We start from the raw sequence: 144,179 nt of genomic DNA on the forward strand, positions 1-144,179 counted from the left end.
ACTTGATAATAAATTTACAGCATAAAGTTTCTGATAAAGGTAAACTTTCATATATACATAAAATTATCAGACAAGAAACTTTTACAATGTAGATTCATACTGGAATTATTTCACCTCTATTAATGGGGACCCACCAACTCAACAAGATAAACAATATATATTGGAATCTGCTTATAGAACTACATCTTCCATTGTCTGGAGACTTTATACATGGAAATTTTTACATAGATCTTTTTATACACCTTTGATGATGAATAAAATTAATAATAAAGATAATCTATGTAAGAGATGTAATGTAGAAATTAATGCTGACTGGGCTCATGTTTTATGACTGTATGAAGTTGAAAGAATACTGGAAGTCAATTAATGAATTTTTGCAGGCTCTTTTTACAGATAATTTCATTATTTCTAAGTCTCTTATATTATTCAACACACCTGTACCTCAATGTGTTAAAAAGATTAAGTTTCCCTTGTTATGGTCTATCCTAGCAGTGGCTAGGAAAATAATAACTAGAAATTGGATTTCAGATACACCTCCTTCATTCAATGAATTTAAAAATGTTATGAATATAATGTGTCATATGGAAATAAGGACAATTAGAATGAGAACAACTAGAAAAACATCACATTTTATTGTATGGGATAATTTACAAAATTTGTTAAAAAAATTCTAATTTCAATAGCACAGTATTTTAGTTTAATTAATTGATCTGATTGTAGTGGATGTCTTTGTAAATACTTTAGTTGTTTTGTTGAATATTATAATAATACTTATTTTTAATTATTTGTATAAAATTGTTATGATATTTCTCTTATATGTTAAAACAATAAACTTGTTTTGAAAAAAAAAAAAAAATAGATCTGCAATCGTGGGACTGCGCACATATCTGCTGACCTCACAAGATCCAAACATAGTGAAAGTTTTGAAACATGAGGAGAATAACTCTAAGATGACTTCTCTGCTTAATTTAGTAGAAGCATATCGACATCAAGCAAGAATGGAACTCACACCAGAAGTAGATAAAAATCCAGCAGCAACTGAATGTGCCAAAAAACAAAAAAAGAATATAAGCTGAAGGACCGTATGAGAAGGCAAGAAATGTGGAAATGCATAAATATAGTTATAAGTATAGAAAACTTCTGGAAGAACCTCATGTTAATCAGGATCGAACACATGAATGGTTAAGGAGAGGCAAATTCAAACCAAGAGATGAAAGGTTAATACTGATGGCCCAAGATAGTGGGCCATGTACATGTTGGTTTACAAAGTCCATTGAAAATGTGGGAGAAACAGACAAATGTAGCTTTTGTTAAACAGAATTGGAAACAGTTACACACCTTGTTGCTGGTTGTGACATACTAATGGCAGAAGGAGTGTATACTGAAAGACATAATAATGTGGCAAGACTGTTGCACTGGGGATTGTGCAAGCATTATGGTACTGAAGTGGCTGAAAACCACTGAAAACATGAGCCACAAAGCATCATAGAAAATTATAAAGTCTACATTACATGGGATCACCCATTATCAATAGTTCAAAAGATGCTAGAAAACTGGATATAGTGGTCCATGAAAAGAAGACAAAAGTAGCATTGATCATTCAAATTGCTACACCCAGTGACTGTACTGTCTTGGGTACAGAGAGACACAAAGTCATAAAATATCAGGATTTGCAGGCAGAAATGAGAGTAATGTGGAAGAAAGATACCCAAACAGTTCCAATAGTAGTAGGAGCAACGGGTCTTATAAAAAAGAATCTACAATCTGTATTTAGATATGTTACTAATACATAAAACCCCATAGGAATTGCAGAAGGAGTCATTACTGGGCACATTGCGGTTGCTGCAAAAAGCACTTTTGGCTGACTTCAAAGAATGAAACAATACTAATTTCATGGCCTTTAATTGTACTTTGACTTAGGAATGGGGTCCATTCCTGTCATGGTATTAGAAACCCAAAAGACTTGGAAAAATTAGAAAAGGGAATGGAGAGATGATAAAACCAGCAAGCAAATGAGAGTAGCATTGCTGGAATTGAATTTATCCTCAAGTCTTAGTGAGTACCTTCATGAGGTGGACCCTGTTTTCAGAAATTCTCAGCAAGATGACACTGATATATACACTGTATTTCATATTGCATATATCATGGACAGACGTAGGTTAAAAATAAAAAAGTCAGCTGAGTACACATGTCCCAGGGAAGAAAAAGTGCCCAGTCCTGAAATATATACTGGTGCTAGGATTGGAAAAATGATAGTGTAAAATCCTCAAGACAAGGAAACATACCTACAATGGTGTTAGGCCAAGCTCAGGGCAGGATTCCCCACCCCTCTCCATTGAAGAAGGAAGTAGTAGTCCACAAAATACACAAAAACTGACAGGCCAAAAAAATATATAAGACAGTATAAGACAGAACAAATTATGTATTGTTAGTATTATGCAAAAAGTCCAGAATTTCCAGAGATTCAAAAAGATTAAGAGAGAAATTAGAGGAAAGAAAAATATTTGCAAAAAAAAAACTGTCAAAGACTTCAAATGCAGATGTTTGTTCAATAATACAACAGATCCATGAAACAGCATTATATAAAACAAGAGAAAACCATGCTAATCAACACAAAAAAGCAACTCAAAAAAAATTTGAAGAGAAATACAAGCAAAGGCACCCAAATATGTAAAGTTTTACAATACAAAAAATAAGATCACATGGGTGGAGCACAGAACAGATGTTTGGTAAAGTAGAAGTTAGACAAATAGCTGAAGTTATGGAATACTTGCTAATTGAATTATTTAGTGTAGAAAGTCGAACACAGGTTATGTCACAGCATGATGGAACAACAAGTCCCCAAAGTAAGGAGAACCAAGTCGAGTGGCAGAAATCAGAAGAGGAAATATGGACATAAGAAAAAAAGAGATTTAATGTTTGTCTTTCGGCTTTTCCCAGTTAGGGGTCTCCATAGCGGAACTCTGGTCCACTAATGATTGGCAGTAGATTTTCACGAATGCCAAGGTGCCAGCTCGATGTTCAACCTTTAACGAAGGCACACCCATTTATGCATGTCTTTCGAAGGCCCACCCAACCTCGGGGAGGACATGCAAAGAGATTTAATATGGTGCAATATTTATGCAAAGGAAAAAACAAAACTAATCAATACAAACAGCAGAACCAAAGATATTTGAAGAGAAATACAGGCAAAGGCATCTAGATATGGTAACTTCCACAATACAAAAAATAAGAAAACAGATGGGAAAAGAAGCAAACAGGATTAGTAATGGAGAAGTCAAATAAATAGAAACTGAAGTTATACATTACCTATGAAGTGAAGGATTTAGTGAAGAAAATCTAGCTGTGGTAATATCACAGCATGATAGGTTCATAGGTCTATAAGTCTTTACTAGGCTAAGGACCACAAGTGCCTTTTTAAACCTAGCCATGCATCCCAAATCTCTGACAAGCTCTTGTACCCTTGATAAGTGTAAGCAGGAGCTTGAGAGATGAAGCATTTACAAGCAGGAGCCTGGGAGATTAACCAATTACAGGCTGCCTGTGTCCATTGGAGACATAGGTGCTGACAATAAGTCTCCAAACTGGGGAGAAATAGGTGAAATGAGAAGCATCTGATTACTTGCTACATGAAGATGCTATGGAGCCTTCAGTAGGAAACTAGGAGTTGCACAGCAAGGGAAGGAGCAGGAAACAGTTGCAACTCTGACTCAGTCAGTGTTAAAGAGTGACAGCTAGTGAGTCCCCATATGAAAGAACAAAGGGTGACACAGGATGCAGCTGAAGAAAATATTTCACAGGAAGATGTTCGGGAATTTTCTGTAGAATGCTCACAGAAATGAAGAACAAAGAATGTGCCCTAAGTTTATAAATTAATGATCTAAGGGAAGAGTTGGTTGATTTAATAGAGATGGACAGACGTATTAAAACTGATGAAAGATTACAGAAAGTCAATAAGACCCAAAATGTTAGAAGTCTGATAAAATAAATGAACATATTAATCAAGACTATTAACAAAAATTCATTTGATATAACATAAATAAATAGGATATATTACTGTGCAGCTAAATTAATAACAGAGAAAGTCTTACCAAAAAAACACACGACATTAAGGGAAAGGAAGAGAAGAAATCAAGACAGTTGAATTTACAAATGTATTTTTTTTTAAAAATCACAATCTGTGTTATGAACAAACACTAGGGCCAAAAAGAAAAAGCACCTTTATCCCCCCAACCCACCCTTGTATTCACACCTTTGAATCTATGTGCAAAGCTCAGATTAGAAGGTTGAGTAAACTGAATGATCACTTTCCGGATAACATGACCATTGGTGAAAAGTTTTGTTTGAGGCAATTGACTTCTTCAAACAATTTTAAGGTCATGAAACCGGACAAGGGTGGGGGTGTGGTTATTATATCTGCAACTGATTACTCCAATAGAATGACCATTGTATTGAATGATGTTAACACTTACCAGAGGGTATCACTTAATGAGATGCATATGGCATACTCTAAAATTGATTGGCTTTTGTACGAATGGCTTATGGATGGGGTTATAGATCAAGATGAACACCACTATTTACAGGTAGATCATCCTGTGATGCCTACAATCTTCGGCATTCGTAAAATTCATAAATGCCAGAACAATCCACCTTTCCGCCCAGTTGTGTCAGTCAAAGGCTCCAAGACTGAAGCCATGGCATCGTATGTTGATTTTTATTGTAAAAACATTGTCAATTTTTTTCCACACATTTTGCATGACTCATGGCACTGCTTAGATGTTATTAGACAGCAACATTTTGATGAGATACCCATTATGGTCACCATTGATGTTATTAATCATTTTTCTGTTATACCTCAGTTAGAAGGCCTTGATCTATTTAGATCTTGTTTGGACAATAGAGGTGGCTTACATTCTGTCAAAAGATCTCTCATTGTTGACCTTATGGAACTTATTTTAACTAATAACTTTTTGGCTTTTGAAGGTGAACTTTATAAACAGGTTACAGGAGTTGCTATGGGGGCAAAATGTGCACCTATCTATGCCAATTTGGTATTGGCACAAATGGAACTAGACAAGGTTTTTTTTCATCACCATTTATGCAACATGTGAAATTATATCTTAGATATTTGGACGACATATTGATTTTTTGGAGGGGCTCAATAAATTTGATTCCCACTTTTATTGATTACCTTAACAACACTACGAATTTTTTGAAATTTACATTTAAGGTACACGGTCATAATTGTAATTACTTAGACATTTTATTACATATCAAAGACGAACAAGGTGAACTAACTATTGAGTCAAGTATTTTTCGTAAAGAAACATACTCAAATAGTTTTTTACACTTTCAGAGTTGTCACCCATTGTTTCAAAAAAGAAATGTTTTTAAGGGTCAAATGGTAAGACTATCTAGACTTATCAGTACTGATCACCATTATGCAAATGAAACGAAAGTTTTAATGGATATGTTTAGACAAAGAGGTTACCCCTCAGATCTTTTAGACAGAATTAAGGGTGAAGTTGACGTTAAAAGACACATAACATTTAGGCCAATATTACAGGGGAGGCCTACCTAAGGCTAATAATGACCTGAGCAAAGATACTTTTTTCCATGTCCATGGGAAACACAAGAGAGCCATGATTTTGCCCTTTAATGGTCACTCTGACACAATTGTCAATATTCTGAGAGAAACTTGGCTATACACGATGGATAAGGAAACCACACAGATTATAGGGAACACACCTCTTATTACATACAGTAGGGGGCCGAATTTGAAGGAGTTGTTTGAAAGAGACAACTCCAACAATGGGCCTTATAAAAGTTCCTCTATGAGTAAGTGTGGTTCTTGTAGTGTATGCAAGTTTATTAACAATGGCCCATATGTGACAGTTATGAATTTTTATAGAACTATCAAATGTCCTGGCCATTGTAACTGCAACACCAAGAGGGTTATTTACATTGCTACCTGTTTAAGTTGCCCTAGTTTTTATGTAGGGAAGACCATTAGAAAATTAAGGCTAAGAATCCTTGAACATGTTAGGGACATTAAGAATAAAAAGACGATCAACTACCTTTATTTACACAGTTTGACCTGTGTTAATTTCAATAAATTTTAATTTTTTATTATTGACAGGATTCCTGACAACGATAGAAGTGGTGATTTTAAGATTATATTAGAGATGAGGGAGACCTTGTGGCAATTGAGATTAAATGCATCTAGACCCCCAGGGATCAATGAGTATATTTCTATGGCAAGTATATTAAAATATAGATCTCTTTTTATATAAATTATATAAATTAGACATACAAATATATATATATATATATATCTTTTATATTTTTATATATTTTATATATTTTTTTTATATAAACTAGACACACAAATACACTTTTATATATGGTCACTATTTTGCATAGTTTACTTAACCATTATTTATTTATTTATTTAATATTTATTTAATAACTATTTAACATAAAACAATATTTTATTTAACTAGTTTATGCCCTGATTTTGAATAGAATTGATAAACCTTGAATCATACATATATATTTATAAACATTTTTTATTTTTTTGAAACTTGTAAGAGTGTTTTAAGAACACATTGTGTTGTGTGTGTTTCTTTCAAAAAAGATTTTGACACTAACAACATCGAGTCAGAACTTTCTACTGATAGGTTTGTTACAAAAGGTGGTATTTTTTGAAACTTATAATAGCTGGTTGGTTAATAATTGTTTTAACACTCTGATGATGCCTGACTTCTTTTCAGGTGAAAGCGCTTAGTGGTTTACGCTGCAATGTACTTTATTATATTTTATTCATCTGAATTAAACGTTTTTTAACTTGTTCATATTTGCGCTGGAGTTCTTTTTAACTGGCCACTACTTGGAGCTGCTCTGGATCATTAATAACAGAGAAAGTCTTACCAGAAAAACACACGACATTAAGGGAAAGGAAGAGAAGATATCATATGCCATCATGGAAGTATTAAATAGAGAAAACTATAAAGCAATTAAGACAAGAAGTATCACTCTTAGAAGAGTATAAAAGAGGGAACCGATCAACAAAAATATTAAGAAAAGACAGATGTGATAAAAGCGATGTGCAGTATCAAAATAGACTAGGATCTATCGTACACTACTGCAAATAATAATAAACAAAAGATATTAGCACAGGCAGATACATATAAAGGAAAAGTACAAAGAAATTCATTGATGATGTAAAAAAGGCTTGGGAAACAACACAAAAGGAATAGAAACACCACCAAAACAAAAAAGAAACATACACATTTAGGAGAAATATCCTGTAGAGCATAACTAAGCTGTTGAATGGATAGAAGAAATAAAATAAATAGTAAGAAGTTCAAATATACAAGATATGGTTTTGGATAAAGTAACAGCCATAGAAACTGAAACAAAATTAAGAAAAGCTCCCAAATGGAAAACCCCAGGCCCACATGCAGTATCTAACGTCTGACTAAAAGTATTAACATCTGCACACTAAGATTTAGGCCTGAGTAAGAACTATTGGTATGGACATCCTGAACAGACACCGTCCAGGTTAACAATAGGAAAAATGATACTCCTCCTTAAGAGCAAACCTGCAAGCTATCCTAAAACCTATAGACCAATAACTTGCCTTCCAGTAATGTACAAACTCTATCCTGGAATTGATGTCAAAAGTCATTTAGAGGAAAACTCAGTCATGGCAATAGAACAAAAAGAGGTAACAAAAAAAAGTCATATGGACCAAATGATTATTTGTTGTTAAATAAAATCATAATGGACAACTGTAAAATGGGGAAGAATCTAAGTACAGCATAGATAGATTACAAAAAAAGTATTTGACAGCATCCCACATTTATGAAAAAGTGCTTACGGATGTATAAGATACACCCTATATTGATCAATTACATTACAGTGACCATGAAACAGTGGCAAACCTATTGCAGCTAAGCCATGATAAGGGACAAATTATTTTCCCAAGGAAAAAATTCAAAGGGGGATATTCCAGGGTGACTCTGTCAACACTGCTTTTTGTCTTGCCCTTAATTCATTAAGCTTTCTGTTTCACATATTAGGTCACAGTTACAATCTGGCTGCCAAAAAACGACAAGTGTAAATACTTCTCATCTTTTTGTGGATGATTTAAAACCATATAATTCATCAGATGAGGAAAGCATAACTGGAAGTGGTCAAAACTTTCTCAGATGATATAAGAATGTCATTTGGTCTTGGTAAAAGTGCAAAATAATCATTTAAAGCAGGAAAGCTGCAGCACCAAGAAAATATCAGTTTGGGACAAGAATGTGATATCAATTGAAAAACTTGAGCAAGAGGGAGTGTATAAATATTTGGGAATTGATGAATGATTTACAATAAAACATGAACAAATGCAAACAAAACTTCATATAAGAACATCATATAAGACTAAAATTAATACTGAAAACATCCCTGACATCTAGGAACAATGTGTAAGCTATAAACCAAGTTGCTCTTTCTCTTCTAATCTACAGTTTTGGGGTAATTCACTGGTCCCAAAAGGTAGTGGATCAGCTGGACAGGAAAACAAGAAAAATGCTTCATGCTTATCAAATGATATATAAAAATCATTGTATACCAAGATTATATATTCCTTGTTTTGAAGGCAGTATGGGCCTCCTCAGAATCAGTTACATGTATAGATCTGCAGTCAGTGGACTACATATATATATCTACTACTTCAAGAGATCCAAACCTAGTGAACGTTTTAAAACATGAGGAGAACAAGTCTAAGATGACTTCATGTCTTAGTTTAGCAGAAGTATATCAGTGTCATGTGGGAATGGAAATCAAACCAGAAGTAAACAAACATCAGACAGCAAATGAATATGCCAAAAGAAACAAAAGAAAGAATATAAGGAGAAGGATCAGATGAGAAGGTAAGAAATGTGAAAAGGCATATATATTGCTGCAAGTATAGAAAACTCCATTTTTCAGGATCTGATGCAGTAATAGTTAAAGATAGACAAATTTAAACCAAAAAACGAAAGATTAATATTGCCAGCCTAGGATAGTAAACTACAAACATATGGAAGAAACAGAAAAATACAGGTTCTGTAAAACAGAACTGGAAACAGTCACACATCTTGTTGCAGATGGCCTGTATAAGGAAAGGCATAATAATGTGGCAAGACTGTTGCATTGGGGATTGTGCGAACATTACAATATTGAAGTAGCCAAGAAGATTGGAAACATGAGCCACAAGGCATTATAGAGACTGATGGAGTTTATATCACATGGGATCACCCACTATCAACAGTTCAAAAAATAGAAACCCAGATCTAGTATTATAGAGCCTTGTCTGTAAACATTTAATAGAGTTCTGAAAATATTATTTTTGTATGTATGTATAAAATACCACACTGTTTGACTTTACAGGCATACTCAGTGAATGACTTGTTTCAAGCCAATTTGTGTTTTTTTCCCTTTATGATACGTGATTGGTTTTTGATTAAAGACTGGTAGATTTGTTAGGGGTTTCCTACTCATTGGTTATTGACACGTACTGTGCTAGTCAGTGGGAGTTGGAATAATCATACCCTACATGGAAAATGAAGTGGGATAATTTGTCTGGATGTTACAATTTAGTATAGAATTAACCTTTTCATTGTTATTTGTAGTACATTGTAAATCTGAGTTCCTTAATAGTAAAATACCTTTTAGAGTGTGGATATATAATTGCACTGTTCTATTTTATCTTTTACATCTAAGGAATAACATTTCTAAATGCCTATTGGTGGCTGGCTTCGTTCGGAGCCCTTGTTTCATTCCCACATGTCTTATTTGGCTGGGATTGATAGTTTTAGTAAGGGTTTACTCTGATTCTGTTTCTTACTGGTCAGTGACATTTTTCAGCATATTTGAATGGTTCAAATTTATGTAACTTCATACAACTAGCAAATATGGTGAATTCAAAGAACCAATCATTACTAGGAATAAACACTCCAATATTTTGGATTGGTGGATTGATTTTGGGGTGTGTTTTGAATTTGTTTTTTTATTGGCTAATGGTATTTACTGTATTATTCAATGGTTCTGATTGTGTCTGTAATGAAGAAAGTACTTAACCATGGTTTTTAAATTTTATATTAAAATATCCTGTATTTTGAGTCTCAGGCTACCTGGTCATTTTTATTACTATTTGTGTTGCTACTTATCTTTTTATTGTTTGTGCTGCTATTTACGTTCCATTTCAGTGCTTCACTTGTTTTTATTTATCAGCAAACATTACTTAATTTAAACAACACAAAAAATGAAACTGTAATGACTGGCAATATTGAATGACTGCACACCTAAGTGATTTACAAGAAGATAAAAAAATGCTATGAAGGAGCAGAAAATATAAGGCTAAATGGGAGATGTGCTGCAAAATCAATAACAGTTGAGAGGTATGCGTACAGCTGTGAATAGCCTACAACAGCTACAAATAAAGCAGAAAGCGCAAGCAGAAGTTAGACACAATCCTACATAAACAAAAGACAAAGCAGACTGCAGCAATAGATTAGATAACAGGTACATTAACTTAGGTCAAATGGCATACACATAGGACAATATTCTACTAGTTTAAAAAGAAAATTAGTGTAAGTAGGATTCCGTGAGTTACAGTGAATGTTGTATACATATACACATGGCAAACCTCACATTCATTCACCACACTTAATACAAGAATCATGACTTCTTACATAAATCTTATGAAGTAGGCACCTATGATTTTCACATACATTCACTGGATCATACACATGTACAACCTATTTCCCTTTTCCTCATTACAAACTGCACATGCACAATTTCTCTGTGCATGTATTAGGGACAGAAGACTGCACCACACCTCTCAACCTCTTAGCACAAGAAATCTGGACAAAGCCAAAAATAATGGAGGGATAAAAGCAAAAAAGGGGCAATTTTTAAATATTGATCTTATAAACTTAGAAAGTTGCTAGAATAAAAAGTTTTGGGTTAGCGTGCATTTTTCTGAAGGCTATGAAGTCTGAAACCCAAATGTCCATCATTTAATGACTTCAGTCCTCAATAATTTGCCAGAAAACCACACATTTTATGAGGAACAGACCAAACTATGAGGCAAACATCTGGACATTGCATGGACATCTGGACAATTAACAGGTATAGGTTCATAGGTTCATAGGTTTATAGGTTTATACTAGGCTATCTGCCCTAAGGCATTTATAAGCCTAGCCCAAAGTTTTATGGCTTACGCCACCCCTTATATGAAAAAATACTGTGCCCATTAGTTTGTTGTGCCTCTGTCCAGCAGTGACACAGAGATGATTCCCGGGGTAAACCTACGATCTCCCATCCACAGGTCAAGATTTCTCTTGAACAGAGCCAGCGAGGTGCTCTGCCTCACATGGACCGGGATTTTATTCCACAGCATAGGGAGTCTCTGAGTGATAAATCTATCCCTCCAGCACATCTTATTTATATCCGTGCTAAGGTTTAAGTCGCTTGCTCTAGTGGTTTTGGTGGATTTGGATTTTTTGAGGTGGAGCATGTCCATTAATTCCGGGTTGGACATGGCCTTGTATGCCAGGCACATGTCACCTCTGAGCAGACGGTATGCGACTGGATAGAGCTGGAGTTTCTTCAATCTGGCAGCATATGACAGAATTTGGAGTCCCTTTATCCTTTTGGTGAGGAACTTTTGGGGTCTCTCCAATTGCTGCAGATGTCGGGTGAGATACATCCCGAATGGGGCATTGTACTCGATCATTGGTCTGATAAGTGAAGAGTACAGGGGAACAATGACCTCACTAGATCTGGATGTGAATCCCTTCATGATCAGGTGGGCAATGTAGAAGGTCTTTCTAACCACTTTAGCAATGTGAGTGTCAAAAGAAAGGCCACTGTCAACCTGGGTCCCCAGGTCCCTGATAACCTCTTCTGTGCTTAGTGGATTGCCACCTATATGGTAGCTTGGGGTTACCTTGTTTTTCCCGAAGGGTATGACTATACATTTTTGGCGTTTAACTTCAGGCCATGGCTCTGGCACCAGCTAACTGTTTCCGTGAGTCCCTTCTGAAGGATATCCGTGTCCGATGCACTTTCCACTATGGCGCCCAGTTTGCAGTCGTCTGCAAACTTTGTCAGCCAAACTCCCCCCACGTTGGCCTCTACTTCTGAGCAGTAGATGCCGAACAATAGGGGCCAAGGACCGAGCCCTGTGGGACACCACTTGTGACCGGCTTGGAGTCTGACATAGCGCCAGCAACTCTAACCCTGTGGGTTCTGTCCTTAAGCCAGTTTGCAACCCATCTTGTGACATATGGGTTTACATTTAAGCTGGTAAGTTTTTCTACAATACCCGAGTGGGGTATTGTGTCGAAAGCCTTTGCAAGGTCAAGGTAGGCTGTATGGACTGCCTTTCCTCATCAATGGCCTTGGTGACTGTTTCAAGAAGTCGACCAAGTTCAAAAGGCATGATCTGCCCTTGACGAAGCCAAACTGGGTTGGGTCCAATGTCTGCAAGTCCCCTATATCTTTGTTTATGAGCTCCATTATGATCCTCTCCATAGCTTTGCAGACTAGACTTGTTAAGCTTATGGGGCGGTAATTACCAGGGTCCGTAGAGGCACCGCCTTTGTGGAGTGGGACCACAGTTGCCGTATGCCACTCCTTGGGCACGTATCCTGTGGTAAGGCTGAGATTAAACAGCTGCCTTATGTGCGGGTTTAATTCCTCATTTAGCTCGTGTAGCACACAGCCGGGGACACCATCCGGTCCCATTGATGCTGTGTTTTTAGCTTTAGAGAGAGCAGCTTTCACCTGCGCATTTGAGATGTTTGGGAGGCTACACTCCGCTGGGATAGTTATCTCTCCTTTAGGGGGGGAGAGGGGGGTGAAGTTTGCACTGAACCTGTCTGCCAGTATGTTGGCAATGTCTGTGGGTTCAGTGATTTTTGTATCATTTTGGACTAATTCTGAGCATATCTGGGAGTTTCCACCCAGGTTCCTAACATAGCTGAAATGTTTACATTCTGTATGGTTATGATTGTCCTTTGAATCCATGGCAATTTTTCTCTCAAAATTGGCCTTAGTTGATTTTATGAGTGCTCGTATTTTTTTTACTAATAATGATCAGGGGTGACTTCCCTTTGATGGATTTTGTTCTATCATGTAATAGCTTTCTCCTCTTATTGTAAAGTTTGTTAATGGCTGGGGTCCACCAGACTGGACGTTTGCCCTTTGTGGAAAGAGTCTTGGTTTTATTTGGGATTGCCTGATCCATGCAGTCCTGGAGGTGTTCATAGAAGGCATTTGTAAGGGCTTCTGCAGCTTGGGTTGTGGTTTCCACTGGCTCAGGGGCCTTGAAGGATACCACACCAGTCTTGAGTAGTATGAAGTTTGCTTTAGAGACGTTCTTCACTGTGGTCTTTTTTGTATGGGGTGGGGGCGGGATGTGGATTTCCAGTGAGATTAGTTTATGATCAGATCTCACCAATGAGGAATATACTTCCGGTGTGGAGCATTTTGTCCCCATGTTTGTGATAATGAGATCTAGTATATTTTCTCCTCTCGTGGGAACAGTGACTAGCTGTTCCATGGCATTTGAATTTATGAACTCCAGGAACCGTATGAACTGCACCTGTATGTTTATAACACGTGCTTGCTTGTGCATTTTCATTTTCATTTCAAAAGCAAATGACATACGTGTAACTTTGTAGAATACTGAATAGAAACCATATGATGCACTCCAGAGGGCAAGCATCCTTCTGACCTACCTTGAAGAGAGACACATGGTCCAAAATCATGTGATTTTCTCTTTGCATGGTTTCACTTTAACAGGTCTTCCTGTTAACTGGCGTTTATTGACTGTGGAACCAGACCATTTTCTTACTGAATCATTATTTTCCCCAGGTATTTGCTCCTGATACATATGATTTGTTCGCATGTTTGCTTACAGCTCATAACTGTTTATTAATGACAAGGGCACTAAGTGCATTTTGGTAGGCTTCTCACTACAAAGCTAGTAGCTAATTAAACACTTATGCCAGAATTTCTAATGTCTGTTTAAAGAAAATCTGAATAAAAATCCAAACAGAATGAAGATTTTTCTGCAATATTGTCATCTCACAATACAATATGTTTATATTTTTTGTCATTTATGAGTAGGAAGTGTTATGCTATTCAGAACATAGATTTTAGGCTAATTAAGCATTCAGATATATATTTTTTACCACGTATCTACTTTTCAAGAGCGTCTGTACCTACTTTCAAGGTATGGTCGAAAGTCAAACATTTTTTAAGGGAACAATGAGATTTTGCCAGATAAACCATACCCTCAGTAAAGATAAAGAACAAATTTTCAGCTGCATTACCCAAACTAAGACTCGCTATTATAGATTTTTGTTTGTATATACTACTGATTGAAAATCACATTAATGTGTTTCAGATGCAGAATCATAGTTTTCTTCAGTAATTGGATAAAAATACTTTTCAGACTAAAACTATAGAACATTTACTATTTGTTCACATTTTTTTTTACTCAGTACAAAACTGCTCAAAGAAAGACTACCCTGACAGGAAAAGGATGAAGCACTAACTTGACTTACTTTTGGTGTTTGCAGTGTAGTTTACAGACGATTTCTTAGAGAAAAAAACATGCAATTGGATTTTTGCTTTGTATATATATTTTGTCAAAGATTATAATGATACTTATTTATTTGCTTGGTTGACTAGGTTAAACTCCTAGGCTAACAGCTTCTTTTCAGAGGAGACCTGAGGTGGTATTTATACTACTAGTGGACATTTGGTCAGAGCATCAGGGAACTTCCCTTACTTTTTCAATAGGTGTCATGGGATCTTTTACATTCACTACCAACTCAAGCAGATGGGATCTGGGTTTAACATCTGATCTGAAGGACAGCACACTCAGGAGAGCAGCTCCCCCCTATATTAGTTATCCAATTAAGTATGGAACTGAGGTGGGATTGGGGTGCGGCTTCATCCTTTTAACTCTGCACATAAACAAAATGACAAGCACACACTCATGCACTCCATGCTATCAATGAGCACTAAACACACCAATGCACACAAAAACACAGACAAAAAAATGGTGTTTTTGCAGGGGGACTAGCCCCACCCCCACCCCACTACTTTATATACACTAACTCTGAGATCACACAACAGTGGGGAAACAGCATCCTATGATCCTATATTTCCTATCCCCTATCTCACACAGTATAACTCTCAGCCTCTAACGTAGGAATCAGTTATAATATCATGGAGTACTGTACTACAAACAACCAACAGTGTAGACCTGAGACAGGTAGAAGGAAGCACACTGTGAGACAGATGAGATATAGTGACATTGTAGTAGAAGCTAAATTAGCTGCAGTTTCAGAAAAGGTCAGAAAGAACTGATTATGGGGATTTTGGCATATGTGAGGGAAGACAGAAGATTTGGTGAAGAAAATTTGGAATACACAGTAAGACAGCAACAGAAAATTGGGATATCCAGATGACAGCTTCTATTTGTCCATTAACCAATGAAGCTTACTGAAGCATTCATAAAGGAAAGCCAGCAGCACAAACATTTGTGAGTGCTGTTTTTCTTGATATCATATACGACTGACATTTCTTACAGATCAATTAGCATGCAATGTTTTAATGAAAACCTCAAATATGGCCATGCCAAGACCCAGCCCTTGTTGCAAGCATTCCAGTGGGTGCAACCAAAACCATTCCTATTCCTATAAAAATCATCCTGTGCTCTTTCCTGTGGAACAACTTCGAATGCCTTGCAATCTAAGACCAACCATATGTACCGTTTCCTTTTCCTGCTAATCTGTGTGTCAGGCAGAGTCAAAGGCCTTGCTAAAATGCAAGCAAATCATGTCAACTTCATGACGTTCTGTATTAGCAGTACCCAATTACACAAGCGAATCATGCTGCAAATACAGTACAAGATGTACATTCCCAGATTCTGCACTAACAAATGTGTGCCCATCCACTGACCATATCTTATGGAAGTCTACACATAAAATGTTTTATTTTTTTTTTGCAAACGTCGTTTAAGAAAAATCTTTTCAGTCTTATACAACTTCCAGAAAAATATCCTTAATGCCATGCCCACCAATCTAGTTACATCTGGGAAAAACTGACAAAAAAAAAACAAACAAACACTCTGCACAGTTGGATTATTGCAGCTCCAAATATCCAGGTATGTTAAAGCAACATGTGCACAGGCAAAGTTGTGATCACTTATTACAGATTCCAGGACATGAAGGCATATTTAGTTTTTCTTTATCTGAGACAATACATAACAGAGAATGGAAGCAACAGCATTTCATAGCAAAGTATCTCAACAAAGCTAATAGAAGTGTTCTTAAACTAAATATTCTGGGGCAAACCATGAGTAGGAACTTGCAGGTTACAGAAGTCTTTAGCAACACCACTATATGAAAAACAACTAATGCAACTAACAGTGCTAGATGTTACGAAGTGAAAACAGTGATCTTATGAATGGTGCTTAGCTTCTCTGGTTAGTATGAATGCCCATAATTTCCACAGGAATTTTGTGTAGCACTTATTTATAACATTTCTGCTCTGGCAGCTGTTCATGAGCAGTTCAATGTATTCAGAAAGGACTTACAGGTAAAAAGTAAGTAGATTGCTGGTTTAAGAATAGTAACATGGTAACATGGGGGAGTCCTTACTTCGGGGGGCTGTCTTTCCTTTGCTTGCTTCAATTTGTCAGCAAGCTATTTTGTGCTTTTATGGTCGACTCTTCTTCTGGCCAGCAATGCAGTTTAGTCCTTGGACGTTAATCAATAAAACATCTGCTTTTTAGGTTTTTAAAGCTAACAAAATGTAGATAATATCTATAAAGACAAAATTGCTTTGAAGACTAAACAACAGGTGAGAGAAACTTTGATATTTATATATATATATATATATATATATATATATATATATATATATATATATATATAGATAGATGTGTGTGTGTGTGTGTGTGTGTGTGTGTGTATATATATATATATATATGTGTGTGTGTGTGTGTGTGTGTGTGTGTGTGTGTGTGTGTGTGTGTGTGTGTGTGTGTGTGTGTGTATCTATATATATATATATATATATATATATATATATATATATATATATATATATATATTTATATCTATAGGTCTACTTCAAAGCACTGAAATCTCATAATGTTGAAATTCAAAACACCGAGACCATAACATCGAAAACCCAAAACACTGAAAACCCAAAAAAATGAAATCTCAGAACACTGAAACATTGCATCATAAGACTGAAAACTACACTGCAAATATAAATAACATCCCCTCCATCTATAACAACATCAAACTAACAAACACACTTTTTACTACATTTCTGCAGGGGGGCAAACCCCCTGTAAATTTAACATACCAACTCCAAGATTGCACTATGGGGAAAAAAGTTAATTTCCTAACTTCACGGTATCGCAATCACCATACAGAATGTAAACATAATGTCTAAATCACTTACTTGTATGGCCTAAAAACACATACAGATTGGTGAAATAAACATTTTTTCCCCTATTCACTTCTCCCAGCACTTCTCAGAACACTAACTTAACTTCCATGAAAGCAATGCATTCATATGTTTACATTCTGTATGGTGATCATGTTATAGTGGGGTTAGGAAATTAACTTTTACATTGTAGTACGATCTAGGAGTTGGTATATTTAATTTACGGGGGGAGAGGGGAGCAGAGCCCCTCACGTGGGATGTGCAGGGGTGCTTGCCCCCCTTGCAGAAATGTAGTAAAAAGTGTGTTTCTTACTTTGGTGTTGTTACAGGTGGAGGGGATGCTATTTATAAGTGCGTTGTAGTTTTCTATGTTATAATGCACACTTTTAGTTTTCTGAGTTTTCATTATTTTTGGTTTTCAGTGTTTTGGGTTTTTGATGTTATGGTTTCAATGTTTTGAATTTCAGTGTTATGAGATTTCAGTGTTTTGAAGTAGATGCATACACACACACACACACACACACACACACACACACACACACACACACACACACACACACACACACACACACACACACACACATATATATGCATGATTTACCTCCAGTTGGTTGACTAATACACATGCCAACATCCTGAATGTAAACCACTCTATGATGAAAATTGAATCCTTAGCTTCCTAGTATGCATGCGCCAGAAAGAACCTTGATGCATGTAACTTTAAAACAATATTATTTCTATGGAGGCTTGTCTCCTGCACCCTCACACTCCCCCCACTAATTATGTATACTAACTTTAAGATCGCACAATCCCCAGCAAAAGAGAATATTCCTCCACATGGGATTGTTGATCACGCAGACTTGTTGACTATCTGTATAATCAACCAAATGTGGTCAATTAAACAGATGTTGACCAAACCAGTGGAACCCAGGAAGAATCATTGGTATGTTTTTTTTATCTGTCACAGAAAAGGACTTTTCCAAACTGATTCATCTGTTGTAAAATTAGCTCATCCTAAGACCTTGTTGAACCGGTGCTCCTGTACACTACCCACAGCACAAAGGCACGACAACTACTTTCAATTAATTATTTAATTTGTTAAGTAGGTAAAACACTGATCAAAGTGGACTTTTTTTAGGTTCAGCAATTGAGGAAAACAATGATTTCATGTCATTATAGCAATTCCGGCAATGATCATTTCACATCTCAATAAAAGACAGACAGCAAGTTTATCCAAGCACAGTCTACTTATAGTCATTTTAAATCTTAACATTTGGCCGAATTTTAGCTCTCTCATATTACAAAAGAAGAAGGAATGAAAGAAAACTGCTAAATGGGAATGCAGCATGTTTCAAAGGAAAACTATAATTTAGACATCTGTGTTATTTATACATACAATAATATCTAGTACAGCTACAAGCATTGCAGGAATTAAGAAGGAACGTTGATGCATACCAGTTCATTGGCAGAGGATATCATTAAATATATAAAATAAATAAACCTAGGGGTCTCTTGATGAAGTGCTCATTTTAGCTGTTCTATTATTATCAAATTAGTATTAATACTAGGGTGTGTGTGTGTGTGTGTGTGTGTGTGTATGTGTGTGTGTGTATGTGTGTGTGTGTGTGTGTGTGTGTGTGTGTGTGTGTGTGAGTGTGTGTGTGTGTGTGTGTGTGTGTGAGATACAGAAGAAAGACTGCAACCTACTTCTGTTTCACCCATTTGCCCTAAAAGTTCTGTGGATAGCAGTTGCTGCCTGTGGGGTCTCTCTAATAGCTGGCTGTGACTCATAAGAGAGTGAGTAAGGGATTAATACTAACTTGAGTTATCAGCAAGTTTTTTTTTCATAATTTTTTTATTTACTATTTGTTCACAGCCATAACCCGAGTTCAAAGAGCAGAAAGTATATCGCAGTCTTTCAATCAACCATATTCTATACAAAATGAGTACATAAAAAAATTCAGAACTTAGTGAGATTAAATGTAGACAGAGTAACTTTAAAAGACCCAGTAAGAGTGCATTGAAAAACATATAAATACAAAATGGAAGCTGGGATGTGCATAAAATACACAGCAATCAAACATATAAAACATAAACTCCTACATACAAGTGAAATATTTGCATATAAATTGCTACATTAAGAGCCTGAGAAATGTTTTTTCAATGTATTCTAGTATTCATGATATGGAATAAGTTACCTAACCGCATTATTATTAAATAAAATAATTCTTTCTTAATTATTTTTGGTTTACATTTCCAGGTTTTAAAACATAGTGCTGCAGCATATGACAAATGTCAGTCTGCAAAGTAGCTGAAGTGATAACGAATATCAGCACTACAACCCTAAGGCATAAATTACCTGTTTTAATGGACCACGTTTAAAACCAGACCATGTGCCAAGCAGGAGTGTTCCTGAACAGCTTGAGTTAATCTGCTCTCATTGAAGAGAATCAAAATCTGAAGTGCTGCAGTGCTGTGTGGTAGAATGGCAAACCTCACCTGTCCCATTGGAGTATCAGCACAGGTATTTCAGTCCCTTCATTTTAACATGCACGCCATTCCGGCAAACCTCACCTGTCCCAATGGAGTATCAGCACAGGTATTTCAGTCCCTTCATTTTAACATGCATGCCATTCCGGCAAACCTCACCTGTCCCAATGGAGTATCAGCACAGGTATTTCAGTCCCTTCATTTTAACATGCACGCCATTCCGGCAAACCTCACCTGTCCCAATGGAGTATCAGCACAGGTATTTCAGTCCCTTCATTTTAACATGCATGCCATTCCGGCAAACCTCACCTGTCCCAATGGAGTATCAGCACAGGTATTTCAGTCCCTTCATTTTAACATGCACGCCATTCCGGCAAACCTCACCTGTCCCAATGGAGTATCAGCACAGGTATTTCAGTCCCTTCATTTTAACATGCACGCCATTCCGGCAAACCTCACCTGTCCCAATGGAGTATCAGCACAGGTATTTCAGTCCCTTCATTTTAACATGCACGCCATTCTGGCAAACCTCACCTGTCCCAATGGAGTATCAGCACAGGTATTTCAGTCCCTTCATTTTAACATGCATGCCATTCCGGCAAACCTCACCTGTCCCAATGGAGTATCAGCACAGGTATTTCAATCCCTTCATTTTAACATGCACGCCATTCCGGCAAACCTCACCTGTCCCAATGGAGTATCAGCACAGGTATTTCAGTCCCTTCATTTTAACATGCACGCCATTCCGGCAAACCTCACCTGTCCCAATGGAGTATCAGCACAGGTATTTCAGTCCCTTCATTTTAACATGCACGCCATTCCGGCAAACCTCACCTGTCCCATTGGAGTATCAGCACAGGTATTTCAGTCCCTTCATTTTAACATGCACGCCATTCCAGAAAACCTCACCTGTCCCAATGGAGTATCAGCACAGGTATTTCAGTCCCTTCATTTTAACATGCACGCCATTCCGGCAAACCTCACCTGTCCCAATGGAGTATCAGCACAGGTATTTCAGTCCCTTCATTTTAACATGCACGCCATTCCAGCAAACCTCACCTGTCCCAATGGAGTATCAGCACAGGTATTTCAGTCCCTTCATTTTAACATGCATGCCATTCCCTGGCTTTGTTTCCATTATGTTATAAAACTTCTCCAGGAGATGGTGAACAACATGGACTCCAAACTCCCAGATAAGTCTATATTGCCACTTACAGGACCCCTAACATTGAAATTATCATTGTCTCATCACTAGCTCACAAGAAGTATTTTGTAAACTGGAGTGCTGCATGTCAGGCATCTGCAATTATCATGTTTTCTTTCCTAATGATGTGCAGACTGTACCATTTAAGTCCACCTCAGATCCAGTAAGGGAGTCTAGTCTTTCCTGTTACCTTATTAACAGTTTAAATGGGAAGTTGAGAAACAAAAAGCCTTTATACACTGTGATAATTGTGATGATTCAATGATCAGAATTTCTACCCACTTGAATCAGAGACATAAATTGTATAACCAAATGTGTGTATTAATAAATACCAGTCCATAGGACTGGTAGTGTGTAGCTCTCCTGCTTTGGACACAATAGAAGAGTCTTTGTGGATTCTGTTCAAGGAGCTTTATTTTATACATACACATCACGACAGAAGTTTACTGACTTTAACTTAAGAAACCTATATACAACTAACTATTGTAATCATAGATGCTTACTCCCTGGCTGCACTCGCAAAATGGCAGTAGGCATAGCACATGCCTGACATTTATAAGTGCACGCTCAGCCTTTGATATGCTTCTTAAAGACACAGCACACAGCACATACATTGATCTACATCCTCCCTCTTTGAGAAAATAGAACATGCAACATTATGAATCTATTTGGCATGCAGATATTACAGATAGTTCTTTATCATGCATTTATACAAGACTAGGTACATTTATATATATATATATATATATATATATATATATATATATATATATATATATATATATATATATACACACACACACACACACAGTTAAGTCCATGTTACTGCGTATTTCATGCTGGGCCTGGATATTCATCATTATCATGTGATATAAAACTGGGATTTGGGTTTGGCAACTGGAACTGTCTCTACAAAATGTTCGACCCTTGAAGTATTTGGAACATCTTCAGGAATAAAATCAGAGGTTGGAACACACTCTGGGATGGGAATAATGTGTGGTTCACTCTGAGATCTAGAGTCTGTATCACAGGAACAATGCTATGATGATGATTCTGGTACAGGAAGAAGATGTCTGTGATTTCTGCTGTAGTCTACACCCTCGGATTTTGCAAGGTAGGATCTTGGCTCAGCACATATACCTGTAACTTGACCAATCCGATCGAAACCTTTCACCATTTGTATTCTCACTGTCTCTCCTTCCCTTACCAGATGAAGAAATCTGCTTGACTTATCATAACTGGACTTCTGGACAGAACGCTTCTTGAATAATTGAGCCTTGATGGTTTTATTGTTCTTAGCTTTAGGCCTCAATAAACTGGAACTAATAGGTAGCATAGTTCTTGTTTGTCTGGAAAGAAGTCTTTGACTAGTAAATTGAGTACCATTGTCAGAAATAACTTTGTATGGACTACCATGGACTGAGAAATGGCTTTTCAACTTAGTAATAACAGCAGTGAATGTTAGGTTAGGTAGTAGATCAATCTCAAACCAATTTGATTAAGAGTCTTCCAATACTAAGCAGTGATGATTGTTCCACTTGAAGATATCAGTGGTCACTGTTGACCAAGGTAGTTCAGGAAATGGACTTAGCTGAAGTGGTTCTCTCTGCAAATGCAGTCTAATACTATTGCATACTGAACAAGAAGAAAGTACTTTATAAATGTCTTTCAGTAATGAAGGCCAAAATATTAATCCTCTCATTGGCCTCTTAGTGGATGTGGAACCTGGGTGACCATAATGCAAAATCTGTTTATATTCTTGTTACAAGGAAGCAGGAACAACAATTTTATTTGAAAATAATGCCATATTCCATCAATATTTCATCTCTGTAAGGAAAATAGGTTTGCATTTCAGGTGGTACACTAGATTTCTTTGATGGCCATCCAACATTAATGTAGTGATTGAGCTTAAGTGGATCAGTCTTTGTGTGATCTCTCAACTCATCCAGCCTGGCGGTAGAAAAAGTATGCACTGCCATCATGTCAAAGTGAAAATTCTCTGTGTCAAGCTGTTCTGTCATATTTCTGGTTGATCTGGATAAGGTATCAGCCAGATAGAGCAGTTTGCCTTTCATATGGACCATTTTGAAGTTGTACTTTTGCAACTTGAGCATCATTCTTTGTAATCTCATTGGAACTGAATGCATATGCTTCTTTAGAATAGTAACTAGAGGTTGGTGGCCAGTTTCAATCTGAATAGCTTGACTATAAATATAATCATGAGACTTGGAACATGCAAATACTATTGCCAAATGTTCTTTCTCAATTTGAGCGATTGGTTTGTTCACATCATAGTATCTCAATGTAGGTGGGGTGGCAATTTTTTGCTTAAAGTCTTCAAATGCCTTCTGGTGCTGTTCTAACCATGATCACTCAACATTTTTGCATGTCAGCTCTCTTAAAGGTGCTGTCAACTCACTGAAGTCTTGTATAAACTTGCCTAAACAGTTGACCATGCCTAGAAAACAGTGCAGAGCTTGAACATTGTCTGGTGCTAACATCTCAAGAATAGCTGGTTGCTTGGTTGAGTCTGGTCTCAAGCCAGTACTGGTAAATAAATGACCTACATATGTTACTTCTGGAAGTCTGAATATGCACTTCAGAGGATTGAGCTTCAAGTTTACTTCACGTGCTCTGTCTAGAACTTTCTTTAGCTTTCTGTCATGCTCTGCTTCACCATTGCCTCCAACTAATAAATCATCTACTATTATGGTACAAGAATAATCCAAGAAAATTTGCTCCATTGCATGCTGAAAGACTTCACTTGCTGAATTTATTCCAAATGGTATCCTTAGAAATCTGTATCTGCTGAAAGGAGTACCAAAAGTGGTTAGTAATGAGGATTTGCAGTTAATCTTTTGCGTCCAAGACAGAAAAAACAGTGGCATTCACTATTAGGGCTCTGACCTCTTCAACTGTGCACATTGGATGATATGGTCTCTTCAACGCTTTGTTCAAATCTCTTGGGTCAATACATATTCTGATTTCATCTGAGTCTTTTTTGTGGGCTGCTACCATAGATGACACCCACTCAGTTGATTCTGTAACTGGACACCTTGCTGCACCATTTTATCCAACTGAGCCTTAACTTTATCCTGCATAGCTATTGGAACTCTTCTTGCTGGTCTGACTACTGGAGTGACCTCTAGGTCTAACTTCATGGAATACACAATGGGAAGTTTGCCCAACTTGTCATCGAAAACATCAGCATATTCTGAGAAAATGGCTTCAGAAAAGTTAGAACTAGGAGATGCACTTATCTGATGAACTTCTTTGGTAAAAGAAAGCAAATTCATTCTCAAACTATCTATGAGACCCAATAAACACTGTACTGGTCTTCTGACTACATAGAATAACAAGTTGTAACAATTCTTGACCAAATAAAATGAAAGCATCACTGAGCCTTCGTTTTGAATTTCTTCAGCTCCATAAGCAGCAAGTTTCACACTACTGGCCACATTAAGTTGTTCATTCATTCTCACGTTAGCAAATGTGTCTGCTGATATGACATTACACTTTGAACCACTGCCTACTTTAAGCTCTGTGGATTTACCATTGATCTGGACAGTACAGAACATTTCACTCTTTGCCAGTAAATTCACTGCATCAACTCTCTCACCAATTACTGATACACCACCTACAAAGAAAGTTGACTGCTATGGCTCTACTTGATCAACTTGCTTTTTGTGTGACCTTTCTTTACAACTGCGTGAGGTTTACTTGATTTGCAAAACTTTTGAAAATGGTTCCATTTTTTACACTTGTGACATTGCTGACCAAATGCTAAGCATGTCTCTCTTTCAGACTAATGATTTGCACTACAATTGTGACAGTTAACAACAAAGCCAGACTTGGGTTTTGCTGATTCATGCTTGTATTGCACCAAGGAATATGGTCCTTTAACTGAACTAGTCTTAGAACTTGCTAGAAAACTATGTGGTTTCCTTGGTAAGTTAGCAGGAGTTGTGGCTGCCATGTGCTTAGGCATACTTCTGTTTGCCACATGTTGCATGCTTTCTGCATTTGCTCTGGAACCTGCTGAAACTATGCTTTTGTCACTTGCAAGCATACTTCTGTATTTTTCTGTCACTTCATGGATTTGACAAATCTCTATGGCTTTACTCAACGTTAAACCACTGTCACGAAGCAAGATCTTTCTCACAGCAGCATTATTAATACCACACATGAGCCTGCCCTTTATTAACTCATCTTTTAAGTCACCAAACTGACACGTTTTAGATTTGTTTCTCAGGTCAGTTATATAAACTGCAAAAGTTTCCCCTAGTTTCTGATCTCTAGTGTAAAACAAATGCCTCTCTAATGTAATATTTGTCTGGGGGTTATACATTTCTCTGAACTTGTGCTTCAAACATTCAGGGTCTTCCTTTGATTCAGCCTGTACAACAATATAGCAATAACCCGCGTGGTATGTAATTAATACTTACTTACCACGGTTGGGTTTGTGGCCCCGGGGAGGGACAAAACAAACAAAACGTGGGTAACATTTATTAGCATTACACCCACATATATTATTTATATATGATTTTATTTAAGAAAAGAAATTTAACTATTACTTTTCTTAAATAAATGCATAGTATAATGCCTGTTTACCAGCCCTTTGCGGCAGTTCTGGTCTTTATGTAGAACTGCTACCGCTACGTCGCAGTACGCAGTACATCAGAGTTGGCAAAATCAGAGTTGTAGATCTCCGTTCCTTTTTTTAATGTCTCCCTGTGTTAAATGACAGTAACAAAAGCGAGACAGTTTTAAAGCAAACGGGATTTTATTAACATTGTTTCTTTTCGTCTCGCTGTTAACTCATTTAACTATAAAGACAAGGAAAAAAAGCAACAGATTTTGATTTTTTTTAAATTTTAAACAAACAAGACCAATAACATATAAGCAGGTTTTTACATAAAGCAAAACAATAAAAAAGCTGTTTTTTTTTACAAGTTTATTTTTAAATTAAACCCATTTAAATAATTTTAAAAAGTTGTAATGAAATGTTAAAAAGTTTTAAAACGGTTCGGACCTTTCAAAAAGGCCAATCAACGTTTACAACGGGCAGCGTACTGACGCTGGCAACGGGCACGCTGTCATGGTATAATATGACGGTTTTCACCTCCTCCTCCTCCTCCTTCATATACTGCTGGTGCATACACAAATGAATACTCTCTTTCTATAGCCTCTGACCCAGCTAAGTTTAACAAAATTAATGCCTTGGTGCATGCATCTTTATCTGAATAAGCTGCTTGTATAAAAATATTGTACTCTTGGTCAGATATTCTCCAATTCTCTGCAACATTCTGATCAAATACAAAATGTAAGGTTTTTGAAATCCATCTGCCATATTAACACATACCAGTGAAGCATTTTGCAAATAAGCACAAACACATACACATATGCCAGAAATTTATGCCAGTACTTGTAACTTTGCCCAATAGCACAACAAGCCTCTGTATAACTGAACTTTGAAAAATAAGTCTGTCTCGGGCACTGTAATACTCTTGGAATTACTGTATTGCAAGAAATCACCTCTTATTAGTATAAGAAGCATATCAAATAACTGCTCAATGCAAGTTTCTGTGTAAGTGGACTTTGCAAAATAAGTCTCTAGGGCACTGTAATACTTTTGAAATTATTATATTGCAAAAGTAATTTATCATCATTTTAAGAAACATTTCAAATAACTGCACGATGGAAATGAACTGGGCAAGAGAAGTTCAGAGTTAATACCATTTTGAAGTAATTGCACTTTGCGAATAAACTGTACACAGCACACTGAAATCTCCCCAAAATGGTGGTACTTTTCTAGGCAATTCTTTACAGTGCAAGAAACACTCTGTAATGGCGGCACTTTGCAAATAGACACACCCAGCACAAGAAACTTCTCAAAATGGCTATAATTTGAATGTACTTCACAAAATAGTTGCACTTTGCACACAAATAAACTCTTTCGAATACATACATGGTAATAAGCACACACTGTAAGCACTTTTACACACTTTGAGATACTTCGAATAACTTTAGTTACGCCCTTGATACAATACAAAGTTGTAGTTAGGCCAAAATACAGCACTTTGCCAAGACATGCAGTTGCCTTGCTTTATTTATGCTTAATGTACCCTTTTTGCCCTTATTATACTTGTTTTGTTCATTTAATCTCTTTTTATGCCCATTGTAGTTTTCTTGTGCCCGTTTTACTCCAAACATGCCCATTTTGCCTTAAACATACTCATTTTGCTTTAAACATACTTGTTTTGCTTTTCTGTTAATTGTTTTATCAGATATCTCTACTGTAAACATTTTCCTTAGTTAATAAACCTTTTGTGCCTCCTGCTAGTTTAATAATGCGGTTTGTGCCCCTGTTTTGTACTTTTTATAAAATAAGCAGTTTGTGCAAATTCTCATTACCTTTGATTCTTTTCTGGCTCTTTTTCATGCTTGTTTCTCTTAGTTTACCTTCACTGTCATCTCTGCACCTCATGGCCCCGAATATTACTCACTTCGATCCCGATTCTGACACTACGTCACTCTCCTACTTTGGACACAATAAAAGAGTTGTCATGGGTTCTGTTCAAGCAGCTTTATTTTATACAAACACATCACAATAGAAGTTTACTGACTGTAACTTAAGAAACTTAATGCAACTAACTACTGTAATCATACATGCTCACTCCCTGGCTACACTCTCAAAATGGCGCTAGGAATAGCACGTGCCTGACATTTATACATACACACTTAGTCTTTGATATGCTTCTTAAAGACGCAGCACACAGCACATACACTCTAATCTACATAGTGCAAGCCAGGATTCCTGATGAGTTGCTTTACAGAAGAGTGGCTTACAACATTTTTTTCTGTTTTGAAATAGAGGAAGTAAGGAATTATTACATAAAGGATAATAGAGGTTTGCAACATCAATACCTGCATCGACCCAGTGCAAACTGTCAGTATCTGTGTTGGGATTTCCTCTGCTATTAGTACTGTACAAAAAGAACATTGACCAGAACTGAAATACTTGTTATCTCTACCCTATTATGTACCTGCAAAATGCTAAATGTGTTATTGCAGCCAGGGTAGATGCCAAGACAAGGTTCTTTGTGTCTGCTGGAGACTGCAATGCCTTCATGTCCCTAGTAGAACGTAATGGGCAGGAGGTTAGGCAAGAAGATGACTCAAATCTCTAAGTCCCTCAATAAGGCTTTTAAGGACATGGGGATAGTGGACACCATAAACCCATGGAAAGGCACAGGTGATATATACCCAATATGCAGTAATGCATAATTCTGTTATTCTTATAAATAGATCTACATGCTGCCATTACTGAAACAGTGACAAGGGTTGGTCACCACTAGTTAGCCATTGCAAGATGATACCTACCTTTTATTTAATAATGTGAAGCAGTATCAGTGGAATAAATCTGAAAGTTTTACACATTTTAATTTAAAATCATGGCTATGTATTCGTTGGTGTCAATGAAACAATGAGTATAACAGCCTGATTATGTTTTTTTCTCTACATCTAGTAAGCAAGCAGAAAATACCATGGAATACAGAGGTTTTATTGACCTCCCCACAATAGAATGCAGCATATTACATATTACTAGACTCTAAAATAACAGCATTATTAGATAGGTTAAAACTGAGGTCTTATCTGATATCTCTGCAAGGCCTAAAAGTTTTGCTTAAGGGGTCAGAACTTCTAAGACTGCTCACTGAATAAGGAAAATTTATTATCTCATTTGCAAGCAAGTTATGTATTCACTGAAGGATGTATTGTGAGTGTCTGAAAAGCAGATGTCTAAACTGATGTCTTCATATCACAGGCTTCTGAAACTGAGGTTTCCTCCCTATTAGATACAGGCATTGAATAGAGAGAGATGGTGACAGGTGATGTGATACTCCAACCCCATGCAGAAAATGTACAACTAAAGACTTTTGGGCATGGATGTCATGTCTCTGGGGCTGCTGTTATGGATCTGTGCACCAAGACGTCATTATTGCAGCATCATGGTTTCTTACAATTACAGACAGAGTTCACATCACTGTGATGTCTACTAATAATTCAACATGTCATTCTGCAGCAAATGTGATTTTTTTTGTGTCCAGTGTTCAGGACATTTTCTTCCTGCCAATAAAAAGTGTGAATTTGTTCTGTATTTGCCTAGTTCTTGTAATTTTTGACAAAACTACATTTCAAGTCTAAACTTAGCTTTTATATCATGTGTTTTTAAGCTATGCTTTTCCTTTACTTGTTGATATCTTGTCTACTTGTTAACTTTAATTTATAACAGTGATAGAAAAATATAAGCACATCGTCAAGGAGACCGTGTAAAATTAGTAGGCTTTAATGAATTTTATTGCAAAATTCAACCCCACAAGGTCATTTATTTTTGCTTCTGAAAAAGGGAGATGTAAGATGTGGTACCACTAGTACATTGGTCAAGTAGTGTTGTTTACTGTGCATTAAAAAACTTCAAAAATTACATGGTGATGAGGAGATTCAGAAAGTTGTGTAAAGGAGTAAATCAAGCCTGAAAACAGAGAAACACCTCCAAAAATATATATATCTTGCAAAAGAGTAAATTGGGCTTGAAAATAGGTAAGTTTTTCCAAAATAGCTGAAAGGTCTGTTTCTACTACTTATTCTGGTATTCAGTTCTGTAGGTCTACAACCTTCTCTGTGAAAATGTACTTTTAGAGATCTGGAAAGCAGTTAGTCCCTAGAATCTGTGATCTGTTTACCCTCATTTCCCCTCTGATGTATTGTTGAGAAAGACCCCCCTCAAGTCTCCCTAACATGACCTTGTGCACCAATATTATGTCCACGTGTCTCATCTTGTCTCATGAGAACAGGCCTAGCTCCTCTAGCCTCTGGTAATTTCTCTTACCTTCTATCCCACAGAACTTTCTGGTAGCTTTCCATTAGATTCCTTCCAGCAGCCTAATGTACTTTTCTTTATATGGCCTCTAGAACCACACATTAGAGTCATGGTATAGTCTAGCCAGACTTGTGAGAGTATAAGCATTATGTCTTTGTTTTTGGAATCTATCCCTATGACAATATATTTAACACTATGTCTGTTGCCATTACTGATCTCTAACATGCTGCTCCCAGCAGTCAAATGTGGGTATGATCAATACCTCAGGACATTTTCCTGCTCTTTTGTTGCTAGTTTCACCCCTCACAGCTGATATATCATATTAGGGCTGTTATAGATGAAGTGCCATACTTTGTATTTCTTCTGCTTTCACCTCAACTGCCACTTTTCTGATCCCTTATCCTGGATTTTCAAATCATTTGCTAGACATTTCCCATAATTAAATCTTTATAGAATCATAAACATATTGATCCTGCTCTCTGTTCCATTAGACATGTCTATGATACACTGAAGACTACTGAACTCAGGAGAAATCCATGTTCTGCTCCCCAAATCAATTTCCTGTTTACTGATATCATCTATTTCACAGCAACATTCTGTGTTCTGCCACCCAGCCATGGCCATATACCCAGCCTCTCCATTTCTCCTATCAACTTCCTTTGTGAAAATATAGACTATGTTTTCGGGTACTCCCCTATCAAGTTCATCTGCAAACTAGTCATAAAACAAGATCAGTTTTGATTGGTAGATCTTTATGGCCATTAACCATTCTATTTGCTGACTTGGAAATTGCTGTCTTCTAGAAATACTACCAGTATTCTCATTGGGATTCTTTCTCCTGGCAAAGTTGTTAAGCTAATGGACATGTATTTTTTGAGATTTTTGTTCTGCTTCCCCTTCTTACAAGGTCCCCACATTTGGCATCTTCCAGGCCTATGGCACTTCTGCACTAAACAGAGATCATTTGAAGATCACCAACAGAGATACCACTAAGAAGCTTATTTGGTCCTTGTACATTTTTTTCCTTCCTAAGAGCAACCATTTTCCTCTGAACTTCTTGTCTCTCTTTTTCTCCTGGTATCTGTCCATTGTTCTCCCCTTTCTGGCCTGTGTCCTTCCTTGCATAGTACCCTCCCTTTGCTCTTCTTTCTGGAAAGTGAAACAAAGTGTTTATTCAGTACTTTGGCTTTTTCCCAGTCTTCTGTGATTGCTTTCCCATGTTTGCTCAGCCATATCAATTCTGTCATAGGTTCATAGGCAAGTACTAGGACAGCTGCACTTAATGTCCATTTTAAACCTAGCCATTTCCCTTTAGGTGCTTGAATTCGCCTACAGTATTTAGTGTTAGATTATTCTTAACCATCCCATGGTCAATAATTACATATTATACCTAATGAGAATAACTGAGATCAAACTATAGATGATTTGAGGGACCTCATGCATGGGATAAGTATTTAAGAGTTCCTTAGTCCATAAGTAGTACAAGGGGCAGTCCTGGTATAAAATTTCTGTTTACTATATGTAAATACAAGTTGCTATTGAATATGGAATGGGATGAGTTTTGTTTTATGTGGATAGGGAGCCTGTTCCAGAGTAATGATATCTTCTGCAAGATATACTTGTTCCTCCAAACTTTTCTGTTGATCTTGCAAAAGATATTTAGATTCCTAGACAGAGAATTTCTCATGCCATTTGACTTGGTGATGTGCAGTAAATCCACTAGGGTCAGAGGTTACCTTCTATGCTAGACACAGGACACAGGTCACATCTTAGCAGTCTGTAGGATACCAAGTATAATGACAGGGTTTTGAGTTAGTCCATATAGGGCATATTGTGCAGGTCTTGTATCCTTTTAGCACGGTATCTTTGTGGGTGTTCCAGTTATTGCATGCGTCTGTTAGATACATGCCAACAGGTGCATTATACTCAATGACTGGCCTAATGAGGGCCAAGAAAATGGGAACAATGTCATCCCTAGATCTAGACACAATCCCTTTGTTAAATGTTGTGTAATGTAAAAGAAATTTTGTATTATAATGGACACATGTTGGTTGAAAGTTAGGTCACTGTTGACATAGGTTTCAAAATCCTAAACAACTGGGTCATGTCTTAGGGGTGTATTGTCTATGTGGTAGTTCCCTGGGATAGATGACTTCCCAAAGGATACAGTAATGCATTTTATGATATTTAATTTCAGTGCATAATTTTGGCATCAGTTGTTTTTTTTTGGGGGGGAGAGAAACCTTGCTACCAGATGGTTAAGGTATTTGGTGATTCAATGACTGCTCCTAGCTTGCAGTCATCTGAAAACTTAGTAAGCCAGACTCTTTTGGCATTGGCTTTTACCTCACAGCTTTAGTGAATGATAGCAGTGACAAATTTATTATGTTTACAGTTGATGTTGTTTCTTTTTTTACCTGCATCCCACAAAATGTAAGGGTTGATTACATTAGGTGTTTTTTGGGTAAATATACCAACATGGATAAAAACAAAATTATTACCTATATGTCTTTATTAAATCTTTTGTTAGATAACAGTTATTTCATGTTCAATAATAATTTTTACAAGCAGTTATGAGGAGTGGCAATGAGTGCCACAGTCAGTCCCACATATGCCAACTTGGTGTTAGGGTGGGGGGACATGGAAATTCTGCCTCAGAGTCATTTTTTCAAGAAAATTATTTTTTATAAAAGGTTCGCTGATGATCAGTTTTTTATAGCAAAGGAAGAAAACTTTCATGTGGTGGAATTCATAGATACATTAAGTCAGAGTACTACATTTTTAAAGTTTGTGGTGAGTGAGTGGGGTCTTAAAGTGCCCTTTCTGGATGTGGAAATTCAATGGGACTCACATACTGAAACTTTTTTGAGTAACATTCACTGTAAAAACACTTTTTGCAACAGCTACATTTATTTTAAGAGTAGTCACCCTAATTTTATGAAGAGGAATATTCCCCGGGGGTCAGTTTATTAGAGCATCGCGAATGATGGTAGATGACCAAGTCTTTCTTGATGAAGTAGCATTTATCAAAAAGTTATTTTTAGAGAGGGGATAGCTCTGTGAAAACCAATTGATTCTCTTCTCTTGGTGTTTTTTCAGTGGTTTTTTTTTTTTGTTCATTTGTTACCAGTTCTACACTGCTGCCTGTTAGTTGCTGTTCATTTTTTAGTAAATAATTATATGCCATTTGTGAATATCAACATGATCTATATAAAAGTGTGACAAAGATAGATACTGCCAGCACAGCTCCCTGGAATTTTGTAAATGGATATGTCTCATTTGTGAATGTCAACATGCTTTATGTAAGATGCTTGTGTTGCAAATGTATTAGAACTGTATGTCATGTATATATCAAACTAGGTTTGTACAGACATTTGTGTTGAAAAGATATTTTATAAAGTGCTGAGCTTAAAAATGGATTCACAGTGTGCCCTGCTGTAATAAAACAGAAATCTACATACACTATTGTAACTGTTCAACTGTACATATTTTAACAGTGGAAACTGGAATACAAGGGGTAAACATCATTCCAGCAAATCTTCAGAAAAATAGCTGAAATTAAATTACTTTATGATAGCAAGAGACAGGATGTGTATACTAGGGAGCTCTCTGTCTTGTCTTGAAGGAGAAATAATTACTAGGCTTGAGATGAGGAAGTGTTTTATGACTTCCAACAGCTGCACAGATCTGAGGAAAAGCCCTTGTCTATGTATTTTCACAGGTGGATGCTAAATACTGCTAGCTTTCAGCAGTGAGGGTTTTATCTGAGATAATGTCAGATGACAAGAAATTATGTAATTCTGCAAGCTATCCCAGTAGTAATATTTGAATTATTAATTTAAGAACTCTCTGAGACTCTGCATTCTGTATTCTGTTTTGGACCTGGCAATATCCATTCACCACACATTTACCTGCTGTTCTAATTGAGTAAGTGTACTAGGGTGTAGTAATTCATTTAGATATAGTCAGGAATATAGCAAAAATTAATTTAGATGTTTTTCTTTATTTATTTGAGACTGCCCTGCAATGTTGTTTTAAATAGTTCCTGTGATTTTAAACTCTGCTGTCACTGTAAATATATACTGAGTTTGTTTTGTTCTTTTAATATTTATTATTAAATATATTTAAACCTTTCATTGTGTCTGATCTGTCTAGAGATATTTAAGTTCTGAGAGTACTTGCATATTTATTCGGTGAGACTGTGTCGGCCACTCCTAATAGCCTTGCTCTTGGTCAAACTACAATTTGTACTGATAGATTGTACTGATAGTAATATTACACAATAAGATTGGACACTCTTTGTTAAGGGCTTTAAAGTAGATGTTAAGAAACTGTCTGGTGGTAGTGGTAACTACCTCACAGTCTGGGCATAGCTAATAAACCTTTCCCAGGTGTGTGTGTGTGTGTGTGTGTGTGTGTGTGTGTGTGTGTGTGTGTGTGTGTGTGTGTGTGTGTGTGTGTGTGTAAATCAAACCTCAAGGAGTATGTGTGTGTATCAGCTACTTGAGTAGGAACACAAAGCACTGGTTGGACAGAGAATGTGTTGGAGGTCTTGGCTTGGCCACTCAGATGAGATCTCCACTCTACAGCTATGTCAGTGGGCAATCTTATTGGGGATCTAGAGAAAGAGGAAGAAACTAGCCCAGGACTGACTGTGGTCTCTGTGTGCTCTTAAGGTGAATTGCACTTGATGCAGAGAGCTGCACCTGGAAATACTGTATGTATATTTGTCATCCTCCCAATGTACATCCCCCACTGGTGCCAGTGGTGAGGATTGAAGCTCCTTGATTACCAGTCCAGTGGTGGGACGTCACAAAGGGGTAGTGTTAAATCATGCTTCATGCTATTTAAGATGCAGCCAGGAATACTGTCAGGACCTAATTATACAGTATTTTTAGCTTTTGATAGTGCTTTTAGATCTTGGTCTTGTGTGATAGCTGGAGGCAAGCCAGTATCATCAGACATATCTTGAGGGACAGATGGGGAGAGAGGGAGTAAAGTTAGAAATAAATTTATCAGTTAGTAGATTTGCTATGTATTCGGTGTTGGCAACATCTTTAACAATCAGCTCAGCACATTGCTGCATTGTACTTTTGAGATTATGAACATAATTTAAAAAGGCCTTGTGATTGTCTTTGGTTTGCATAGTTATTTTAGCTTCAAACATAAGTTTTATTAATCTCCTAAGTTATTTGTATATTTTAGTAATAAGAGCTGTAGTATTCTGGGAATTACCCTTATTACATTTGGTTAAAATTATCTTCTTTTTATTGTAAATATCAGAGATATTATGGTTCTACCATGGGGGTTGTTTCCAGGGTTTGCCCTGCTTTCATTCCTATAGGATATAGCTGCATCTATGCAGCTATTTCTATGCTGGTATAGTGTGGTGGTGTACATTTCTGCATATTCAGTGGCATTAACTGGGTTCACTGGGGATTTGAAGCTTGTCAATGTATCCCTTAGGAGTAGGTAGTTTTCTGTTAGAGAAATTTCTAAAGGTGGAGGCCTGGCTAAGATGGCTAACTGATAGCAGCAACTGGTGAAAGCTCTTGACCAAAACCTTTTCTCTGACAGAAAACATAATAATAAATTAAAAACTTGGAGGCGCTTGTTAGCTAATGTTATTTACTATTAGTCAGATAAATCATTTATAGCTTCAAATTCTTTAAATGCTGTAATTTTCTTGTCAGAATTTCAACTGCTTGGTTAAGAGAAAAAGAGACCATGACCCACTCAATAAATGGTATTCAGGATTCTTGTGTTAAAAAAGACATTCAGTCAATAAAATCTAGTATACAGAATGTATTACTTAAAAAGGACAAACTGGATACCAAAATAGAAAGTTTCAAAGAAAAGTCTAAAAAGAAGATGGAACATTTAGAAATTATAATGCAACAACAAATTTCTAAAGGTGGAGGCCTGGCTAAGATGGCTAACTGATAGCAGCAACTGGTGAAAGCTCTTGACCAAAACCTTTTCTCTGACAGAAAACATAATAATAAATTTAAAATTTGGAGGCGCTTGTTAGCTAATGTTATTTACTATTAGTCAGAGAAATCATTTATAGCTTCAAATTCTTTAAATGCTGTAATTTTCTTGTCAGAATTTCAACTGCTTGGTTAAGAGAAAAAGAGACCATGACCCACTCAATAAATGGTATTCAGGATTCTTGTGTTAAAAAAGACATTCAGTCAATAAAATCTAGTATACAGAATGTATTACTTAAAAAGGACAAACTGGATACCAAAATAGAAAGTTTCAAAGAAAAGTCTAAAAAGAAGATGGAACATTTAGAAATTATAATGCAACAACAAAGTTCACAAATCAACAGTATTGTAGAAACTTTAAATTATCATAAGGAAGAATAACTGAAGGTGAGTCTCAGACTAAATTTCGTTTAAAACAATATAACTGACTCATAGATAAAGCTGATCATTTAGTAAATAGGCTGAGATGAAATAACATTAGAATGTATTGTATACCTAAAAGTATGAGGGAAGCAGTACAATAAACTTCTAAATAACCTGGCTGCATAAAACATTAAATCTACCTGAAACTTTATCTTTTAGAATTCAAAGGACACATAACTCCCTGACAGCACCTTCAAAGAAAGAAAACTCACTACCATGTTCAATTATAGTTAAGTTTATGTCTAGCTTAGAAAAATATCAAATATTAAAAATAGTATGGTCTACCCCACCTATTAAAATAGGTGAATGTGTAGTCAGATATGATAATGATTATTCCAGTAAAGTAATGAGTAAAAGAAAATCCAGTTTACCACAGATTAAGGAACTTAGAAATATATTTGGTATTTCATGCAAAGATATTTTTTTTCTTTCTGAAGGAACTAAAAGGTTTCATACACTGGAGGAGGCATCCACTTTTGTTAACACAAATAAAATCAAATGAAATCCTTAACAATACTGAAAAGTGGATTGGAACTGCACATCCCTCAAGGGACAGAGTGAGGTGAATTCCTGGAAATCTGTGTCTAAAATTAAAAAGCTTTAAAACAAGTGACTTTTACTTTCTGATTGCAGGACTTTTATTTTCTGAAGCAATAGATTTACCCTTTAAGTAAAAGGTTTGTATTGGACTCTAAGCTTCAAAACATATGTAAGTATGTATTCATATTTTAAGCTAAACATTTTTCATAAGATGGAAAATAAATGGTTAGTTTTACTGTTTTACTATATTTACAGTGAAATACAATATATTTCATTTAACTAAACTTATAAATGTATTTTTAACTGTAAAACAAAAACAGAATGCTATTAAATTTTATGCAATAGAATTAGTAACGTTAAGACTATATAAGTTAAGAATTTTATTTTATTTGTTTAAATTTGCTTAGTATGCGCATTGCAGGGTTAACTGAATGACAAATCTAAGTAATATGCTAATTAGAAGTGCTGGTGATTTTGTTTTCTTTGTTCCTTGTAACACATTATGTTGTTTATAAAGCAATTAACACTTAAAAATGCTTGAGAACAAAGGAATTTTCCAGTTGTATGCCAAAACCACGCACAAGGAATAACCAACACTAAAAAACTAGAACCTTGTATAGAGACACAGCAAGGTAACACCACAAAATAGCATTCACTCAGTTTATTAGCTGCTTTCATCAAAAAGACTTCATCAGAATGCAAAAAAACACACATTTTCATCAGCCTTAAATCTGCATGCACAATACACCAATTTCCTAAGTAACAATAATGCAATTAAACAATTTAACACTTGGTCTAAATACTCATTGTTTAAAGGATTTTATTAACAAACACTCTCCTATTCAAAAAAAAGCATTTTATATTTACTGTATTATTAAGCACAGAGGATGTGTCTGCGGACAATTTGATTTGCCAAAAGGCTTCTCTTCATTCAAGAAAATTCTTTAAGTCCCCCCTCTTAAGTCTGTCCCTGTTGAATAACTACAAACTAAAACTTATTATAATTCAGACATTTCACAGTGTGTTTATATAAAGCACTTTTTAGATCTTTTTCCTTTTTATATAATAGAGATGTTCTTTAACTCTTTCAAATAACCTCCTTGTAGTCATTCCTATATAAAAAGCCAAGCAGCCTGAACATGTACAAAAATAACCCACCCCCTTCATTTGACAATTGTATCTCTACTTGATAGTAATAACATGGGAAGAATTATCAACCATGATAAAAGGTCCTTCATAAATATAATGACAGATGTTACATTGTCCACATTTAAACATCCCTAACAGCTTCCTAGGGGTTACCTCACCATGATTTAATTGTTTATTATTGCTCTGCTGTAATACATTTTTCAAATTATGTTTTTTTATACACAAACATGGGACATTCCCCCACCACTTCTGCCAGTTCTCTATTACCTTGCAAAATTTTCCAGTTGTCATTTAAAATCGAACGAATGTGGTTACTATGCAATGTCATATCTAATAAATAAGTCAACTGTCTATCCTCTTTTATTATTCCTTCAATATTTGTTCTTTCCTTATTACTCATAAATGGAACTTTCAAAATGGGTGGAAAAAATCGTCCCTTTTCTGTTTGATTTCATTTTTCAACTCTTTCAAAAAAACTTCCTTGTATCCCCTATATTTGAATAAGTTAGTAATACATTCAAATTTCTCCTCCAATATTTTATCATTTGTAGTCATGCAACTGATTTTCCAGTTGTCTGAAAATGCTTGATTCTTGCTTGCCTTGCTTCCTGCTTGCTCCTTGAACTGTTCTGAAGAAACTCTAGGTCAAAGTTCATCATTGATGTCTGTCAAAACACGAAGAATTTTTCTTTTTTTTTTCTTTTTGTTTTTATTTTTCAAGCATATATGTGTGAAATCTACTCAAAATAAAATTTTTTAAATATTTATTTAGACTTGGTAAAATCATGTTTTATATTGAGCTGTTGCTGACATATAATTGCTTACATTTTGCTTAATGTTAATAGCTTATCCTATAGTGTTATTAATTCTAACTATACATGCTAATGGAAAGAAGTAAAGTTAGATGTTTGTTACTGATTAGAACAGTTTAAAAAATTAAGAAGAATGAGAAACGTACGCAGGAAATTAGCAGCTGCTGTGTGTTGTGAGCTGTCATTTTCACATGCTGTAATCAAATTCTAATGTAAAAATCTGAAGATTAGATCAAAGCAGCAGTTCACAATGGCTAAAAACATACATTCAGATTCAGCAGGAATTATTTTATATATAGCCAATATGACTTATAATACTAGAATTAATAAGAAGAGTAAACATTTTATGATTACTATACAAATGCACAAGGAAAGAAATATTTACTTTGTAGGAATAATAAAAGAACAAAAAAAGTATCCATAAGTTAAGAAATATATACATATACAGTAATCACTAATAGAGAGCTGTTGATTAAATAGCGCTTTGATGTGAGATTTTAGAAATACAAGTTTTATAAAATAAGGTAGAATATTAGTGGGCAAACAAGACAGAAAATATATTTCAATAACAAACTGATTATAAGAAAGATATGTATTACATATACCTGCATTTGGCAGAAAGGTTAATGTACAAAATCTCATATTATTTACATAGAAATCATATAAAAATATTTGAAAATATCATAAAAGCTGAAATTTGAAGCTTTTTCATGTGAACTTTGAAGGTTTTTGCATATTGCACGTTATTACAGTCACCAAAACCATTTGAAAATAACCCATGTCATAAGTCAGAGCTGAAATTTGAATGTTATATTGTTGAATCAGTCTATCCATTCTGATAGAAAGTAAAGTAGATTTTTCAATATGATTGAACCTGGAAAGGGAGAATGGGATTTGAATAGAGTACATTATGACTTTTGAATACAATATAGACTGCAAATGTTATTTATTTATTTTACTGCATAGAAATAGCAAAACATTCTGTTTGGCTATCATATTGAGTATTACACAATTTTAAAATATAAACACTTGCACTTTTAAAATTAATTCAGAGCTTTTGTTAGATCTATAAAATGTGAATATATCTTTTAACATGATAAACATATAAGTGCATTGGTTTTTCCTTTTGTATAATAGTTTAGTATGTCAAGATTACCTGTCATCTGTAAGTTTACAGATATCTTTATCTCTTCAGGTCCTACTCTGTTCTATTTATTTATTTATTTATTTAGATATTTAGTTATAATAATGTTGAATGAGCAAATAATTTAGTAATATGTAATGGATAATTTATGCTACCATTACATAAATAGTGCTATAGTACACTATTTTTTTGATTATTTAATATTTATGATTAATAGAAGAGGATTATTAAACTTGTATGTAGTAATGGGGGATAGTCTTAAATGGCAAAATATAGCTAAATTAATAGTCTCTTATTATTTTTCACTTACAAACAATTGCCTGGTCTGCAAGGCTATGGAGCGCATCATCATGGAACTCATTAATAAAGACATTGGGAACCTCCAAACACTTGACCTAACACAGTTCGGCTTTGTTAAGGGCAGATCATGCCTACTAAACCTGGTTGACTTCTTCGAGACAGTCACCAAGGCCATAGATGAGGGAAAGGTGTTTCACACAGCCTACCTTGACCTCGCCAAGGCGTTCAACACCATTCCTCACTCGGGTATTATAGAAAAACTCACCAACCTGAACATAAACCCCTATGTCACAAGATGGGTTGCCAACTGGCTTACAGACAGAACTCACATGGTAAGAATAGCGGGCTCCAGGTCCAACTCTAAACAAGTCACAAGTGGTGTCTCGCAAGGCTCGGTTATGGGACCCCTACTGTTCAGCATATATTTCTCAGAAGTACAGGCAAACACAGGAGGACTATGGCTAACCAAGTTTGCCGATGACTGCAAACTGGGAGCCATAATTGACTCTCCGGCTGACATGGACATCCTTCAAAAAGGCCTTACTGAGACAGACACCTGGTGTCAAAGTCATGGCCTCAAGCTAAATGCCAAAAAATGCATAGTCATCCCATTTGGGAAAAACAAAATAACCATGAATTACCACATAGGCGGCAGCCTCCTTAATACAGAAGAGGTAATAAAAGATCTGGGGGCCCAGTTAGATAGTAATCTTTCCTTTGACACTCATATTGCCAAAGTAGTTAGGAAATCCTTTTACGTGACCCATCTAATTACTAAGGGGTTTGCATCTAGAAATAAAGGGGTTATAGTGCCCCTCTACTCGTCACTCATCAGACCCATCACAGAGTACAATGCCCTATTTGGGATGTACCTCACAAGACACTTCCGACAGCTGGAAAGACCACAAAAGCACCTCACCAAGAGGATTACTGGCCTCAAACATATGTCCTATGCAGCCCAACTGAAAAAACTCCAGCTGTACTCAGTGGCATATCGCTTACTCAGAGGTGATCTCTGCCTGACTTACAAAGCCATGTCCAACTCAGAATTGATGGACATGCTCCACCTAAAGAAATCCAAGTCACTGTGAGCCACGCGCTCTAGTGAGCTAAACCTTGCCACAGCAATAAATAGAATATGCTGGAGGGATAGATTCCTGTCACAGAGACTCCCCATGCTTTGGAACAAAATTCCTAACTACATTAGGGAGAGCCCCTCACTAACACTCTTCAAGAGAAGCCTTGATGAGTGGATGGGTAACAGAAAATACACCTCTGGGATCTCTTCATTGGCTCCGCTTGACAGAGGCTCAGTTAATTAATCAATGGGGCAGCGAAAGCCGACACACTCTGGCTAGGCTTAAAAATGCCCTCGGGCAGATAGACTAGTACCTACCTATGAACCTATGAACCTATGAATATAATATTATATATAAGTCACAATAGCTTTTGGCTAGCTTTTTGATGAATTATTAGGTATTGGTATGTAATGAGATAGTATAGTAGTTTGTCTATTAAATAGGCAAACTAGGAAATGTGGTATCAATGGTAGGCTATGTTTTATTAGTAATATATATGCAGTTACAGTTGTAGACTAGTTTTGTATTTGTTATTTACAAGTTTTATAGTTTAGTTTGTGGAAAGGAAAAATTAAAAAAAATGTAGAATGTTGGAGGAATGCATTACAGTTTTATATGCAGTTAAATTAATATGGTGAATAAATGTGTCATATTATCTTTTAAAAGAAATCTTTCTAAACACACAGCATGGGCAGTTTTAATCTATTATCTATTAATGTAAATGGTTTAAATAATGGCAACAAAAGGAAATCATTAATGAGATATATAAAATTAAATAGAGGATACATTATGTTTTTGCAAGAGACTCACTTGAGAGGCAAAGATATACAGTATTTAAATAAATTGGGTTGCAAAATATTATCATCTGATTCTTTTAACAAAAAGAGTAGAAGAACTACTATACATTGGAGAAAATCTACTGTAATGCCTAAGGTCATGGAATCCATTAATGATCCTGAAGGAATATATACATTTATAATAATTAAATATAATGGCAGACTCTAACACTAGGTAATATTTACTAAAATCCTGTAATGGGTGCAAAAGTGGCTAAAGATCACTTAAACTTGCTACAAAGTCATTGTAGGGGTAGTTTTATTCTTGCAGGGGATTTTAACTGCATATCTAGTATATAATATGTAAGTTAACAGAAGAAAGCTACAATTCTGCCATCAGCTAAAGCACTAAACAGATGGATTAGTAATAATAATAATTTAGTTGATTTAATGGTAAAAGCAAAAGATAAGTCATTATTCTCCATTCATTATTCTTATGAGCATGGGATACAAACCAGAATTTATAGGATTTATGCCTCTAGAAATTTACTTAACAAACTGACTTATTTTAAAAAAACATTCAATGAACTTTACCTGATCATAATACCATGAGTATTAATATGTTAATGGATATAAGGAAATTTCAGATTATTTCTAAAACCCCAGTATATATGATGAAATTAAAATAATTTAAGAGTTACCTTAAGGAAGAAATCTGGATTTATTTTATATTTGAATGATAATAGCCAAGTTGGTAAAGTCAGATTATGGCACTCTTTAAAAATGTATATTACGCATAGAATGGGAAGATGGGCTAGTAATAAAAGGAAAGAGTGGGATAAACAGTTATTAGAAATACAAGATGAAATACACAAAGCGAGGTTTGAACAATAAATAAATTAGATAATACTGTAAGCATTAAAAAAATAATGACAATGTATCAAACAGTTTTAACATATAAATTGGAGATAGCTTTAAAAAAAATAAAATTGCACAGTTATGCGATGACTTCAAAAAATCTACATAGATTAGCTAATAGAAAAAAGATGTTAAGTAGAAAGACAGAAATCAATAAATTCTGAAATCCTCACACTACTAAGCCTACTTCAGACATAGATAAAAATGCTTATTATTTTTTAATAAATTCCATGGGTATCTTAATAAATATAAAAATAATAATCCTAATGATTAGAATGTAGATGGGTACTTCAAGAAAAATGTTACTAATAATCTTAATGACCAACAAATATCTCTGTTGAATAAGCTCTATTACCTTAATAGAAGCTTTAGAAAAGGGAAAAATGGTAAAGCTCCATGGTTAGATGGTTTAAGTACGGAATTATATAGTCTGCTTCCATTAAATATTTTAGAATTACTGAGTGTCTTTTCAGGATAATTCAGAATGACAAAATAATTCCTCCCTTGTAGAAGTTTTCTGTAATCGCACTCTCAAAAATCAGTTAATGTTAGTTTCCTCATACAGACCTATTTTATTATTAAATGTACACTATAAAATATTTTCTTTCATCTTTGCCTCAAGATTAGGAGCTATAGTAGATAAATCTACTTAATAAGGATCAAACAGGATTTATAATTAATAGATTAATGTATGATAATATAAAAAGGTACTATCTTAGATTTAGCAAAAGGAATAAACCAGTAATTGGCCCTAATTTGCATAGATATTTATAGTTTTTTTGAGTCTGTAGACTGGAACTACTGGTTTAAAACTTTAAAAGCATTTGCAATTCCATAACAATGTATTGAAATATTAAAAATCCTGTATAGAGACTCCAAACTATATGTTAAAATTTAAAATTAGATCTTACATTTCTCAAGGATTCACTTTAAACAAAGGGAAAAAGCCATGGTGTCCCTTGCCCTGTCTACTGTTTGCATTAGTTATTGAACTCTTAGCTAATAGTATAAAAAGCAATGAAAAAATTTGACAGATTCTCAATTAACAAGGATTGTTAATCTAAAATACAACTTTTCGCAGATGATATTTTACTGACTATAGGTGATTTAAATTATTCAATTGAAGAAATAGATGAGGTAATTACAAGGTTTCAAGAAGTATGGCTGCTGGAATTTTATAATAAAACTGAAACTTTATTGTTAAATCAGTTACTAGATATCAGGTTGAAAGATACATATAAATACATTTAGGAAGGAAAAGAATTAAACTATTTAGGAATAAAAATAGATTATTAATAATTTTAAAAAATAATTGAAGAAGTGTTACTTCTTATTAAAAATGGAATGAATGTTTGCTTTACTTTTCAGGATAGGTTAGTACTTATTAAAATGATTATATTATCCACCGTTATATGTATATTGCATTTAATAGTTTCAATTCCTGACAAAAAAATTTTAAAGAAAATGGAAAACATAAATGACCAAAAACAATTGTAATATATCAGAAGATAAAAAAAACTAGAATAAAAATGCAAAGAAAGCCAAAATAAAACCAAGTTCCACTTTATTCTTCACATCAAACAGTAAGCGCTTTCGTCATCCTGGACTTCCTCAGACAGGAGTAGATGGAGAGTAGAGGTGTGTTTGCTTTGGAGTTCCTGTTGGAGAAGATCATTAACTTTGTTTCATTTGGGTTTAGGATACATTGAAGTTCATTTAGGTAATTTTCAATATCTAGAAATTATTTTTGCAGTTTATCCTGGAGTTCTTGGGGTGTGGGAGTAGATCAAATAAGATTAGCATCATTGGCATATTGAATGATAAAAGCAGATTTAGTGGCAGTGTTTAGACTATTTGTGATTATAATAAAAAGGAGAGGGCCAAGGATGGAACCATGAGGAACCCCAACAGAAACTGAGAGAAGTGTGGAGAGTTTATTATCCCATTTAGCTGCCTGTTGTTGATTAGTAAGGTAGCTAATGACCCAGTTGAGAGCTGCAGAGTTGAGGTTGAAGCAGGCTAGAGTGTTGAGTAGTAGTTGGTGGGATACCGTATCAAAAGCTTTGGACATATCAAGGAATATAGTAGAGACTAGTTGGCCATTGTTTTTGAGAAGATTGATGTCGTTAGTGAAACTTATGAGGGCTGTAGAGGTACTGTGTTTTGGACGGAATCTGTACTCTGAACTAGATAAAAAGGTTATTTGTAGTGAGATGGTCTAGGAGCTACTTATGGATACATTTCTCTAAGATTTTCGCTAGGAGTGAGAGAATGGCAATGGGTCAATAATTAGAGAAATCTTTAGATGGGCCTCACCTCCCTTGTGGAGGGAGATGATATGGGATATTTTTCAGAGTATGGGGACATATTGTTGATAGTTGAATGTAATTTGCAGTGCAAGCCTGTGATAAACACAGACTACTCCTGTCCTGTGGGACATGGGTACCACCCCCAGGGAAAATTTGCAGTGTTCCATCCATTTGTCCAGATTGCACTTGAATAGGGTTAGTGAGGAGCTCTCCTTCATGTGAATTGGAGGTTTATTCAAGAGTAGCAGCAATCTCTGTAAGGTATATCTCTCTCTCCAGAGTATTCTGTTAATGTCACAGGCACGGTTAACATCCCTAGAGCAGGTGACTCTTGTGCCATTTCACTTGTGAATGTGCAGCATTTCCATCTGAGCAGGGTCAGAAACTGCCTTGTCGGCCAGGCACAAGTTAGCCTCTCAGCAGACTATATGATACAGACTACAGTGACAGGGCTTCCAGTTTATCCACATAAGTCATAGTTTGGAGGCCTTTTATTTTCTTGGTGAGAATCCTCTGTGGTCTCTCCAGCTGCTGCAGGTGTCTGGTGAGGTACATGCAGAAGGGATCTTTGCACTCTATTAATAGTCTGATGAGGGTACAGTGGAGTTTTGTACCTTAGACCTGGATGTGATGCCCTTAGTTATGGGATGCACAATGTAGAAGGCTTTCCTTACCACTGTGGAAACTTGGTGTTTAAAGTTCAGATTGCTATCTACCTGTGTCCCAGATCTCACAGTATTGGGTTTGAACTTAGGGGGATGCTGTCAATATTGTAATTAGCAGGGAATTCCGCTTTGCCAAAGGGGATAATAATGCACTTTTTCGCATTTAGTTTGAGACCATGACTTTGGCACCAGTTATTTGTCTGTGTTAGCCCCTCCTGTAATATATTAACATCATTAGAGGACTGAATGATTGCACCCAGTTTGCAATCATCAGTGAACTTAGTAAGCCAAAGACCAACTGCTTTAGCCTGGACTTCTGAAAAATAGAATCAAAACAATAAAGGGCCCAGCACAGATCCTTGTGGTACGCCACTGGTAACAGGTCTACACATCTAGTGACATAAAGGTTAATCCCCAGCTGGGAGAGTTTCTCAATGATATCTGAGTGGGGGATTGTGTCAAATGCCTTGGCTAGGTGAATATAGGCAGTATGCTCTGTCTTACCTTCATCCAGGGCTTTGGTGACTTTCTTGAAGAAGTCTACTAGGTTTAATAAGCATGATCTACCCTTAATGAAGCCAAACTGGGCTGGATCTAGAGTTTGAAGGATACCTATGTCCTTGTTGATAAGGTCAATGGTGATTCTCTCCATGACCTTGCAGATGAAGCTGGTTAGACTTATGGGTCTATAGTTTGGTTGATGGCCCCTTCTTGTGTAAGGGGGCTACTGCCTGCTTTCCACTCTGCTGGAGCAAAGACAGTTCTCAGACTATGGTTAAACAGAAAGCAAAGTGGGTCCCCTAGGTCCTGTTCTAGATTACCTAATAACCAAACTAGGGTGTTATCTGGTCCCAATGAGGCCATATTTTTGGCCTTGGAGAGCACAGATATGACCTGATCTCTAGAGATACTAGGCAGAGAATTGGTGACAAATATGCTTTGGGGTTTGGATGGTGGGGATAGGGGGGTAAAGTTTGTGACAAATCTGTCAGCTAGCAGATTGGCAATTTCCTCCAGAATTGTATGAGTGGTAGGATCTTATACCAATTCGGCACATAGCTGGGCATTCCCTTTTAGATTTTAGATGTAGTTGAAGAATGCCTTATGATTATCCTTAGCTACTGGTGCTATTTTAGCTTTTTAACTAGCTTTACAGGACTTTACAAGATTTCTGATTTGCTTGTTCAAGCTGTGGAAGGAATTCTTCCTCTGTTGAGTCGGTTCCCTCTTGTCATTAACCTTTTGTTATATAACATGTACATACTTGAGGTCCACCAGGGTGGCTTGCTTTGGGAGAACCTGGTTTTAATCCAGTCAGGTACAGCCCATTCTATACGGTTACTTAAGTATTTATACAGGGCATTTTTGCACAGCTCTGCATATAAGTCATTGTTGTCTGTGATTGCAGGGGGAATAAACCTTTTTATAACATTGCTTAGTAAGCTGCAGTTTGCTTTGGAAAAGTATTTTATTTTTTTTACTCCTGTGGTGGTGACAGGCTCAATAGTTACTTTGAACAAGAATGATTTATGGTCCGACCTTACCAGGAAGGCATCACACAGGGGGAAGTGCAGCAACCCCCCCCCCATGTTAGTGAGTAATGTGTGTATGACATTTGAGCTCCTTGTGGGGATGCAGGCTATCTGTTCCAGAGTATTTGTATTGTAAAAGTCCAGAAACCTCTGTGTGGGCATGCTCACACTCATGTATGTCACCCAGTCAATGGAAGGATAGTTGAAATCTCCCATGACTAAGTTGTTGGGCAGTATGGTAAGTGGTCCAGTAAGTCCAAGTAAGTGGTGTGCTTTTCTTGGTTCATGGTGGGGGACCTATAGCTAGCAATGATATGGTAGGGTATTTTGCCTATAATTAATTGGACATACAGTAGTTTGAGAGAATCATACTGTATGACCAGTCTCAAGGTGTACTTGGCTTTAATGAAGATGGCTACACCTCCACCTTTGGTTCTTTCATGCTCATTTTGAGGTTTGAATGTGTGGAAGGCATTGTAGCCTTGCACAGCTGGGATGCTCTCCACGGCCTTGTACCATGTCTCAGTGACTGTACAGATGTCAGCATCTTACAAGGTGAGGAGTGCTTCCAGGGAGTGCAGTTTCATGTTTCAACTCCTAGCACTAAGTAGCAGAACCTTAAGTTTGCCTTGAGTGAACTTTGTTATGTCAGAAATTTTGTTGTTTTGACATTGCCTAAAAAAGTCACTATGGGAGAGGCAAGTGCCTTTGCCAGTATCTGAAAACCTTAAGGAGACAGGTGCAGACCATCTGTGGCAAAGCAGCATGGCCTGTCGACCATGTATTCCCAGGTTGACAAATACTGGATCCCCCTGGATTGGGGGTAGCTAAGCCAGTTTTTGAAGTCGATCATTTTTTGCTTATATTGTGGCATCATCCTGGGTGAAGGTGAAATGCTGCTTAGGGCAAGGGTCATATCTGCCTGGGACACATAGTTCAGCCATGTCTCTCTTCATATAGCCCAGAAAGATACAGCTCAAGTTATTCATCCCAAAATGGACTATGACAGAGTCATAACAGTACTTGTTGTTGAAGGACTTGAATGCATGTGGGATGTGATGGATCCTGGCACCTGACAGACAGCTGACCGTGACCTTTTCCTTGTACAACCTGGTGAGGGGGACATCTGTGTGTCTCACTATGGAGTCATCTGTGACCAAGATATTAGGTTTTGAGATGCTTTGCCATAGGGGCTTATTTGCTGACACACTAGTGTATGTGTTATTATGTGTAGTGGTTTCTAATAACTGTTCTTTAACTAGATCAATAACACTAATGAATATTCTACTTCATGTATCTGTAAAAGCCAAACAACAAAAAGTATTTTGGAGTTGTTTGACAGTTGCTGGAGAAGTTATTCAAAAAAACTGGAAATCAAACTCAGAGAAGTTTTAAATCCAACTGCAATAAAATGTAAAACTGAAAATAATGTGATCAGAATAAGATCTAAAAATCATATTAAGACTTTTAGTGGTTGGGATAGCCTTGAAATGTTGCTATTGAAATATGAAGACTCTTAATGTGTTAATTATATAAGATTACCTTGATGATTCAATTTATTGCTATTTCCTAACATTGTATAATAGTATGTGATGTTGAATTGCTTCCTGATTGTGTATATATTGTAAATATATCAAATTAATAAAAATGTTCCCTAAAAAAAAAAAGAAAGAAGGACATTTCTAAAGGTACCTTAGCTGGGTAGTTTCAATTTTATTTCAAGGGAGATGGCTTTATGGTCAGACCTATCAAGTGATGAAGATACAAAAGAGATTTATTTATTTATTTTATTTTATTTTTATATTTGTTAATGGGGGGGGGGGTCTGACTGAGCCAAAGGTCCTTTTTCAGCAGAAGCCCAGGGAGAAAAGCTCCACAAGAAAGATAATTACAGATAACATTTAGGTGTTAAAACAGCAATACAATACATACAGATTTACAATAGACATATGTTTACAGTGGTAATAAGACAACACAATACAGGGAATGGAAAAAAAATAATAAGATTAATTAAATTAATTCCATGGTATCCAGTTAAGGTTTGATGGTGCAAGATGCCTGCAAATTAGTGAGGACAAGATCCCTAATGGGTAGTGTCGCTTTCATGTTAGGACATGTATAAACGAGTCTTTGTGGGTTCTGTTCAAGCAGCTTTATTTCATACAAACATATCATTATAGAGGCTTACTGACTGTAACTTAAGTCACTTATATACAAACTAACAACTGTGATCATACATGCTTACTCTCTGGCTGCTACTACAAAATGGCAGCAAGGATTGCATGTGTCTGGAATTTATACATGCATGTACAGCCTCACACGCTTCTTAACGATAAGGCACACACACTTTACAATCTGGTCTACAGGTATTCTAACTAATTGTTCCTGGACATTTGTATTAAAGTCTGGGAATCTCTGTGGTTGTGCATCTGTGGTAGTGTAGGTTTCCCAGTCTATATTTGGATAGTTTAGATCACCTAGGAAAATTGTATTGGGTTTAATAGCAGGTGATTCAAGTTCCTATAGATAGTATTCTGATTTTCTTGGGTCATAAAAGGAGTTCTAGATCTAGCTAATATATGGGACTGGACCTTTCTGATGGTTATTTGGACATGAAGAAGCTCTAGTGCATCATGTTGCTTTGCCAGCCTTCATTTGAGTCTCTTCTGGCTGAAGATTAAGACACCTTCACTTTTTTCTCCTCATGTACAGTAGCTGGTCTAAATATGGGGAAAGTGTAATAGCCCTACACAGCCAGAGTGCTCTCCTTCATTTTAAACCATGTCTTAGTCACTACACAGATGATAACACCCTCCAGGGTGGGAAGGGCTGACCTCCTTTTGCTCCTCACTTGATACCTTTCACTAATGTCTTTCCAATTTTGGCCACTGCTACCTTTGCAGTCTTTGATGCCTTTTTTCTAGCATTATTATACTGTGCCTCCTCTGCACCAGTCCATTCCTTTCCAGCTTTTGTAGGCTCTGTATTTTGTCCTAATTGTTAGCCTCAAATTCCTATGTAGTTACATTGTCCTTCTCCTCTTTCTTTACACCCTTGCCCATAGCCCTAAATATTTCAGCTGTGACCCATTCCCCACTGTCTGTCAGTTTTCCACAGTAGTTTAAGACTATGGATGCTATACCTGTACCTTGAAGCGGTTATGTATTTAATTACCACAGCTTCCATTTGCTTACTATATGACCCTGAGAAAGTCATTTAACTAGATAGTGCTACTGGGTTGAGCTTGAGATGAGTCCATATGGATTAGTGCTGTATCCTAGTTAACATGCATAAAATCGCACACCAACATCTTTGTTTTTTTTTTTTATTCATACAATCCTCCCACTCTAAAACACTGTGGCATGATCAATGGTGCATTCACCTGGATATGCATGACACCCTCAGCATTGATTAGGACCACCACTAGAATTATTTCCTTTTTGGTGTAGTCCTGCATTGGATGACTCAACCCTCAGTCAAATTTCCTCCTCTCTACCCTGGAGCTTGGACTCTTACAATCTACCTCAGGTGGATATGGATCCCCCAGAACTATTGCTGAATTCATCCTGCTCCTATATTTAATTCTTGCCTCCAGTCTCTCATCTTCTTTTTTAGTTATGTCTGATGGACAATACACTATCAATCAACCAACTTTACCTCTACTTTACTTTAACTGCCAAGGCACTTAAGCTAGTTTCTGACACTGACTGCACCCTTTTATCCCAGTCCTGGTTTTGTGTTCTTCATCTTCTAAATTTATATCTGATGCAGAAGTTTTTTGTTGTTGTTTTTGTATATTGCTACTTCACCCCATTTTATTCCATTCAGTCATAGCTAAACATCCTATAACCATGCACATCCACATCCCCCCTTCCATTTTATCATTGGCTAAAGCTAGTATGATACAACAACGTCCACCTTCCCATCTCCTCTTGCATCACTGGTTGCAGCTGCCTCCCCTTTCTATCCAGACTCATTACACTGCAGAGTAAAACTACCCAACTGCAGTTTGACTCATCCTGTTTATTCCTCTTCTATGTTCTCCATCTTATTTTACAAAATGTATATTGTTTAAACATCTGTATCTTTCTTGTCTTTCTGCCACTTCTCGTGTCCATTTATATCTTAGTTGAAAGATATAAACTTTGCAAGGTATCTTTCCAACCTAGCATCGTGTGCCACTTCTGAGCTAAGATGAAGCTGGTTTCCTTGCCAAATCTCTACCATGCTTTTACTAGTCCTAGGCCTTTCTCCCTTGTTACCTTCTACAACTCATCACCATAGTCCCTAATCCCATCTTTCTTGCTTGTGTTGACTGCTGGCACTTCTAATAATGCTACCTGAAATCCCCACTACCAACATCACTCTGCCACCTCTGGCACTACTTGTTGCTATCTTATCTGACATCTTTGACAGATCAGAGATACCTACACGCACCACAACTGTATCCACACTTCTACTTGATGATCACATTGGTCACCTTCTCCCATATATCATTCAGTCTAAGCCCCAAGATCAACTTCAGTGAAATATGGTCTGATCTTTCTTACCTGCTTAGAGTCCTAGTTCCATTTGTAGTTGAGTCTCTAATAACAATAGCCCTCTTCTCTTTCTTCACACTGGCTTTCCCTCATATGATTGCTGCTGCATGCCAGTAGATTTTGTATTTGTAGAATTTCCATCTCTTCTTCCATTACTCTCAGTCGTTCTCATTATCTGTGTTAGTTGCCTTCTTCTTTGTGAGGTGGTGTGTAAACTCTCCCCTATCCTTCCTATACTCTTCTTACAAGGTTGTTCTGTCTCTTTTGCCATCTGCCTCTCCCATCTAGATGAGTAACCCTCACAGCCTATGCCACCCCTGCTCCTGTTGTGGAGTTGCTTCCCATCTGGCCACCTTTGGAACTAGCCCCCCACTTGTATCATGTGCCATTACTCTTTACATTTGCCATTCCACCCTGACTTCCATGTTCTTGAGCTCCCATTCATGGCTGTGTTTCTGATTTTCTCCCTTCTCATTACACAGTGCTTTTCCACTTGCCTCCACTCCTCTGACAACTTCTGTCCATATTCCCTTGCACTCTGCTTTTCTCCTGCCTTTACTTGTTCCCACCCCCATCCTGTTTTTAGACCTCTTGTGATTACCTACTCCTCTCCAGCCCCACTCTATCCTTCCATGCCTAACTAACTAGTCTGCTAACAATTCGACACCCCCCCGCATGTTATTATGAATCTTATTCATTCTTTGGTAGACCCTGCATTCTCTGCTATCCTAAAGTTCCCTGAGCCAGCAGCTGTTCCAGATCCTTAGCACCTCACAAATCTCTTCCTCACTCCTCTTGTCGAGCCTGTGTTTTGCCTTCATGAACCATTCTTTGATCAATATATTTTTGTTTATTTGTCTTGTTTTTTTTTTTTTTTTGGTGTGTATATATACCTACCTTGGCCTTTCCTTTCTTCTCTCCTTGTAGAACAGTACTAAGAACTAGCTCAGAGATGTTTTAGTACATAGGAACATAGAAACAATACTAGGAAAGCAATGGTGAGGAACATAAGATGTCTAGCCTCTTACACATTTAATCAAACACATTTAAAAGTTTGTGCCTCCCTTTTCGAGTCCTTAATAGTACTCAACTTCCAAACAGGTCAGGGTCATACATGATAGCCACAGTATCAGTTTTTGTCTACCCATCCAATCTTCAAGACTAGCTTTAAAGGTACCCAGAGTAATACTTTGCTTGACCTGTACTGGTAACTTATTCATTTGGCTGGGAATACATTGAGTTAGGAACTTATTTTGTCAGTGATTCTTGTTTATTTATTAGTATTGATGTAGACCTGTAACCTGGGTGTTTGTAGAGCTGCTGTTTTTTTCAATGATATAGGAGGTCAAATAAGATTGGGTCATTAATAGCTTGAAATGCAAGGCACATGTCACCTTGGAGTAGTTATAGGCTGCTGAGTAAAAGGAGTGTCATGCTAAACTACCAGGATAGTTGAAGGATTTGTGGCCTTTAATTTTCTTAGGCATTTTTGGGGCTTTTCCATTCGAGCTATATGCTTGGATTTAGACATGCCAAAGAGGATATTGTCTTCAATGTTAGGTATGATAAGGGAAGAGTTAAGTGCTCTGACAAACTGCAGCCACATCTTCCTGATAGTTTGAACCCAAGATATCTCATGGCTCCACAGCTAAACTCCTTCACTACTTCTAGATCAAAACAATATTTTAATGTATTTCAGCAGATAATCCTCAGTAATAAAAGTACACATTGTGTTCCACAAGTAGGGTTACAAATGCAATGCTTTTATCACAGTCAGAGGTGTATAGGACTGTTGGGCTTGGCCAGAAATTAGCTTGGTAGCTTTCTTTCTAGATGCTGCAGGCTTTGCACTCATCTTGTGCTTCTCTTTATCTATGTGCATCTGTAATTAGGATGGGGTGGGGTGAAAGGGCAACTGCTCCTGGTGCAAGTTGCTAGGGAGTGCAACTGGCAGTTACTGACAGGACAAAAGTGCAGTTTTGGTATTCATATAAGAATTAGAGTTGTAATACTTCATCTGCAGAGCTCAGCACATTAGTAACTATGTAACTGTAGCAAGTAGCTTTTTTTTGGTCTTCATCTTTGAGGTAGGTTAGAACCAGTCTTTGAAACTGGGCACAAGATGAGCTATGACTCTGATGTATCTCTGCAGATCAGTATGTCCACCATGGTCAATATTAATGTTACTGTTATTACAAAATACCTGCCTGCTTTCCATCACCCAGTAAAATTATGTCTTCCAAGCTTCTTTGAATTAGACAGACCTCTTTTCTTTCTTGGCATGATTTTTTCTGGCAAAAAAAAAGCTAATTAAAAATTATACTTAGTCTGGTCTAAGTATGCCAGCAGCAGTTATCTTGAAAATCACATTTTGGTAACAAAGAGATGGCTGAATGACTGAGAACAGTTCTTACCATTTCCACCTTTCCACCTTCAGGAATATCCTTTAGAATGGGCGATCATTCTGACCTTATTTGCACAGCTAATTCTGTAAAGTGAACCATTAAGCAATTTCCAGTCAGTGTATAACAGATGAAATGTGCAGTAGTCTGGGTTATCTAGATGGTAAAGGAAGGGTAGAATAATTACTTTTCAAAAGTATAACTTTAGCATCTTTACTCATTGTGACGGCCGTGCCCTGGCCCAGCAATCAAGGAGCCTCAGTCCTCACCACTACACCAGAGAGGGCATCTCATATAAGAGGAAAGGATAACAAATACACACAGAAAAGTACAATTTCCCTTAAGTGCACACAGAGATCACAGTCAGTCTGGGGCTGGTTGTTCCCTTGCTCCCCAGGTCCCCAATAAGACCCCCACTAGCACAGCTATAGGGTCCAGATCTCAGCCTAGCAGGCAAGCTAACCTCCAGTACCCTCTCTGTCCAACCAGTGCTTCATGTCCCTGCCCAAGTAGCTGACACATACACACACACACACACACACACACACACACACACACACACACACACACACACACACATACACACACACACATGCACTTTGAGATACGTATTTATACAACTTCACAGAGACTCCTGGGAAAGGCTGATACAGATTCTCCAGCTGTGCCCCTTTACCCAGATTATATGATAGTAATTACTGCCACCACCAGCTAATAATTATCAGCTACTGAAAGACCCTTAAAAGGGTGTCCAATTATTACTGTGCAATATTATTATCCAATTGGTAGTATACCCAGGACTAAAGCTATAGGAGTGGCTTAGACAGTAATGTACTATAACTTAACTTCTCTACATAAACCAGCCACAGTTGAAAAGGGTTTAAAAATATTTAATAATAACTACTAAAAACACAAGACAATACTACTACACCACAGTGCTATTCAAGAGTTCAGTGATCACACAGAAACTTAAAATAATTCTGTAGTACAGTTCTGACATAACAGAAAAACACTTAGTCTAATCCTTATAGTCCTAGCTATTTCTACAAGAAAACATACTTCTAAGATAACTTACTTACATAGAGCAAGGCAGTGCTGAGTTAGATAGTCAGACAAAAATGCTTAATAATCTCTGGTTCTCACTGTTTAAATTGAAACTCCAGTTCTGATAAACATTACATCATCTTTTTCACCCTTCCTGGAGTTCCCAGGCTACACATTAACTGCATTTACATTCTTTTACACTTAGAACAATAAAGGACATTCCACATGTAAATTCTGGTCAGTAACTTTAGCCTTAAAACAATAGGCAGGAAGCCTTCCTCTAGCCGGGCTGGAGCCGAATTGTAAAACATCAAAGGAGCGATGAAATAATTTTAATTTCAAAAGAAAGATTTGAAATGCTTGACTTTGTTTTCCTTACAGCAGATGGCAATGTTGCCACATTGTTGAAACAGCATTTATTTACATTTAAGACACAAGCCTGTATTTTAAATTTATATCTACAAATGCCAGAATTATATATATCAAATTCTATTTGGCTAGGCTGGCAGCCTTCATCCAGCTCTACCAGTCTTCACACTCATTAAACACATTTGCCAAACAGACAGAGTTTTCTGAAGATAAACCCAGCCAAGCAGGCTCAAAGCAAATTGAAAGAGTTCATCTTTTCAGGTCAAAGTTTGCCTTAGCTAAAATGGAACCCTAGACAAAGGGCTTCATGGCAGCCCCACTACTGCACTCCTCATCCTGCACCACTGCCAACCCCCCTCCACCCATCTCCCCTGTCCTGTCACTTTCCCACACAATATCCATACAGGTTACTTCTTTCTTGTTTTTCCCACTCTGTCTTACTCTTCAATTTCTTTCTCCATCCTGTCGACAAAGTATTATCTGTTCAAGACCACAATGTAGTAAGTATGAAAGAAATAACTGAATTAAACCGGGAGTCCAGGAACTATCTGACCTCCAGAAGCCATGGACTTGTAAATGGTCTGACGTGCATCCTGTAGCTTTTTTTCCCAAATTTTGATGCAATAATGACCTCAACAAAAATCATGAGTGGGGAAAGAAATTCATTCTATTCCAACCAAAAAATAATTTGTGTCCAAGGCTTAAGGTTCAAAGCCAACAAAACAGTTGTTCTTAATAAACTGAAAAGACAAATTTTTGCAAAAATACATAAATCATAACTGGGAGTATTGCCTGCCTTCCTACCCTCCCCCCCAAAAATATAGTCACCTTAAATATATTATTGGGTGTTAGGTTAGGATGACATTAAAAGAGGAAATAGCCACAATTATATATTTCACATTGTTGCTATCATACATATGCACAACATGCTTCCTCACCCCTACTGCTACAAAGGCAGACACTGTCTTGTACACCCCTCTAATTGTAGACTGGGATGAAACTGAACAAACAAATTGCCATGGTAATATGTACAAGTTTGTTGCTGTCTGATGTATGTGCATAACATGACTCATTACCACATAAAGACAGCCAGTTGTATACACATGTGATGCCTGATTTTGAGGAAACTGAAACAAATAATGATCACACTAATGTCCTCCAAGTTGCTGCATCTAGACAGTACCATGATCCTAGACAGGTTATACTGCCCTGTGCACACCTTGGAGGTTCGATTGCAACAAAAACTTTATCATTAATAACCACACTATCATTAACCCCACATAAGCTTTAGTGATCTTTTGAATGGAGCTTTGAGTAGGGCTAATTTTTGACTAGGTGGGACTCAGGCCAGAGTTTGAGAATGAGGCCTCTCTACTAAACCTGTGTCAAAATCCTCTTACACAGCTGGAGGTCTGGGAGGCCATTACAGATCTGAAAGCTCAGAGGGTCTAGGTGTTCTGTGATATATTTTAGGCCTTAACTTTGAAAGATAAGTACTTAACTTTTTCTTTTACTGCTAGACAGAAGAGTTATATATGTGCCCCCTAATGTTGTTGTGTCCACAAATAACAATATGTGATAGTTTTCTCAGATGCACACACATACTGACACTGTCCCTGAAAAGCCATGCCTATCACAAGAGAAACACACACACACACACACACACACACACACACACACACACACACACACACACACACACACACACACACACACACACATTCCCCCTCTCTCTCTCTCACTCACTCTCATACTGCACATTTAACTACAGGCAAATTAGAGAAACACCAATTCACCTGCAGCATATCTTTGTTGTGTGGGAGGAAACTAGAGACAAGAAAGACATATAGGATCCACACATAAGAATCCACATCCAAGAACTCAACCAGAAAACCAAATGCTGTGAGATGACAGCTCAGCTTACTATGACACTGTGCCAATAATCTTGTTTTTTACACATATCCTACTCAGGCCACCAAAATTGCCACTTATTGTGTATAATGTTGATGTTTGTTACGGCAAGTGAAAGAAAATATGATCAACATGTTACTCTTGATACATTGCAATACTTACTTCTCCCACAAAGAAATACCATGATAAGCCATCAGAGTAATAGTCTTACACTCATTTCAGCAAATAGACTACATTGCTCTGCATTGCTCCTGCCAAGACAGATCAGTGGCCATTTAACAATGATTAAACAATAAGAGAAATAAGTCACTTTTATCCACAAACTGCCTCCACAAACCAGCAATAGGCAGGAGTAAGTCACTTCTGCAGACTACCTTGACACCTGTCAATTGCAACTACTTCATTGATTGAGTACAGCTCAGATGTCTGACTGTGATATAAAAAGGAACACAAGGCAGCCCTGTCTTCAGACCTGGATAATGATAGATCCAGCAGCCTCACCAGCTTTATGCAAGGTCATGGAATTTTTCATAGTAGAAATAAATAAGGCAACTTAATTTTATCATTTTTTATTTCATTTTGATTGACTGATCAGTAGACCCTTTTCAGCCACAATCCAAGCCTATGAGGCTTGTAGAAGAAATATATGACAATATTATACAGACAAAGCAAAAGTTAGCAACATAAACTGACTAGAACTTAATTTGTAAAGCATTCTAACTTGATGCAAGCAATTGCACACAAGTCAGCCAGCAGAATGAATATTTAATCTGATCGTGACAAAGTGTCACTCCTTTTTCAGTCAAAGACAATGCCCTTGTACCCAGCAGTTATAGCCACATCATTAATTTTGTACAAGTCAGATGTCTGATTGTGGTAAAATATAATAAAAGCCACAAAAAGTGTTTGAAGCTTATTTCCCACAAACCTACAGTAGGCACAAAAAGTATTCTAACATATTTCACGCAAATGTATACTAATCTGGGCAAGTTAATTAATGACTGTTTAATGACTGTTTAACCATTAGTAAAAGCAGTAGGGTCAGTCACTCTTTTCAACAGACAGACCAGTACCTATTTGGTATAGCTGCTTTACTGATTCTGTATAGTCCAGATATGTAATTGTAGTGAAAAAATATAAAGGCAATAGTAATGCATTTCAAGTTTGTTTCACACAAACACACAGTAGGCAAATTAAATACTCAAACTTAATTCACACAATTGTACACTAGCTCTGGCAAACTGGATTAAGAGTATTTTTAGAAAATATAAAGCAGATTATAAGTTTGAGGTTGCTACAGATACCTTTCTTCAGTTATAGCAATTATAGGAAACTAAGGGGAATAATAACCAGTAATGCAGTGAACTTATCCATAATAATATCAGGTCTATATCATATGAGCAAATCACACAAATTGCAAACTCCTATAATATTGAATGCACCGGGCATCAAACTTCTCCTGCTAAAGGTATATTCCAACTCTGAGATTGCACTACAGTGAGGAAAGGGCAAATATCCCATTCTTCACTGTACTGCAATCTCAGAAAAAGCACTTCGAGGTCTGGTACATTCGATATGAGCATTCGCAATTTGTGCAATTCGCTCATATGATATAGACCCATAATATCACCCACTTTAATTCCAAGGATATAGTGAATATAGTAGACAATACATTTAGTGCTAACTTTATTCCACCTGTTTACATTGTTTCTCCAGTATCCATGAAAATTTAGTTTCTCCTGGAATCACCTTGGAACAAGTCTAAGAATACCTGTCACAGGCTAAAAATAAAACTTTCATGGGACCAGACAACATACCAGGATGTCGAAAAAATAACAACAAATACTGCACTAACATGGCTGAGTACCGAAAAATGTTTATTCAAAATAAAATAAAATGTTAAAAGTAAGTGCTTTCACAATTACATTGTTTCATCAGACTGAAAACTGAATGAAACAGCACTCAATTTAAAATGAGAATAACCAATAAATTTCTAAAGTCAATTAAACCATTTAGAATAAAAGGTATAGTCACAGGAAAAACTGCACACAAGTTCAAGTTGCAAAGCCAAAAAAATAAAATACCAGAAATTACACAAACAAGAAAATATAAAATATTATGTACATACATATGATATTGTACAGAAATTATGTGTTTTCATCACTGTCCAGTATGTAGTCTCCAAGCCTCTACTTAAACTGTTCAGCTATTCACAAGTTTTCTGCCTGATGCCTGAGGAATGGCCAAGGTGACTCCCTCACATAAGGATGCTCTCTATACAGACCTGGATATTTATATACCTTACTAGCTTTATGCAAAACTATGGAAGGTTTCATAGTAGAAATAATGTATGCAGAAATAGGCAACTTGTTTTTAACATAGGTCTATAGGCTAATAGGTGTTTAGCAGGCTAACAACCACAAGGGCCTTTATAAGCATAGCCATGCATCCTAAATCTCTAACAAGTTCAGGTACCTTGATAAATGTAAGTAGAGGCTTGGGAGATGAAACATTTACAGGCTGCCTGTGTCCATTACAGACTTGACTGCCAAAGCAGGGATGACTCTCATGTCCCCCATCCAATTGTCCAAATTACACTTTAATTGAGTTAAGGAGCCTGGAGTAGTCTCTAAGATACATACTTGTCTATCCAGTAGGTCCTCTTTCTATCAGAGGCATGGTTTAAGTTTTTAGAATGTGTAATTCTGATGCTATTTGTTTTGTGAATATGCAGGAGGTCCATCAGAGTGTGGTCTGACAATGTGTTGTATGCCAGGCATAGATCTCCCCTCAACAGCCTGTAGGAGACAGAATACAGGGATAGGGCCTTGAGGCAGTCTGCATAGGACATGTACTTATGCCCTGTGTTCTTTTATTTTATTTTGTATGACTTATCAATTGATCCTATTCAGCCATGATCCAGGCCCAAGGGACAAAAATAAAATATATGAAACAATAGCACATAAGCAATACAAAATTTAGAAATACAAATTGACCAGAACTTATTTGCAATATGCACATTTACTTCCTATTGAAGTGTTGGCACTTGTAATGCTGAGTGCAGATACACACACAAAAAAGAATGAAAATGTAGTAGATGCACAAATCTTGAACATTGCTCTTGTCCTTTAAACTTGATTTTTGCAGGAGGCAAGTCCCCCACACCTCCAAACCTATATATACCAACAGTGAGATTGTCATACCGCAGAGGAAAGAAAATATTCTGAGAAATCGCCATCTCGAACTTAAAAAATGTAAGTCAATTTTTTGGCCATTCAGTATGTATATTACAGAAAGTGCTAAAGCAGGTCCCAGAATTTCATATGGATGTCATATTTTTAACTATATCTGTAGATATATATATATATATATATATATATATATATATATATATATATAAAACCTGAAAAGAGAGATAGCAATAAACCTTCTGCTGACAGTCCAAAGTTAAAGGAAATACTGTAAGTCAGTCAATGGCTTCTAAGTGGAAAAATTGCCTCAGTGTAAAAAAAAAAAGGAAGTTAAGTACAGAGCTTTAACTTAGAGAAACCAAGAGACAGATAGTTTTCTAAAGAACAATGGCACAAGGAAAACTTAAATACACTAAAAATAAATCAAGCCACACTGAAAAAACTACCATTCCATAGTTCCAGTTACAGAAAAAAAAAACGAAATGGAATGTTGCCGAGTCTGGATAATGTGTGCAGAGAACTGCTTTTTTGTTAAATGCCACAAAAGAGAAATGGCAATTTCCTTACTCAGCTATCCAGAATTTAGTAATATGAAATTATTTTTTTGTTTGTTTCCTGCTTGAATACGTAGCTGATATTTCCAAAAGTTCAAGCCTACTGGCTAAAGAATCTGCCAAGGAAAGCTTCTGCATGAAAAGGCATACTGTAACCTGATCCATAATAACTCTCATTTCAGATAAGCTATTTATTTCCTCATAGTGCTATTTCTGTAGTATACATGATGTAATATATATATTGTGGGTCATTTCCTGCAGCCCAGGCATGTATGGTTGCAATACGCATAGTTTTATCTTCTTATATATAAATCATTCTACTAAAAGAAAATGACTATTACAAAGAGAAATGCTTGACTCTTCTTGACCTTGTCTGCGCACATTTTTGCTGGCTTAAGTAAATTGCCCTTCTCTGTAAGATGTTTGATCTTTTTGGAGCCTTGAGTCAGATCAGCAGCTGGAAAAAATTTTGGTTAATTCAATGCATTTTTTTAAGCTTTTGACAACTGTTAAAAACAAAGAGAAGATAATACTTTCACATTCTCTTTAATGTGATTTTTTTTAATGTATTACACTGAAAATTCAGAGATTTGAAAGCAGTTTACTATAATTCAGTTCTCTAGGAAAAGGAAAAAGCTTTAAGATATGCTATATGGCATCTGAAGCAAATGTGTTTTTCACATTTCAGACTAGCAAGGTTCATGGGATATTCTGAAAGCTAACTATAGACGCATTAATTTAGTTTTAAAATACAAAATTGCTTAAGTGTTGTAGGTAGTGTTCTTGCTATCCATTATGCATCTCTCTGAGATGATTAACTTTTTCTTCCTAACAACACTGACACTGTGAATGTGCTAATGCAATCATCTGAGCTCTGCTATTGCTCTGTGTTTTGTTTCTATGATTCACAGTAAAGTGAGGATGTAAATGTGAAATGCATTCATTTCAGCTTTCACTGTTGGCACACATATACATGCTCTACTACAGGCAGGCATATAGTAATTCCTAGGCTCCTAGGCTACCATAAGAAAACAGTATTTAGTGCTTCAGAAGCAGTTAAATCTTACGTATACTGAAGGCTTTGCTATTAATCTCCACGTGCATCTTCTGCTCCATACTCTGTTGCTCGTACCTTTCCAACTTTAAGGTCGATGCTGATCTGAATGCAGTGGCAGAATTACAGAGTTGTACCACTGGCTCTCCCATTCAGAACTTCATAGTATTGGCCACAACCTGGCAAATTCATAAATGATACATTGTGTTCAATCTCATTTTGCGCAACCATGATATTACCAAGCGGTATCACTAAACAGCATTCAGACTAGAATGTGAAGAACTGTATATATCTCAAAATCTATATGCATTAAAGTAAAAATATGCATGTGCAAACTTGAAGCAGTTACCTGATAGAGACCAGACAACAACTAAATGGTAAGCGTTTTCAATGTGTGCACCTTTTGCTGGTGTATAGTACAATGAAACATTCCTACATTTGCTAACTCTACTTTATGTAACTTCCTGGCATTTGGTCTGGAGGGCACTTATAACTACTAGGCAGTAACATCTGAATGGGTCGATCATGTGCTTAACCCTGGTGACTCATATACTGCCCCTTAATGCATTGAAGAAAAAAACATGCAAAGCTGTTTTACACAAGAAAAGTAAAGCTCATTCTTCAAACATTTTTTGGCATTAAACATTGCAAAATGCTTTATTCAAGTCAAGGCAAAATAACATTAATTGCAACATACAACTAATTTCCTGATACTTCAGGAGTCTGAATTTTAAACTGCAGTTGAACTATTACTATTCACTTAGAAAGAGTGTCCAAATTTAAAATAGCAAACTGCATTCATACCACTGCTCTGCACACAATGGTAAGATGAATGTACAAAACATGCCACAGTACTAATATACAAGTGTACTAAATGCAAAGGATAAGCACCAATTTTCAAATTTCTGCAGCCTGCACAGAAACACTCATGTAAAATGAAAGAATTTGCTCATCTTTTACAAGTGTTTAACTGCTGGACATGTTTATAAGTTTCCAAATAACATTGTATGTTTTCGACAACTGGCAGCGAGTGCCAAGCTGCACTCCTATCTGAGGAATTTGCAGTGAGAAACTGAATGATTTGAGGCTCAGTGATGCTGGCTAACTTGGACACCAGGTCTGCCCTTTTTATAAGTTAGGCTAGAGGGATGAGAGGAAGGTCAGAAAAAGGGGAGAAAGCAGATGAGTAGGTAGGAGTCGATGAATAATTTTTCTTTGTGAGAATAGGCCCCCATTTTTTCAGATATGTATTTATATATAAAGGAAAATGGAAACGTATAAAAGGTACTAAGGGAAGGACTGAGTGCTAGGAAAGAGATAAAGGTATTGACAAAGACATAAAATCACAGACAAGACAGACAGGGAGGGTGATCGCACACTATGCTGGATTCAAAAGTGGAAGGGAAGACAGATAAACATAGGCTGGACAAATAGGCAGACATTAGGGAAGGGCGGTACATGTGACCACCACTAATGTCACCCTGTTTAAGAACACCTTTGAAAAAGCCCAGCTCTGAGGTTTCTGGGTGGGGGGAGGGCTTGATGGTGAGGAGGTCAAGGCCTTCAGTGGTTTAGTGGTCTTTACCAACCAGATCAGTGAGTCCCACACCCACTGAAGGAGGCAGTGATAAGGCCTCCACTGCCTCTGTACAGCCCTCCCTAATGTAGCCTTCACCAGGTCCTGAAGCTCAGGTTGGTGCCAACAGTGGGGTGCCACAACTCTCACCTTGTGAAGCAGACCTGGGAGAGGTGGGAAGTGGTGACCCCTCCTCAGCTGACTGCAGTTGAGGTGCCCCAGACTCAGTTGAATCTGTGTGAGACAAAAAAGAAAACAAGCAGCAAACACTCATAAGTAATGCAATGTAAAAGCTTTTATTTTATGGCATAAAATAACAGTAGTAATATTTTCAGTATTATTTGTTAATGCAAGTAATGCAATATATGATACAAAATAATCAAAAATATTAATAAAAACATTGTGATGTTATATATTTACGTATTCTGATAGTATGGCAGTGCTGAATTAGTTATATCTTGGAAGTATTGCAGTGTCGTACTTATCAGAGTAATAATTATATGTATATGTTCTTCCCATTTTGGCTGCTCCCGTTAGGGATCACCACAGCAAATAGTCATATGTATATGCTACATAATTATTAATTTTAATCATTTTTGTATTACTAATAATTTTCAGGTAGGGGAGCAGTACTTTCAGGGGAGGGGACCAGCTATATATGCCTTCTTTGAAAGAGTTGGTGGTTATTTTCAATGCCTTCTCATACTCTTAAAGAAGAAAAAGAAGGAAAAACTTGAGTTAATAGAGACCCTTGCCTCTCTGTGCTTTTTTTTTTAAATATGTCTTTTGGTGTATTGATCAGTGCACTGAAAATGAATATGCGATGCACCCCCATACACACACGCACACGCACACACACACACACACACACACACACACACACACACACACACACACACACGCATGCATGCACGCACGCACGCACACGCACGCACACACACACACACACACACACACACACACACACACACGCATTGTGCCTTACATTTCCTGACATGTAAACGTGTAACTGTAATAAAACTGGAAAGCCATATCAAATACGACAGCTATTATTATTTCATTTTCTTAATTTCCCCCGTAAGTAACAAAGAAATGGAAATGCAGTTCTGATGTTGTGCATACCTTTTAAAACAAGCAACAGCAGCACCACAGAGAAATTAAATTTTAACAGACATTTCTCAACTTCTGCAAATGATATGGTTAAGACCACTATGTACATCTGGGGAAAGGTCAGGGAATTAATTGAACTATTTCTTAGTCAAGAGTGTTGCAACTCTGTCAGCTTTACAGTTTGCCCATTCAGCAAGGCCATAGCCATGCAGGTGTGCCACTGGCTGAAAGAAGTGGCCTGCATTATAAATAAGCAAGGAATCCCTCATAATAATTGCATGTCGTGCCTTAACTCTTTGCTGCACAAAACATAATGTACTGTTATCATAACTACACCATCCTCTGACATCTCATCTCCTTTATTTTCCTGGCGCCTCCTTCCCTCCTTCTTTCTTTGGGCTGCTCTTACTCTTTATCTTATCTTCATATGTCCCAGATTTTGAACAAGTCTCTATAGTGACAAATATTCTGACATAAAACCTGACAATCTATATATACTGATGATATTGCATAGCACATACTTAGCTATATTTAAAATATATTCATATACAACCAATGTAACTGTTATTTTTAATCAAAACTGTAAATGACATTACTGATGTCAAGGATGTCTGACTCATGAAACTGTTGGTCATGAACAAAAATAACTGTAAATGATGAAATAATGCAAATATATCCATAATGTCTATATAATGGTGCTTTTCTCCACGGGCCTCCAGTGAAAAAGGACACAGTTCATCTGGAGTTTTCCAGTCAACAAATGCCAATAAATAAGTGTTCTCTTATTCTTATTTGCTTATAATATTTGCATCTTCTTTCATTTATAATGTTATTACTTCTACAGGAAGTAAAGGATTGCTAATAATAACTGCATGCTCTCTTATTCATATTTACTTATAAAATGTCCATTTTTTATTGATAACGCTACATGCACACTTACAAGAATATGGCTTTGTGGAAATGGGCAAACTTCAAAGTTGTCACAACAGTAACATTCTTGACCATGAAGTAGTTCAGCAGATCCCTGATCTCCCGCCACCCCTCCCCCCCGAGGTACATGGTACTCCTTAAAGTATCCCTTTTCAGAAGTTCTGATCACAACAAAGTATTAGTTTAAGAGTGTGCACACTTATGCAACCAGCTTATTATACGTTTTTTATTTTTTATATTTTCCCCCTAACAGATTTGTTTGTTTTTCAATTGAATTGTACACGTTATAAGTCACATTAAATGTGGGGAAAGTTTTGAAATTATTTATTGTGGTCTCATTTTTTTATATCGCAAAAACCTGGCATTTTAACAGGGGTGTGTAAACTTTTTATATCTACTGTACATGTGTGCTGATCAGCTCCATGATGATCGCCCCTACAGCCATACAGATATGGATACTCAGACAAAGAGGTGTAAAGTTATGTTGGTCAGTGGATGCACCACCTCTGTGTAAGGGTATAACAGCTGCAGTTGTCCACTCAGCTGGTGTGCAGCCAGGAGTGTCGGCATGATTGCAAGGGTGTCCCAATGGTGTAATTAATCCTTATCAGATCACATGTGGGATGCAGCCTTGAATGTTAGCATGTGTTACAGATGCTGTGCATCCTTGAATGAGAAGCCAGTTACAAACTGCTCTGTAAATATGGGAATTATGGTACAGGTTGTAGGAATGTCGTGTGTCACATGTGTTGGGGACAAGGGAGTGTAGTTGACACAGACAGTGTGGACGTACAACTCAGGTATGAGTCCAGACCCATCATATGTGGTATCATGACATATGAGGTCACCGACAATCTGGGCCTTTCCTTTGAGGTCACACATGTAACTACATTGTGCGTTGTGGTTCTGCTTTCATGTGTGGCTACTTTTGTCACTTACTGTGTCTACTCAACATCACAAAAACACTATGTGCTCCTTTCAGCTGAGGAGGTAGTGCCTCCATTTAAGGGGGGCACCCTTATCCCAACTGTCACACAGCACTGTCCACCTCTTACTATACACCCTGCTAATGGCAGTTGTCCACCAGTCAGGTTTGCTGAGCCATGATGAGCCTGTGCCTCTCCTGTCACATACAGTCCAGTTCATGCCATTGTAAAGCTGTTGACATAGTGCATGGGTGTAGAGCTCTGCATACTTGCCTATCTGAAGGGGTGGGTGCAGTCACTCTGTCAACCATCCCACAGGAGGTAATAATGGCTGTCTTGACATATATGTCTGTATTGTCTGCAAGGTGGGGGGGGTACATGCAGGTAGTTCTAAGGAGACTGATCTGTGGCCAGATACCACCAGGGAGGATGTCACAATGGGGGGGCTGTGCTGGTCACCCATACTGGTAAACACATGATGCACTATGTTGGCTCCCCATGTGGGGATGTCACGGCACTTCTGCAGAGCATTATAGGTAAGGACCTGGACCATCCTTTGGGCAAGTGAGCCACAGCATGACTAAGCAATACAATGTGTACATATTACACTTCACTATTGTGTTTGTCTGTGCCCTATACAGACACCCTTCATAACGATCTTCCTGCAACATGCTGGAAGTAACTGCAACACTTACTTGCACAGAGGGCAACTAGCAGGTAGTGCCAAGTAGTGTCCCCAGATCTCTGAGTCATGTCACCTGAAAGGCCATGATAGCAGTTAGCATGGATATGAGCACTGACACTGTCATACACCTAGTGACACTGGACCAAACACTGTTACATTTGCTCAAGGCCAGATCATGCCTACTGACTGTAACCGGTGCAGCCCATTGAGTGTTACACTATGCGGTGGTTATCAGACATATGTCTCACTCCACCAACCATGGCCTGACAAGGTGTATAATATATTAGGCCAGCAGGGCTTGCTGGAAACTGTGTACGTCATATACAAAGTATTATGTCAGCTGGTGGATAGGCAAGTGCCTGACAGTCATACTCTGGGACCTTCTTTTTCCACTTACAAAAAGAACTTATTCTTCAACCTTCCTTATATTGCAACTGTATATGTAACATTAACTTAATCTCTGTTCATGCTAGAAATGTAGTTATATGCCATACATAAATGCAGTAGTTTCAATTTGTATGTTTCTTCTATCATACCTTGGTAATTTTTATGTTTCATTTTACTTTAGTTTATTTCTGTATATTTTGAAAATATTCTAGTTTTATCTTTAATATGTTTATTTAGTACTGTAGCGGAGCTTTTCTCCTCAGGCCTCCACTGAAAATGGACATGTATCCAGCTGGACTAGCCCGGTTAACAAATGTAAAATAAATAAATAAATAAAGATAGCAGAGACCTGTGCTGCAATGATGCCAGTCACCAGTGGAGTTCACCATCCTCCATTATTGGCATACCCCATCTACCTATTCCCTCTCTGCAGTCACAGCCAGTGCCAGTGACCTCTGACTGAGTTCATTAGTAGGTGATTTTGACAGCTCCCCATATGCAGACTCCCACAGAGAACCAATAGGTATCCAGAATGGCCTAAGACACAGTCAGTTGTACTTTGAGCCACTGACAAAAACTAACTGCCAATGACTGCACAATACTATCCTGTGGGACATCATCCACCCCTGCAAAATATTTTAGTGCCCACACACTGCACACAGTTGAGCCAATACACATGGAATTATGGACATGGAGTAATGTAGCCTTTGAGTCTCACTGGTCGGTAAGATGTGGGGATACATTCACTGTTGTACTCCCTACACTGATAGGTATGAGATATAAATCCCAGACTGTTACTGCTATGCTGAATGTGACAGTCATCATGGCTATCATTGTGTGCAATGACACCCTTGCTATGTCACTACACAGGCATATCGTACAACTGTAGCAGTCACACAGGTTCCATGGTACACCAATACACAGCAAAGATAACATGTCCTATGGAGTCTGGATCATGACCACAATGTGTAATCTGTCCTCTAAATGCTGTGGAGGGAATGTGTCTGGTTCCATACAGGGAGGTGTTGGATCGCACTGTGTACCTCCCACTTATCCATAACAGGACTAACACATGTCTCACCTGCTCTACTTGCCTACAACATCACTGTAGTATGTAACACAGACAGTACAGCCTACATAAAATAGACCCCCCATGCATGTGAAGCATACATCTGCTGTGACACACATCATGTGCAGGTTACACACTGGGATGCAGAGCACAACAATCATAACTGGTGTTGGGAAACTGTCTGTACTGGACACACAATATTTGTAGATGGGTCATCACCATCACCACAGCTTGTAGATGTGTGAGTTCCCAAAATTCTTGTGACACTTAAAAAGGGTAGCAGACCTGTTCACAGATTAGGGATGCATGAGTACACTGAATTGTCCTTGTTAGCCTGTTATACACATATGAACTTATGGAGCCATGCACTTATAGTGCTATACCTTACTGAAGACATATTTCTGCTGTGCTGACATGCCATCCTATGCTGCATCATTGCTGCTGTGTATCCATAGATTATCCCAACAGACCCCAGTAAAAGAAACATAAACAGGTCTGTGACACACTTGTCATTATGTAAGTATACAGCCATTACAACATCATACAACATAAGATACACAAATGTATGTGACGTATTTGTGACAAATGCCAGCATACGGCATCTGTCATTAACCACTACAAGTCGCATGGCAAAACAACACTGCATTACACATGTGCATGTTAACTAATATAGTCACCCTGTGCATCAGACACATAGCTTCATTTCCCTGCATTGATGCCGGGGATGACAGGGATGTGGCACAAGTATCATCACTTACACAGGGTGTTGTGCGGGGGTGCAGGAAGCATAGGCTGACCCAAATGGTTGGGAGCATGGCTGTGAGTCAGGAAGGGAAGCAGGTAAGATGGACCATGGAAAGGTGCCATGTGTGTGTCTGTAGGTGACCTGCATTTGACAGTGATGAGTGAGTGTGTGCGTGTACACAGTTAAGATCAGTGCTAGCCCTACATGCGTGTATGTTGGAGAACCTTGGAGCATGCATGGTAGAGTTGACAGCTCACCATCTCTGGCCCCAAACATGGGAACTGGCTCTGCCAGGTGTTGCACTAGCACCTCCATGCCCAAGTTCAGAAGAGGTGCTAGTCCGTGACGATGACTGCTGTCTGCTGGGACCATGTTCCCCATGGGAAAGCCCAGAACCATGGGCCCATGGCCTGCCACATCATGGTGTGGACAGCACACTCCTCTCTGTAGCACTGGATGTACTGCTACAGGAGCATGATTTTGCATGGCCACATGGACTCTCAGCAGATAGGGTTGCCGACCTACATCCACGAGTCCAACTCTCAACTCCAGCCACATGTTCCCACACAGACAATGTGCAGTCCAAGACAGACACTGTCTCATCCCACCTTCTGTTCACTGCATCAGTCAACCGATCCAGGGTGTCTCCAGTGCGGTGGAGTGTGTCACGGATGTCAGTCTGTGCTACATCAATAACCCAGAGCATACATCTTGTGTTCCATTCAGAACATGCCTGTGCCTCCATAATAGCCCGAAACATGCACAGATTGACCAGTGATGTGACACCTACAACAGGTGGTAGACAGACAGCAAGCTTCCTACAAGCACCCCTGTCAATCTGCCTGTGTGGGACCTCACCAGCTCTCTGGCTATGGCCAGTGTCTACACTCACTAGAGCCATAGTTACCACACTTTCCTGTTCAATGTCACCACCCTCTGACTGTCCAATATCTCTGTTCTCCGGGGACACATTATGTGTGGGCATACTGACTGTGTGCAGTGACAATGGAGGCAGAAGAGGGATGTCTACCCCTGGGACAGATTCAGCCCCCAGCTCTCCCACCTGTGCCTCACTGTGGCCACCATCATCATCAGAGTCCAAACAGACACTGACATCAGGATGTGTAGGGGACAGAGACCAACCCCCCTTCCCCAGTCACCTGTGATAAGAAATAAAAAAGCGTTATATGAATACCTGCACTACTGTGTATGAAAAATCCACAGATACTCATAATAACAAAGACCCACAACTGGATTAGCAGTCAAATTTGTCTTCTCTACTTTCATCCAAAATAGACTTCCTCAGAACAAAATACACATTCAGCTCAAGACCTTTATAATAATCACTTCAAGTAAATTAAGTAAAACATGACCTGTACAATTTACATTTTAATTAAGCAATATGACAATATACTTGATAAATAGACACATAAAAACCCAGTACACGTAACTTAACAAATATAGTGAAATACACGTTTCACCACCTAATTTAATTTCCTTTCAACCTTTTGCGTTTTAAAAGGCATTTTTGAGTAAATGCCTCATTTAAACCAGCAGGCTTATCTTTTCTTAACTGTCACTGCCAAAGCATTTCTATTTGTTCAGCTACATTCCTGTGATTACCCCCTCTAAGATGCTTAAATACCTGTTCCAGAATGGAAAATAACATTCTACCCTGTTTACACATGACATTATGTTTAAATAGGGCATTATTCTGGCCCTTAACTTTAATAGAATATATATGCTCCTTAAGAAAACAGCATCATGTTTACCAGGAGCAGGACCACAGCCTTGGCAACTACCTGATGGACCTGTGAAAAGTTGAGGGTGAGGTAATGTCAGTACCAACTCCTGTTGCAGCACAACAAGGTAATACATCAATATATCACACATTTACAGTACCTACTTTGTTACTTGTTGTATTGGTCACATTCTGAGTATGAGAGCACAACTGAGGTAACCCTCCCCAAAGACCTAATATTTGACACCCACATAAACCTATGTACAGCCTGACACACTGACTGCTATAGCATTACAATCCTGATCACAGTAAGCCTACCTGCATGCTCCTCTGCTGTGGAAACTGTGGTATCCACCTCCACAATGTACGGTGTGATGGATGGCTGGAACCTGTTGTGTGTGCCTAGGTTTGCCAGGAATTCCTCAGTGACTATGAGTGGTTGTTCTGCTGCAGACCTACCACCAGTGATGGCACGATCCCTGACTACATCTGCTGCCCTTCATCATGCAGCATGCAGCCAGCATTGATAATGTCTGTTGCACGGTGTCAAACCTGCTCATATATCCTGCCTTGATGGTCCATGCTATTCACATCACAATGCAGCCCACTATTCTCTGTTTTGCCTTCCCATGGACAGTAGGATGTGATTATGTTGCCTTAGTCCTTCAAGTGTAATTTCATTTTCTACATCAGAGAAGGGTGCATGGTGTCTACAATATATGATTCCTGAAAGACAAAAAAGGGGGCCACATTACAGGATCACATATGTGAAAGTACACTATGTGGAGATACAGCAAGGACAACATGGCTGACACTAGCCACTGGTTGCTTGTACATTTCATATTCCATAGTATTCTAACATACTATGTGTGTGGATGCAACTCAGATAGTAGCAATAGTCAGGTATTCCCATGTGTGCCATGACAGCCACTGTTGTATGATCATACACCCAACAATCGGATCTACTGTGGTGTGTTCCTATGGGCAACCCCTGATAATAAATCATAGGAACAGTGCCACACAGTAAGCACTGTGCTATTACAACCACCATAAAGGGACAGTCCAATGAGACCAGTGTGCCACAATGACAACAGAAAATGCACCCTTGAAGTATAGTACATCCTGTGCATGTGTAAGACAGCAAGAGATCAATGACATGTCATTATCACAGGTCTAAGACAGGCTTAATGCTGTAGTCCCTATTCCCTGTACGTCTATTCACTCATCTGCATCCTGTTGTGCACAAAATTAGTTACATACCTGATGGAGTGCAGTACTCCTCTGTTGATATGTGGTGATAGTAAAGTTTTCACAAAGGCATGTTCTATGTGAGGAAAGTCTCATACAGACTAGTTCCACATAGCTAGCTGCTTGCCTTTTAAATATGCTTCTCATCAGCTGATGATTGTCTCTAAACCAATCTGTGGGTCTGAAATGCTAATTACAGCTAACACAGCTGATTTGCACTATCATCAGCCAATGACATGCAACCACTGTACAATATATATGGCCTTCATGTAGGTTAGGGCCCCTTTCTGATATGTTGTGCTGGACATTACTAGGGCGAGGAGGGTAGGTCTGTAGCAGAAACCTTACCATAGAGATGTGTGTGCTACAGGCTGCAGCTGCTGCTGCTGGTAATAGACATAGGCAGACAGTGTGAACTCTTTGGAGGACCACAGGCTGTAGAAGTAACTGTGGAAACTGTGTCAGCCTTGTTATAGAGGCAGGGCCAGAGTGAGGCTACCCTTTCCACTCCAAATAAGGCATGTGTTTAAGGTAAGTATGTTAGGCAATGGTATCACTAACAGAGTACTAGGCAACATGTTTGGTGTGTCCTTGAGCAAGATGGGGTATAAATATAAGAATATGTCCATCATTTGGGCAACTGCCAGGCCATGTGTTACAGTCTGGTAGTAATTTGCAGCGTGTATAAGGGCAGGCATTGTTACAAGCAGGGACTTCCAGTATGTATGTTAGCTGTGCAGCTGTGATAATTTTCACAGCGATTTTGGAAGTATTGTGTGGTGCACTGTGATATTAGTGGCCCTCATCTGCAGTACCTTCATTGACATTCTGTGTGAATGCATATTAATGCATGATGTAACACTTTAAACACATATAAGTTTTGCTATAGGGATATGTGAAGTGTGTTCCTACCTGCAGGTCTGTGACCTTCATCAGTGAAAAGCAGATGTAATTTGAAATGCATTGTGTGGATAAAGAGTGCATGACTCATTCATTAATTGCTGCCTTCACAATACTGTAAATTCACTTCTACACAACACTGAATTTGAACCCAGGATTGTGTGTGGCAAACTGTACCAGTTGCAAGCCAATAAACAGACTGAGCTACTGAGTCACTGCTGCAGCAGGTGTATTTGCAAGATATATGTGCACACATACAGGCTGCAACATACATTTTTGTTAAATAAAATCAAGAGCTCAATACACAGGAGGTTCAGGTTCAAAAGTTTACTAGTGTACACCAGGAGGCAAAAAACGTACAAGTACAGAATTTTGTCTGACATGAAACAGGAAGTATACAATTTTATATAGTCTTTACATTCAAGCTGTGCCCACCTTACTGGCGTGGTATGTCACAGGGCATCTACATCACTTTAGCTTACAGTCCTCTATTCATAAAAACTGCTGATGTTATATTTTTAAAAAAAGTTTTTCCTCTGGTAACAATACGGCCTTGCTATCCACCTGGTCAGACATAATGTCTTTCTGTAAAGTTACTTCTTCAAGGTTTCAACCTAGTCCGAATACAATAGCAGATTCAGTCTTTTAATACACTTCTTTGTTCCCTGTAACACTTTCCCAACAGCTGCATGCTATCTTAGTAACACATATACAAGGCCAAATCATCCCAGCAGGAAAGAGCAGAAGATTTCATTATTTCACATATTTAATTTCCTGACCCAGCAGATAATCACTTGTGAAAAGCATAAACATTAAAACTTGCTGAGCTGGCAACTGCCAGGGTCAGAGGTCAGTTTGCTACAAGCCACACTGCAGTTTCAAAACTACTTGCAATTACACATGAATTCAGCCTTTTTGTTATATCATTAATAGAATAAAATGCATTACATACTACTTTGCTTTTAAACTAGTGTTTCACATATATTTAAATGCATATTTTTCTAACATTTTCCCTCCTTTTAATTCTTTTTATTCTATTTTGAAGTATGCATAATGTCATTTCATCTCCTAACCTCTTCCACTAAGGATTTTCAGCTAGGTGAATCATTCAATCTATACTTCAGAAAAAAATTCATCTGAGATCAATTTTTCAATCTCAGTATCTTGGTACAAAGATTCAGTAACAGATACATCAATAAAATCTTTGATTAATCTTTTCATGCAGTGAATTCCACAACAAACACATGCTCCTATTAGGAGTATACCCACACAAATAGCAATTAGAATATTCATTAGGATGGAACCCCACCCCCCGAATAGATTCTGGAAAAAGTCCGTCAGTGGGTTGGGCCTGGTTCAGTCATGGCTGATACTTGCTGAATTACCTCTAGGTGGTTGTTAATTTCATGCCTATTGTCTGGAATGTACGCACAGCATTCTTCTTTGATAAGCGCGCACGTACCACCTCTCACCGCTAGGGTGAAGTCAAGAGCCATTTGATTTTGTAACACAACAGTTCTCATTGCATTCAGTTCATCAGTCACTAGTTCTAGGGCAGAGAAAGTTGTATTACTCATTACTTCAAGAAGTTTCGACAGCTTCCTCAGATCGATTTGACTGCTCCATATGCTGGGAATATTCCTGCCCAAGATATAACACTGTCACTCAAGTCCATATGAGTCAATTTGCTTTTGTCCTTTACATTATTATGGTCTTTCCAGCCAGCTTCGATCCGTCCAACTGGATTTACAGGTTTCTCGACTGTACCTCCAGGTTTCCGAGCTGCTTCTCTCACATTTCGTATATTTCCCAAAGGTAATTCTGCAGTATGTCTTATTGCCGGAACCAGATAATCCAAAAAACAACTGCCGGACCAATTCTCAGGTAGACATTTATATGCCTTTTTCCCACAAATAAAATAACAGTTTTCTACTTTAGTACTAATACGCATTAAACCTGCATGAAACATTTTCTGGTCTATAACTGACAATTGTTTAAATAAAACAGGATTCTTGCGAATTTCATTCATGGTTGTTTTCAGTGAGTTCAAATATAAGTCATAATTATTATTGCAAAGAATATTGCCATTACTAGTCTTAATATAACACCGATAAGATATTGTTATATTACAATTGCTCCAGCCCACCTGGAGAGTGTCATTTTTGTAAAAAAACATACAATTCCTTTTTGTGTAACAGGTAAAAATAAAGCTATTTTGTCTTGTGATCTCACAGTTCCTATATCAAAAAGCAAATTCTCCCAAGTCTCATTTATCCCCAGAGGGACAGCGGACATTATCAGTCCTCCATATGCTGTTGGTATAGCTGTACAAACCCAGCAATTCGAAATGTTCATAGTTTCTGCATATACACACTTCATAGCTAGGTATGTGTTAAAATTTGGATGCCAGTCTATAGACGTTTCGTCACGCCTTCCCACTTTCACTTGTGTGGTTGAGTGAAGGAAAAACCACAACAAGAGGAAAATTGTCACAATTATAGTCAATAAATGTATACTCAACAAAATGATTATGCAACATCTCTGGGGTTGATCTAAATTTCTATTCGCTTTGTTCTTGGCCATTTTTCCCTTGTATATCAGTCACAAAGTTTTTATCAAGTTGAAAGTTCTTTACCGGTTTGCAGTGTGTCAAATGAACCCAGGACGTCCTCTCAGCCACTCTGACTGCAGTAGGTGTTGCCAACAGTACCTGGTATGGCCCTTCCCACTTCGGACTCGCCCAATTCTTCCTCTTCGTCACTTTCAGCCACACCCACTTTCCGGGATCCAAAACCGCTTCCACCGGTCTGGTCTGTTCCTTATCTGAAAAAGAGTTAAATTGCAAAACAGATTTATTTGTTAACAGTTTCCTCATATAACTAGCTAATGAACTGTCAGCCTCTTGCTCTGCAGGCATGAGAGCTTTCCACTGAGGCACATAATATACTCTCCCAAAAATCATTTCAAAGGGAGTCAAACCCTTCACATTTGGAACCGTTCTCATACTCAGCAGTGCTAAAGGCAGACAGTGTATCCAATTCTTTTGGGTCTCTTCAACTAACTTCCTAAGTTTACTCTTAAGGGTACCATTGCACCTTTCCACCAGTCCTGCTGACTGTGGGTGGTAGGCACAATGGTTTTTCAAGGAGATTCCAAAAAATCTCCCAAGTTGCTGGATTGTCTGGTTTACAAAATGTGTACCGTTGTCACTATAAATCCTTTCCGGAATGCCAAATCTAGGGATTACTTCTTTTATCAGGGCTTTCGCCACTGTTGCTGCATCCGGATTTTTGGTTGGAAAAGCTTCTACCCATTTAGAAAACATATCTACAATGACTAAACAATATTTCTTCCCTTCACACTTATTCAATTCTATGAAATCCATACAAATAGTATGGAACGGATACGGTGGTATAGGAAAACTTCCTTGCTTAGGTTTAAATGCCCCTTGTGCATGATGCTTGTTACAAGTATGACAAGCTGCACAAAATTTTTTTGTATAGTTTGTGAATCCATATGTTTGGAATATTCGGTTTACTAACTGTACCAACCCCCCTGTTGAGACATGGCACTGCCCATGGCTCAACAAAGCTGCATATCTAAATAAATTAGATGGCAATATCGATTTTTTCTCTTTGGAAATGTACAGTCCATTTTCAAGAATTGCGCCTTGTTTTTCCCATTTTTGTTTTTCTGCTTTTGTAGTAAGCGTCTGCATTGTTTTCAACATGTCTAAATCTAAAGTCTCAGAGGGTTGTAATTCCTCATTCAAAAGTAAAGTTTCTGAGTCTGAGGCTGCTTGCTTTGCAGCTGCATCAGCTCTTGCATTTCCTTTCGAAATCTTATCCTGTTGTTTTGTATAAGCTACACATTTACAAATAGCTGCTTTGGTAGGTAACTGAATAGATTCTAATAATTCCAAAATAAATTGCGCATGATTAATTGGTTTTCCACTAGATGTTATTATTCCTCTATTCTTCCATTGTTGCGCAAATACATGTACTGTAGAGAAAGCATACTATCAGTATATATGTTTACACATTTGTCTTTTGCTAAAGTACATGCTCGTGTTAAAGCTATCAATTCTGCTGCTTGTGCAGACAAGTTATGTGGTAAGGACTGAGCTTCTAAAATCTCAGTGTCTGTAACTACTGCATACCCCACTAGATTCTTTCCTGTAAGGCCCCTTCTGCATGAGCCGTCCACGTAATATGTCACCTCGGCATCATCCAAGGGCATATCTGTAAGATCTTGTCTAGGCAAGGTTAACTGTTCAATCTCTTGCAGGCAGCTGTGTGGTGTGTCATCCGCAGGAGTTGGAAGTAATGTTGATGGATTTAATGTTGTACATCATTCAATTGTCATGTGAGGTTGGCTCAGCAGTATAGTCATACATGAAAGATGTCTAGCAGGAGAGAGATATGCTACTTTTTCTTGCAGTAAAATGATTGCGACTGCATGAGGCACTCTCAATGTGAGAGGGTAGAACAACACCACTGAGGCTGAAGCCTGTACTGCCATTGCAGCTGCAACTACCACTTGTACACAGTGAGGCAAAGATCGTACCACTGGGTCTAACTGCGATGAATAATAGGCTATGGGGCGTTGCTTATCCCCATGTTGTTGCGTCTGCACTGACGTCATATATCCTTGCTTGCAATCTACGGTCTGAAAGAACCGTTTGTGATAATTTAGGAGTCCTAAAACTAATGAAGAAGCTATCAACTGCTTCAACCTGCAGAAAGCTGTTTCTGCTTCAGGTGTCCATTGTAAAATATCTTGTGCTGCCATTGGTGTCTTATATATCAAGTCAGTCAGTGGAGCAGATTCCAAAGCATGATTTGGTATCCAACTCTGACAGAAATTAGTTGTCCCCAAGAAGGACATAATTTCCTTCTTGGTTGCTGGTTTGGGTGCTTGCAAAATTGCTATTTTTCTATCCTCATCTAATATCCTACGTTCAGTGGATATCACATATCCTAGGTATCTAACTTGCTTTTTCCAAAGTTGTAACTTACTTTTATTTACTTTGTGTCCTTGTGTTGCTAATAATTTCAATAACGCTACAGTATCCTCCCTGCATTGCTGCTGGGTGGGGGCTGCTAGCAAGATGTCATCTACATAAAGTAGAATTTGACTACCTCCTGGTGGGGTAAACCCTGCCAGGTTGCTAGCCATTTCTTGTGCAAATATTGTTGGGCTCTCACAATATCCCTGTGGTAGTGGAGTATAAGTATACCTTTTACCCTGAAATGTAAATGCAAACCAATATTGACTATCAGGATGTATAGGTATCGAAAAGAAAGCATTACTGATATCTACCACAGAGAAATATTTTTGTTGCAGTTTTAAATCGTTTAACAAAGTATGTGGGTCTGGCACCGTGGGTGCTCTGGGTATCATTGCATTGTTCACAGCTTGTAAATCTTGAACCATCTGCCATTCCCCATTTGCTTTTTTAACAGGAAATAGGGGTGTATTACATGGTGAATCAGGAGATTCTACCAGTACTCCTTCCCTGAGTAATGCTATTATAGGTTTGATTCCTATTTCTGCATCCTTCCTCAAGGGATATTGTCTTTTCTGTGGCCTAAATGCCAATTTTGGTGTGATTGTAACTGGTCCTGCTGTTCGAATAAGTCCTACATCTGATTTGTCTGTCGACCAAAGAGTTGTCGGAATTTCACATAAGGCTTTCTCTTCTTCTTCTAATAAAAATGCTAATCAGCTGTCCTCGCTAGATTGCAAGTGTACAGCTGGATGTGTCTGTGTCAACCAATTCAACTTTTGTTTCTGTATTCCTTGTTCTGACAATTCTAAGTCAGTCTGTTTTTCCCATCTTGTCACCTTTTCTCCTAAGTCTGCCCATTTTACATTTTTGTTCTTTGTCAAGCTGACATGTGGTAATCGATTTGATCTATATAATGCAAGGAATTCTTGAGGTAATGAACAGCTAACTACACTGTTCCTCTCAGTATCCCAGTACAAAGTACGTAAAACCAATCTAGTTGCGCGATTTCTGAACAATTCCTGCTCATACTCTCTATCAGGTCCTGGCGTAGTACAGTAGTATAGAGTACAGTGTAACAAATGCTGTCGATCAGTATCGAGGGAGGGGGCTTTACTGATGGCTACGTTCATCAGTTCTTTGGTTACTGCCCCTGGACCAGTCATGACTAGGTCCTGGCTGTACCAGTAAAAAGTTTCACCCTCCGATCGCACTACAAAAGTATCCATTTGCCTCTGCGCTTCCATACCCTGCACAGTCGGAACTACTGCTATGCCAAATATCTGCATAAGGTCCCTGCCCAATAGGTTCACTGGACACTTTGCAGAAACAACAATTTTACTTCTTTGGGTCATACCTGAAACAGGGTCAGTTGTTGCTATATCATGGGAAAGTGGTTCCCTGTATAGCTGTCCATTTGCAGCTTTCACTAGTATATATTCAGGTGATTCAGAATGTTCTGGTAACTTGGACGGGTGTATCAGGGTCCGTGACGCTCCTGAGTCACACAGGAATTTGACTTCCCTTCCCTCCACCAGAAGTGTAACTTCCAGTTTTGTATCTGCTAAGTAGAGCTCTAGGCTCAATAACGCTAAATCCAAAATTTCACTTTCTTCATTTTCCATATCTACTTGCACTTCCTCTATTCCTTCTATCACATTTATATTTGTCTTCTGTTTATTAACTTTTCCTGATGATTCCTGATTTTTGCATGATGTATCTTCACTATCATATAGTCAGTCCTCATCTCCCTTATCTTCTGTAATTACCTTTTTGTTCTGTTTACAATCCCTCGCTAAATGTCCCTTTTTCCCGCACTTAAAGCACTCACCTCTCTTTTTTCTTTCCTCAAAATCTTCTGATCGTTTGTCAGACTGTTTCCCTGGGCATTCTTCTTGCCCTTTTTACCTGACTGTAACACAAATACTTCAGCTCCGTCTTCAGCAGTGAAGACTTGCGCCTTCTTTTTCTTCTTACTATTAAAATGTCTTTCAGCATGTCTAGCATATTCAATTAAGGCTTGTAGCCTACCTGTTCGATGGTCTATCATATGCTTCGTGATGAAGCTACTGATAGGTGCAATGCAACCTTTCAAAAATGCATTTTTTAATTGTTGTTCATACGGGGAATCATTCGTTTGGTTTTCAGGAATCATCATACCGCTATGATTATTAAAACATTCCAATAATCTAGCATAGTACCCATCTATTGTCTCATTTTCCTGTTGTATGCATTGATTAATGCAAGTAAAGTCTGCTCTAGGTTTCCATTTCTCAGAGATTCGGTCTGTAAGACCTTTCACTCTGTTGCCTAATTCTGCGTCACTATGTGGGAGTGGTTTAAGCTCTGCATTACGAGGATTCCAGGTGCCACAGATCATGTGCCAATCTGGACCTATAATTTGTCTTACTACTTTTTCTACTTCTTCCCCATTCAAATGGTAACTCAACCTCATGCCTTGTAAATCTTCTAAAAATTTTATAAAATTAACTTTCGGATGGGGGATTCCCTCAGTAGCTTTCTGGATATCATCCGGTGTCCATGGTCTATATACTAAGAGTGTTGGATCTTGCCCTGCATGTCATGCCTGAGGATTTGGGACCTCTATAAGTGGACATATTTCTTCCTCACTCTCATCCTGTAGGTTTCTCTCTATTTGATATGATTCTGCGTCCCCATGTATTTTACGTGTTCGGGACCTAGTTTCAATAGGGTCTCTAACAAATGGTTGTGGTCTCGCTGAGACTTCAGGATAATGCGGAGGCAGACCAGCCTGTCCACTCGCTTCATATCCTGAAAAGGGTAAAGGAGGGGGCAAGGGAGGAGGAGGAGCTGTTGCTATTACTAAGTTATTATCTTCTTTGTCTAAAAATAATGTTTTTGAATTTTTAATCTTCTGTTCTCTACGATTTGCTTCCTCAATCCACCTGTGTGCCTGAGGAATGCCTAATTGGCGTTGTTTTTTTGCCTGACCTCCCGCATCGGATTTAAGTTGCTTAAGGAGTTTAACCTGCAAAGTTTTATCTAATTTACCATCAAATTCGTATTTGTTAACCCATTTCGTATAATACCTAACATTATCAGAACGTTGTGATTGCATATATTTTGCGTCTTCGGTTAGGGGTGGATCTCGCAATGTTTTAGTGCACTGACTTCCCATGGTAAAAGAAAATGTTACGTAAACCTTCTTATCACGTGATATCAAGTTCTCAGTTCCTTTTCACAGTTTATCTAGAATAACTGCCTACCTTATTCTTTTACCCTGATCTATGACCAAATATACAGTAATTCCTTTTGTCCCTGATCTGCATATCAAATCTTGACAACAATATTTACTGTAACCTAGTCCCTGATCTAAAATAGAAATAAAGCAAAATCTTCCTACCTGAGCTTCCGGTATTGAGCCATCCAGGATCCGCTCTTCGGCCACAGATCAGAAAGTGGCCAGCCTCTTTAAACGACAATTCAGTCGGAGGTCTTTTCACCCAAGAAGAACCATTTTGGTAACTTCTCCTGTGCAGTATTCGACCACCGGTAGACTCTGATCTGCAGCTGTCCGAGGGATTTCCAGTCCAAAGGACCAAACGGTTAAATAAAATCAAGAGTTCAATACACAGGAGGTTCAGGTTCAAAAGTTTACTAGTGTACACCAGGAGGCAAAAAACGTACAAGTACAGAATTTTGTCTGACATGAAACAGGAAGTATACAATTTTATATAGTCTTTACATTCAAGCTGTGCCCACTTTACTGACGTGGTATGTCACAGGGCATCTACATCACTTTAGCTTACAGTCCTCTATTCATAAAAACTGCTGATGTTATATTTTTAAAAAAGTTTTCCTCTGGTAACAATACGGCCTTGCTATCCACCTGGTCAGACATAATGTCTTTCTGTAAAGTTACTTCTTCAAGGTTTCAACCTAGTCTGAATACAATAGCAGATTCAGTCTTTTAATACACTTCTTTGTTCCCTGTAACACTTTCCCAACAGCTGCATGCTATCTTAGTAACACATATACAAGGCCAAATCATCCCAGCAGGAAAGAGCAGAAGATTTCATTATTTCACATATTTAATTTCCTGACCCAGCAGATAATCACTTGTGAAAAGCATAAACATTAAAACTTGCTGAGCTGGCAACTGCCAGGGTCAGAGGTCAGTTTGCTACAAGCCACACTGCAGTTTCAAAACTACATGAATTCAGCCTTTTTGTTATATCATTAATAGAATAAAATGCATTACATACTACTTTGCTTTTAAACTAGTGTTTCACATATATTTAAATGCATATTTTTCTAACTATTTTCTACATCCATCAGTATGTGCGTGGCTTTATGTGGATGTATGTGTGCACCAGTGTTTCAATTGAACATGTATTTTACCATTAATGCCTTAGCAAGTATCTTTCTACATGTTGCTTCTGAAGGGCACATTTACCTGCTGTCACAGGCCTAACTTACATCCATTATTCTGTCTCTTGTTTTCTAATGCTGTATTATTGCTCCAGAGACCAAGGTACACTCCCATTTTTAATATTATTACTTTAATTGCATTTTATTCAAGTTTGTGCAGCATGGCGCTCAGCTCTGAATGAACACGCTTAATGACTGTAACTGGCAATTACTATGTTTTCTTTAAACTAGCTGTTTTAAGTAAGAGTTGTATGGCATGGCAGGTTAACGCAGTGTTCTGCAGGTGCGATGGTCTTGTGTTTGAGATATGGGACAGGTGTTTATTTTGTAAATGTGTATTACAAGTTTAAAAACACTTATAGCGAATACAGCTCTATTTAGCTGAGCTTAGCAAATCTGTGCAATGTGGTATGCTGCTCACCAACGTGCTAAAAAATATAACAAAATGAAAAATGGGAGATGGGAAAGTGGTGAAGTGGGGTGCTAGCAGGGGGAAAACATAGAGAAAGGCAGGTAGGGATGTCCAGGAAGGGTGTGGCAAAGAACCATAGCGATCCATTTCTTGTACAAAAACAACTGTGCACTTTGACAGAATTTGTACATGACTTTGAACTCTCAACCCTAGAGAAAAGGGTGAGGACAACATAACTGCATTGACAAGCCAATTGGACCAAATTATGTGTATCCAGTGGACATGTGTAAAATGGAGAGCTATTTATGAGATGGTATTTTTTTTGGGGGGGGCAGGTGCCTATTTTGTTTTTAAGGTGAGAGTGGAATGTTGGGAAGGGACATAGGTATGTGTGGGGGAGGTAAATCGGGTAGGTGAGGATGCATTTGCAGACAGACAAAACAGACAAGACAACAGACAGGGGCAGTGTGTGACACATGAGAGAGGTAAACACCTTGAATAGGGAGAGTGTTGTGGAATCCAAGTCCCATGTGCCTCCAGATGGCAGCAGTGTGATTCACATCCCCATCCACGGGATTGTCAGCACTGCTCCTTCACTGCCTTGAGGGTGGCAGTGCTGGAGGCTGCACCACCAGTTCAGCAGCATGCCTCAATCTGGCAGAGGTGGCTGTCAAACCCAGGGTAGACTATCCTGCACACCAAGACTGGCAGCTTATCCTGTGTGAAAACATCCCCTCACCCACTGCTCCCAGAGATGGGCCAGGCCCCGTCCCATGGGGCAGTACTACCCAACGTCACAGGTACTGCAGAGGCAGCACAGGGGGCACCACCCTTCTGGGTCCCAGATGTGCTAGGACCTGGTGCCATGGCCAGGTGAGACAAGGTAGGGGGATCAGCCGTAAATGGCCTACCTTGACATGCTGTGGTGAAAGAGGTATACCAATAAGTTAAGGTTAGTTATATCCAAGCCAATATTAATATCAACAGAATGGAACATCATTTTAATTCATACAAATACATATTAATGTATAGTATATGTAACACAACAGTAAATAACATAAGTCATTATGGTAGCAGCATGCCAGTATGAACTAAACCATAAGGGCAACAAAACAGTTAGTTTAACAAATTATGTTAATAGTGAATCATAGTAACACATAACAATATTACATCACATTTTGCAAAAATATAGTTAGTTTAACAACATATGTTAATATTAAATCATAATAATAAATAACAATAATAAATAAATGAAAATAAGCGGTGGGGGGAGAGAGAGAAAAAAAAAAACAATCCATTAATGACAATGCAGACTATATCCCTGAAAACACTGCTACTAAATACTCTACAGGCATGTAGTGTCACTTCAGAGTACAGTAACTACAATTCTCCTATAGCTGATGCATACCTCTCAAGCTGTTAGCATGTTAGTATGGGCCAAGCAATTACAAATGCAGGTACACTACTACACAGAACACTTTCACATAATATGTACTTCTGTAACTACCAAGGTGTTCTGTGAGCAAATTTGGTAATACATTGCATTCCAGGTAACCATTTTTCTGGTAATCTTGTGACAGATGGATTAGGCAGTTTAAATTACATTATGTGAAATCATGACTCTTGAGAGGCATGTTTGTGCACAGTACATAATCTAGACATCCATCATGCCTTAGTTGGCAGGCATGGGAATAGAACCCAATAGCTGTGGGAGGACAGCAGTGGACATCTTGCAAAAAAAATAAATAAATAACTTTATTGATATTGCTGATAACTGTCTGTGAAATGTTAACACAATCATATCTGCTGATAACATGGGCTACCTCAACCATATACCATATACCATATACCATTTGTTCCTGGAGTGGGAGAAAAAGAGAGTATTATGTAACTGAATCCATTTTGCATTCTAGAACTATTACAGTGCTATACTTGACTGCAGTAACAGTAGAACACACATGCATGGCATACAGCCATACTGTATATATTGAAACAAATCTCTTTAGGACTCAACTATGAGGCTTAACACTTTATTGGTATTGCTGATAAGTGTCTGTTAAATGTAACCACAATCATATCTGTTCATAACATGGCCTACCTCACCCATATACCCTTTGTTCCTGGAGTGGGAGAAGAAGACATCATTATGTGACTGAATTTGTTTTGCATTCCAGAACTATTACAGTGGTATACTTGACTACAGTGACAGTAGAACACACGTGCTTGACATATGGCCATAATGCATTTATTAAATCAGATTTCTGCAGGAATTAACAATGCTGTTTAACACTTTATTGGTATTTCTGATAAATGTATGTGAAGTACACACAATATCTGCCCATAGACTGGGTACCGCACCCATATACCTTTATTACCTGAAGTAGGAGGAACAGAGAGCATTATGTGACTGATATTGAGCAGGAGACAGCCTTGGACCATATTATGAGTTAAACAATATAGTTTTCAGGGTATTACTTCTGCATTCTACAGCTATTACAAATTTTTACTTAACTGCAGCAACCTTACCATAGACAAGTGATGCATACAGCTCTGCTGCAATGGTTATGATAACACGATCCTGCTGTACACCATTTTGTTTACTGTTATTAGTATTGTTTATTGTTTACTGCAATACAGTTGTTATATTGTCCATTTATTGCACTACAGCTTTACTTGCCCATTTATTGCACTACAGTTCTACTTGCCCATTTATTGCACTACAGTTTTATGGTGTATACTTTATTGCAGTAAATGCTTTACTCTTTCTTGCTTATTGCACTACAGTTATCCTTATAAATTTGTACATACCACACTCACAGTGCAACCTGTCCAGGTTCCCATCATGGGACTCAACACTGTAAGCCCTCTCAGCTGCAGCTGTTGGGAGAGAAGCACACCATTATGCATACAAGTTTTGCAGGCATTCAACTTGCATATTGGCAAAACAGAGAAAAAATTACTTACATATTTGTTAGGCATTGCTTGCTCTAGTTTCTTGGACCCAAGTGTCCAAGGTTTCCCTCTTTCTCCTCTTCAGGTCATCATAATGGTGACAACACTGCGCACCTGTGCAGGGGGTACCAGTAACACTGGTGAGTTCCCTGGCTAACCAGTCCCAGGCCTCCACCTTACATTCTAAGCCCTGGAAATGGCCCTGCAGAAGCCTGGGTTCATGATTTTTAACCAGGAGCCCAACAAAGACCCTGGGCTCCTAAATACCCCATCTTTGTGCCCAAAAGCGTGCACCTTCACCAGTACCACCTGCCATATCCACAGCAGATAAGGCTCAAAGAATGTTGCTTAATTCTCACCTTTTGCACTTAATATAGACTGTTTTCCCCTTACACGTCATTGAGCAACATTCAAAAAAGCACCGCATTGCTAAGCAGTAGCACAGCTAAGCAGTGTGAAAACTCACACAACCGAGGGTTTAACTCAGTTTAGCACAGCGCAAACAAAAGTAGCCATTAGCATGTTTAAGCAGTGCTCATGACAGCACAGCAGTGCCATATTTCAGAAATTTGTCTTTAAAATTAAACATATACAATAAATTAATTTATCAACATCTTATCATTGCTACAGACTCGAACCCAGGACCTACTAAACATTAATCAGTATCTCTACCCATGTAGCTACTTGGTTATTATGAAAACTAGTATACGTCCACATATACTACTGTGATACCTGTTAGAGTTGCTAAGCACCATGTGCACCATTCAAACATGCTTAAATAAACCCAGACATAACTAATTAATTACACCCAGTTTCCATTTTTAGATGTCTAGCAACTGTTGGGTATGCATTTATGAGCTCTGCTCGGCTCTCACTGCACAAACAGCAATTTAAACAAAAACAAAAACAAAAAAACAGAAAAAAAATATTTAAAATTGCATAAATACATAATTATGATATTAATGACATCTGGTTTCTATTTTTAGATGTCTGGCAGGTGTCAGCAGTCTATATGAGAGCACAGCTTGATATTGCTGTGCTCCATGCCGCACAAACATGCAAAAAACGGAAAAAAAAATAAAATTAAATATTACACATTTCATCCAATTCACAGCATTTTAACAGTAGTGGGGGAGCAGTACAAGCCATCCACGACTATGGGTAGCCTCTAAACTTATCACATAACCAATTCAATAACCCTGTTCTAATGTTCTGCCTTGGCAGTGCACCATCATCAATATGCATGGCACGCTGCTGAGGAGGAACTGTGGCCTTGTACATGAATACATTCCATGTAAGCTCTACATGGATTTTGTTAAACCCTGGGGTAAATCTATGTTATAGGCTGCAATGCATTTTCTTGCAAGCCTCACTCATTCTAATGCCATATCATTTGAATGAAATTCTCATTCATTAACATGATTCTAATTAATCTATTGCTAAACTGATGTTGAAATGAAATCCTGCTAATATTTTAGAAACTAGAAAAATAAAAGTAATGCAGAATGCTAATACACTTTGAACTAATGATGTATTCAAACTATTTGAATTCTAGCAGAGTTACATTAAAAGTTCATTAACATGCATAGTTGCATTGTTTATTAAGTAGCTACATTTATGTTTTCAGTTTGCATATGTGTCAAGTCATTTCTCTGGTGTGAGTTCCTGTTAAAAATAACTGCTCCCACTCTGATAGCTCACTATTTAACTTTGCCATCTCTGAGCATGTCAGTCTGTCTACGCAAAACTTCATTACTGATGTTTAAAATTCAGAAAGTGCTAGGAACTGTAGACAGAGAGAAAGAATTATATAAGCAATGTATTTAATGAACACACACACACACACACACACACACACACACACACACACACACACACACACACACACACACACACACAGGAAGGGTGAGTGGGACTTCTGTTTTGTCATGCCAGCTCTGAGAAGCATAATATTTTGCATGTTACAAAATAAACACATTACTGTGAACCTCAAGACCATGCTGCAGAGCAGTGTCAGTTTAAGTGTACATTTACAACACAACATGAAACTTACATCAACCCGCAAGCAAGATCTCAAGCAATGACATGAGTTTACAGTTCCTGTTTCTAATCTGTACAGCAAACCACATACCTCTCGACATGGCCCACATCTCTCCAGAACTCTTGTGTCTGTGTTATAACCTAATTACAGTCCACAACTCTCCAGAACTCTGGTGTCTGTGCTATAGCCTAATTCATGTTCACTTTATTTGCTGATATTGAATTTCTTTTAATGGACAGAATGAACTCAAGAGTATACAAATGATATAAGATCAAAAATAGGTCTTGAACTGTATCATTGATCAGGGTGAGTTTACTAAACTACTGCAGCATCTGAAACAGATATACGAGTGACACACTTGAACGCCTGAAGAATGGCCTTGGGTGGAAACTAACAAGACTGGGCACTGGGCACCCTTCAAGTACAAATCAGTAATTTGTTGCAGTGCAGTAGTCTTAGCTCATGGATGGGGTGTGTAGTGATGATATTTAGAAACAAACTCTGTGTGTGTGTGTGTGTGTGTGTGTGTGTGTGTGTGCGCGCACGTTGGGGGGAGCCAGTTAGACTATGCCTTTGGTCCTGACATGTAAGAATGGCAGAAAGGTGTGCTTAGTCCTTTCACCATTACAGGAGAAATGATGCTGATAATGACTGCTGAGTCAGTGTTTTTTTAATTTGGATATTTCATTCCCCCTCACACCACTCAAATGGTTTACTATCAAAATTTCGAAGTTACTTATCTTGACTATTTACATCCCCAACCTGGAACAATGAAACAGCATCACTCCGATTGCTTAGAATGTCGATTCTTTCGGAGGAAAGAATTGTCATTCGACTGGTCACCATCCAGAAAAAAGATCCACTGCGAGGCAGAAAATTTCATACTGTTTTGCAGAGGGGCAAGCCCCCTCTACCCCTGCTACTTATATATTCTAACTCCAAGATCATACTACAATGAGGAAAAGGGTAATTTTCCCAATCCCCACTGTAGTGGGATGCACTTCAAAACACCAACACTCCAAACTGCGAACACAGTCTCCGTATCGACGATTCAAAGTCGACAGGAATTGTGTTTGCAGTTTTGCCTCTCTGCTGCTCTGTGTTCATCCTTCCCATTGTCAAGGTAAGCCACCTCGACATTTTGATTGTAAACCCACTCAAACTTATACAGTATATATCAACTCTGAAACTGCCATACCATTCAGAAAAGGGAATAGCCCAGAAATGGCCATCTTGGACTTAGTATATGTAAGTCAGTTTTTTCATCCATTCAGTCTCTGTGTTTTAGGACTCACTCTAAAACTCCCAACATTTCAAATGGTTACTGGCAGGAGTGTTCGACTTTTAAAAATAATTTTTTTATGGTTATCTGGCTTGGGTGTATTGTACTTCACTATCTTGCTGGTGACTGAGATTGGATATGTGCTGGTTGGTTGTGTCCACTTCACTTCACATCACAGAACTACTTTTTGGCAAGTCTAAGGTTTGCAACGATGACATTTTTTTAAAAATACCTAGTGTCATGGATAGATACCAAAAGGAGTCACATACAATAATATGCGTACACTCCCTTTTCACTGCCATGTTTAATTTCATGTGAAAGGGACAGACACTATGAGAGACCATGTACGTGTACATGCATACACTCCACAGTCACTGCAGAGTCTCATTTCATATGGCATGAATAGACTCCATGAGGAAGCATATATAATAAAATGTGTACACTCCTTTTAATGCCATGGAGAACACACAGACAATGCAAAATTATAATGCCTTCCACATATGTAGACCAGCTACTACACATACAGGGACTAAAGTGGAAGTGTTTCGATTTACATAAAAAATAAATATCCCTCAAGGCTGGTCAAATAGGACAATCCACTTGAGCTTCTCCATGTTCAAGTCACCATACGCAAAATCCCAAACCACTACCTTGCAAGCCAAAGGTCTCCAGCTATGACCCAGGAAACCCATACCATTTATTTAAACTTATTGCAAACACTCACTATCTAACCCAATACCATATTTATGGCCAACTTTAATTATTCTGCTGTTAACTGGGAATCATATATGACGCCAAATATATAGGTGCAGAGATTCCTGGATTTTGTAAACACAAACTCCCTGGACCAGATTGTAAATACACCAACCAGGGGTGCAATGCAACCATATTGGATTTGGTCCTCACTAATAAGGGAGACTTATCCACCCAGTAGTGTAATGTCTCTGGTAAGGTCAGACCACAAAATGATCTCCTTTGAAGTAAAAATAAAACTTGGAACCCCAGTTAACCCTGGAATATTCAGGAACTACTCTAAGGCTAACTTCCTACTATTAAGTGATCATCATCATCATCTTCTTTCGGCTGTTCCCATTCGGGGTCGCCACAGTGGATCACCTGTTTCCATTTCTTCCTGTCCTCTGCATCTTGCTCTGTCACACCAACCACCTGCATGTCCTCTCTCACCATATCCATAAACCTTATCTTAGGCCTTCCTCTTTTCACGTTACCTGGTAGCTTCATCCTTAGCATCTTTTTCCCAATATACTCAGCATCCCTCCTCAGCACATGTCCAAACCGACGTAATCTTGCCTCTCTGGCTTTGTCTTCAAACCTTCCAAGCCCCGATAAAACCTGACAGCACTGCTGCCTAGGCAGAACTGCTCACAGAAACCCTATACAAGTATGTTAATAGCTGCATAGATGTAGCTCTTCACACCAGGAAGAAGTACAGAACTAATTCAAAAAACATTCCACCCTGGTGGAATCACAACAATAGTTTGTGTAACAGAAGGAAGAAAATCATGGCAAAAATGTGGAGGTGCAGCACCAGGCAGGATAAAAGCACTCTCATCAAATTAAACAAACAACTCAGAGGACAAATAACATTTACCAAAATCAAATCTGAGCTAAATTTGGCCTCCTAGGCCAAGGATGACCATAAGGCATTATTTAGCTATGTCTGCAACTTAAGGCAATGTACAATTGTGTGCAGAGTCATTGTTAATGGAGCCACATATATTGAAACAGAAGATAGAGCAAATCTACTGGCCGACAAATTCAGCTCTAACTTTACCCTTCTCTCCCCTCAACCTTCCCTCAGAAAATATCATCGACTATAACTCCCATGCTTTCACTAGGGAGCAGGTCTTTAATGTTCTCCCTAAGGCCAAGAACACTGCATCAATGGGCCTAGACAATATTCCAGGATGCCTTCTAAACAGCATGAAACATGATCTATCAGGCCATCTGGAATTGCTATTTAACTGTAGCCACCAAACAGGTTTTGTGTCTCATGAATGGAGAACAGCAAGAGTCATCTCTTTACAGAATGATGGGCCATCTACAGACCCTGGAAACTACAGACCCATAGGTCTCACTAGTCTGATATGGAAAGCCATGAAAAGAGTTATCATGGAAATGATCAATAATAACATAGGAAATCTCCAGACAATGGACCCAACTCAATTTTGTTTCACCAAAGGCAAGTCATGCCTACTCAGTCTGGTGAACTTCTGTGAGAAGGTCACCAAAGCAATGGATGAGGGCAAAATGGTTCACCCTGCTTACCTTGCCCTGGCCAAGGCATTTGACAAAATGCACCACTTGGGAATTATTGACAGATTCAAGAGGTTAGGTACAAACCCTTATGTCACCCGATGGATAGCTAACTGGCTCACAGACAGGACCCAGGAAGTTAAAACTGGGGAGTCCACCTCAAAAAAGTGGTCATGTCACAAGCAGAGTTCCTCAGTGATTGGTCCAGGGACTGCTCTTTTTTTTGGGATTTAAGTCTCTGAAGTCAAGGTCAGTGTCAATGGCTGCTGGCTGACTAAATTTGCAGATGATTGCAAATTAGGAGCTATAATTGAATTCCCCACTGACACAGATGTTCTCCAGGAAGGGCTAATATAGACAAATAACTGGTGTCATAGCCATGGACTAAAAGTAAATGCCAAGAAATGCATAATAGTGTCCTTTGAGAAGTCACCCATCCCTGGTAACTATTGTATTGACAACACATCCCTAAGAGTTGACCCAGAAGTCAGGAACACACATAGACTGTAATCTAGCCTTTGACAATCACATGTCTATATTAATGAGGAAATCATTCTATGTTGTGCAACTTTTAAACAAAGGTATGGCATCTAGGTCCAAGGAAGTCATTGTTCCAATGTATTTGACATTCATCTGACCTTTCGTTGAGTACAATACCCACCTTTGGTATGTACCTAACCAGGCATATCCAACAACTGGAATGTCCACAGAGGTTCCTCACTAAAAGGATACAGGGCATAAGTAACATGTCCTGTGCAGACCAACTCAAGGCCCTATCCCTGTATTCCATCTCCTACAGGGTGTTGAGGGGAGATCTATGCCTGGCATATAAGGCTTTGTCAGATTCCACTTTGATGGACTTCCTGCATATCTGCAAAACTAACAGCACAAGAATTACCTGTTCTAAAGACTAAAATCTTGCCTGTGATATAAATAGGACCTGATGGAGAGAAAGGTATGTATCCCAAAAGACTAACCCTTCTCTGGAACAGGCTTCCCATCCATGTGAAGCAGAGTTCCTCCCTAATCCATTTCAAGTATAACTTGGACAACTGGATGGGGAACAGGGAATTCATCCCTAGTTTGGCACCTGTGTTTCTAATGGACACAGGCAGCCTGTCAATAACTCATTTCCCAGGCCCTGCTTGTAAATGTTTTATCTCACAAGCCCCTGCTTACACATATCAAGGGTACGAGAGCTTGTTAGAGATTTGGGATACACAGCTAGGCTTAAAAAGGCTCTTGTCATCATTAGCATAGTAAACACCTATGAACTTTGGTCACTGCCTTGTTTCTTATATGGCATGGATATGGACATATTGAGGAGACATGTATGAGAACATGTGTACACTCCTCAGTCACTGCCATGTCTAATTTCATGTGGCATAGATATTGTGAGGAGGCACATATGAGAACATGTGTATGCTTCTCAGTCACTGTTGTGTCTCATTTCATATTGCTTGGGTAGACATTATGAGATGGTATACATGATAATGTGTGCAGCCTTCATTTACTGGCATGTCTCACTTAATCTGACAAGTACAGACACTATGAGAAGGCACATATGATAGCATATACACTCCAGTTACTGACATGCTTCCTTTCATATGGCATGGATAGACACTATGAGGAAGTGCATACAATAACATGCACATCTAGTCACTGCCATGTTTCATTTTATGAAAATGCTGAACAGTTAGAAGTGTTGAACATTTAGGGGACATTATTCAGGAACATCCCCCGTCACTGTTTTACTCATGAATGATGAATCTTGGCCAAGTCACTTTCCTCAAGCTCTTAGGGACATGAAGACTTTTACTAAATAGGGAAAAAGCACCCTGAGGACACTAGTGAGGGTAGGAATATGAGGGAGTGTCTGATGGATCTACAGATGTGGAAGTTGGTAGGACTGTAATGAAAAGGACAATATTAGTTGCTATAGTAAAATATATGAAAAGTACGAAGTGTTACTATGTGTAACATTAATGATTTTAGTTTAAAAAATAATATAATATATTGGATCAACTAAATGTCTACCACACAGGTGAAAAAAAAATAAAATCTGATAGTGAGAAATGTATGTCCAGAGGACAACCTTCAGCTCTAAATTCTCTGAAACAACATTCCTATAAAAGAGTAGAAATGCCCTAAGTCAGCAGTACACTTTCCTTTTCTCAGGGACAGTACAATAATGCAAGTGTGTTTGTGAATAATGCAGATATTATCCATACCTCTCAGAGCAAGATATCATCATCCCACATCATTACAGTAGTAGCTGAGAATGGTCTGTGCCACTTCAGCAAATAGCTTTTAAAAACTAGTACAAATAGTTCATAAATTCAGCATGCCTATTGTGAGCCTGTATTTTGCATGCTCATGTCCAGTCTAGTTTGCTGGGCTATACAAGTCAGGAGGCCAGTGCCCATCTCCAAATCCATTAGTGGATCAAGCCTCATGGGGTACATCCCTCATAATCTCGCTACAAAGAGTTCCCATTCCAAGCAGCATTATTGCCTTTCATCCTCCTGAACGCCGTCATTATTAAGTACTTGCTCCATCTTACTGCACTGACCATTCTACCTTATTGCATTAGTCTAGAGGCCTCTTCCAGACAAGGACAAATCTTGCAAAGCAGTACTACCCTGAGGTTCCACAGGCTTATCTCATTTTTAGTTTCATCACTGTATTAAACAGTTTGTGTTTTGTTACTGTGTTAAATGTCTTACTTCCTGAAGCTTCTGTGGTACAAAAATAAACAATGCTGTCGGGAGTGGGTGGGGGGTCTAATGGTTCATGTCCTCAAAATTTCCATCACTGGCTTTATTGACATGCTTCATCAGAACAGGGCAAGTCACTAGACCTTTACTGTACAGTAATTTGCAGAGATCAAAATCAAATTGCAACATACAGTGTATATGATTTGTAGTAAGGCAAATATTTAACACTTTGTTCGTCATGTCCTTTGAAAGAATCCATGGAGCAGTACTGAGACATTTTGGCTCTTTCAATGAATATATATTACTTTTAGGAACATAGAAACAATACAAAGCAAGCAAGCATGGGGACCATTACAAGCCTAGCCATATAAACCTTTAAGCAGATACACTTAAATGTTTTTCCACCCTTTTCAAGCACTTAATAGTGCTGCCTGTCCAAAGGCCTGTACATTATAAACCTGGTATAAATGTTTGTCTACCCATCCAATCATTAAAACTACTCTTAAAGGTAGCCAGAGTAGAACTTTGATTGGCCTGTAGTGCTAGTTTATTCTATAGGCTGGAAATCCTTTGAGTACAAACCTATCCCTCAATAAACTCTTGTTTATTTGTTGATGTAGATTTAGTTCTCTGTTGTGGGTGTTTGCAAAACCACTATCATTATGAAAAAATAGGAGGTCATATAGGACTGAGTCCTTCATGGCGCAGGTCACCTCAGAGCAACTGGTGAGCTACTGAGTATTAGGAGAGATGTGTTAAACTATCTGGCTTGTTGGGAGATTTAAGGCATTTACAATTCTTAGTTAGAAATTTTGGGGGCCATTCCAGTTGAGTGATATGCTTGGATTTGTACATACCAAAGGTGACACTGTATTTGATGATGGGTCTGTTAAGATAATTGTACAGCATTAGGCTGACTTTTTTGGATCTTGAAGATAGTTTCTTGAAATTAACTGGGCCAGATGGAAAGCTTTCCTAACTATAATGGAATATGATGATTAAATGCGTTAAAGTTGTCCACATAAATATCCAAGTCTCTTATGACCATGCCTGCCAGGAAAGAAGTATCATTTAAAAACCTATGTGGTGAGAGCACCTTTTTTGACAAGCACTACTACTCTGTACATTTTTTGCATTTAGCTTGATATTATTTTTGGTACACCAGATATGTGCATAGTCCAGCCCTTTCTCACTTTCCTTAGTATCAATGTAACAGTGCTTAGTGTGGTGTTATCAACAAACTTAGTCAGCCAAACTTCTGGGATATTGGTTTGGATGTCTGCAAAATAAATTCCAAATGGAAGAGGAGCCAGCACTGATCCCTGTGGTACCTCACTGATTACAATTTTACATTAGGAGAGGGTACTATCAACATTCACATTATCCAATGGATAATGTAGAGGGTTACATTAAGTTTGGACAATTTATAAAAAAAATACCACAATGGAGGATAGCGTTGAAAGCCTTCACCAAGTCAAGATAAGATATATGTATAGAGTCACTACTGTCTGCAGCCTCTGTTGCCTTTTCAGAGAAGGTTACTAGGTTCAGGAGACAGGATCCGCCCTTCATGAAACAAAATAGATTCAGGTCTAGATCAGTTAAGTTGTATATGTCTTCCTAAATGAACTTTCCTATGGTACATTCTATGGCTTTGCATATTAGACTGGTAATACAAATGGGCCTGTGATTAATCGGGTCTGTAGAGGGGACACCTTTTTGTAGAGGAGTCACAGTGGCTATTCTCCAGGCATTAGGCACAAGCTACTGTTTAAAGGGTTGAGGTTGAACAGTTTACGTATAGGCTCATATTGTGTATACTTGGGACTGATGACGATGCAGCCTTGTGTGTTGTCTAGTCACATGGAAATATTATTCATCATCTTTAATAGGAATTGTAAGACTTGTTGCACACTCACTTTGGAGAAAAATTAAATTATGGTGAGGACAATAATTTACGTAGGTGGAGTAAATATAGCAGTAAATTTGCATGATAATATCTTGGCTATATTCTTGCAATTAGAATGTGTAATGTTGTTATAAAATAGCTAAGTGCATTGTAGGGAGATTATCCCCTAATTTTCTGACATAACTGAAGAAAGACTGATGGTTTCCTTTAGTATCTGTGAAACTTTAGGCTCATATTCTGCTTTGCAGTTTCTAACAGTGCTCTTAACTTCCTTGCTGGTATATTTCAGTGTGGTCTTGAGGTAGTGGGATGGGGATTTCTTACAGTTTTTATAGGTTCATATGTATTAACTAGGCTATTGATCCATGAAGATCTTTAGAAGCCTAGCTATACAATACCATGAAGTTTTTCTACCCTTAAATTTTAACTACATACAATCCAGTATGAGCAGAAGATGTACATTATCCCTATCCATAAGGGCAGGGGTGCTAAACCAGAGGATAATTTGTGGTAACCCATCCATTTGTCCAAATTATATTTGAATAGTATAAGAGAAGTACTTTGCTTTATGCATAAAAGAAAAATGATTCCAAAGATGTGGTATTCTCTGTGATACATATCTTGTCCTCCACCATCTTCTATTAATGTTGCAAAAGAGACTGAGATCACTTGAGAAGGTGTTTATCTCCCCACAGCAGCTGTATAACAGCAGGAAGCATGACAAGCCTTTGAGATGGTCCATATCGCTTTTATAACACCAGAAATTGGCATGGGAAAGGCCTTGTTGGAGGAGTTCAGTGTCCTCTGGGGAGTTTATGATGGATCCAAGTTTACAGTCATCTGCAAACTTTTTCACCCATTAATCCATAACAGTAGCTTTGAACTATCAGAAGGAAATGCCAAAGAGGAGTGGACCAAGGACTGAAACATGGGGTACACCATAAGTGACAGGACTTTTGAAGAAGGAGGTAGGATAGCCTGCCAAATTAATATCCAGTGAATTATGTGGAGATTAACATTTAGCCGGAATAGTTTAGCTATGATACCTAGGTAGAGTGTGGGATGGTCTTGAACTTCTTTGCAAGGTATAGATACATGGTGTATACTGATATTCCCTCATCTATTGTCTTCAGTAACCTTCTCAATGAAGTCAACCAGGTTAAGTAGACAAGATCTGCCCTTGACAAGTCCTTCTGACTTGGGTTGAGAGTTTGTAGGCTAACTATGTCCTTATTTTTTAATTCCATAATGATCCATTCCACAGTCTTACTGATGAGGCTGCTCAGACTTATGGGACTATAATTTCCCAGGTCAATTTTTGTTTAAACTCAAGGGTGGGAGAACTTGTCAGAGATTTGGGATGCATGGCAAGGCGATGACAGTTGCTGTCTTCCATTAGTCTGGCATTAGACAGTTTGGAGGCTGACACTGAACAGCTTAAGTAGGGAGTCTGACAGCTCCTGCTTTAGGCTGGAGAGTAAGCAGTCTTGTGTGTTGTCCAACCCCATAGAATCAGTGTTCTTGCCCTTGGATAGTGCCTTGAAAACTTGTTCATGGGAGATGGGGGGAGGGGTAGATCCAGGTATGAAATCTGGGAATGTAGGTGGTAAGAGACAGATGATGTTCTAGATAAATTGGATCTAATATTACATACAATAGGATTGATCAACATATGGAGGATTTATTATTAGAAAAATCAGTTAAATAGGATGAATTTAAGTACATGGTGGTGAAGCATCCTATATTGCCATCTATTCATGGTTATCCCAAAATGTATAAAGACACTGAAAATTCACCTTTTCAGCCTACAGTAAGTGTGACGTATGCAAAAACCAATGGCGTAGCCACGTTTATTGATGTGCAATTAAAAGAACATTTTAAAAAAATAACTTCCCTTTGCAAAGATTCATGGGAATTTTTGAATAATTGTCAGCGGTTGAACAATAATATTGAAGGCATCTTCATTACAATATATGTTTATGATTTATTCAGTAGTATATCACATGACATAGGATAACATTTAATATGAAAATTATGCAAGAGAAAACCAATACTTTGACTACTCTTATGGAGCTTGTACTAGTGTGAATAATTATATCTATTATGAAGGCCAGATTTTTTTGTCAGTCCACAGGAGTGGCAATGGGGGCATCCTGTGGACCTACATATGCCAAGATTATAACGGCCTATGGGGAAGATAAGTTTCTTTATACAAGTACTTTTTCCAGTATATCAAGATGTATTCAAGATTCTTGTCTGGACCTGAAGCACTGATACATGATTTCATGACATACATAAATAATACTACAACATTTTTATCATGAGACTACTTCATATCTGGATGTTCAAGTGAGTAAAGACCATCAGAATAATACATCATTTGCTAAAATCTTCAGAAAATCCACATTTTGTAATGTGGTTTTACACTTTGATAGTAATCATCCATATCATCAAAAGCAGGCCATTGTGAAGGGACAGATGGTAAGTGCTGCTAGAGTGATTATACAGAAAGAGATTTTACGGAAGTGTGTACATATCTGACCGAATTGTTCTAGAATCGACGTTATCTAGCTAGGCTTATTACCAGCATTAAGAAAGAAGTGACACGTAAGAGAAGGAAATGTGTTTTCCAGACCATATTATCAAATCAAGTAGTGAATTGTGATGAAGTTCAATGAGAAATAGATGGGCATGAAATGCAGTTAATGAGATCTAATAATATTATAACAGATTTGGATGAACCTACACAAAATGGTTATCACTTTGTTACAACATGTAACAATGATACTATGGCAATAAACCATGTAATAAATAAGAATTGGTCAAAATTTAGACAAGACGAGGACATTTACAATATTTTAGGTGCCCGTCCCAAAGTTGTGTATAAAAAAGATAGGAATCTTAAAAAAATATTAGAATATACCAAAATATATTTCACAGAATGAAGGATACATGCATAAATATGGAGCCTGTCCACAGTGCCCTTATATAAGGGTGCATCAAGATGTAAAATAAATAATAAGAATGTAATAGTAAAAGGGCACTATAACTATCAGACAAAAAGTGTGGTATATGCTGCCATTTGTAAATTATATCAAGCATACTATATTGGGAAGACTGAACGCCGTCTGAGATCAAGAATATATGAACATCTTTATGACATAAACACAGCAAAAATGTCTAATGCTCTATATAAGCACATTTCCCGATATACAGATCACATCTTTCAGTTTATAATATTGGAGAAGGTGCATGCTGATTTAAAGGGTGGGATGTGGCAAACTGTTTTAGAACAAAAAGAATTACATTTGCAAATTTACCTGAATGCTACTATATATCCTGGTTTAAATTATGTAATGTCTATAGCAAGCATTTTAAAGTTGCATGCCAACTACAGCAAACAATGATTTTCAAGGTGTTTTGCATGGTTAAACTGTTTAGTTTTAAAGGCAAGTTCTCTTTAAGAGTGTAGTCATGTGACTGAACTTATGAAAGCACCTTCACACGGTGAATTTAAAATGGATCTGAAGAAGTTTGAATGTTATATACTGCAAACTAAAGTGCTTATCCTTTGTATTTTTAACAGTTTTTTAACAGAGTATTATTAAATTGCAGGCAATTGCTGTCTTTATAAAGTTTTATCATTAAAATGCTGAATTCTGCTGCAGTTTGGTTTGTTTGTGTATTTGGATATATAATTCCATAACGATCCTTTCCATAGTCTTACTGATGAGGCTGCTCAGACTTATGGGTCTATAATTTCCCAGGTCAATTTCTGCTTAAACTCAAGGGTAAGAGGACTTGTCAGAGATCTGGGATGCACGGAAAGGGGATGACATTTGCTGTCTTCCATTAGTCTGGCAGTAAGCTTGTTTGGAGGGTGGCATTGAATAGCTTCTGTAGGGAGTCTGACAGCTCTTGCTTTAGGCTGGAGAGTAAGCAGCTTTGCGTGTTTTCCAGCCCCACAGAACCTGTTTATATTTGGGTTCCACCATGGGGGGTTATTTTTGAATTAGGCATGGTGTTTACGTCAGAGGGTGACAGATGTATCTATGAAGCTATTCACATGTGCCTAGAATTTGCTGGTAAAGAATTCCTTATAACCAGTGGGGTCACTAAGTTGGAAGGGGATGTTGGATTTAGCAAGGTCATCACTCAGTCTCAGCAGATTAAATGATATTGTTCAGAAATCTCTGGGCATACATATCAGAGGATGTATACATCTTCCACTTAATTGAAGCATAGTTGAAGTCTCCTAGGAGAATGGTGTTTGTCTTAATGCACAGGGGCTCAATACTAGTTAGGTAGGATCTATGGGCTGCGGGGAACATAGAGGGGGTCCTATAGTTAGCCATGATGTGATAAGAGGTCTTGTTAAGGGTGAGTAGGACATGGACAAGTTCCAGATTCTTATCTTGTCCAACTACTTTATAGGTTAAGTGTTTTGTTTATTTTGACAAATATGGAGGCACTACCACCTTTAGTGCCTTCATTTAGTGAGATGAACCTGAATATATTGTAGGTATTGAAACCCTGTACTGATGGGGTGCTCTCAATGGTCTTGAACCAGATCTATGTGACAATTTATAGATTAATGTTTTCCATGCTAAGGAATGTTTATATGGAGTGGAGTTTTTTGTTAAGACTGCCAGCATTGAGCAGCAACACCTTTATGTTATTTGGATTCTGTTTTGTTATGTTGGAAGCTTTTGAGGTGTTATATTACCTAAAAAGGCACTATGGGGCTGAGCAAAGTTTTAACCAATATACAAAAGCCTTTGGGGGATAGGTGGATGCCATCCCTAGCAAAGCAGTTAGGACCATCCACCATCTTCCACCAGGATGATATATTTCATTATTTCATTATTTTGCTATACAATCATTACTATGGAAGCACAACCAGATAGGTTTTATTTCTGACTTTACCATTATATTTATTACAACTGTTTAGGTGTTGGGAGGAATGTGACAGGCCTCTCAGTTGGGTCTATTTGCAAAGGATTGTTAGGAATTTTAAATAAATCTTCTAAAAGCTGAAGAAGTTTACCTAGAAAAAGTCATAAAGACAGTCTCTTTGGTGGTTGGGTGTACTACCAGGCCTAACATCGAAGAGGACTAATTTATTGTCAGATTTAACAGGGGATAAGGAGATGCTTGGTGAGGTACAGGCAGGGGATAGGTTTCTAAGGACCACGTCAAGGACCTTAGAGCATCTGATGGGTAATTATATAATTCCATAGATTTATAGGTGATTACTAGGCTAATGGCACAAGAGCCTTTAGAAGCCTAGCCAATAAAACCCAGGATATGACAGTATTATGCCTTAATTCCCCATATATGGGATGGGGTATTATCAGGGTAGTGGGGTTTTGGGTTTTGGAGCCATGATTCTTTTTACAGACTTCCTCTGTCCATAAGGGACATGGGCTGTACCCCAAGAGTGAATTTATGGTTTCCCATCCATTTATCCCAATTCTTTTTGAAGAGAGTGAGGGTTGTACTTTGTTTTATGAAACTGAGAAGTTTATTCCACAGATGAGGTAGCATTTGAGATATGAATCTGTCTGTCCAGCACAAGTTTCAGGAAGAAATAAACATATCTAGTTTAGTGATGCAAGTATGTCAGTCAATGCTTCGGTAACTGAGCTCCATAACAAGAAGACCTTTGATTTAATATTCAGTCCTTGAGTGGTATTAAGATAATTTCCATGATCTTTGTGGATATTGGTGAGATCTGTAACTAGCAATGAAGTAATATTTAGGTTTATTAACAATTAATTATATTTCCAGGAACTTCAGGCTAGAGTTTTGGGTAATCTGATGTGAGGTAATAGTATTTCTTATGAATATAAATACTCCTCACAGTTACCCGAGGACTTGAAGATATGATAGGAATGAAACCCTGGTATAGACAAAGTGTTGTCATTGCAGTGAAACCATGTCTCAGTAACTACACGAATATAAATATGGTTGTGCTGCAGGAAAGCCTCAAGTTCTGGAATCTTTCTATATAGACTCCTAACACTGAGTAGTGCCATCACAATACTGTCCAAATTACAGTTTGAGTTTGCTATATAGTAATGTCCAGTAGGGGACTCTGCCTAAAAGTGGTACTATGAGGCAGCGAAGGCCTTAGTAGGTGGCTAAAAAGTGCCAGAAAGTGGGAGTATTTCTTTCTTGAAGTTGGAGGGATCTTGCAGATGATTACAGAGATTAATGGTGGTCATGGGGTGCCACCCTTCACTTGGAAAGTACCAGCACTTCTACTGTCCCAGTGCAGACAAGAAAGTGCTTTCCCTCAGGCCACATCATCTAACTTGCTCCAGTGTTGGTGCTTTCTAACACTTTTGCGGATAATCTGGCTACTCTCTTATTTATATCCCCTCCCTATTTTTCCTTCTTTTTTTGTCTTCATTTCTTTACCCATGCTCTCATCTTCAGAATCAAATCTGTAGGTACAGTTGTTTGTATCATGAAATTATAAGCTTCTGAAATGTAAACATTATAGATCGCCTTGCTCTTGTCAATCAAAACTATAGTTAAATGTTCTTTTTTTATTGATCTTCTACCTGTATTCTCCTGGACTGAGCCTGAAATAAGTCTATTGTAGTCAATAATGTGCCCCAGTAAACAAATATATATATATATATAAAATTAAAATCTTATGTTTTACCCCAGTGCTCCCTCCCTTTATAGATGTGAGATCATGAGATTATCAGGTATTTTTCTTCATGCAACTGCGTCATAATAGATTCATTTGATATCTGACTTAACGCACTGACATAGTCGAACTTTTTGTTATGAACAGAGGTGGTATTTACACTGAAGAAAGAAAATCTGGTAAGTCACTCATAACTTGCCCTTTTCTTAAACGGTGTGATGTAGAGTATGGTACAAGCTTTATTCAGTATGTAGGAGAGGATGAAAGGGAATGGCTAGGTCAAAATCAAGAGAATATGACAGACAAGTTGGTTATGCTGGCAAAGTGCACCGGTTTGTTAAAGGAAAGTAATATTCTGAGGAGTTTGATTTATGATCAGATTTTGATTAAGCCAACAAAAAGTAGTACCTGTATAAAGATATGTAGTTCTGAAAGTTGCACACTCCAGACAGCTCAAAAAGGTTGTTTTTTTTTTTTTTGTTGGGAACTTGCAAGATGGCTGCACACTGATTAACGGCTGAAATTCAACTCTCTCAGTGTGAAAATAGAAACTAAGAAAAATGAGTTCAACTGAAACTGTTCTGGGGTAAAATTCAGTTACTGACTAGAAAGTACACTGCTTGGATGCCAGCAAAGAAGAAATTTGGAAAACTTAAAAGAAAATCAACCAGAAAAGGTGAAAACACTATCTGGGAAAGATTCAGCAGCTGTTTAGCAAAAAGCAGTTCAAGCTTCAGCTTTGGTTCAAGAAATGGCTTTCAGTAATTTAGAGGAAAAAATCAATCAAAACTACTCAGAGGTGATTAAATAAATGAAACACTAAAGGAATATGTCAACTCAATTAACAAGGGGCTGGTAAAATAGAAGACGCTTTAACTAATTTTTCAGATGATCTGATAAAACTGCAAAAATTTGAGGTTGAAGTGAAGAAAAAGCTAGCTGAGTATAAGATTTCTCAAGAAGAGCTGTTTCAAAACATACTAGAATGAGAAGACAGGGCACACAGAGAAACCCTGAGATTTTCTGCTGTACCAGATAAACTGAAAGGAACAAACTGCATTAATTTTATGAAAGCACAAATAAGCAACTGGACTGGTAGTCCACAACAGTATTTGTTAAATGAAAGTGCACATTGAGTATGTGCTCCAAACCTGGCAATGAGAAAGCAGCAAGGGCCTATCTATTACAAAGATGCAATTATATCAACAAAAACAGTTGATCCTTATAAAACTGTAGCAGAAAGGCAAATTAATAAAAAATAGTGACAGCAGAATATTTGTGGGAAAATATTATTCACTTTAAACCAGGCATAAAAGCAAATTTATCCCAACACTCAGGAAATGTTGAGAGGCAGGTGTGAGATTCAACATACTGTATCTAGCTGTCTTCAGAGTACTTTTTCCTGGAAGATCAAAGACAATTGTAGATGTAGAACAAGTTAAGGAGGAAATAAAAAGCTTATCCAACAAAAAGTGAGCCAGCAAGCAGAAGGGGACTCTGCTTCTCTTTCTTCTGACAGGAAAATTCATAGAGAGATTTTACCAGAGAAACCTGTTCCAATGTTCCATATAAAAATTCATAAGAGACAGAAAACAAAACACAGGAATTGTCTTGAAGAATCAAGAATACCTTGGACTTGAACCAGAGTCTAGTATTGGGAGATAGAGAAGTTAGTGAATAAATGTGAGATTATAAAGTATCAATCACATTGGAGAAATATGTATTTCCAAATAAAAATAGCTGAGAAAAGACTTTTGTTGAATTTGTTAAACATGTGGGTAAACTGTAAGCATATAACCTACACCTTTTGCCCCCAGAATATGGACCGAAGCTCCAAAGCTAGTGGTGTCTCCATAGTCATAAAGGATATATAGAGCTCCAGACTAGTAGCCCAGCATAACACATTCAAGATACTTCAGGTACAACTTACATGGGATAAGACAATGATTCAGGTTGTAGCCTGCTACAGGTCCCCAACCATTTCCCAAGACTCTCACTCCACATTCCTAAGCACCCTGGAAACTATTAGGTCCAACCCAACACTCTCTTACTAGGTGACTTCAACTACCCCTCCATCAAATGGGAAAACTACTCATGCACCAATACCTAGCCCAACACTTCCTGGAATTCATCAGCTCCAATGCCCTGGACTAGTTCATTCTTACCCCTACTAGAGGAAGCAACATCCTTATCCTGGTTATTACTAACATGGGCAACCATTGCTCTACACGAATAGTCAATTCCTCCTTAGTTAGATCTGACCACAAACTAATCACAATGGAAATCCACATCACACCCACACACCCCACAAAGGTAACCATCATGAAAAACTTCTCCAAAGCTGATTTTAGGCTCCTAAAAACAGAGGTGGCTAACTTCATGGCACCCATGTCAATAGAAAATAGATGCATGACTGCAGAATCATACACCAATGCACTGTACAAACTCGTACATAAATGCATGAAACTAGCCATACCCAGCAGAACCAGGACACTCTCCTCCAAAAAAAGGAAGCCGGACTGGTGTTCCCCTGCCATTAATAAACTCTACAACAAAAGGAAGAAAGTATTTCAGATAAAAGTGAAGTCCCAAGTCTGGAAAAACTCCCTTATTAGCCTGAACAAAAAGTTGACATCCCTCATCAAAACCTCTAAAGCCAGCTATGAAGGCAGAATTGCATAAGACACTAAAAACAACCACAAAGCCTTCCATAGTTATATCAAGAATCTCCATGGAAATACCCAGGTTTGCTCTGAGGTACTACACAATGGTAGCTTCTATACTGTGTCAACAGATATTGCCAACAATTCAGTGCCAACTTTACTCCTCTCTCCCCCCCTAAAGGATCAATCACAGTACCAGAGGAATGCCAAGCACCCAGCATTTCTGCAGCACAGGTTAAAACTGCATTGTCCAAGGCCAAGAATACAGCTTCCATGGGACCTGACAATATCCCTGGATGTGTTCTACATGAACTAAAAATTGAACTGACACCACATATGTGTGCCCTGTTCAATCACAGCCTCACCTCAGGCTTTGTCCATACTGAATGGCACACTGCTACAGTCATCCCTCTCCATAAAGGGGGAGCAACTACAGACCCTGGGAATTATCGCCCCATTAGCCCGACAAGTCTGATATGTAAGACTATGGAGCACATCGTCATGGACCTAATTAATAAGGGTATAGGGAATCTCCAAACTATAGTTCCCATGCAATTTGGTTTTGTGAAAGGTAGATCATGCCTGCTCAACCTGGTTGACGTCTTTGAGTCAGTCACCATAGTTGTGCATGAGCGCAAGGCTGTTCATACAGCCTACCTCGATCTGGCCAAGGCCTTTGATACCATTCCCCACTCAGGAATTATTGATAAACTCACCAAACTAGGCATCAAGCCCTATATCACTAGGTGGGTTGTAAACTGGCTCACAGACAGAACTCACAGTCTGAAAGTAGCAAACTCCAAGTCAGACTTCCAACCAGTCACAGGTGGAGTCCCACAGGGATCGGTCCTAGGTCCTCTCCTGTTTGGAATCTACTTCTCAGAAGTCCAGGCCAACACGGAGGGACTCTGGCTGATCAAGTTCACAGACAACTGCAATCTAGAAGCCATTATTAACTCCCCATGTTATGCAGACATCCTACAGAAAGACCTCACTGAGACCAATGTAAGGTGTCAAAACCATGGCCTTAAGCTTAATGCCAAAAAATGTGTCATCATCCCCTTTGGGAAAAACTCAGTTCCCACTAATTACAACACAGATGGGAGCCCACTGAACACTGAAGGTATTATAAGAGATCTGAGGACACAGGTTGACAGCAACCTCTCCTTCAACCACCACATTGCCACTGTGGTCAGAAAGTCCCTCTGTGTGGCACATCTCATTACCAAGGCTTTTGCATCCAGGAAGAAAGAGGTCATCATCTCTCTCTACTCTTTCCTCATTAGGCCAATAATCAAGCATAATGCTCCATTTGGCATGTACCTCACTAGACACATGCAACAGCTGGAAAGGCCACAAAATTACCTCTTGAAGAAGATCCTAGGCCTTAAACACATGTCCTAAATGGCAGACTCAAAAAAACTCCAGCTATTCTCTGTCTCATATCATCTATTAAGAGGTGATCTCTGCTTGACTTACAAGGCCATGTCTGACCCAGCTCTGTTAGAAAAGCTATAGCTAAAGAAATCCCAATCCCTCTGCACCACACACTCCAGAGACCTCAACCTCATTACCACAATCAACAGAACATGCTGGAGGGACAGGTTCATAACCCAGAGACTGTCCATGCTCTGGAATAGACTTACCATACATGTCAAGCAGAGCACCTCACTGGCCCTCTTCAAGAGAAATCTTAATGAGTACATGGGAAATAGAAAGTTCATCCTGGGGATCACTCCATTAGCTTTACTTGATAGAGGCACTGGGAAATAACGTCGGGTGGCATGATACCAGGGCACTTCTATGAGCTAGGCTTGTAAGGGCTCCAGGGCCATTAGCTTAGTACACACCTATGAACCCATGAACATCATGTCTTTAATGTTTAGAAGAACACTAAAGGGAAAAAAGTAACTGGAATTAAAACATTTTTGTTTTTATTAGTATCGGTATAAAGCATTTAATGATATAAACTCCATGCTATATTGTAAAGTAGTTTTATATAGTGGGCAGTCAGCGGTATTTTAAACATGTGGGGGGGGTAGTCTTTTCAGTGACTGTTGTATGTGTTAAAGATATTAAAGTAAACAAGTACTTTTTTAGTTGTAAAAAATGTAGATTTTACAGTACAAACGAGAAGAAAAGCTAGCCAGAAACATGTTTATATTAATATAATACTGTGATCAGGGTGTCTTGGGTGGGTGTGGGTATAAAAGAGTATTATATGCAAAACAAAGATGATAGATTCCCTTGTACTTACAAGGGAAAACAAAGGTAGCTAGAGTCAGTTCTAATATCCCACTGTGACCTAGAAGGCAAGAGGACTAACGAGAAACAGAATATAAAGGATTAGTCCAGATAAAATCACTTTAGCTAGTAGAGCTAGAAGACTCTCTGTCATTCTGATGCCTTTCCTGTGGGAGGACTAAAGATGCCTTATTGAAATTTTAAGTAGTTTTTTTCAGTTAAGTAAGCATCAACCTACTTAACTGAATAAATTACTTGAAACTTCAACAATCTAGTATGAAAATATATATATATTACTCTTAAATTTTTAATTTATGTATAATAACTTTAAGAAGAAAAGGAAAGACCAGTATTAATTGCACATATCAGCTATTGTTTTGGTGAACCAATTAGTCTTCTAGAAATTATAATAAAAAGTATGTATAAATGGATACTTTACATTTGGTCTTGCATTTGGTTTCTATATTATTCTGGATATTATTTAGAAGATGTACGTGAATATGAAAATGAGATTTTGTTGGATTCAGAACAATAGCAATGACAAAACGATAAAATATTCACTGAAATGTGCTACATTATTAGTTTTTAAATCTGTATATGAACAAAGGTACACATTTTGTTTCAAGACTGATTTTTTTTTTTTTTTTTACAATTCAGAAAAATATTTAGATAAAATAAAGTTAATTATCTGGAGTTTATCTCTTATACTTTTTACAATAGCTTATAGCTAAAAGTTTTACATTTTTGCATTTCAAAGGGTGCTTTGATTAGGCTATTTTAACTAAATTAGGAATATCTTTGATTCCAGTGAGGTGCAAATTTTAGAAATTTTAAACTCTCATATTTTGTGCTTACAACTACTTGTGTTTTAGTGATGAAGTGCAATATTTAAAGATAGTTGATTAAGGGTTTCTGCAGAATTAATCAACAGGAGGAATTGCACATACCAATAGTAACACATAATTATAATTTAATTTTGAATATACATTTACTGTTGATTATTTATAAGTCATTTTAATAAATATCAATCTCCTAAATAATAGTCTGGAAAGAAGAGAAAATGTAGTGCTGCATAGCTCACTGTTATTTTTAATATTAGCAAATAATTATAGTTTAGTGTTGAATATACAGTTACTGTGGATTTAAAAGTCATATCAATATATATCAATGGCCTAAAGAATAGTCAGAAAAGAAATTGGCTTATTAAATATGTAAAAATAACTAAATCACAAATTGCATTTCTATGAGACCCATCAGTTATGCAGAACAGGGATAGATGAACACTGGGCAAAGAAATTTTAGTTCAATCCAAATTTAAAAGCTAAAGGAGAGGGATAGCAATGTATAAAAGAAAGATATGATTAAGCCAAAAATTATATTCAGTCATAGTGACAAGGGTGTTTGTAATGGTAGTAGTTGAATATCAGAACAGGGTGATAACCTTGGCCAATCTATATTAGTTCCCAGTCATGGGAGTCAAATATGCTAAGAAACATTCACAATTTGTTTTAAATAACATGAAAAAGAGTCTACTTGTAGGAAGTGACGTTAATGGTATATTCATAAAAGCAGGCAGTAGCTCTGAAGGAGAACCTAGTATAATGGCATAGCTAAAACTTTGAAAATCTGCATAAGTTTATTAAGCATAAAGAATTTATATCTGCTAAAAGAAGAAGACTCTTTGTTTTGTAGTCACTGTACTCACATATATGGTATCCAGTCTAAGATAGATAGAATTTTTATTTCAAAACCAAACAAAAGGCTAACTGACTAATCCATACACTAGAGTCAATGTGCCTTGTATAAAGAAAAAAATGTAGTTTACATAGTTAAACACTTTTGTCCCATGGAACTTCTTTAGGACTCTTAGTACATATGAACACCACCCATTTATATACAATAAAATTCAGCTCATATGACAGAATCTACCCAACCAAAAAAAAAAAAACACAATTAAACAATTAATTGATATCTATATAAATGGCCATAAAATTGCTATTAAAAATAAAAAAAATAGTACAAACATCTTTATAGATTATTTATGAAATCAAACCTTCAGAATTTAACAGCACACAGTTCAAATACACTGTTTAAAGAGACAGTGTCATTTAAAACTGGATGCTCATTTGCGCTTAGCCTCAATTGCCATAATAATTCTCAGTATTCAAGTGTATATTCCCAAGGACCACTTCTGGGATTTTGTATAACTTGTTCTAATATCATAAAATAATAAAATTTGTTGATACTACAAACTAACATGTCTGAATAGGGCATTTGAATCTTTTTGCTGTTGTTGTTTGTATATTGTAATATTGCTCCTGCATTCTTTTTCTGACTTGATGCTCCATTTTTCCTATACAAAAACAAAAACATAAGCCACAATCAGCTAAATAACTACACCTTACTATTACAGTTACAGTGTGAGGTAAAATTAAACTTATAGTTAATATTCTTTAGAAAGAACTCACTTCCTTCAAAAATATATTTGCACTGCTCATAGGCTCAATTTTTGGTGCCTGGTGTTAACTTCTTAGTGCTATGGCTTGTGCAAAAATAAATGCCATTTTCAAGGTTCTCTTTAATATTAACATGCCTAGAGTAAGTAAATTATGGTCTAGTGCCTAGTTTACTACAGAAAGTACTATCATGTGTAATAATATTTCAATTTTTGTTAATAAATGACAAGATATGGTAACTGTCCATAGTAAATTTTATACCCATGCTGTTTTTATAGCCCAACATTGCTTCATTACCTTCCACAGTGCTATAGTTGCACATCAAACCTGTTCCCAAAATCAGCTTACATTTTTGTATCCTACCCTTTAAAATCTCATCCCTAATACTAATAAGTAAATCTTCTGGATATACCCTTTCTAAAAACATGTTGCAGAGAAGTTCCAACTCCTTATTTAAATCAGAATCATCAGAGATATTTCACAACAACCTAATCATTTGGACCTTGACCAAGCTTGTTTCTGTTTAAAGGGGTGGTAACTACCAAAATGCAAATAACATTTGGAAAAAGCAGATTTATTATACATAGATAATCTAAATCTACCTGTATTAAAATCTTTAATTAATGAAATATCTAAATAATTGATAGTAACATTAGAATACTGATAAGTACATTTTAGAAAACCAGTAGTAGAGTTTATATACATCATGAAATTAATCAATTTTTCAGAGTAACCCTTCCAAATAGTAAAGATATAATAAAACAGTAACATAGTTGCCATGTGTCGAGAAAAAATAGAATAAAAACAAACTTTTATTCCCAATAACACTTGACATCAGCAAAAAAGGGACACATGCAGCTCCCATTGCCATGCTGCTAAATTGTTTAAAATACTTCCTTGCAAAATAAAAATAATTGTTTAAAATAATTTCCGTAAAAGAAACAAAAAGGTTAATATCTCTGTTAGACAAAAATTCACAACTACAAAGAACTTTGTTGAACCAATCCAAACCAGTATTGTGGGAGATACAAGAGGAAAGATCAATCACATCTATAGTAACTAAATACCACTAAGATTGAAAAATACTTAATTTTTTACTTCTCCTAAATAATCCAATGACTCTTTAAGACTATAAGGATACCTAGCCCTAAATGATTTAACTGTTCTATCCACATATAGGGTGTGTTTTGGAGCCACTAGCCACAACAGTGGGTTGAAAAGGGTGTGTCAATATCTTTATGGATTTTAAGAATACTGAGCAAGCTGGCAATTATAGGATGCTCAACTTGTAAAAACCTTTGTAATTTTTTTTATCAATCACAAACTAACTAACCAAATCTTCAATAAATAAATCAATTTTACAATAATCAACATTAATTTCATTCTTAGAAATCCCAGCATAACAGAAATCATTACTGAGCAGATGGAATGTCCTACTTGAATAATCAATAATATTCATAATTACAGTCCCCCTTTCTTTATCAGATCTTTATCAGACTTCATAATCCTGATGTTATTATTTATCCTAAGTTCTTTCACTAACCTAGACTCCTCAATGGTCATATTGTAAGCTTGAAAATGATTAGGTTTTGAGAAAAAAATGCCAAATATTCTCATTACACTCTTTTTCAAATAAAGATAACAAAGATGTAGAGGATGGTTTGTAGTGCACTTCCTGGTTAAATTATTAATCACATTGGACCTATTATACTCAGAAATGCTGCATGTTTAGGGGAAAACAATAAAAACAAATTTAACTTTTTAGCACACAGTTTGAAATTACCATCCCTTTAAACAGAAAAAAAAAGTTGGTTAAGGGACAAATGATAAGGTTATCAAGAAGTATGTCTCATAATTCTGATCTAATTAAGGAGTTGGAACTTCTTTGTAACATGTTTTTTAGAAAGGGGATATCTGGCAGATTTACATTAGTATTAGAGATGAGAATTTAGAGGGGAGGGTAGGATACACAAATTTAAACCTATTTTTGGAGCAGGTGGCTGTATCAGATGATTTGTCTTGGTTTTACTTGGTTTTAGAATTTTTATTTCATAAAACCTGACATCTACAGTATATAATTTAAAATATTCTTATTTCCCCTTTCAGACTACAGTGCCTTGGGATTTGATTTATCTAGAAAGTTAAGCAAATTAACCACAATTCTAGGGATCCCTGCTTTTATAACTAAACTTGAAGAGCTTAAGATTGTAGACAAAGTGGTTGACAGCTTTTAAGAATTAATAATAAAACAGATATCTGTAAAATAATGATGCTGGACTAATTGAAATCATGTCTTTATGGAAGAAGATTAACTTGGTGCAGAATGAAACTGGATATGCAACAAGAGCTATTCCTGACCAACTCTAAGGTTCAAAATGTTGAAAATGTATTTGTTGAGCTTGTTAACAGCTGTAAAAAATGTATCTATATTATCACATAAAACAGAAACAGCAATAGAAAACCCTACTTGGGGATTCATTAAAGGGTCCATCATGAGTCATATGGCTCATGCTAAAAAGGCCCTGCTTCCACTGCATGCCAATTTGTGATTTTGAGAGATAAGCTAGTCGTGATAAGGTAAGACCTTATTATTGGCTAATTTGCATGACTCTGAATCATGTTTACTACCATAATGTACAGATCATTGCTGATCTGTACATCACATAGTAAACAGTTGCTAGTCTAGGCAGTAATATTCTCCTCAGTCACTCTCCGATACATACAAGTAGACTAAACATGAACACACACACACACACACACACACACACACACACACACACACACACACACACACACACACACACACACACACACACACACACACACACACACACACACACACACCAGAGTCTCTATAACCGTTCCTGACTTGTCTTGCCCTCTCATAGTTCCCCTCACCCCCCCATAATAGTTGAAGTGCCATTACAGCATTTAACTAGTATTACCTGGTGGCTACTGTGTCTCCCCACCCCAATCACCTTAATACTGTCAGTATCATTAAGGCACTTAATCTTAACAATGATCCCTGATTTCTAGTGCATTCATTCACACCAATCCCCATACTGCTGTTGGTGCCATTATGGTACTTACTCTTAAGAGTAATCCCTGGCATCTAGTGCATCCACCCTAATGTTCATACCACTATCATAGTAGTATATGAATGAACATGTCCTTTTGGCCATACTCATTACTGCAACATGGCGGGGATGACTGTGCTAATCTAAAAGGTCAAGCAGTTTCTTGAATCACTCAGCATGTAGATGCCTTTCTGGAGTCAGTTCCTTGATGAGAGAGCACAAGGCTAATGAGCATATGTCTCTCCCCTGGAATGCCTCATGAGCATGCAGCATGGCTTTGGACCCAGCCCTATGTGATGCTGCACATCTTCATGCTACAGCACTATGCAACACTGTGCTAGGGTGGCTGCTGTATCAGGAAAACACTGTGATACCTTAATGAATCCTGGTCTTAAACTTTCAACATATTCAGTGAAGGAATGCATTATTTAATAAGAAAATCAAAGACTGCATCAAAAATGAATCATGTATGCAAGATCAGGAGTTTAAAAAATAAGTTAAAAATTGAAATAGAAAAAATACTTCATAAATTTAGAAATAAATATAATAACTTAAATCAAAATAATTTGATACCTAAGGATAATACCATACCCTTTTCCTTAGTTTATAAAGGGAATAACCATCAGTAAATTTTCAGAGAGTGTTATGAAAAATATCAATAAAGTACTGACACTTAAAGAAATTATTGATAAAATATAAGAGTAGAAAAATAATATGGCTACAGAATTTATGGTGTACTACTGGAGATATATAACATTTTACCAGAAAAATATGTATATTTTTGTCCAACGTTATTAGATATTCACACAAATAAAATAATACCACCTTCATTCTGATACTATTTAATCTCCCCAACTCTAAAACAAAATAAAGACTCAGCAATCTGTTTAGATTAAAGGCAGCTATGTCTATTGAGCATGCTTTACAAGATTTTTGTAGCTATTCACATAGATAGGTTGAAGGCTTTCATTCTTTATACAACAAACATTAAACAAGCAGGTTTTATTTTGAAAATACAATCACAGGACAATATTAAAATAATACTGGCTCTAATGGAGATTGTAAACTACTACAAAATAGAAGCTATGTTTATTAGCCTGGAAATAGAGAGGGTACTTGACTCAGTCAGATGGGATTATTTATTTAAAAGTTTAGAAACAGTTGGCCTTTTCAGTTAATTATCTCATTTATTAAAATCTATCTAGACAGGTGATATAGCTTATGTTAAAACTGACTTCTTTTCATCTAGTTGTATTGAATTAAAAAAGCTATTCAACAGGTATATCCTTTACCATCTATGTTATTTGCTTTATGAATAGAACCACAGACTTAGTTATAGGACAATATGAAAATATTATTGGAATAAAAATAAGAGGTATACTTCAAACAAATATCTTATTATTTGCCAATTATATAATATTAACAATTATTAGTATCAATAATTTGCTGCAGGAGATTCAAAACATAACAAAAATGTTAATAACAAAAGTAAATATACTATAATATCCAATTAACTTCATTTTCAAAGGGACTATTAATAATTAAAATATTTAGGTATAATTCTGAAAGAAAACTAAGTATTATAAGAGATTTAAAGTGTGGTAGGGCCTTACAGGTGAAACATATCCTGGCCAATAAACAGAATAAGTTAATTTTTAAATTTGAAGAAAGACTACAGCTTATAGCATTTCTAGTAAAACAAGAATGGTATCACAGTAGGAGAAAATTTCTTAGGCTAAAGAAACTGTGATGAAAATTGAAATCTTAAAACAGCAAAATGATTGAACTTTGAAATTTGATTAGAAACCAATGATTGGATTAATATTCAATGTGAATATTAATGCATGTGAGAGAGTAATTTATCGAGAAATATAGGGAAACAAAATTCCCAAATATCTTGGTTATATATGTCAAATAGTTTAAATGAACAAAAATCCAAATACATATTATAAGCACAATTCTTGCAGACTACAAAGGGAATCTGGCATGCAAGGGAATTTCATTTTTCTATAGGAGAATTACAATATGACTGAAGCAGATCAAACTCTAATCTTAACATTGACCAGAGGAAGTTCACAGGCTCAGGTTTGGAAGGTTTATATTTGGAAATTTTATACTCCTGATAGAATGAGCAAAATAAACGAAATATACTACAAAATGCTAGAAATGCAATGGATGAGTTAATATAAACTGAAAACATTTTATATATAGCTGTTTACAATAAAGACATTTTGGGATGACTTTTTTTGTCCAAGCAGTATGATCAGATAAATGTTTAATCAATAGAGAACTGACATTGATTAGTGTTTCTCTTCCTACACATTTTGAGAAAAATAAATTTTCTCTTTTATGAGTCATATTAGCAATTGCTAGAAAAATTAAAATAAGAAATTACATGAAAACAATGTTCCTCAATTTTCCAAGTCTCTTCACCTTCTGAATCTGGAAGTAGAAAAAGAAACAGAAAGAAAAACATTGAAATTGAAATGTAACCCAAAAATATTGAATTATAAATAGTGGCCTATTAGAGAAACTAGATTATAAAGAAAACCATGAAACACTGTGCAACAAATATGTATATCTTAAGTAAATTTCATAGTTGCATGTACATTTTACAAGCAGTGCAAATAGTTAGTTGAAGTTTGTCAGTTTGGGAAAATTATAAAAAATGTTGTATAATTTATTGATTGTCTGTTGTGTTGTTTCTTTTTAATAATTAGTTTTGATGTATTATTTTTCCAGCCAATAGACTTTTAAAGTATACTACCTACTAGTTATATTATTTGTGTTTAAAAAAGTTCATGTCAAGATGTAATATACTTGAAATGGATGACAGTTCTGTGAAGCTCTGAAGTATTTCACTCTAAGGATTGGAATTCTAACAGCTTATTTAAAAGACTTTGCTTCATGTTTCTATCCAACTACCTAAAGAAACCATTCAGTATCCGATGAGGGGACATATTACATGTATCCCAAGAATCTGTCTCAAGAATACTACACCAATTCCTTAATGCCATGCTACAGTATGTCAGAGAGTGTATGTCCTATCCATACCACAAAGGAGAGGGTCAACACCAAGTATGCTTTTTATGATCTAGCCCATTACCCTGGGGTACTGAGGGGCTATACACTGTGCCCACATCATAGTAAAGATCCCACCTGGGGAGCAGAGAAAAAGGTACATCATTTGTAATTGGTCCAATCTATCAACTGCCAGGTGGTGTGTAATTTAGAGAGTATAATATACAATGTGCCTGCAGGTCACCCAGCCAGTGCCCAGAGCTCCCACATATTGCACATATGCTCAGAGGTTTGTGTGGGATGATCAGGGGCATCTTATTGGTGATGTCAGATGTGCTCTGGAACCATGGTTAATGACACCTATTAGGAATTTCCAGACCATGGCATAGAATGGCTACGCCTATGCCATATCATAGACTGGTATCAATTCCTAACATGTGTTTGGTCTGGTGAATGTGAACTTCCACGGTCTGGATGTATCTTGGGGAGATATGCAGTGTGACACTGACACATGCAATAAGACAGTTTCAGTCTGTGCAATGTTACACAACATCATTGTATGTAAACAGTTACAAAAGAGATGACACATTCAGGAAGAGGACATCCCAGACTCTGTAGAGAAGGAGATGCTGGATGAAATGCCTATGAGATGCCTCTGCACCAGTACCCAAAAACTCTGTGCAAGTCTGTGGAATATTACACAACATCACTGACTGCAAATAGTTACAGCAGGGAACACACTGTCATGAGGATTGTAGAACTACCTGAATCCCTATGCAGAGCTGATAGAAACTCCTCCATGTCTGTTAATAGTGGTTCAGACAACAGGCTACATCCCATTGCCCTCTTCACCTCTGCCAGGTAGACTGCCTGACTTTTTGCAGGTTTACCACATCAGTGGTCTGACATCTCATTTGATCATACATCTTGTCCAGGCCCCTGACAGCAGTGAAGTCATGATATCCTGCAAGGCATGGTCATGAAAGTTATGGTCAGATTTGAAATGGGTGATCACCCACTGACCATGGAAATGGAGATCCTGTAGCAAGATATCATTCTTTGCATGACAGAACTTTACTTTCTTGTATTTACTATGTTGTGTTTGCATGTGTCTACTGTGATAAGAAAATCCTTCTAATTTGCATAACTTATAAATAAAAACATGGCATCCAAATCCAAGGAAGTCATTGCTACATTGTACTCTGATCTCATCAGACCAGTTATTGAGTGCAATGTACACTTTGGCATGCACCTGGCAAGACATTTGAAACAGCTTGAGAGTCCAGAGAGTAACCCACAAAAGAATACAGGGAGTAAACAACAAGCCATATGTGGACCATCTCAAGCCCCTATCCCTTTACTTTGTCTCCTACAGACTGCTATGTGGTTATATGTGCCTAGCCTACAAAGCATTCTCTGATCTCAAACTAATGGATATGTCCACAAATGGTAAAGCATCAGAGATACCTGTTCTAAGGACCTAAACCTCATATGCGGCATAAACAGGACATGTTGGACAGACAGGTATGTGTTTTGGAGATTACCCCTTCTCTGGAGCAGGCTTTCCATCATGTGAATCAAAGCTAATCCCTAACCATATTCAAACATAACTTGGACCAATGTATGGCAAATCTCAGATTTATCCCTGGTTTGGCACCTATGTCCCTAATGGACAAGGGTAGCCTGTGAACACTTGATGTGGTCAAGCTTATATTGTAACTCAAAAAATTCCTTGAGGTATTGACACGTCAGGGTAAATTTGGAGTAAGCTTTTCTAGGCTTAAAATGGATATTGAGCTAATAGCCTTGTAACTACCAATGAACCTATTTAAATTGTCTTGTACTTTATAGGATCATAGGACATTACTAGGCTAATGGCCCTAGGGCCCTTACCAGCCTATCCAAGTTCTACCCTTATTTCCACGATCAGCACTTATTGTCCCTTTCCAAGAGGGATACAGGTGGAACCCATGAGGTGAATTTAAGGTCACCCATCCAATCATCCAGATTGCATTTGAAGAGGGCCAATGAGGTGCTCTGTTTGAAATTAAGTGGGAGTCTGTTCCAAAGGTGTGGCAACCTCTGAGAGACAAATCTGTCCCTCCAGCAGGTTCTGTTAATGTCACATACCAGGTTATTGTCTTTAGACCATTTGACTTGCAGATGTGCAGCATTTCCAATAAAGCAGGGTCAAAGGTTGCCTTATATGCAAGGCAGACACTGCTTCTCAGTAGTCTGTATAAAACAGAATAAAGTGACAGAAATTTCAGACATTCCAAATAGGATAGGTGCTGAAGATCTTGAATTTTCCTTATAAGGAACCTTTGTGGTCTCTCCAATTCCTGCAGGTGGCTGGAAAGGTACATACCAAAAGTGGCGTTGTACTCAGTTATTGGCCTGATGAGGGAAGAGTACAGGGAAGTTATAACTTTTTTTGTTCTGGAGGCAATGCCCCTGTTTATGAGATGAGCAATATAGAATGCCTTTCTTACCACTGTGGAGACATGGTGATCAAAGTTAAGGTTGCTGTCAAACTGTGTGTGTGCCAAGGTCTCTTACCACTGAACGTGCACTTAGGGTGTTGCTATTGATGTGGTAGTTAGCAGGAACATCCTCTTACCAAAAGGGAGGGATGATAATACATTTTCTTGCATTGAGTTTAAGTCCATGACTTTGGCACCAGTCATGTGTTTGTGTATGACCCCCTTGTAGAACATTGACATCATTTGGAGATTCTATGACCACTCCCAGTTTGCAGTCATCAGCAAACGTTGTCAGCCACAGACCTTTAATTGTTGCTTGTACTTTGGAGGAATAGATTCCAAACAGTAGAGGTCCCAGGACTGATCCATGTAGAACACCACTAGTTACAGGTCTTCTGTTGGAAGTGGATTCCCCTATTTTGACTATATGTGTTCTATCAGTGAGCTAGTTAGTGACCCATCTAATGATATAAGGGTTGATACCTAGCTGGGTAAGTTTGTTAATGATGCTTGAGTGGGGGATAGTGTCAAAAGCCTTGGCTAAGTCTACGTAGGCTGTATGCACAGATTTCCCCTCATCTACGGCCTTGGTGACTGTCAAAAAGAAGCCCACCAGGTTTACTAGCCAGGATCTCCCTTTGACAAATCCAAACTGAGTAGGGTCAAATGTTTGGAGATTACCTATATCTTTGTTGATAAGGTCCATGATGATTTGCTCCATGGCCTTGCAGATAAGACTAGTCAGGCTAATAGGTCTTTAGTTCCTGGGGGTCAGTGGAAGCACCACCATTGTGCAAGGGAATAACAGTGGCCATTTTCCATTCTGCTGGGCCAAAACCGGTGCTTAGACTATGACTGAAAAAAGTACCCAATGTTGTTGCTAATTCTTGTTGGAGCACAAGTAGGATGCAGCCTGGGATGTTATCAGGTCCCATAAATGCTGTGTTTTTGCCTTAGAGAGGGCATTTGCAACCTGCTCTTTAGAGATACAAGGTAAGGGACAGGTGGTAAGGATGTCATGGGGTACATCTGGTGGGGACAAGAGAGTGAATTTTTCACAGAACCTGTCAGCCAACAGGTTAGCTATGTCCACAGGTTCAGTATACGTGGTATCATTAACTACCAGTTCAGCACAAGTGTGGGCCTTTCCTTTTAGGTTGTAAATAAAGAATGCCTTATGGTTGCCACTGTTTTACCTGGTTTGAATCATCACACATCTATTCAGAGTGTTTTGAGGCTTAAGTCTTATTGTGTTTATTACTTATTTTAATTTTATTTTTGTTCAATATTTTTAATTGTGTTTCGATTTCTTAATTGCATCTTTATTTGGACTTTGGATTTAATTGGATGGGAATGCTCATGTGACTTTGTGGGTGGAAGATTTAAAGAGTTTCTTGTAGATGTAGTACTGATACTGAAGATGTCTGTGCATGTTGTCAGACATAAGGCTTAATCCTGTTTGTTGTTGTCACGATTTATTAAACCTATTTTTCCTGCACACTTGTGGCTGCCTTAACTTTATTAGACCTGGTATTTATTGCTTTTGCTTGTGGATTTATGCCTTGGTTCTTAGTTTATTGCTAAAAGGTCTTCCCTCCTACTATAGTCCAGCTAACAAAAACTATATATTCAGAGAGCATAGTACTGATGTCATTCATGCTCAGATTATGCACCCTTCATATATATATATATATATATATATATATATATATATATATATATATATATATATACATACACATACATATACACATACACACACACGTCAGCTTGCTTTTGTTCACAACCTCTCTTTTACACTGGATTATATATCATAGCAGTGGAATTCAGCTTTAATATTCCCTATAATTACAATGAGTGACTGCCCCCACAAGATGTTCTGATTATCAACCAATGTCTCTCCTACTGACCTAAGCTAAGATAATAGATAATCCGATTTACTAATTTATTCTAGAATATCTGACTGACAATGGGATGCTCTTAAGTGCACAGCCCAGCTTCAGAGAATGCATAATTACTAAGATGATGATACAGTTGTCAACTGATACTATTCTGTCAAACATGGATACTGGCATGGTTGCTGAAACCTTGCATTTATGTTATACCAAGGTGTTTGACTCTGTAGATCTTATAACATAAACGAGAAGGTCCATACTTTGGTAAAAGAACCACATATATGGTTTTGAATTTATTTAACTAACAGGCTGGAGCCTAATTTAACTTTAGATGTAACTCTCTCTTCAGGAGAGCCACAGGGTCTGGTCTTATGCTCTTCCTTTTCCCGTCATTTCTTGATTCATTACAACCTGATCCTTCAGTCATTTATCCCTTATTGTGTGAATGGCCTAGTACTTACTAGGCCTTTCTCATAACATTTTAGCATCAAGAAGGACTTTAGAAACAAATTCATTCAAGTACTTTGGATTTACCTTAGGTCTTGCCATGTTCATTTCCATCCCTAAAACAAAATCTCCTTAACAGCTAAGATGCTTCTGGAAGCTGCCAAGCTTCCTGATCACTGAAAGATACACAGGTGTTGGCATAGTGATACTGAATCCTCTGAGAGATTCTCTATATCTAGCCTGTTTTACTTCCTCTAACAGAAGTCAGAACATACAGCTATTATACAACAGAATCTGCAGGTCTTTGCTATTTGTTCCCAACAGCAATTGTCACACAACACATCACTATGAAGAAAGATGGCTGGCTTCAAGTTAATCCAAGAGCTAAATACTTCCTCTGCATTATATGACCAATACTACCAGCCTCCTCTTGCCCACATACTGGTTCTTTGGGAGTCCATCTATACTTTGCATTCCCAAATCAATGGGGCTATATCTTTTCCAGATCATAAAGCAAGCTGTGGTCATCAGTCCACACCTTCTAATTCCAGACCCTGGCGTCTAGGATCAGCTACCAGTTCAGGTTCATAATACCATTAATCTAAATAATTTTCAAGCTTTCTTAGCCTATAGTTAAATTCAAAACAATATAGCCAGCACCAGAGGTACAGATTAGGAGTAATTCAGTTTTAATTAGCAGCTCGGGTATTTGATGGCACCTGCAGTGGATGATGGGTGTGCTTATTGGGAGGGGTGAAGAAGGAAGAAGAGATGCCATGATCTCCAAGAGCATTATATGGAGCAACCTGGAAGGGGTGAGCACTTGGTTTACCAAGCTGCTATATGGTGGCAACCTTTGTAAACAACTGCCTAAGCCCTTATAACAGAGCTTATCTAAACAATCCTGCATTGGTTTTTGATTGACTATGCAGTTGTCTGGAAAGAGAAGGTTTATTTGAATTTATATTTTATTTCTTACCACTGTTTTCACTGTTTGTAGGAATGATGGGATAGCTTGTAGACAGGAAGCTTTACTTTGATTTATATTTTGTTATTTTACCTTTAATTTTCAGTGTTAGTTGTTAGAAAGGGATACGTTTTAGACAGGCAAACTCTAGCCATCTTAAGGGACCTAGTTAGCTATAAATTCACACAGACTATAGCGAGGACAATCCAGAGCTTATCTAAACAATCCTGTTTTGGTGTGTGATTGACTGTGCAGGAGCTTGGTAAGAGTTTTTATTTGAATTTAAATTTTATTTTTTACACTGTGTTTTTCACTGTTTGTAGGAAGGAAGGGATAGCTTGTACACATTATAGTCTGTTGTTTTACATTTCATTCTTACTGTTACTTACTAGAAAGATGTAGGTTTTAGACTGGGAAACTCTAGCCATCTCAAGGGGCCTAGTCAGCTATAAATTCACACAGACTGCAGAGAGGACAACCAAGAGCTTATGTAAACAATCCTGTCTTGGTATGGGATTGATTGACCTTTACTGTTACAAAGATGTGCGATTGTGAGAAATAGTGGGCAGAAGCTACAGCACACATTCACACACGATGTAAAGGAATTCCAGCTTTTGTGTGTCTTTCATAACTTGGACGGTCAGAGCAACAACTTTACTGTACTTAATTTAATATTTAGTTATAAATTGCTTGTGTGACTTTTCTCTTAGAAGTTGATTTCAGTTCTGTTTGAATTCTGTGGTAACTAATTCTTTTCTTTTAGAATTTTTTATTCATTTGAAGCTGGATATGGATTCCTTAAATAAGTATGTCATTAATGATTTGCTAAAAGCTAAAATATCTTGCACAGTGTAATAAATGCTATGCATATTTAAAGGTAACACCCGGTGACACTGGTGATCTGTGTTCTGCATGTCAAAAGATCGATGATTTACTTTTCATTATTAGTAGTAAATCTAGACTTACTGATGATAATTGCACTTGTTCAACTGGCACGGCTTGAAAAACTCTTGTTACATACAAAGCACAAATATACCAAGAAAGCCACTGAAGCAAGGAAATACTCAGGTAAATCCACTACACCAATTTATTAAGCGCTTTCATCTGCAATTCGCCTCACAACTTCTTCAAAATCTGAAGAATTTGTCAGGCAAATTGCAGATGAAAGCGCTTAATAAATTGGTGTAGTGGATCTACCTAAGTGTTTCCTTGGTTCAACAACTCTTGTTACATGTATTAATGACTGGATTGATGAGATAAATAATGTTAGGTAAAGAGCAAATAGAACACATTTAGGAAAGTATGTGCCTGTTATTTGTAAAGATTACTCAACCCTTATGAAACAAAATAATGCCATTGACAACTTTGGAATTCTGGATACAAGTATTCAGCAATCGAAGATTCAGAACATACAGAAGGAAATTTAAAAAAAAGAAAAGAAGAAGCTGACAACAAATAACAAAGAAGAAAAAGAAACTGGTAAATGTCTGTAAAGCAATGAGAATGCATATTAAAAAGGGCGCTGCTTTGTTATCAGAAAACCGTCAGTCAACAGAAAAAGGCATCATTCTTCCCAAAGAGAAGGTAGAAAAAAGAATCAAGGGGCAGGTGAAAAGGAAGAAATCACGAGTGCATGGAGAAGGACTGAAAAACATTACTGCAAGAAAAAAGAGGGGAAAGACAGTCATTGACAACAGGGCTCAAGCTGTGCATATACAAAGCCAGCTTGAGAACTGTATGCATGCAAATGTAATAAGCAATGAAAACAGTGGGCTTAATACGGCTAATGGTGATGAAGATCATTCCGTTGTAATAACTGATAGAGCAAATATTACTGAATTAGGAACTGAAGATTCTTCAGATCTGGTCAGAAAAGATATTCTTGTAATTGGAAATTCAGTAATTAGAGGAACTAATGCTTACCCTTGCAGAAAAGATAATGAACACCGAAAAGTGTTATGCTTGCCAGGAGCAAAAATAGAGGATGTGAGGCAGGCCTTAGAATGTCTTAATGTAAGGAAGTACAAATCTATTTTAATTCATGTCAGTACAAATTATCTGATCCACAAGGATCTCTAACTGTTAATAGGGAGATCACAGCCTTCTTATTTAGCCTTGACATGGGTTAGGACGTATTTTTCACAAGTCACATATAGAAAGGTGAGTCATGTCACTGAATGAAAAGATTTTTTGAGTAAATACCTACATGAAAAAATGTCCCATTTTAAAAAATGGCAATGTGTAGAGCATCCAAGCCTAATTTTGGATACACGTGTTTAGACATGATGGCATGCAAAAGTCAGGATCAGGAAAGAGAATTTTTGCAGCAAATATTTTGCAATATTTGACAAACACAAGGCTGGCTTTTTGTCAGTTCAAAATATTAACATTTCACAGATACCAACATCTGATGGCACTGATGGTTGTTAATGATAGGAGCATCAATAGTAATTTTTTTATTGGAAAAATTATTACATTCTTACAAGATTTATGTTGCTATTGCTTGTAAAACATGGTTAAAAACCAATGACTGGAAACCAGTTCTGTCAAGGTATAAATGTTTTTGCTGTAATAGACATTCTAACAAAAAATCAGGTGAAGGTGTTATGATAGGGATTAAAGATAACTATGAGACCAGTGATTATTAAATGTTCAGTGATAACACCAATACTATAGATTGCATAACTGTGACAATAAAGACAACCTTGGAACATATAACAATTGATGGAATAAATAGACCACTAAAGTAAAGTGCTGATGACCTAGAGGAAGTCATACGTTTCTTGCATGAAGCACTAGAGGGAAGAATAATAGTGGCCGGGGACTTACATTTACCAGAATTCAATAACATTAGAAAGAAATTTATTCACAATGTATGTTTAGGAACAATAATTGCTTCAGAGTGCAAAAAACCTAAATGGAACATTCTAGACATTGTTTGTGCTCCTAAAGAAATTACTGTTACTTCATATCAAGGTTTATCTCCGTTTATGGACAGTGATTATGTAGTTATAAACATTAATTTGTTGCTAGATAATTCTGCCAATCTGATGTCTAAACCAGTGGACAGAAGATTAATAGCAGATTATTTGGAAGCAAAACAGTCACTGTGTAAAACCAATTGGAGTGATACGTTCAGTGGAAAAACTGAAGAAGGAATATGGAAAGGTTTGAAAGAGAAATTGTTTGAATGCAAAAAATTTAAAATAATGTTTAATGTCAGGATCTAAGCACACAACATCAGGAGGATTTATTTTTATAAGAACAAAATACTTGATTAATATGAGAGAGAAAAATTATAAGAAATTGAAAACAGGTTGAACTACAACTTTGAAAACCAAAATAAACAAGTTATAAATTGCATGTGTCTACTGTGGACGAACAAATTAAGCACAGTGTGTTACAAGATCAAGAAAAATTTGAAGAAAATTTATATAAATATATTAAGCATAATAGGAAACCATTTTATATATACATAAGATGTTGAAAAGGTAAAGACATACAAACGGATAAACTGTGTGCAGATTCTAAAATTTATTTTCAGATGCAACAGATTACAGATATATTTACAAAACTTTATGCAAAGCAGTTTGGCTCCAAAATGAGGGTAATACATTTTCCTAAAGACATCCAGGTAACCTCAGGAACTGAAATCAAATTAGATTATATTGAAAAAGAACTATGCAAACTGGGTCCAAACAAAGCACAGAGAAGAGAAGGAATTAGTAATAATGACCTGAGAACACTTCAGCAAGAACTTAGAGTACCCTTATATCTGTTATTTACTAGGTCATATAAATAAGGGGAGATTCCCCAAGATTGGACACATGCACTCATTAAACCTGCCTTTAAGGGAAAGGGGAGTAGGACAAACTCAGAGTAATACAAACCCTTAAGTCTACTTTCATGTTGTAAAAAAATATTGGAGAAGGTAATACTGGATATGATATTGCTTGGTCATCCTGTTGAATTTTGCCCCTTACCCCCACGGTAGTGTGACCTCGAAGTTGGTATATTTAGTTAGGGGGATGTGAAGTCCCCCACATGGGTGGGTTGTTTTTCTTCAGTTTACGTTTTTGTTTTGGATGGCCACGCAGTTACTTACCTGGAGTGGTAAGTCAATGTTCCGGGACGTCGGTGTGCTGGTGCTGTTGGCCTTTTTGTCTCTGTGTTTCGGGTAAGTGAAATTTCATTCTTGTAAAGTAGACTAGTTGAAAACAGATCTATTACCACCTGTGACATGATGTTCTATAACAATAAAATAGCATCTATAAATGAAAATTAGTGTTGTAATGTAATTTATATAAATTTAACTTCAGCATTTGATAGGATCATACACAAAACATTGATCAATAAATTAGAGCATCTAGATATCGATGTACTCTTCATAAGATGGATAGCTGCATGGCTTACAAATAGGACATGGCAGGTATCATACAGCAATTAGACAGGTGAAATTCCTGGTTACAGTCAGGGTGTCCCACAGGGCTCTGTCCTGTACCCATACTATTTAGAATATATATTTCAGGTCTATCTTTTTCATCTCAGGTGTTCCACAGTCTGTATTCAGATGACTTGAAATTGGGTAAACTGATTAGATGTGTTACAGATATGGCATGTGTGCAACAGCACTTGACTAAATTGATCATATGGGCACAGGAGAATAATATGCTGACAAATAAATCATATGAGATTTAAGAGACATAAATTGAAAGTTAAATATTTAATACAGCACACAGCAATTGAAACCGTAGATTCTTTGAAGGACCTGGGTATATGGGTAGATCCAGCTTTCAGTTTTTTCTAATCATTTCAACCTTTTCATTAATAATAGTTATAGAACTATAGGTTGTATAAAAAGATTTATAAAGTATTCATGCTTCATGGTTATTAGATGATTTATAAAATCAGTGCATACCAAGATTATATAGTCCCCGTTCCGAAGAAGGTATCGACCTCCATGAAATTGTTTACATTTATAGATCTGTAATCATGGGACTGCATACATATCTGCTGACTTCACAATACCCAAACATTTTGAACAAGTTTTGAAACAGCAGGAGAATAAATCTAAGATGACTTCCCTTCTTAGTCTAGCAGAAGCATATCGGCGTCAGGCGGGAATGGAAATCAAGCCAGAAGTAAATAAAAATCAGGCAGCAACTGAATGTTCCAAAAAACAAAAGAAAGAATATAAGGTGAAGGATCAGATGAGAAGGCAAGAAATGTGGAAAATGCATAACTATAATTGCAAGTACAAAAAAGCTCCTGGAACAAGCTCATGTTGATCAAATGCAGGAATGGTTAAGGACAGGCGAATTCAAACCAAAAGATGAAAGGTTAATACTGGTGGCCCAAGACAGCAGACTATGTACACATTGGTTTACAAAGTCCATTGAACATGTTGGGGAAACAGACAAATATAGGTTTTGTAAAACAGAACTGGAAACAGTTGCACACCTTGTGTCTGGTTGCGACATAGTAACAGCAGAAGGACTGTGTACTGAAAGGCATAATAATGTGGCAAGACTACTACACTGGGGATTGTACAAACATTATAATACTGAAGTAGCTGAGGAGTACTGGAAACATGAGACACAAAGCATCATAGAAAATGATGAAGTCTACATCACAAGGGATCACCTATTACCAACAGCTCAAAAGATATGTGCGAGAAAACCAGCTATAGTGGTCCATGAAAAGAAGACAAAAGTAGCATTGATCATTGAAATTGCTTCACCCAGTGACTATAGTGTCTTGCATACAGGGAGACACAAAGTCATAAAGTATCAGGATTTGTAGGCAGAAACAAGAGCAATGTGGAAGAAAGATACCCAGACAGTTCCAATAATAGTAGTAGCAACAGGTATTATACAAAAGAATCTACAGTCATATTTAGATATATTACCAATACATGTATCTCCATACAAATTGCAGAAGGAGTCCTTACTGGGCACATTGTGGGTGCTGCCTGTGAAGAGCACTCCTGGCTGACATCAAAGATTGAAACAATACTAATTTCATGAACTTTAATCATACTTTCCCTGAGGAATGGGGTCCATTCCCGTCATGGTATTAGAAACCCAAAAGATTTGGAGAAATTAAAAAGATTCCATAGGAATGAGAAGTATACTAATTAGTTCTCTGAGAGAGCAGCTGATGTATGGAATAGACTAACAAGCTGCATTAAAGCAAGCACTACTTAAGATACTTTTAAGAACAGTGTGGACACTTATTATGGCAACAACTGTTTTGGAATATTGGCAGGCTAGAAGGGCATTAATGACCATACTTGAAATATTTGTATGTATGTCTGTCTGTATGTATGTATGTATGTATATAGGGGAAGGCAATGTGAGATCCTGCAGTGATGTGAGTAGCCTGTGTTCCCACCCAGGGAGGGTGGAGTTAAGATTATAGAAAGCCATCAGTTGCCAGGATCCAATGAGGGCACAAGTCACATGCATGACTGCCTATATGATGGCTTCCACAGAGGGTTTTCACCCCTATATGGTACTGGATTTATCCTTCATACAGGGGAAACAAATGAGCTGAATCTGATAGGGGAGAGCTTGATGTCTGGCAAGCATGGGGGCAAACGCGCCTACATCATCATGTGATAATTATGGCCTACCACCTTTTATCTAACTGATTTAGCCTACAGAGACTTACTAATTTCCTTAAAAATTGTTGTTCTCAGCATTCAGCAAACCACATGCAGATCCTTACCCTTTCTTGTACTCTCACATAGCAGTTGTGCTTCATGCCCTTATGAGGCTGATCTTCTCACATATCATCATTTTTGTACTCATAGGAGACATTTTTTTTTTATTCAGAAACCTTTCGTTTGTCTGTATGGGACCAGTAGTCCAGTGTGGTTTGCCCACCTTATAGCACTTACTTTGAATACTCTCAATAAGGCAGATGACACAGTTAGACAGCACACTACATATAGTATTGCCCAGGTCTATATCACATCATCAAATGCTCTAAATGTCGAATGCCTCTTCGTCAAACCATATTTGTCACAGTCTTCTCAATGATCATTCCAGGGAACTTTTTCCCATGGTAAGTAACCAGTGGGCCATTACTGTGAATTTGCCCGTTTCCCCACTGTAGTGTGATCTTAGAGTTGGTATATTTAGTTAGGGTGTAAGGTGCTTAAACGACAGTTCAGTGGATGAAGTTTCAACAAATAGGGTTTGATGAAGAGGCATTTGACATTTAGAGCATTCAACGATGTGATATAGACTCGTACTGGCCATATTTTATTACTAATGGCACTATATACATATATACTATATGTAATATACATTTCACAGTTAACATTTATATATTGTTATTTCAGTCTCTCTTTCTCAATTATCTACCTACTTTTAACAAAGCTACTTTGTAAAACAGTGCATACTGCTTATCTTGACCTGGCCAAGGCATTTAATACAATGCCCCATTCATTATTGACAAGCTGTCTGAGCAAGGCATTAATCCCTACTTAAGCCATTGGATTACCAGCTGGCTCACAGACAGTACTCAAGAAGTCAGGATCAGCGAGACCACCTCCACCAAGATACCAGTCACCTAGGGCTATGTGCTGGGCCTGCTCCTGTTTTGCATCTACTTCTCAGAAGGCAAGGCTATCATTCAAAGCCTCTCACTCACCAAGGTTACAGATGGCTGTAAATTGGAAGGCTATTATAGATTCTTCCCAAGACAAGGACATCTTAAAACAGGGTTTAACACAGACAGAAAGCTGGTGCCAAAGCCATGGCCTAAAGCTCAATGCTAAAAAAATGAATTATAATGTCCTTTCGGGAAACTGTCACCCCAAGTTAATCACTCCATCAATAAAACACCCCTACGAATTGAAGTAAGGGATCTAGGAACATACATAGACAGCAACCTGACCTTTGGTCAACATATAGCTAAGATAATAAGAAAATCATTCTATGTTGCCCAACTTATAGGTAAGGGTATGGCATTCAGGTCCAAGGAAGTTATAGTCCCAGTCTACTCAGCACTTATCAGACTCATCACCAAGTAATGAATCTGTCTCTCTCCACTTTTGTTTTACTGATCTGCTAAAAAAGGTTTAAATCTTTCATTCTGGCATTTGTGGTACTGTTTGATTTGTGAAGGTAACTGGGTCCCTCTTCTGTGGAGAGTATAAGACACATAAAAGAGGGATGGTGATTTTAAGCATGCGATTCCATTTGCTCAGCACCCCTCGGGTCTTTCCAGCTATTTAATATGTTTGGTGAGGTCCATCCCAAAAGGGTTGTTATGTTCTATAATTGGTGTGACTATTGCTGAGTATAATAGAACAATAACAATTACAGATCTGGATGATATTCCCTTGGTGATCAGCTGTGCCACATAGAAGGATTTCCTGATAACTGCTGCTACAGGGTAATCAAAAGAGAGGGGATTATAAACCCAGGGTCTCAGGTCTCTAACCACATTTTCATTCTGAAATGAGAAATTATCAAAACTGCATGCTGGGGGAATAAATAAAATTAAGCTGAAAGTTGCAATATATTATTATTGCAGTATTTATTTACCGACAAAGGTAAGTATATGTATTACAGAACGGAATCTATTCCCATTTCTGTGATACAGTCAAAAAATTTTAAAAAGCATGTATAGCAGGGGGGCAAGCCCCCCCTGCAGTCCCCTACTTAAATAAACCAACTCTGAGATCGCACCCCATTGCAGAAATGGGAATACGTCCCATTCCACACTACTCACCATTGTCGGGGATGTGTTGTGTCAGCGATCTCGTCTCGGTGATCCAGTCGACGGTAATGTGGGTTTTCATGGATCTGACATGGACCCATATACATATATATATATATATATATATATATATATATATATATATATATATATATACATACATACATACATATATATATATATATATATATATATATATATATATATATATATATATATCTATATCTGTGTGTGTGTGTGTGTGTGTGTGTGTGTGTGTGTGTGTGTATATATATATATATATATATATATAAATATATATATATATATATATATATATATATATATATATATATAAAATATAGGTATATTCATTAATGAGAAAGTTTGGAAGATATAGATTGTAATAATTGAACCCAATTTCCTCTAAGAAATGTGTGTCATTAAGTTATTATTATGTTATATAAAATTACATTTGTATAAGGGAAAACAGCCTGTATATGTTCCTTACACACATCATTTAGGGAAGCAGAAATGTGAAACATAAGGAAAGAAATTTAAGGAATGGAAAGAGAATGAAGTTGATGACAAAGGATAATGACTAGAATGTAATTTTTTAATAACAAATAGACTTATACATCCTTATTAGTTTATACATTTCAAATGTCCTACACCAACCGTCTCAAAAAACTGCAGCTTTACTCCACAGCATATTGCCTACTCTGAGGTGATCTCTGCCTACCATACAAAGCTATGTCAAACCCAGAGCTGTTGGACATGCTACACCTAAAGAAATCTCAGTCCCTCTGGGATACACGCTCTAGGGATCTAAACCTTGTCACCACAATAAATAGAACATGCTGGAGGGATAGAATCCTGTCCCAGACACTTTCCATACTCTGGAACAAGCTACCTATCTATGTCAAGCAAAGTTCCTCATTAGCACTCTTCAAGAAAAATCTTGATGAATGTATGGGAATTAGGCAATTCACCCCGGGGATCACTCCTGTGGCCCTGCTCGACAGGGAATACAGTGGTGGGTAATATGTGTTGATCCAGTAGCAAATTTGGCTATTTTGTTAAAGCAGGATTCAAGTTTGTACTTAAGTGATTCTTGGAGGTTGGTGAAAAGTTGTGCACCATAAAGGAGTAAGGACAAGAGGTAAAGATTTGTTAGTATATGTCTAGCATTTTTGTTTAAGTAATATTTGTGCCTGCATAACATGCATACTTTTTGGTGTGTTTTTTTATGTTGTGTAGGACATGAGTAACAAATCTGAGCTTGTCATCAATTATTACACCTAAGAGCTGGGTAAAGGATACAGCTTTGATTTTTGTATTATTATGGGATATGGTTTTAAAGTCAGAATTATCTTTATAATAAGATTGGGAGTGAAAAGAATTTTAGTTGTATTGGGGTTGAGTAGAAGTTAGGAGTTATTATCCAAGTCTCCAGAGAGGAAAAGGCTTCTTGAGTTATCAGCTGTAAGTGTGATAGATTTTGAGAGGAGCAAATGATTGTGGAATCATCTGTGTATTGAATTAAAGAGCTATTACAAGTTGCAGTGTGAAGGTCATTTGTGAAAATGTTGAAAAGGAGTAGTCTAAGTATAAAGCCTTGAGGGACACCACTGTTGGTTGGGAGATAGGATGACATGGACCTTTGCCATTTTACTGCTTGTTGCCTATTTGTTAGATAGCTGGAAAACCACATGATAGATTAGGATGAGAGGCCAAGTCTTCAGAGGCGATGTAGCAGTGTGAGATAGGAGACAGTATCAAAGTCTTTACAGAGGTCTATGAGTAATGCAAACATATATTTATCGTGGTTTCTGGATTTGTTTACATTGCCCAAGAATGAGAGAAGGACAGTGGTTGTGCTATGGAATGGCCTTAATCCATGCTGAGTGGGGGTTAGAAGATCATTTTGGAGAATACACTTGAGAAGTTGTTGCTGGATGCATTTTTGTAAGAGAAGGGAGATAAGATAGCAATACTCTGAAAATTAGTGGTCTTTTCCATAATGTTGGAACATAAGACTCAGTGATAAATCGGTCAATGCGAATACTAACTGGATAGGCTATAGCATCAGCTGCTAATTTGAGGAACTTGGGTGGAATGTTGTCAGCTGCAGGTGAGCCTGGATTGAGATTTTGTAATAGTTTCTTATAGAGACTGGTTGCAGCATAGGATGGGGAGTACTGTTAACAGGATGGATAGAGGCTGTTGAAGTGACAGAGGATAGTGATGAGTACAAGGGTATGTGTAGAGGGGGATATTTATTTATGGTATTCTTAAGGAAATATTGATTGTTGAGGTTATGGTGGTTAGAATTAGTTGTGATTAAGTTAGCTGTACTGTCAATGAAATAAGAATTAAAGATGGTGGCAGTATGGTTGGGGGGTGGGGGTTACTGGGATGTGGATTAAGATCTGTTTTGGCCCCAGGTTTAAGTAGAGAATTTACGGCTTGGCAGAATTTCTTAAGGTTGTTTTTGTGCATGATTTGGAGGGTGATATGAACGTGTTTTTTTTTTTTTGTCTTTTATTATGTGCTTTTTTACCTGATTACGAAGGTGCCTAAAGTGTTGCAGGTTGGGAGTAGTTTTATTGTTTAGCCATTCTTTCCATGATCTATTTCTTTGTGCCATTAACTGTTTGATTGACTTTGTTAGCCAGGGAACATGATTTATTTTTATTCTTTTTGAGCAAGGGAGTGAGGCTGTTAAGGATATTAAGGAATGTAGTGTTAAAGTGATCAACCGCATTGTCAAGTGGCGCAGATAGTAATGGAGACCAATTTATGGATTGTAATATGAGCATAAAGCAGTCTTGGTTAAATTTGGTTAAACCAGCAGAAAAAAAACCAGCAGAGCCATAAAACTAGGAAGAGAATCAAAATAGAAGGCAGTGAAGCAGGAATCAAAAAGCCAGTAGCAATATGAACGTTTATTAAATTCCAAAATCAAAAATCTGGTAAAATCCTATAAAAGATAAGTGCTTTCATCCTGGTTACCCCCAAGACTTCATCACATAATTAATACACACAAATTACACTATTTACTATTGATGGTTGAATTTCAGTTGACAAATATAATTATTTATCAGTGCACTCCCCTATTGCACTGGCCATCTTTGGGATCCCTAAAATCCACAAAAGTGTGACTGGTCCACCTATGAGACCAATTGTGGATGGGAGGGGGTCCCTAATCAGCGCATGCACTATACGACTTAACGGGGTGGCCATAGGGTTGAATGTTGGTTCATTATTCGCCAACATTGTAATGGTTAAATGGGAAAACCTATTTGTACTTAATAGTGCATACAAGGAGTCATTCAGATTTTATAATAGGTACTTGGATGATTTGTTCTTGGTTTGAAAGGACACTAGAGAATGTTTGAGTGATTTTATGCAATACATTAATCAAACAACTGAGTTTTTGGTATTTACCTCACGTGTAGAGAAGAATAGGATTCCCTATTTTGACATACTTCTGGAAAAAGATTATGTGAAAAGATCTTATATTCCAAGGATTAATAGGAAGTCCACATACTCTAATACCATCCTCCATTATTCTAGCTCTCATCCAAAGCAGCAGAATAGGGCTATTATTAAGGGGCAGTATGTGAGAGCGGTTCCCATTCAGAAGCCTGAAACATCATAAGCCTGAAAATCAAAATCCTGAAACCAAAAGCCTGAAAATTCAGAATCCTGAAAACTCAAAATCCTGAAAGCCCAAAATCCTGAAAGACCAAAATCCTGAAACTCAAAATCCTGAAAACACAAAATAGACATACTGATGTCATTGTGGCTTTGCTATTGTTAGCCCTGTGGTGTTAGGTCATGCGTTGGGGTCAGGTAAGTGTGCGGTTGGTTTTATGTTAGGGTTAGGGGCAGTTTAAGTGAGTTAGGGTTAGGGCGCAGGTTAGGCATGTATGCAATAGTGACAAATATTGGGGTTAGGGGCGGTTTAAGTGAGTTAGGGTTAGGGCGCGGGTCAGGTGAGTGTGCGATAGTGACGGACCTTAGGGTTAGGGTTAGGGTCAGGGTCAGTTGGTAGATATTAGTGTCTTTATAGTGACATATTAGCATTATTTGTGTTTTCAGGATTTTGAGTTTCAGAATTTTGGTCTTTCAGGATTTTGGGCTTTCAGGATTTTGAGTTTTCAGGATTCTGAGTTTTCAGGATTCTGAATTTTCAGGCTTTTGGTTTCAGGATTTTGATTTTCAGGCTTATGATGTTTCAGGCTTCTGAATGGGAACCGTGAGAGCACCTAGGATGGCAACAAAGAATGAGGACTTCATTAATGAATGTAAAACTATGGAATGTATGTTCTTAAACAGGGGGTATCCTAACACTATGACTAAAAAATTGATGGAAGAGGTTGTACCAAATGGACAAAATAAGGTATTTGTCCCTATTTTATCTTTGAAATATCAGGTGGGTGGAAGAAAATACAATGTTCCTGACTTTACATCTTGTCCATTCAAAAGTTAATTTAGTAGTGGATTTAATATGGACAGTGATATTATTAGATGGGAGTTAGAAAAGAACTGGGCCACAATAGTGGACGATGTGGATACCTGTACAAAATTAGGTGAGATACCTATTGTGGTGTATAAAAAAGGTTATAGCTTTAAGGATATTTTTGAAGTATCCCAGCAAGGACAAGGTACTGGTTCTGTGAAGGAAGGTATGAGAATATGTGGACAAGGTCATTACTGTAAATGGATTAAAGTGGGGGATAAAATCATTAATAATGACAGATCATATTATATAAAGGGAAAATATAAATGTAAAACCAAAGGAGTTGTTTATGCCACTCTTTGTCAAGGATGTCAATCTTTTTACTAAGGGAAAACAGAGCGTGCCTTGAAGGAGTGAATTTATGAACACCTATATGAGATTTAAAAAGGTAAAATTAGTAATACATTGACAAATCACCTGCTATTATATCCATAGCATGTATTTAGATTTGTTATTTTTGAACAAATCCAGCCAAATAAGCATGGGGGTGGGGGTAGCATGAACAATTCAGCTTGAAATAAGGGAGCTGTATTGGCAACTTTTATTTGATGGCTTTAAACCCTCGGGCTTAAGTGACAACTGTAATATAGCATGTCTATTAAAAAAGAAAGCCCTGGAGAGATAAGCTACATTAAGCTGGTTTCTATTAGGTTATAATTTAAGGTTTTATATTTAATTATTTATATTCATGTATTTATTTTTAATACTTACAAAGGTGATAGCATTGTGCTAGCTTTTATTCTTTATTGTTTACATATGGTGTCTTTTGATGTATAGATTTTTTTTGTATGTAATATTGATTTTATTGAGTTTTGGCTAGGTACTATGGGGTAAATTATCATATTTTTACACTTGAGATTTTTATACTCTTACATTTGACATATGTAGTATATTATTCTATTATTAGTTTTTTTTATATGTTTTTATAACTGTCTCTTTAGGAAAAGAGTGTTCATAGGTTCATAGGTGTGTACTAGGCTAATGGCCCTGGAGCCTTTACAAGCCTAGCCCAAAGAAATTGCCCAGCACTGTGCCATCTGATGTAGTTCACAGTGTCCCTATCCAATAAGGCAACTGGAATGATCCCTGGAGTGAACTTTCTGTTACCCATCTACTCATCAAGATTTCTCTTGAAGAGGGCCAGCGAGGTGCTCTGCTTGACATAAATAAGTGTAATCTTCTTCCTCTTCTTCTTCTTTCGGCTTTTCCCAGTTAGGGGTTGCCACAGCAGATCATCTGTTCACTCATGATTGGCAGTGGAGTTTTACGAGTTGCCAGCCCGGTGCCCAACCTTCCATGGAAGGCACACACATGCACACACTCACGCCTAGGGCCAATTTAGAGTATCCAATCCACCTACAGCATGTCTTTGGGATGTGGGAGGAAACTGGAGCACCTGGAGGAAACCCACGTGACCACAGGGTGGACATGCAGACTCTACACAGAAGGTACCCCAGCCAAGGATTGAACCGGAGAACCTCTTGCTGTGAGGCGGCAACACTAACCACTGCCCTACCGCAGCCGCCCGACATAAGTGTAATATATGTTTTTATTATTTTTAATTATTCCTTATGCTTTAAATAGAGGAGAAAGAATATTTTTGTGTGGATTTAAAACTCTTTTGTACTCAGGCTTAGGTTGCTTCACGAAAGTTGATTGTCATTCACATGATGTTATGAGAATTACTTAAATAATGTGATGTGTGTGTATTAATAATCTGATGAAGTCTTGGGGGTAACCAGGATGAAACCACTTATTTTTTGTAGTATTTTACCGGATTTTTGGTTTTGGAATTTTATAAACATTCGTATTGCTACTGGCTACTGGCTATTTGCTTTCACCTTTACTGCCTTCAATTTGGTTAAGTTATAAGTCAATTTTAATTGGTGAATTGATGTGGGATGTCTGAGCTGTTCCGATAAGCATATGCTGGTAAGTGGTCACTAATGGCACAGGGAAGTGTGCCAGATATGGGAAATGTACTTGAGTCTGAGACAAGAATCCAGTCTAGTATGGACCCTATTGTAAGAATTTTGTCATAGCCGGTTGGTGTTACTATTAGTTGTGAGAACCCATGTACATTAATATTATCTTTCGGGGAGTCAGGTGTTAGTTTTTCCCAGCTTATGTTTATATCACCTATGTTAATGGTTTCATTGGGAATAATGGTGGCTATCCAAGAGAGGATTTCATCTAGAACTGGTATAATTTGCCCTGGGGGAATATATATTGCTATTATACAGAGACTCTTTGAGGTATTTAGTTGGAGGAAATTGATAAGAAGATTGTCAGTTTTGAATTTTGGTACAGAGTTAAGGTAGGGAGTGAAACTAAAGTGGTTAGAACAGAATAGTGCAATGCTACCAGCCTTTTTATGAGTTCTATTTAATCTGATTACATTGTAGCCAGGAGGTAGTATTTCAGAGTCTTTTATATGTAGTTTAAGCAATGTATCTGTGGTTGCTAGTATTTCTGGGGTTTCCTGTGAGATCCAGGCATGAAAGTCAGAGATTTTATTGCAGATACTATGAAAGGTGAGTATGGGTAAGTGAAGTTTTTTGGTACTGGATAAATTTGATTGTGTGGTGGAAGGTCTAGAGTTTAGATGTACATCACCGGCAAGTAGAATAAGAAAGAATTTTGTGTAACTTAGCTTGGAAAAAATGTAATTGGTTTGTAGGAAGACATGGTGTTTGAATATGAGTAATCTGGGACCCTTGTGTAAGGGTTTGATGTTAGGGCTATGAGCAATGGGGCAGCTCAGTAGGCTAGGTGAAATACTGCTGTAGGGTGGAGTAAGGTTTGGAGAAGATGAGGGATTTATAGAAGTATTTCTGTATGAGTATATTGTTATAATAGCGGTTGAGGTGAGATGTATATTAATAGAAAGTTTTAAAAGATGATATAAAGAGTGAGGAATGTTGGAGGGCACAGTATTTGTGAAAGTGGGTGGTTGAAGAGCAGAGAGTTAGCAGTGAAGTTATGGCTGAGTGGGTGGGTTATATGAAAAAACAGGTGGTAGGAGTATGAAGGGTGGGCTTAGATTAATATAAAGATAGATCAGGAAGGGTGGGTGGAGATTGAAGGTAGAGTAAGGGTATGGAGTGAGCCTGAGTTCAGCGAGGGTGAGCAGAGCAGGTTGCACCACTGCACAAGGTAAGTGTAGAAAGAAAACAATCAGTGAGCTACAGAAGAGTGTATTTAGACTGATTTACTGTGGCAGGAATAAGGACAGAGGAAGTTTTGGAGTACTATGCACATATAAACTAGGGTTGTTTAAAGTATGTTATATGCTGATTGCAAGAGTAATTAGGTGCATTTAACAAAAAAAATATATATATATAAGGTAAAAGATTGAACCCTTTTTAAGACAATAGCAGGGGGGTAAAAAGTTTGTCAGTATGGAATAAGGGTTAATGTCTAACACAAGTATGGCAGGGAAAATTAAAACAATAGTTTCAAGGGGGATACAAAGAGTTAAATTCTGACATCCCTGTACTGTGTGCAGACAAGAAAATGCCTAGAGTGTACTAATTTTTAGAACAGATTAAAAATTTTAGATTAAGATGGATTGTTGCAGATCTTGAAAAAAAAAATAATCAATTGGGTACATTTATTGAAATAAGCAGGTAAAAAGCATACTTTAGTAGACAGGCTCTGCAATCCTGACAATCTTTACTGCAACTCCAATAAAGTCAAATTGATTAGTTGGCAAAGTCATATGGGCAGGATTCTGTTCTTCTGGGTGAATTGAGATGAATATAAAAGGATAAAGGGAGTTGGCCAAGCAAGGAATGGTTGTCACCCAGAAGTGGGTTAGAAAGGATAAGTAAGTGAATAAATAGTGAGATGGCAGAATCTAACTTTAAGGAGAGAAGACAGGGTTCAGGTATGACTAGACACTGGATCGCAGACTTCCACATTGATCCTGAGGCCCCAATGGCCCAACAACTGCATGTCAGAAGGCAAAGGAATTTAGGGGATTGTTAGGTAGTCATGCATGCAGATGGAAAATAGAGTTTTAAATTAAATAAGGCAGTAAAAGTATATAGAGAGGTAAGCTCAGTAACGCAGTAAAACAATTGGCATCTAATGGTTAGTATAGTAGGATTGTACATCGAATGTCACGTGAATGCAGTAGTACAGCTGAAATAATTTAAGATTAATATAACTAAAGACAGGATTGTTGACAAAGAGTTGTAATTTTGAATTTGGTAGGATACACTTCAGTCAATAATAATAATAATCAGTAAAATCAGCTTATCATGTCAAGTTTTCAGATCGTATAGCAATATTCAAGCTAGACAGTAACAGCAAGCTAATCACAGATCAGCATAGATTTTAACAACACCATTTAATACTCAGTCTTGAATACTGAGTTTCATTATTACATATCAATATTCATGCCAGTTAGCAACAGCAAGTTATACTCTTTGTAAATCACAGAGCTGCATATACTTTAACAACAGCACTGAATCAGCATAAGAATACATATTATCTGCAATCGCAATGCTTATATTCTATTGAGGGTACATTCTGAATAGACAATACTTTCAGTAGTGTTGTTTGAGATCCACATGCATACTTTCCATTAAGAGTATATTCTGATGGAAGACAGTATTTTAAAGATTAATTTTTATATTCACTGAGACACCTTGGTGTCTGTTGTAGTGTAATAAATTATCTGATTGCTATATAGTAGCTAGAATTCCATAAGTATATTTTGATATTACAGCGAGTACATGGATCAGACTTAGTGCTAGGGTAGAGACAGACTACAGTACTATGAGTGCTAATTCCCACATGCACGCTATTGAAGGTTTATGACTGCGGTGGTGGTGCTTCGGTTGTTGTTGTCGCCTCACAGCACGAAATTGTGCTGTTCGATTCTCAGCTTGACCGTCTTCTGTGTGAAGACATGCGTGAATGCGCGTACCTTTGTTGAAGGTTGTGCGTCAGGGCCGGCAACTCGGCACGTAAAATCTACTGCCAATCATTAGCGGACCGGAGTTCCGCTGTGGCAACCCCTAACCGTTAAAAGGCCGAAAGACACAACAACGCTATTGAGGTTTATATAGGGTAAAAATTATTAGCTTTTGGCATTGACTAGGGTCAGCATGTAGGACTCCACTGTTATGACATATTGGTTAAAGGAGCCATGCAGGTAGAAAGTATTAGGTTTAGGTCCTAAATCTATGTGGTGTTTATCACATGCTTGCATGTATGGTGATTCTTAGTAAACGACAAGATTCAGTGGAAAATAAGTAGCAAACAATAATAAATAAATGACTATTATTTAGATGCAGAGCTTATAAGACGTAGCAGGCAGTGGAACACTGTCTACTCAGATATTATGTATCTATTGCCAGGATGCACTATGTTAGGCAGTACGGGAGGCTTTTACCATGTGGGAAAGATAACGATAGTTCTATTGGCGTTTCAATGTAGGAAAGTTACTGTATGCTAATCTCAGTGTACCAGACATAATTTTAGTCAGGTATTATGAAGTTACACATATGGAACAGGTAAGGTACTGACCACAGAAATTTGAGGAGACACTTATAAGAGTTGCATATATGAGCCGCCATTACAAAGAATTTTCACCATTTGTAAAGATATAGAACAGCAGGCAGACTAGAACTGAGTACAAGACTAAGCTAGAAAAGAATAAAACATATAAAGGCACAACTATTCAGCTGAGTTATTTAACAAGGGATTTACCATAAAGGAGTGCACACAGTTTCAGGAGCATCGGGGAGGAGATGGGCTGTGCTGGGAGAAAGCAGAGTAGAGAAATGGTGCTTAGAGCACAGAAAGTGAATTTAAATGGCACAAAGAGATATGGGTAGGAACGAGTTAGTACAAAGAAGCTGAGCACCACATATGGGTAAAACCATGCCCCACTGTACAAGGTAAGTGTAGAAAGAAAACAATCAGTGAGCTACAGAAGAGTTTATTTAGACTGATTCACTGCTGCAGGAAGAGGGGCAGAGCAAGTTTTGGGTTTAGTACTATACACCTATAATCTAGGGTTGTTAAAACTGCGTTGATCACAAGCGTAAGTAGTTGCATTTTAACAAAAAAAAGTAAGGTAAAGGTTACACTGAATCCTTTTTAAGACTATGGCAGGTGTATAAAAAGGTCTATCAGTGTGGGATAAGGGTTGATGTCTAACACAATTAAGTATGAGAGGGAAAATTAAGATGAGAGCTCAAAAGGATTCAAAGAGTTGAATACTGACATCTCTGTACTGTGTTCAGATCAGAAAAAGTCTCAAGTTTAGTCATTTTTAGAACACACTAAACAATTTAGTTTAACCTGGAATATAGTAGATACCGAATATATGTAATGGGAGTCTATTTCAGAGTATATTCTAGAGGTGGGGAATATTTATCTGCTGGTGAAGATTTAAATCCCTGTTTCTGGTATTTATGGGATAATTTGTTTTATGGAGGACTATTGGGATACTTAATGGCTTGGAAGGCAAGATATCAATTTCCTCTTAGGAGTCTGTATGATACAGAAATTAGGGCAGTGTTTTCAGTTTCCTAATAGTTTAGTGTTTTTAAGCCAGTAATCTCCATAGTTATGAACCTCTATGGTTGTTCCAGTTTGAAATATCTAGCCAGGTACACCCTAAAGAGGTCATTATATTCAATGATTGGTCTAATCAATGCTGAGCATAAAGAGACAATGGCGTCTTTAGATTTTAGTGATATTCCCCCTGGCAATTAACTGCACCAAGCTGAAAGACTTCCTGACAACTGTCGTTACATAGTGGTCAAAAGATAGGGAATTGCCAAGTCATTGTCCAGGGTCTCTAACAACTTTCTCATTTTGGAGGTTTTATCATGTATGTTGTATGTCATATGTTGTAGGGAGTGTGAATCTACTAAGTGTGATAATGTTACATTCTTTAGTATTTAATTTAATCCTATTGTTTGCACAGCAGGTATTTACAAGGGTAAGTTCTTACTGAAGGGTTTGGGTGTCAGAGGGTGATTTGACAACAACTCACAGTTTACTGTCATCAGCAAACTTGGTTAGCCAGAGGACTTAATTAGTGATTTGGAGATCAAAAAAGTAAATGCCATACAAAAGGGGTCCCAGAACAATGCCTTGTGGGACACTACTGGTCATTTTCATACTCTCTAATGATGACTCTGCTATCTGCACAATGTGGGTTAAGTCTTTTAACCAATTTGCTATCCTTCTTACCACAAGGGAATTTACTTTTATGAGATTTAGCTTACTAAAGATCGAAGCATGGAATATGGTGGCAAATGCTTTAGCTAGGTCAAGGTATGGTGTGTGGACAGTTTGGCCACTGTCAACAGCTTCTGTTACTCTCAAAGAAGTTTCTGAAATTCATTAGACAGGGCCTGCACTTTGCTAGGCAAAACTGCTGTGAGTCTAGTCTGATGAGATTTTTAATGTCATAATTATTCGGGTCCCTTAAAATATACTCCATAGCTTTGCTAATATTATTTGATAGGCTGATGGGCCTTTAGTTACCATGGTCAATAACAGGACACCCTTGTAGAATAGCATCACCACTGCTAAATGCCAAACCACAGGGATAAAGCCAGTGGCTAAAGTTTGGTTAAATTATTTAAGTAGTGGATATCACAAGTCCAATTTAATGATATTTATTATCAAATCCCATGGAGGAGGTATTTATAGTTTTATAAAGTGCCTTTAGTACATGTTCTATTGTGATGATAAGGAATCTCTGAGCCTCAGGGATAGCTGGGCTATGGACAGTTGTCTCTAGGAGAAATTTGCACTGAATTTGGTTACTAGTATGTTTGCAATGCCTACTGGATCTGGGTATATTGTGCCATTTTTGATAAGTTTGGAGCAATGTTGGTTTTGTTTCAAAGTTTCCTAACATGGCTA

This window comes from Protopterus annectens, chromosome 2.part2, assembly GCF_019279795.1.
Source record: "Protopterus annectens isolate FY-2018-M chromosome 2.part2, PAN1.0, whole genome shotgun sequence".
Taxonomy (NCBI): Eukaryota; Metazoa; Chordata; order Ceratodontiformes; family Protopteridae; genus Protopterus; species Protopterus annectens.